This window comes from Neofelis nebulosa, chromosome 1 (assembly GCF_028018385.1).
Source record: "Neofelis nebulosa isolate mNeoNeb1 chromosome 1, mNeoNeb1.pri, whole genome shotgun sequence".
Taxonomy (NCBI): domain Eukaryota; kingdom Metazoa; phylum Chordata; class Mammalia; order Carnivora; family Felidae; genus Neofelis; species Neofelis nebulosa.
This window is the reverse complement of record NC_080782.1, coordinates 148,091,300-148,219,167: the sequence shown is the minus strand read 5'-3', so window position 1 is coordinate 148,219,167 and position 127,868 is coordinate 148,091,300. Positions and strand designations below refer to the sequence as shown.

The following is a 127,868-nucleotide window of genomic DNA, read 5'->3' as shown; positions in this document are numbered from 1 at the left end:
AGCCTAAATGTCCATCAACTGATGAATGGATCAAGAAATTGTGGTTTATATACACAATGGAGTACTACGTGGCAATGAGAAAGAATGAAATATGGCCCTTTGCAGCAACGTGGATGGAACTGGAGAGTGTTATGCTAAGTGAAATAAGCCATACAGAGAAAGACAGATACCATATGTTTTCACTCTTATGTGGATCCTGAGAAACTTAACAGAAACCCATGGGGGAGGGGAAGGGGAAAAAAAAAGAGGTTAGAGTGGGAGAGAGCCAAAGCATAAGAGACTCTTAAAAACTGAGAACAAACTGAGGGTTGATGGGGGGTGGGAGGGAGGGGAGGGTGGGTGATGGGTATTGAGGAGGGCACCTTTTGGGATGAGCGCTGGGTGTTGTATGGAAACCAATTTGTCAATAAATTTCATATATTGAAAAAAAATAATAAATCTTCTAAACAATGGGGCACCTTGGTGGCTCAGTCGGTTAAGCATCCGACTTTGGCTCAGGTCATGATCTCGCGGTTCGTGAGTGCTGACAGCCCAGAGCCTGGAGCCTGCTTCGGATTCTGTGTGTCTCTCTCTGCCCCTCCGCTGCTCTGTCTCTGTCTCTGTCTGTCTGTCTGTCTGCCTCTCTCTCTCACTCTCTCAAAAATAAATAAACACTAAAAAAAACACAAACTTCTAAAGGATAACATAGACAGCAATCTCTGGGGCATTGATCTTAGAAACATATTTATGAAAGGGAAAGCAAGGGAAACAAAAGCAAAATTAAACTGTCGGGACCATGTCAAACTGAAAAGGTTTTTGCACATCAAAGGAAACCATCCATAAAATGCACAGGCAACCTACTAAATGGGAGAAAATATTTGCAAATGATGTATCTGATAAAGGGTTAATATCTAAAATATATGAAGAGCTCATACAATTCCACACCAACAAATCTCACAAGAACAAAGAAACAACCCCCCCCCCCAAACAATATGACTAAAAAGCAGATAGAAGGGGCGCCTCGATGGCTCAGTTCTCGTCCAATTCTTGATTTCGGCTGAGTCTGCTTTGGATTCTGTCTCTCCCTCTCTCTCTGCCCCTCCCATCCTCCCTCCCTCTCTGTCTCTCAAATTAAATAAATAAACATTAAAAAAATAAAAAAAAATAGACAGAGGACCTGAAAAGACATTTTTTCCAAAGAGACAAACAGATGACCAACAGACACATGAAAAGATGCTCAACATCACTTATCATCAGGGAAGTGCAAAACAAAATCACAATGAGGTATCACCCCCCAGGAGTCAGAATGGCTAGAATCAAAAAGACAAGAAAAAACAAGTGTTGGTGAGGATGTGAAGAAAGGCAACTCTTGCGATTATTGGTGGGAATGTAAACTGATGCAACCTCTGTGGTAAATGATATGGAGATTCCTCAAAAACTTAAAAATATAAATACCACACAGTCCAGTAATCCCACTACTGGGCACCCAAAGAAAATGAAAACACTAATTTGAAATCCCTATATTCATTGCATCATTATTTTGAGAGAAAAATAGAGAGCGAGCAGGGAAGGGGCAGGGGGAGAGGGAGACAGAATTCCAAGCAGGCTCTAAGCTGTCAGTGCAGAGCCCAAAGTGGGGCTCGAACTCCTGAGCTGTGAGATCATGACCTGAGATGATATCAAGAGCCAGACGTTTAACCCACTGAGCCACCCAGGCTCCCCTGAAGTATGTACTTTATATGAAACCCAATTTATTCTTTTGTGGTTTGTTGGTGTCACATCTAAAACAAATTTTTCTCTAATCCCAGGTTGCAAAAATTTTCTCTTATGTTTTCTTCCAGAAATTTTACAGTTTTAGCTCATATTTAGATAAGGGCCTGTAATTTGTTTTGAGTTAATTTTTGTGTGTGATGTGAAGTAAGGTTTGATATTATCATTATTAAAAAAATTTCTTATAAGATTTTTTTTAATCTTTATTTTGAGATACAAAGTGTGAGCAGGGGAGAGGCAGAGAGAGAGGGAGACACAGAATCTGAAGCAGGGTCCAGGCTCTGAGCCATCAGCACAGAGCCTGATGTGGGGCTCAAACCCACGAGCAAGATCATGACATGAGCTGAAGTTGGATGCTTAACCGATTGAGCCACCCAGGTGCCCCTAAAAAATTTTTTTAATGTCTATTTATTTTTGAGAGAGAGAGAAAGAGAGAGAGAGAGCGAGAGAGAGCGCATGAGTGGGAGGAGGGGCAGAGAGAGAGGAGACACAGAATCCAAAGCAGACTCCAGGCTCTAAGCTGTTAGCATAGAGCCCGATGCGGGGCTTGAACCCATGAACTGTGAGATCATGACTTGAGCTGAAGTTGGACACTTAACTGACTGAGCCACCCAGGTGCTCCTATTATTATTATTATTATTTTTTATAACAATGTTTTTAAAGTAGGTTCCATGCCCTGCATGGGGTTGAACTCACACCCTGAGATCAAGAGTCACATACTGCACTGAGCCAGCTGGGTGCCCCAGGTTTGATAGTACTTTTAAATTTTTATTTGCATTTGGCCATTTAATTGTTCAAACACCATTTGTTAGAAAGGCTATCCTTTCTCCTTTGGACTGTCTTTTTTTACCTTCGTCGAAAGTCAGTTGTACAAATACATGTGGGTCTGTCTCTGGACTGTATTCTGTACTGCTAATCTACTTACCTATCTTTATGTCAATACCACACTGCGTTTTTTTTTAATTTTTAAAAAATATTTTTATTTATTTTTGAGAGCGAGAGAGACAAAGCACGAGTTGGGTAGTGGCAGAGAGAGAGAGGAAGACACAGAATCTGAAGCAGGCTCCAGGCTCTGAGCTGTCAGCACAGAGCCTGATGCAGGGCTTGAACTCATAAACCACAAGATCATGACCTGAGCTGAAGTCAGATGCTTAACCAACTTAGCCACCCACGCGCCCCTTTACCATGTTGTGTTGTTAAATGTGGCTTTATAATAAGTCTTTAAATCAGGTAGTTTTAGTCCTCAAACTGTTTTTTTTTTCTATTTCCAAGTTGTTTTGGCCATTCTAGTGCATTTCCATATGAAGCATCATATTGTTAATTTTTTAGGAAAAAAATGTGCTGAGCTTTTGAGTGGGGTTTTGTTGAATTTATAGACCAATGTGAGGAAAATTATTATCTTAACATTAGTGAGTCTTCTGGCCCCTGAACACGTGTATCTTTTCATTTATGTAATCTTTAATTTTTTTATTCCTTATCATCTTCTTTTGTAGTTTTTGGTTATTTAAATCAGTCGAATGGAATAAGATAGTTCACTTTTTTTTCCTGTACGTGCTTTGCTAGCTATTCAAAGCTAATCACAGTGAAAAGTGAGGCCAACCTGAAAGTGACATATATCATTTCAATTCACTACCCATTTGCTGAAGCTAATCATATGTAAGGGGGCCAGGAAGTACAATTCTTTTTTTTTTTTTTTAAGTTTATTTTTGAGGCAAGGGGAGGGGTGGAGAGAGAGGGGACAGAGGATCTGAAGTGGTCTCCGAATTGACAGTAGAGAGCCTGATGTGGGGCCTGAACCCACAAACCGTGAGATCACCACCTGAGCCGAAGTCATGACCAGTGCCGAAGTCGGATACTCAACCGATTGAGCCACCCAGGAGCCCCCAGGAAGTACAATTCTGCTACCCACTTGGAAAAGAAGCAAACCAGAAATATTTGGTGAACATCACTGATGATTATCATAACTTCCTTGGTTGTTGACCTAATAGCCATCCTCCATCCCTTATTACTCGCTAAGAGAACGCTAATTTTGTCTACTCTCTTCTGGGTGACATCTGCTACAGAAAAGACCACACTTTTCATGGTAATCCCATTCATTTCTCTTTGGTGGTTATTGGATTAGCCATATTCTGGCTACAAGACAAAAGGATGTCTACTCCTGGGACTTCAGAGAAGTCTCTTAAGGACATCAGAGAGACAACTGGGTGGCTTAGTTGGTTAAGGATCTGACCTCGGCGTAGGTCATGATTTCATGGTTTGTGAGTTTGAGTCCCACATTGGGTGAGCTCGAGCCCCACTTCAGGTGAGTCCCACCTCTCTCTCTCTTTCTCTGTGCCCCTCGTGGGATTCTCTCTCTCTGCCCTCACTCACTTGCACCCTCTCTCTCTCTCAAAAAAAAAAAGGACATCAGAGGGGCACCTGGGTGGCTCAGTTGGTTAAGTGTTCGACTCTTGATTTCAGCCTAGGTCATGATTCATCAGATTGAGCCCTATGTCGGGCTCTGCGCTGTCAGCACAGAGCCTGCTTGGGATTCTCTCTCTCCCTGCCACTCCTGTACTCATTCTCTCTCTCCCTTTCTAAATAAATAAATAAATAAACATTAAAAAAAAAAAGGACATCAGGCAGTGGGAAGTTACTGTTCTTGCCCTTTATTTGGTGGTGTGTTATGATGTGATTACCTAGATGTGCAACCAAGAGAGGAGTGGCAAACACTCTCAGGATGGCAGAGGGGTAAGGTGGACAGATGCTAGGTGACTGAGGGCATCATGTGCCATGTTGAAATAATCAACCCTGGAACCACCCTACCCTTAGACTTCTTGTTATATAAGGTAAGAAATGTCCTTACTTGGGTCTTTTTTTTTTTTTTTTTTTTTAAGAGAGAGAGGGAGAGAGTAAATGGGGCAGGGGCAGAGAGACAGGGGAACAGAAGATCTGAAGCAGGCTATGTGCTGACAGCAGACAGCCTGATGTGGGACTCGAACTCACAAACTGTGAGATCATGACCCGAGGGGAAGGCAGACACTTAACTGACTGAGCCACTCAGGCGCTCCACTTGGGGTCTTTTTTGCTTGGGTTTTCTGTCTATTGAAGTAAAAAGCATTGAACTATAACAGAATGTTAAGGCTGAGCCAGGAGCCAGGAATTACGGTAAGCACTTCATCTGTATAAAGGTAATATCTGATTTCATCCCGGTAATAACACTGTGACATGGGTGTTATCAGATCCATTTTATGGATGGGGAAATTAAAGCACAAGGAGGTTAAATAATTACATGAGGCTACACAATTCTAAGTGGTAAAAACAAGGATGAAAACTTTAGGTCTATTCTATGCCAAGGATAACTTGAAATCATTTGTAAATATCCTATACATTCCCTACTTTAATTTTTTCTCTGAAGCACATGTAAAAAGAATTGTGGTGTTTCACCTTCAGCACCCAGATATTTCCAGGGGTAAGGAAAAATACCAGAGAATGTAGGAGCTGGTTAACCTTATAATTTATTGCTACCTACCTTTGGGCAAGTATTTTTTATTTGAATGAACATATTCCCTATTCTTCGTAGGCACCAGGAATATAAGTATTTAGGCATTTAAAAAAGGCTTTAATTTTTTTTATTTTGAGAAAGAGAGAGAGAGAGAGCATGTGTACCAGGCTTGCAGGGTAGGGGAAGAGAGAAAGAGAGGGAGAGAGAAAATCCCAAGCAGGGTCTGTGCTGTCAACATGGAGTCCGAAGATTTTTGGCATTTGTTTAAAAAGAAAGGAAAGAATGAAAGAATGAACACAACATTAAATCAATGCTTGATACTTACATATTATACCATATTCACAACAATCCTATAAAATGAGTATTCAATAAGATGGGAAACCTGAACTTCAGCGTAAGTAGTCAAGCCACAAAACTAATGAATGATGGAGCCAATAAATGATGGAACTAAGAAGTTTTGGAGTGAGATTGAAAACAATATGTGTCTGGCCCCATATAAAATGTTTTGTCACAGGGGCGCCTGGCTGGCTCAGTCGATGGAGTATGTGACTCCTGATCTCCCGGTTGAGAGTTTGAGCCCCACATTGGGTGTAGAGATTACTTAAAAATAAAATAATATAAAAGGAATTTAAAAAAATAAGTAAAAATGTTTTATCACAGCATATCTGGTGCATCCAGATATTATCTACCATCTGAGTTTTGTCTTGGAATGAAGCTGGCCTTCATTTTCTGCTTATTCAGAACTCATTCTAGTTGCCAACCAACCAAAGAGATTAGGAACTCAAGGATTATGAAGAAAGTTTTCAGAGGGTTGAGATGAACAATCCCAATTCCAGATTCTAAAATATGGCTAACCAATGAATATTTCTCTGCAGTTTTTAGTTGCTGATGAAACCGACAAACAAGATAACCAAGGTTCCTGCGCTTGAGCCTATATTCTAATGAAAAGAGCAAATTACAAATAAATAAAATAATTTCAAACAGTGGTGAGAGTGATAACAGATTGATGTGAGAGAGCCTGTCTAGGTAACTGAGTCCTGCCTTAAATGACAAGAAAGAGGCATCCACATGGGGTACTGGGAGGAAGATTGTCCTATGCAGGAGGAAACTATACAAAGTGGAGAGTTCCCCTGACGGTAATGAACTTGGTGTGTACAAGGGAAAGAAAGAAAGTAGTGCATTTGAGCACTGTTAAGTGAACATGAGAGTGGTGGAGATGAGATTCCTTGGAGGTAGGGCAGAGGCCAGTTCAGGCAGGGTCCTGAGACAGTCATGGTAAAAAATTGAGGGTTTTTAGTAGTTGCAATGGAGCACTACTGGAGTGCTTTATGTAGGAGGGTTATCCTACCTGGCTTATATTTTTAAAAAGATCACTCTGGTTGCTCTCTGCAGAATGGATCATGGGAAGGCCCGAGTGGAAGCAGTTAGGGTGGCTGTGACTAGGTTTATGTTAATGGAGTTGTATACAAGCAAGTTCAAACTCTCACAATCTTTGACCTTCCAAAATAAAGGGTTCCACCTTCCTATTCCATCATCTCAACTAACACTTATAACTATCATCTAACCATGTACTTGTTTATTGTCTGTCATTCTCATTTAGGATGGTCACATAAAATACGAGCGCTCTGTTAAAACTGCATTTCAGGTAGAATAACTTATTTTTACTATAGGTGTTCCCAAATATTGCATGGGAAATTCGAATACTAAAAAAACTATTCGTCACCTGAAATGCTAACAGACTGGGCAGCCTGCATTTTTATGAGCTAAATCTGGCAACGTGACCCCCACTAGAATGTGAGTTCCATACGGGCAGGAACCACGTCTGTCCGGGCCCCAACGTACACCTTGGGCTTAGCGTAGTGCCTGTCGGAACACGGTGGGAGCGCACACCTGCTCACGGAATGAATTAAAAAGGGATTTAAGGAAAGAATGAGTCAGTGAATAAAAGGCTGCACGAGAGCCCCTTGGTGCGGGGTACCTGTGGGTGGGCACGCGGGAAGACAGAGAAAACCGAGATTGGCCTGCTGCAGCGGGGAAGCGGACGCGCTGAGGTCACCGGCGCCTGCGGCCCCGGTGACGTCATCACGCCCGCGCTGCCGGCCTCGCCTGGGCTTCAGCGGCGCCGGCTCCTCCTCTGCTGTTGTGGTGACGGGGTAGGGGGTAGGGGTGGGGTCTCTGGTGACCCCGGCCCAGCGCAGACAGTCTGCGGAGCGGTCCAGTCCCGGCGGTGGCCTTCTGCGCCTGTCATTGACCGTTAGCCGGCAGGCCTGGCCGCTCCCCCGAGGGGAGAACTTTTCAGGGCCATGTCCAGGCCGAGCAGCGTCTCCCCGCGGCCGCCCGCGCCTGGCGGCGGGGGCGGCCCCGCTCCGTGCGGTCCTGGGGGCGGAGGCCGGGCAAAGGGGCTGAAGGACATTCGTATAGACGAGGAGGTGAAGATCGCAGTCAATATCGCTCTGGAGCGCTTCCGCTACGGCGACCAGAGAGGTGAGGTTCCTGACAGGGACCCCGCCGGCTGCCCCGCCTCCCCCAAGCCCGGGCCCACCGAGTGAAGGGGCTGCCTCAGAGGTGGGAGGGCAGACCCGGGCCGTCCCCCGTCCCGGCCCCCACGGCGGCCGGGGGCCACGCTTGGTGGCCCTCTGTGGGATGCGCGGCGTCCTGCGCGTCTGCAGGGTGAAGGCACTTGCCCGGCATTAATCAGGTGAAAAGAGTCGGGTTGCTCCTTTACAGGGGGCGTTTCTTTCCCCAGAGAGAGGCCTGTAGGCAGCCTGGGGCGGCTTAGCCACAGCTTTTAGGTATTGGTAAGCCCCTACTTTTTTTTTTTTTTTTTTTTTTTTTAAAGGAAATTGTGGCAGCCTTAGCGGAGGCACGTTTAAGCTACAGAAGTAGAAGAGAAGGAAATCAGGCAAATAAATGCATTGGGAACACGTAGTGCATTGTTTACATCCCGATAGCATCACTCTTAAACACTTAAAAACAATCAGACTTTGGTAGATGAAACGTTTCTCACACCTCTTACGGTTAGAAGGCTGCTCGTCCTGGGTCACGCAGTGCAGAACGGGCAGCCGACCCGCGGTCATCAGTACAGCATATTGAGTGCCCAGTCCGGTTTGCTGGCCTAAATAGGGTACCCGTTCGTTAACCCGGAGTTTACGGTCCCGAACAGGCAATGACCTGGACAGAGTGAACTTACATTACACAGAGCCTCAGCAATAGTGTTTAACAACAAATCCAGTCTGAGATAAGTCTGTACTGTTTTGAAAGCAAGACCATGTGGAGTTTGACGTTGAGCATTCATAATGCTTGAGCATACTTCATCATGGAAGGAAGTGAGCCTTTTGTTAATGAAGCCAGTAAGGACTTAAGTTAAAAGAGTAAAATATGTTCATCAGTCATCGTACCAATTGAAGATTCCAGCCCAAATAAGAGTAATCTTTGGTGAACATTAGAGCCTTCTATCATATGTTTCTGTAATTTTTACTAATATCACAATTCTGGCAGACATTTAGTAGTTCTTGAATTAATATCTACTTTTCACGTAACCTATAAATTTGATTATTTGTATGATTTTTTTCATATTTTACATTTATGTGTCTATATTGAAGTACCTTGAAAGAAAATTGTATATTCCCAAATGGTACTTTGTGTTTTTTTTTTTTTTCTTTTTTTTCATGTAGAAATGGAATTTCCTTCCTCTTTGACCAGTACTGAAAGAGCCTTTATTCATCGATTGAGTCAGTCTCTTGGTTTGGTTTCTAAAAGTAAAGGGTAAGCTGATAGTTTTTCTTATTTAAAAAGAATTATTTGCCAAAAAAAGAGAAGTGTTTCTCATTACATTGAAGTAGTTATTACTGTTTTAGATTCACATTCTTAATTATACTGTATGTAGGTAAACTGATTCATGTCTGTACCAAACTCAGCTTTTTCCTTTTCCTCTTATCCTTCCCTCTTTTGTTTTCCCTTAGAGATTAAATAAATAAATAAATAAAATTTAAGATGTAAGAAAAATAGCTTAAAAGATGAAGTTGCTTGCTTGAGGAGGATGTTTTCTTTTTTCATAGAAACTAAGTCTCATTTTTTAAAAAGAGTGGATGGACTAAAGATAGTAAGTACAATTATTTACAGAACTATTTCTTTTAAGGTTACCATACTGTAGTGGTAACTTTAGAATACATAATCGTTTTCTTTCCTACCAACTTAAGAATCTTATGATTAGAAATGATTAAATAGAATGGACCAGGAAGAAACAGTATGTATTTTTTTCAGAGTCCCTCATCTGTAGGGGGGAAAAAGTCACTTGAACCATCCAAATTGAAGAACTCTAAAATTATGTGGAATGATTTCATTTTGGGAATAAGGATGGTGGGGTTGATATATAGCAGAGTTTCTTGGTATTGTCACTATGAACATTTTAGACTGGATAATTCTTTATTGTGGAAAGCTGTCTTGTGTATCGTAGGATATTTAGAAGTATATCTAACCATATTGATATGTGCCAGGAACACCTCCACCCACAGTTTTAACAACCAGAAATGCCTCTAGACATTGCCAGAATGTTCTGGGGAGCAAAATTGTGTCTGGTTAAGAGCCACCGAGAGGGGGAAAGGAAGATCAAATTTCAGCTTACCAGGGTTTAGGTTAAGAAGAGAGAAAACAAATGACTGTTAGGTTAATATATTAAAAAACAACAGGAATGTCTTAAGATGAAAGTATTTGGTGTAGGAATGTCTGGTATTTGAATGCCCACAGTGATACATTACTGAGTGACACGGGATTTAGCTTAGGTGGATGTGCCTTTTGTTTGTTTGTTTTTTGTTTCTGTGTTTCAGCTTTTATTTATTTATTTTTAATTTAATTAATTTTTTAAATTTACATCCAAGTTAGTTATCATGTAGTGCAGCAGTCATTTCAGGAGTATATTCCTTAATGCCCCTTACCCATTTAGCCCATCCCCCCTCCCACAACCTCCCTAGTAACCCTGTTTGTTCTCTGTATTTAAGAGTCTCTTATGTTTTGTCCCCCTCCCTGTGTTTATATTTTTCCTTCCCTTCCCTTCTGTTCATCTGTTTTCTATCTTAAAGGCCTCATAGGAGTGAAGTCATATGGTATTTGTCTTTCTCTGACTGGCTAATTTCGCTTAGCATAATACCCTCTAGTACCATCCACATAGTTGCAAATGGGGTGAATGTGCCTTTTGAACATTACTAAGGCCAGTGTGCGAAGCAATGGTTAGGTTTCAATCATGCCCATAGCATAGTCCTCTGTGTAGGTTAAATACAGCACTTGAAAATGAAAAGAGTACAGGGCCATAATCCTTTATCCAAGAATACCTGGACTAAGTAGATTTTGAGATTCAGATTTTAGGAACATTTTAGGATTTTTTTACAGTATGTTATGTAATAACTCCTCGTAAGGTGCAGGCATCACCTTTAATCACAATATTTCTGCCGAAAAATATAGGCTGTTCACAGTAAGATAAATACTGGAAATAGCCTGTCAATGTAATCAGGTTTTGATACCAACTGAAGTTGTTGCTGTCAACTTTAAAACTGGCAGTTATTTTACCAGCAGAAGATGGGTTTCTTTGGAAGTAGAGAGTTGCCATGTGGGACAAGCAGGCTAGTGTACAAAACCATCCGAAAGTCCAACAAACAGAAGAGAGGAACATTATTTTATGGAGAAGAAGGAGGAAGTTGGGAGGGGTTGTTTTGAACAAAAGTCCATTGGAGAGAAGCAAGAAATTCAGGGTGATGTTGGTTTCTCAATTGGCTGGGTTGCTGGGGTGGTTGATTTCTTGTAGAAGATGCAGTGTACATCTTTTCCTGTTGGGGCTTGTAATTGAATCTACTTTCCTCTGGAGGAGTCTTCTGTTGGGTCTGTAATTGACAATTTTTCCTGTAATTGACATGAGTGGTTTGGCTTTCCCTACCAGCCTCCTCTTCTAGCATCCCCAGTCCACTTTAATGAGGTTTCCTTTTATTAATTTTCACATTGCAAACTTAGAAAGATCTTCCAGTTTTCATTGTTGTTTGGGTTGAAGAGTTGCAGATACGAGGGGTGCCTGGGTGGCTCAGTCAGTTGGCTGAACATCCGACTTCCACTCAGGTCATGATCTCACAGTTTGGGGGTTCAGCCCCGCATTGGGCTCTGTGCTGACAGCTCAGAGCCTGGAGCCTGCTTGGAATTCTGTATCTCCTGCTCTCTCTGTCCCTCCCCTGCTCATTCTCTGTGTCTCTCTCTCAAAATATACAAACATTAAAAAAAATATTAAAAAGAAAAAGTTGCTTTTAGAGGTTCCAGGTCTGTCTTACAAATGTCTGTTGTAAAGCAGCTATATCATTTCTATGGTTAAGCTTTTTTAAAAATTTTTTTTTAACGTTTATTTATTTTTGAGACAGAGAGAGACAGAGCATGAATGGGGGAGGGTCAGAGAGAGGGAGACACAGAATCTGAAACAGGCTCCAGGCTCCGAGCTGTCAGCACAGAGCCCGACGCGGGGCTCGAACTCACGGACCGCAAGATCATGACCTGAGCCGAAGTCGGCCACTTAACTGAGCCACCCAGGTGCCCCTAAACTGGTTTTGAATTATAAATAGTTAACTTCGAAATGACCATTAGAAATTACTCTTAGAGGGGTGCTTGGGTGACTCAGTCGGTTAAGTGTCTGACTCTTTTTTTTTTTTTTTTTTCAACGTTTTTTATTTATTTTTGGGACAGAGAGAGACAGAGCATGAACGGGGGAGGGGCAGAGAGAGAGGGAGACACAGAATCGGAAACAGGCTCCAGGCTCCGAGCCATCAGCCCAGAGCCTGACGCGGGGCTCGAACTCACAGACCGCGAGATCGTGACCTGGCTGAAGTCGGACGCTTAACCGACTGCGCCACCCAGGCGCCCCAAGTGTCTGACTCTTGATCTCAGCTCAGGTCTTGATCTCAGGATCGTGAGTTCAAGCCCTGTGTGGGACTCTGTGCTGGGTATGGAGCCTACTTAAAAAAAAGAAAAGAAAAAGAAATTACTCTTAGTAAAGAAGTCCATTGGAATAGTCTACCTCTGTTTTTGTTCAGTAGCATAACTGTTTAAGGGATGATCCAGAATGGAGAAACCTGGGGAAAGGTAGAGAGCAAGATAGAAGCTATCAGGACAAGAAAAGGTGGGTGAGAAAACACTGAAGAGACAGAGAGAGGAAAAAAGATGCTAAGGGAAACAAGGCAACCCTGCCTTCTTATCTAGTCCGTAGTTCCTATTCCTAGTGCTCTGCAAGCCCTCTTAGGATATTTCTTAGTGCTTTCCCTCCCCAGTTTATCATTGATTAAAGGTAGTATAGTGTTTATCTAGTGTTCCTTGTGATTTTCAAATGCCTTTACTTGTTTTCATATGTATGAAGAACTTCTTACACGTTCTTTCTTTTTATTTGCATGAGAATGTGTACATGACTTATATTTTGATGGGTTTTTCTGTTCACTTTTGAGTAAACGTTTTTTTTTTTTTTCTTTCTTCCCCCAGTGCCTAGCATAACTTCATTAACTTAATAAGATAGTTTTTCTGCCTTTTTTTTTTTTTCTTTTGTACCTGGCATCATGGTTCCTTAATATGTATTTGAGAGAGAGCCTGTGGAGGAAAAGGCAGGAAACCTGGATTTGACTCCTAGTCCCTTACTACCTGGTTCTCTAGCTTTGGTCATGGCCCTTAACTTAAAAAAAAAATTTTTTTTTTTTAATGTTTATTTACTTTTGAGAGAGGGAAAGAGACACAGAGTGTATGCTGGGGAGGGTCAGAGAGAGAAGGAGACACAGAATCCGAAGCAGGCTCCAGGCTCTGAGCTATTAGCATAGAGCCCTACACGGGCTCAAACTCCCAAACTGAGATCATGACCTGAGCCGATGTTGGACGCTTAACCAACTGAGCCACTCAGGCGCCCCTAAGTAGGTTATTTAATCCTCACAATAGTCTTAACCAGTAGATTCTATTAATAATGTCTGGTACCTGTATAACAGATGGGACAGTTCAGGGTTGGAGAGGTTAAGTGATTTTCCCCAAGGTCACATGGCTAGTGAGTGGCAGAGCCAGGATTTGAATATAGTTAATGTTTAGTTTTTGATGTTTACAGTGAGTTCATGGTGATGTCCTAGGAGCAGTGAGCAGTTAAAATCGAATTATTAGATAGGTCTCATCTTCAAGTTGCTTATAGTCCAAAGTCACAGAATGAACAAATGTACCACAATTATAGTGTCCATGATATGAGAGCAACTTTGTTTAGGGACAAAGCTAACTGGTTGGTTTATTAATTTCCACATAGTCATAAAATAAAGTACAAATTAGGATGATAATAGACTTTAATAAATCTGCAATTCTGTATTACAGTATGAGGAAGAAAATGGTTTGGAGTTAGGTCTTTGCATCTTTCTGCATAATGGAAGTATAAACTAAGGAAATAGGAAATTACACATTTGCAAAGCATCATACAAATATGTATTATTTTTTGAGAGATTAGGTCCTTGGTGGTTGTGAACTTTTTAAGTCATTTCAGATTTTGGCTCCTTAGCTGATTTTTTAAAGTGTCTATGGATTTGGAGAGTGGAGAATAATAAGGCATAGGGTGGTATTTGAGTTAAGTGTTGAGTAACATACTGTGTAAATTGATAAATTGATTAATATTAAAATTGCATCAAATTTGATGAGTTATTTTTCCTTAAAAGGAAGCCAAAACGTAATTATAGCATGTATTGATTACTTTCACACTTTGAAAGTTAGATACTATGATGTTCATGCCTATAATTTTAGCACATTTACTTTTATATTAAAAATTGCATATGGAGCTTACATTTCATTATTTGAAAAAATTATTGTGGCATTAATGTATTTAGCATCTCTTCCACATTATGCGGCTAGTTTCTAGTTAACTTTGCTTTGAAAAGGAGTCTCTTTTTTTTATTATTTTTTTTAATGTTTATTTATTTTCTTGAGAGACAGAGTATGAGCAGGGGAGGGGCAAAGAGTAAAACACAGAATCTAAAGAGGCTCCAGGCTCTGAGCTGTCAGCACAGAGCCCGATGCGGGGCTTGAACTTACAAGTGGTGAGATCATGACCTGAGCCGAAGTCGGACGCTCAACCGACTGAACCACCCAGGTGCCCCTGAAAAGGAGTCCCTTAATGGTTTTGTTCAAAGAGTAGTGCCAATTTGGGATGAAAGCAAAATGAGACCTCAGCGTGTTTACATAGTAGGACAAATCTCTGCTAGATTGAATGTTTTCATCCTTAAAACAACGATGCAAATATTTTACCAAACATTTCACTCATCTTTTTATCATTTATCAGTGTCACCGTGGAGCTAAATATGGTAGGAATGAGCACTGAGAGCTACAAGTAGAATCTTTTACTAAAACATGAAAACTACCAAGTTGATAATACCTTTCTGCCCCCTCACCTATGTTCAAAGTGAATTCAGTACATTTTGAATGGTAATGATTGAGTACTCACACATGCTTAGTTTGGGTTCTTTTTGTACATAAATGATGTATTCTTAGTAGGCAGCCTCTGTTAGGAAAGTTTGAATCTGACTGATTTTAGTTGTGAGCTTATTGAGGAGAGTATGTTTTACTTAACTGTAATCCCGGCTTCTAGCATAGCGCCTGGCATAGAATAGGGGCTTAATATATGATTAATGATTGATTGAATGAATGGAATAAAATTAGTTACAGGTGAAATATAGCATAGCTTTCCCAAGACAACTTCCAAGAAAATTAAACCATCTTGGAATTGACAGAAATAGAGATTTTTGAATTAAGTTGTATACAGTGTCAGAGAGATAAAATGGTTTTTGATCACACAGCTAGTTAGTTGAAAGATTTTTTACTAGCTGAACACAAACCTACCGAGTCTTGCTCTAGTGATCATTCCAGCACACTTCCAGCCCTCTGTAGTTAAAATTTTTATGAAGTAAATGGGGAATGGATGATTAAGTCTATAACGACTGTGCTGAATTTTCAGAAAGGTCCATAGAAAAGAACCTACTACAGAGATCGTCTTTTAGAATCCAGCAATTGTCATTTACCATGGAAATAACTGAAATTCCTAGATCAGGTTAAATTTAGTTACTTCATTTTTATCCCATAATTTCAAGATGACTAAACACTTTTTAAAAAGCAGATGACAGCACTGAAAGCTTATAATCCATTAAAGCATTCCATAAAACGTTTCCAGAAATTAAAAACCTTGGTAAATCAAAAGCCTCACTTAAGAAGTCTTAGAGAGCTAAAACTGTATAGGTTAATCTCCAGTTTTATGTTATTTTTACGGTGAAGATGTTGTTGAAAATTTTAAATCTAATGAAAATTAGAAAAACTGTACATATACTTACCATTGTATTTGTGGCTTTGTTGCTCATTTCTGTAATATAATAGTGACATTAACAAATGATAGAACCTTTTATGAAGTATTTTGGGTAACTTTTTAAAAATAAGTGATTTTTTTCCCCCAGACTAAAATTATAATAACAGCTTTAATTCATTTAATGCTTATTCTGCTCAACTTACTCAAACATTAACAGATGTTTTCCCTTAACATGCATTATCTTATTTAATCATATGAATAATCATTTGAGGCAGGTATTATTATTATCGTAGGCTCAGAGCTGTTAAATAATTTGCTTATGGTCCCAACAGCTACTAAGTGGTAGAGCTAGGATTCAAACCCAGGTTGGTATGCTTTTAGAGCTTGCGCTCTTTTCTAGTACTATATAGTACTGGATTATAGACATGCATTATTAAACCATTCAAAACACGTTTGAGGACTTCCTGTGTGTCTAACATTATACCTAGTACTCTAGAAGCTACAAAAGTCAAAAAAGACATTGTCAGTCTGGATCAGTTGAAGAAATAAATATACCTACATCAAATCATTTGAGAACTGTTATAAATCACCATTACCTTATAACTGAAGGCTAGAGCCAGAAGCTTTGAAAAATTTGTTTTTTTCTCCCCATATGCATATAAAAATACTTATCAGTAATGTTGATTTATGCTTTTTTGGTCCAACCACTAAGCTTGGTTCTTTTAACAGGTTTTCATGGGATGTGACATTACCAGCATACTATGGAAACGTTCAGTGGGATATATTAGTCTGGACAGTGAACCATAACTTTTTAATGATCATTTTTAGATTCTGTTGTTCAACAGATTGGTTTTCTCCCTCTGTATGCTTCCAGCATATATTAACTGGTGATGTTTCATCCACCATGAAGTCTGCTAAGACTAGACTTTAACATTTGTGGGTAAGTAAGCCATTTTTGCAGTTTAAAAACTGGATTGGTAGCATTTTGAAACTTTAATTGAAAATGGTCTTTTGGCCACTTCAGCACCAAACCCCTCCTTATTGAATTTTTGGGGATTTTCAGCATCTTCTCACAAAGCATTTTGATTTTTTCCAATGTTTTGCTTAAGACGTGTTGCCTAAGTAGGCATACATCATATGTGAACCAATTGACTATATATAGTAAATAAATGATTTTTATTAATATTCAGAAAGGGAGCAAATAGATACCTAACTGTGAAGAAGAAAGATGGATCAGAAACAGCTCATGCAATGATGACCTGTAATTTGACTCATAATACAAAACATGCTGTTAGGAGCCTAATTCAAAGATTTCCTGTCACCAATAAAGAGCGTACTGAACTTCTGCCTAAAACAGAAAGAGGAAATGTGTTTGCAGTTGAAGCTGGTATGTATTTTCTGGGGGAGCTTCCTTGTTTATCCTATTAATTGATGACTGTTCTTTTTCCATTTTAAATTAATTAAAAAAAACACTAAGATGCAGTAAGATTTCTCAGTTTGAATAGTCTGTTAGAAATGATAAAGAACTGTGAAAATTTGGGAATGAAATGCAGTGTTAAGGCATGTCATGAAGTTAGACAAATCTTTAAGTGTCACAGTAATAGCTATCATTTTTGGAGCACTTATTGTGTGCTAGGCAGGATACTAAACTCTTTATAGAGGGCCTCATAGCAACCCTCCCAAGGTAAGAATTTCCTCTATTTCAAGGGTGAGTAGACTGGGGTGCAGAGCAGTTAAATAATTTGTTCAAGGCTACTCAACCAGCCCATAAACTGCAGAGCTGGGATTTGGCTCCAAGGTCTGGACTTTGCTGTATTAACGTTGCCGAGGCACGCTAATGAGTGCGATTTTGAACTGGGGCTTTAGCTTCTGGTAAGAGGACAGAGTCTTCATTACACTAACTTGCTGAAAGCTAGATAAATGATACATTTAGGTTATAGAATGAAGCTGTAATTTTATTATTTGGAAAAATAACTTCCTAGTGAGAAAACCATTAATAACCTAAAGCAACAGATTTCATAATTTCCATCGTCTGTTGGAGTAGGTTTGCAGAGTGTAGCAAACACATGGTCTTAGACAGCGAGGGAATTAAGTTTTAAATACATGCACACAAAAATGTTTTGAATTATGTGAAGAATATAAAACATTATGCTTTTTTATTCTTGTCTTATTAATTAAATGTAGCTGTTGGCAAAAATTCTCAATTAGGAAATTTGTTAAGCATTAGGACTTTATGTTTACACATATCATTCTATCTGTTCACATAAATCTTACATAGTTAGCTTTAAACACAGAGAATATTTTTCTTTTCATAATGTGTTTTCATATTGTACATAACAGACTTTATAAATAATGCACATTGTTACCTACTTACAAAATTTTAATTTTTTGTGTGTAATTATTGATAGAAGCAAGCCTGAAAACTGTTTTAGGATATCAGAATCACGTTTTATTTTTAATGGGTATGGAGTGATTGATTTTTGTTTGTAAATGTTATGCATGAGAAATACTTTTAGAAATTTGCTTTCTAATTACTACTGAAATTTATAACTTATTTTTTAAAGAATATTAAGCATAGAGTACAACACTAAGCTATTGCTTGCTAACTTTATACAGACTGAAGAGAGAAATTACTTATCTTTGTGTGTAATGCTTTTTAAAAAATGTTGATCATAAATGTTTTTGTTTTTTGTTCATTTTCAAAGAAAACCGGGAAATGAGCAAAACGAGTGGGCGACTCAACAATGGCATACCTCAGATTCCAGTGAAAAGAGGAGAATCTGAATTTGATTCTTTCAGGCAGTCTCTGCCAGTGTTTGAGAAACAAGAAGAAATTGTTAAAATAATTAAAGAAAATAAAGTAGTTTTGATCGTAGGAGAAACTGGGTCTGGAAAGACTACACAGGTTGGTTTCTTCTTTGTTGTTTATGGAAGAAAAAATATTTTTTTCCACATGGCAGTTTTATAACAAATTTATACTACATGTATTTTAACAAAAACAACCCCTTTTGGGTACTTTAATGTTTATTTCAAAAATAAATTGTTACTGGGAGTATGTTTTGAGAATTGGTAGAAAGGAAATGTTTTAAAATATTTTTAAACTAGCACCTTGGGCCTCCATTTAAATAGAAGCGGGGATGTGGTTTGGCCTCATGAAAGGAATATGGACTGGGCTAGTCTTGTTAACCTCTGTGAGCGGGAGCCCTCATTTGTAAAATGGAGCTAATACTTGCTCCCGTTCACCATGACTTTTAGAGACGTCTATAAAGTGCCTGTCAGTGTTTTGTGCATAGGAGTTAAACTAACAGCAATATTAATAATACCAAACGTTAATATAAAGTTGACTGTAGACATTGAGGCCTGCGCAGGTCCCAACCTGTCTGTGGTTTGGGGTTGCTATCTGCCTCATAAAGGAAAGTAGAGGGTTTATCTTCTGGGAAGACAAAGTCGTCTTCTCCTCTGAAAAAGCCTCCTACATAGTTAGCTTTGGCTTTTCTGGGAATAGGGAGGCAGGGATTGAGGCCTCCTGAGTCTGGGTTTTCAGCTGAGGTAGAGAAGACCGTGTTTATAACCAGAAAAGTATTTAGTGGTGTTTTAAATATTATGCCTACATGCCTGTTATCTGTTAGATATCCTAAAAATGATTTCTCTCAGTTTTTTGTTTGCTCTGTAGCTTTACTTTATGGTATCTTGTGTATTAGCTTTACTAATTATTTATTTAGTCACATCTGTCAATCTTTTTTTTAGGGCTTTGAGCCATGCTGAGAAAGGCATTTCCTATCCCAAGATTAAAAAACATTTTCCTATAAATACTTTATTCTAGTATTTTTGTATTTATAGTTTTAAAAATCCATCTGGAATTTATAATATCATGTCAGGTAGGAATCCATCTTACTGTTTTGTTCATGTTAATATCTAGTTGTTCCGATATAATTTTTATTTAATTATCTTTTCCCCCTTCACTTAAGGTAGCACTTTTGATCAAACGAAGTTTCTATAGTACTTGGGTCTATTTCTGGAATTTTTGTTATCTGTCTTTAATTATTTTTGCACCAGGATCCCTCTTTTTTGCTTTTTGTCGTTTTACAGTATGTAGCATAATATTCCAGTTTATTATCTTCTCTTCTTAAATATTTCCTAAGAGAAAATTATTTCCTTAAATATTTCCTATTTGTGTTCATTTATGCTTCTGTATAAACTAGTCAAGTTTAAAAAAATCCTAGAGGCTGAAACATGCATGAAATGATGCTCTCTCTCTCACTTACAGTTAAATGAAATCAAAACAATGATTATATTTTTCAACTATCAGAGGGGCAGAAACTAAAACATTAACGATACATATTTGCATAGGTGTTGGGAAAGCAGCATCTTTTGCTTTATGGGCAGGGTATAAATTGTTTTGGAGGACGATTTGATAATACTTCTCTCCAATTTAAATTTACATACTCTTGGGGTGGCTGGGTGGCTCAGTTGGTTTAGTATCTGACTCTTGATTTCAGCTCAGGTAATAATCCTGGGGTCATGGGATCTGGCCCTGTGTTGGGCTCTGTGCTGAGCATGGAGTCAGCTTGGGTCTCTCTCTCTCTCTCTCCCTCTGCCCCTCTCCCCTGCTCTCTCTAAAACAAACAAACAAACAAACAAAACCCACCTTAAAACATTTACATGCTCTTTCATTTGACCTGTGTGTGTGTGTGTGTGTGTGTACACACACACACACACACACACACACCTTTTTTTTTTAAATATTCATTTTTGAGAGAGAGATCACGAGCAGGGGAGGGGCAGAGAGATAGAGAGAGAGAGAGAGAGAGACAGACAGACAGACACAGAATCCAAAGCAGGCTCCAGGCTCTGAACTGTCAGCACAGAGCCCAGTGTGGAGCTTGAGCCACAAATCATGAGATCATGACCTTAGCCAAAGTTGGACGCTTAACCGACTGAGCCATCTAGGTGCCCCTGCATATATATCTTTATAAAAGTTTGTGAAGATAGATATTCACTGCAGCAGTTTTTATAATAGCAAGCAGTAATATCAGTAACTTAAAAAAACTAGAAATTATTTAACATGATATTTGTTAAATTATAGCACATCCCTAGGATGGAATATTCAGCTATAGAATGGATTAGGTAGATCTGAGTATTAAGTGAAATCTGCAAATTTTATAAACATTAAGTACGGTAATCGCTTTGTGTGAATAAAAGCCTGTTAATATACACAAATATTCTAAATTGTGTAAACACTTTTTCCCTGAAACAGTTCATAAGAAGTAGTAGTTATTTTTTAAAAATAGTTATTTTTGAAAGAGAGAGAGGGAGGGAGAGAGAGAACGTGAGTGGGGAAGGGGCAGAGAGAGAGGGAGACACAGAATCTGAAGTAGGCTTCAGGCTCTGAGTTGTCAGTACAGAGCCTGATGCGGGACTTGAACTTACGAAATGTGAGATCATGACCGGAGCCAAAGTCAGATGCTTAACTGACTGAACCACCCAGGCGCCCCAATAGTAGTTACTTTTTTGGAGAATACTGGTAGTGGTACGGTAAGAAAGACTTACTTTTTAAGTCCTTCTGACATGTACATCCCAGTGTTAGGCTATTTTTGTTTTCTTTATGCTTTTCACTATTTAAAAAAATTCCAGTGGAATTTTGATTGTTGTTTCATTGACTTTATAGAATAATTTGGATAGAATTGACATTTTTGAAGTATTGATTATTTCTATTCAAGATTGTGTCCTGTTTATTCAGTTAGTGTTTTTTAGTTGTATTTTATATTTGTGGAATTTGTTTTTGTGCAAGCCTTATTTCTCTGTGAATTTGTTTTTTTTTACAAAATTTTTTTTTAAAGTTTATTTATTTATTTGAGAGAGTGAGCAGGGGAGAGGCAGAGATAGAGATAGAATCCCAAGCAGGTGCCTTGCTGTCAGCACAAGAGCCTGAGGTGGGGCTCGATCCCAGGTACTGTGAGATCATGACCTGAACTGAAACCAAGAGTCAGATGCTTAACCAGCTGAGTGCCCCTGTATGAATTTGTTTTTAGTATTTTCATTTTAGTTTCTCTTGTGAATCAGATCTTTGAAAATTACATTTTCTAGCTGATTGTTAAGAGTTACATAAAAGTTGTTGATTTTATGATTATTTGGACACGTTACCAAACTTTTCTAATTCTAGTAGTTTTTCAGTTGTGATTGACTTGGACTTTCTGGGTATATAGTCATGTCATTTAATAGTACTTTAAAACTTTCATTTCAGATTCCTCAGTTCCTTTTAGATGATTGCTTTAAAAATGGTATCCCCTGCCGTATATTTTGTACCCAGCCAAGAAGGTTAGCAGCTATTGCTGTGGCTGAAAGAGTTGCTGCAGAGAGAAGAGAAAGGATTGGTCAAACGATTGGATATCAGATCCGATTAGAAAGCAGGTAACCATGGTTCTCCTGTAGCCTAGCATTCTTAGAAAAGATTAATGTTTATATGTCATTAAATAGGGACTATGTTAGTCGAAAAGTTAGATGATCATTTTGCTCCAAGTAAGTCTTTGATAGGATGTTGAGGTCATGTCTGAACTTCATAAGGTTTTGAATACATAGTTGAAGAAAGAGTTTGGGCCATGGATAAAAATCCCATTTCATAGGGGGATTTATGATCGAATACAAGTTATTTTGCCTCCTTAAGGTTTAAAAAAAAAAAAATCTATTTAATGGTTTCTTAAAATAATTAATAAAAGGCTGTTAGTAATAAAAATTTTGTGAGTTCGTCAGGTATAAAATACATATTTCAATAACTTGGCTAATAAAGCATACAAACTGCTATGCTATATTAGTAACTTTAACATTTATAAAATTTACATATGAGATTAGCATTTAATGTAATCATGTTTTAATTACATTTATGAGTTGTAATTGTATGCTTTATTTTTGTTTTTTTTTTTTAAAAAGGGTTTCTCCAAAGACACTTCTGACATTTTGCACTAATGGGGTATTGCTTCGTACATTGATGGCGGGAGATAGTACATTGTCGACTGTGACACATGTTATTGTGGTAAGAATATTGTTGAGTTTTGCCGTATACAGCTCAGATTGCTTAAGAATTTGAATATGTAATTAATTATATTTTTAGAATAGAATAGGGGTGAAAGCCAGTTTTTTTTTGAACAGGTATTATAATGAAGTTACTTTTTATTGCCTGTAATTATTAGAAATAAATTTTACTTGTATTAAGTAAAGAATTCTTACCATTAGGTTTTATGAGGGCAAATTAAATGTATAGGTAGATTTTCAAAAAGTGCTTTTTATATGTGAAAATGATACAACTACTTAGCGTTCCTCAGAATGGGGTGAAAATTTTCTTTTTTTTCTCTCTCTGCTTAGTCATCTGATTCCACCTTTGGCTAATATGTATTTCCCAGTCCTTGCTTTATAGTCCTTTAACTTCATAGTTAAGCTGCTAAATTAAGTAGCTGTTGATGAAGTCGATGAATTACCACCTTATTAAAAAGTTGTAAGCTTTTATCCAGTTTGTGTCAGAAAACAATTAGATTAAGTTTTAGAAGCTTGCAATAAGCAGCTTTAGAAAACTTACTAGTTTTGTTCATTCAAACCAAAGGGCGCACCTGTACCCTGATGCTAATTGAAGCATGTTTAAATAGATTGTATATTTATCAAAAGTATGTTAAATTAGACTCCACTAATTCTGAATTTGTTGTAGTTTGTATGTCTTTTATGTTAAGAGGCAGTGCTTTGTTTCAGTTGGTTGTTAATGTCTGATTATTTCTGAATTGTCCATAATACAACACTTTCACGAGTACCAGTTGGCCTTGTTCACATTTAATTTGAATTACTATAAAACCCAGCAGCCCCATAATTTTAAAGGCTTAGTCATCCATAATGTTTTAACTATTCCATGGTTTTATTTTTTGTTTACTGCAGGACGAAGTACATGAAAGGGATCGATTTAGTGATTTTTTACTTACAAAGTTAAGAGATCTGTTGCAAAAGCACCCAACTTTGAAACTTATTCTTTCTAGTGCCGCCTTGGATGTAAATCTTTTTATAAGATATTTTGGAAGTTGTCCAGTGATCTATAGTAAGTTAAATTGTCAGATTTCTTCTAGGATTTTAATGAAAGTATACTTTTGGCATGATTGTATTTATTGTAATAGGAATTGGGGAATGTTCTGAAGTAGAGTGCATCCATTTCTGTTTTCTCTGAGACCTGCCTCCTAATCATTCATCTGTATATATTTCCATCCTCTCCTTTTCCACCTATACTCGTTGATATTGTGTTGTGAGACAGTTTTTCATTCTTAAAAGGAAATGTGCTTTATTGTGGTCCTGTATCCTCCTTAAATTCTGTCCTACAGCTTCCCCTTTATTGCTAGACTCCTTGAAAAGAGCAGTCTACACTCCTGTGTTTACTTCCTGTGTACTTTTTTTTTAATATGATTTTTTTATTTAAAAAAAATGTTTATTTATTTTGAGAGAGCGAGTGAGCAGGGGAGGTGTAGGGGTTGAGGGAGACAGAGGATCCCCAGCAGGCTCCATGCTGTCAGCACAGAGCATGATGCAGGGCTCGAACTTACAAACCGTGAGGTCATGACTTGAGCTGAAACCAAGAGTCAGACGCAACCGACTGAACCACCCAGGAGCCCCTAAGCAGCTATTTTAATATTTCATAATACGAATGTATCATGATTTATTTAACCATTTATTTTTGAACACTCAGATTGGTTCTAGACTCTGCTCATCCCCCCTCCATAAACAGTGTTATAATAAACACCCTGTATGTATATCCTTATATACTGGTGCTCTTATTTCTAGGGATAGATTCCTGAAAGTACAATTGTTGAGTAAAAGAGTGTATCTGTTTTTAATTTTGACAGCTTTTGCCATTTTACTTTTTCAAAGAGCTGAAATGATTTATATTTCTGTAGTGTATGGGGCTGTTCACTCATGTATTGTTACCAGTATTGTTTTGATACTGATATAATTGCCAAGCCTACTATTTAAATTTTACACAAAAATCTTACTTAAATTTTCCATATTTCTCATGGTTGGCCCCTCTTTTTTGTATGTGAAATGCTCACATCCCAGAATTTATTTGACAACACTGTCTCCTAATTCTGCATTAGCACTTGTACCCTCATGGTCTCCTTGGTGGGCTTCTCTTTTGCATGGTGCTTATATATTGGTATTCTTTGGGATTATTCCCTTGATCCTTTTTTTTTTTTTCCTTCTTTCTCATTCATCTTCCCTTCCTTCTTCCTTCCTTTGTTTTCCTCTTCTTTCCTGGTCTGTGCTGTACTCTACTAGGTACTAGAGATACGCAGGTAGTTTCCCTGGAAGCTCTCATTCATGCCTGTGGCTTCTACTTTCTTTTTATACTCATGGACCCTGAATCTTTGACAATTCTGTTTATTTTTTGTTTATTTTGAACATTTTCTTTAAGTAAGCTTTATGCCCAGAGTGGGGCTTGAACTCATGACCCCCTGAGTCCCATGCTCTACCAACTGAGCCAGCCAGGGGCTCCCTGAATCTTTGTTTCTAATTCAAACTGTTCTCCAGAGCTTTGGGCTTTGATGTCTTATAAGCAGCTCATTTCTAATATGTCCCAACCTAAATATTTAATCTCTTCTACAAAAATCTGTGTTGGAGCGCTTGGGTGGCTCAGTTGGTTAAGCATCCGACTTCGGCTCAGGTCATGATCTCACGGTCCGTGAGTTCGAGCCCCGCGTCAGGCTCTGTGCAGAGCCTGGAGCCTGTTTCAGATTCTGTGTCTCCCTCTCTCTCTGACCCTCCCCCATTCATGCTGTCTCTCCCTGTCTCAAAAATAAATAAATGTTAAAAAAAAATTAAAAAAAAATCTGTGTTGTCCGTTTTAGTTAATCATACCATCAAGCTAATCACCTACATCACAAACCAGTCTTTCTTACAAAACTTATACATCTGCTAGTTGAAAGCTCGTTTTGTCACCTCACATTTGACATGTCTAAAACCAAACCCCAGCTCCCACCAGCCAGTCTGTTGCTTTTAGCTTTGCTTGTTACCTTTGAGATTGACCTCATCATCTATCCGGTTTTGTGTGCCAGGCATCTAAGAAACATGGTTGACCCTTCATATCATTCCTTCATATCCAATTTAATGCTGAGTTTTGTGTATTTTGCTTCCTATCTCTGGAGTCTGTCTCTTGTCCATTTTTATCATCACCAGTTTTATTCAAATATTGTTCTCTTTTACTTGAATTATCAGATGATAACCTGGTCTCTTCCATCCCCTCTGCTCTCTTATCTATCTATCTATCTATCTATCTATCTATCTATCTATCTAGAGAGTGCACGCATGCACACAAGAAAGAGTGGGAGAAAGGCAGAGAGAGAAGAGAGAGAATACCAAGCACACTCCATGCTGTCAGCGTAGATGCGGGGCTTGATGTCATAATTGATCTGAGCCAAAATCAAGAGTTGGATGCCTAACCAACTGAGCCAACCAGGCACCCCCATTCCTCTGCTCTCTTTTATTTATTTTATTTTAAAAAATTTTTAATGTTTATTTATATTTAATGTTTATTTTTGAGAGGGACAGAGACAGAATGTGAGTGGGTTACGGGCAGAGAGAGAGGGAGACACAGAATCTGAAGCAGGCTCCAGGCTCCGAGCTGTCAGCAGAGCCTGACGTGGGGCTCGAATTCATGAGCTGTGAGATCATGACCTGAGCCAAAGTCAGACGCTCAACTGACTGAGCCACCCAGGTGCCCCTTAATGTTTGTTTATTTTTGAGAGAGAGAGAGAGAGACAGACAGACAGACAGAACATAAGCAGGGGAGGGGCAGAGAGAGAGGAAGACACAGAATCCAAAGCAGGCTCCGGGCTCTGAGCTGCCAGCACAGAGCCTGATGTGGGGCTTGAACCCACGAACCATGAGATCATGACCTGAGCCAAAGTCCGATGCTTAACCAACTGAACCATCCAGGTGCTTCTCCTCTGCTCTCTTCTAAATCCGTGTTATCTACTGCAGCCAGAGTGGTCTTTTCTGACCTGGAATTCTGAGGATGTTGAGCACTCTGCTGAGCTTAAACTTTGGATAACCATTACCTCAGGATGAAGACCTAAATCCTTAATAAGGCTCCCCTGTTTCTCCTTCCTCATCTCAAACTACAACCCCTCTTTACTCCCCATCTCCCACCATGTTCCAGTTAGCTTCGCCAATTAGTTTCTTGAAGACATCATACTCTTTCCCATCATAGGATCTTTGCATGTGCTTTTGTTTTCTTCATTGTATATTTCTTCTGCATACAGGTTAGTATTTCATTTACCCCTTCTCTTGGTCCTCATCTTCTCTGAGAGGATGATTTTCTTGACTCATTCCAATCCCCTATTATGTGATGGTATCCTGTGCTTTTCTCTGAGAGGATTTATTACAACTCTGTTTTCACATTTATATTCTGGATTATTGGATTAATGTCTGTCTCCCTTTCTAGCATGTAAGCTTCAAGAGAGTAGGAGGCAGCTGTGTTTCTGCTTATGATTTGTATTCCTGGGGTCTGCCATGATGACAGACACAGGATAAGTAGATAGTAAACCCTAGAAAAGACAAGCAAATGAGCAGTTCTGTAAAATGAAAATCAGAATTATATTTAAATATAATGACATGACGATATCATGGGGATCACTTGACCTTTGGAATTGCTTTTGGATTTTTATACTCCAGTTCATTAACTCAGGATTCTCATGTTTTTATGTGCATCGTCTCTGTGATGCAAACTGTCTTTAAAGTATTCCTATTATTTAGTACAGGGAAGACCTTTTGAAGTAAAAGAAATGTTTCTGGAAGACATCTTAAGAACTACTGGATACACAAACAAAGAAATGTTAAAATACAAAAAGGAAAAACAACGAGGTAAGTTTTTTATCAAACAAATTTAAAACAAAAGTACTACTAGTACTAAGTTTTTGGTCTTATCTTGTGGAGGTACAAGGACACTTGAAAGTATTTTTCCCTTGCACGTAATTGTATAAAATCATATTAGAGTTTGGTCCCAAGTGTACCTGCTACGTGGTGGTTTATGTCCATAAATTATCATCTATAGAGAGGAATTGAAAGTGGATGCTGGGGGTGGAGGAGGGTGAGTGTGTCTGTATCCAGAGATGCAGCCACTGTTTTAAGGAGGCCGAAGACTATGTGCTGCCGAGTGTTTGACATGCCGCATACGGTAAGAATGCGACCCGCCACAGCACATTGCACAGGACCCGGATGGGGAGTAGGCAGGAGGCATTGAAGGGAGTGGCATGTGAGTAGTAACAGGTTCATCTGTGATACAAATGCCAAGTTTTCAAATCTTGATTTCGTTATGAATTGCGTCTGTGCTTACAACTTAGCGTTATTTGCCCATTAATACATCTCTTAATCACGACTTACAGTATATCTCAGCTTTGGAGTTAGGGTGAGATTCTTCTTGGTCGCTTTTTTTTTTCTGATTTTTTTATTTTATTTTTTTTTAATTTTTATTTATTTATTTATTTTTTTTGTTTTATTTATTTTTGGGACAGAGAGAGACAGAGCATGAACGGGGGAGGGGCAGAGAGAGAGGGAGACACAGAATCGGAAACAGGCTCCAGGCTCCGAGCCATCAGCCCAGAGCCTGACGCGGGGCTCGAACTCACGGACCGCGAGATCGTGACCTGGCTGAAGTCGGACGCTTAACCGACTGCGCCACCCAGGCGCCCCTTTCTGATTTTTTTAAATGTTTATTTTTGAGAGAGAGAGAGCATGAGCAGGGGAGGGGCAGAGAGAGAGAGGGAGACACAGAATCTGAAGCGGGCTCCAGGCTCCACTCTTTCAGCACAGAGCCTGACGTGGGGCTTGAACTCACTAACTGAGATCATGACCTGAGCCGAAGTTGGACACTTAACCTACTGAGCCACCCAGGCGCCCTTCTTCTTGCTTACTTTTAACTTCATTATTCGCGATATGAGATTTGGCTTCAAGCTTTGCTTCCTTTGTTTAGTCTGTGTGACCTTGGACAAGTATCTTAAGTCCTTTGGATTCTCCACTTGAATAAAAGCAGTAGGAATTAGCAATTCCTATTTCATATGTAGATCATAAAACTAGTAGATCTCTAAGCTTTTGAAGGTGAAAATTGTAGATCACTTGTACCTCAAACAACTGGCATGGTGATAGAAGTTCAATGGTTTTTCTACAAAGTGCTGTATGAATATTAGTCATTGTTTTAAGCAATATTTATAGTATGGCTCAAATAGTTTTCTTGAAATTTGGACTGACTTAGAAGTAAACTTCTCACCAATAACGTGGAATAGATGATGTATTTAAGCATAAACATTACTGGATGTTTCTCATTAATGTATTTTGAAAAAATAAAGCCAACTTTGAAGTATTTTCAGATTCACTTAATTTTTAAAAGCACAATATATTCCCCAACGTGAAGCATTTGTGTACTTTTTTGTTGTTGTTGTTGTTACTAATTTAGAAGAGAAGCAACAAACTACTCTTACAGAATGGTATTCGGCTCAAGAGAATACATTCAAGCCTGAATCTCAGAGGCAGAGAACTGTTCCGAATGTGACTGAAGAGTATGATTTGTTGGATGATGGTGGTGATGCTGTCTTCAGCCAGTTGGTAAGACCTTGTTGATTTCACACTGATATTTTGAGTGAAAATTGTGTAGTTTAAAGAACATCTTATGAGATTATAATATGTTACTGAATTATTACAGTGTAATTCTCTTAGTTTATCTTAGGCTACAACACATTTTTCAGAAAAACTTTCAACACACTTTTTTTGGCAAGTAATGCAACATTTTTTATTGTTTTATATGAATTTAAATTATTTCAATATTTTCTCTGATTTTTTTGAAGACAATAAAGATATTATGGATATATGTTATCATTGCCTGATATTTTATCATCTCAAAAGTTTTTTTTATTAAAATTTTTTTTATGTTTATTAATTTTGAAAGAGGCAGAACATGAGTGGGGGAGAAACAGAGAGGGAGACACAGAATCCAGAGTAGGCTCCAAGCTCTGAGCTGTCAGCACAGAACCCAGTGCAGGGCTTGAACCCATGAACCGCAAGATCATGACCTGAGGCAAAGTTGGATGCTTAACCCACTGAGCTACCCAGGTGCCCCTATCATCTCAAAAGTTTAAGAACCTGTGAGCTGAACAATGTAAGATAAATTCAGTTAAGAGAAAATTGAGAAACAACTTTTGATATTAGAACAATGTAAGTTCAGTTAAGAGAAAATTGAGAAAAAACTTTTGATATTAGAGCCCATAGTCAATACTGGTGTTGTTTCTACAACCAACCAGCTATGTGACTTTATAAAATCAGTTACCTGCTGTAGCCCTCAGTTTATTCTTTTCTTCTGCTTTTCTTTTTTCTATTTTGCCACAGAATGTTTTACAAATGAAATATTTTGTAGAAGCCCTGCCTGCTCGTCTTTACTGTCCACTCCCATCCCTACATGGGGCTTCTGCTACCTTGGGTTCCATTGAAACTGTTTGAATCCAGGTTGAAAACTGGAACTAGCTGATTTCCTAGGTCCCTTCTGGTCTTTAATTCTGGTTTAGAATTCTTTAAAAGGCACTGGTGATTAGTGTGATGCAAAATATTGCTGGGCCTATGCACTTTTTGGAAAAAGAATTTAACTGTTTTGAGCATGAGAAGGTACATATGCAGGTACATTTGGTTCAGTGAATAGCCTTTTGACCATTAAATCAGTGTTTCTTTTTTTTTTTTTTTAATTTTTTTTTAACGTTTATTTATTTTTGAGACAGAGAGAGACAGAGCATGAACAGGGGAAGGTCAGAGAGAGAGGGAGACACAGAATCCGAAACAGGCTCCAGGCTCTGTGCTGTCAGCACAGAGCCCGACGCGGGGCTCAAACTCACAGACCGCGAGATCACGACCTGAGCCGAAGTCGGCCGCTTAACCGACTGAGCCACCCAGGCGCCCCTAAATCAGTGTTTCTTAAGACTGGTTGCACATGAGCATCACCTCAGGAACTTATTTTAAAGCCATTATGGAATCTTGCCTCCACCAGGAGAGGTTCTTATGAACTTGGCATCAGTGTTGAAATACACCAGTGTTGGCCCCTCTGATGTGCAGCTGGGAGAGAGAACCACTGGTGTACAAGTATATTTAGCAGCATTTTGCTAGAAACACACTTAGGTAATATTTTGACTGAATCATGCTCCTTTGGTTACAAACTCATTCTCAGATGAAAGATAAATGTAAGAACAAGATACGATATTGTAAGTGGAGTGTGTGTGTTCAGATGAGAAACTTTTATGTCAAAGCCTGTGCTATTATATGTGGTTAGTAGTTCTTGTGGCCATTGTGTCATCTCATATTCTTTGCAAGCAAAGGTTAAGCTGTCAGGTAATTTATAACCTCTGCTTTTGTTTTGTTTTTTAAAGACAGAAAAAGATGTGAATTGCCTTGAACCATGGTTAGTAAAGGAAATGGATGCTTGTCTTTCTGACATATGGCTACATAAAGATGTCGATGCCTTCGCTCAGGTCTTTCACCTTATTTTAACTGAAAATGTTAGCGGTATGTATAACTTCTTAAAAAAATTTTTTTTTACTCTTACAGTTATTTATGGTGGAAATGTAGTTTAATTCAGAATGTATGTACTACATTTGTTGTTCACAACCAATAATTTGTTCTTTTGGAGTACTTATTTCAAATGGACAAATCAAGATCTTATTAGCATAGTAGAATAAATATTGTGTTAAATCAGGGATTCTTTTTTTTTTTTTTTAATGTTAATTTTTGAGAGAGAGAGAGACAGAGCATGAGTGGGGCGGGGGAGTGGGAGTGGCAGAGAGAGAGGGAGACACTGAATCTGAAGCAAGCTCCAGGCTCTGAGCTGTCAGGGTAGGGCCCGACATGGTACTCGAACTCATGAACTGTGAGATCATGACCTGAGGTGAAGTTGGATGCTTAACCAACTGAGCCACCCAAGTGCCCCTAAATCAGGGATTCTTAAACTAGTTGTCTTCAGAATAGCTATGTGGGGGTCTGTGAATATATGTGCAGTTAAGTGCAGAGGTATTTTTCTGTATATATATTGTACCCATATTTCTGTATATATATTGTACCCATAAATACATGTTCCTTCCCTCCCAAGGGAATATCTTTGATTTTTTGAAATTTGTGATTTCAAAAAAGGAAGGAAAAAAAAGATTGATAACTTTGCTCTAGATTTTGTATTTAGTAAGTGGAGAATTTTAACATACCGTTAGTTATATAAGCTCAAGTACTCATTCATATGCACATGCTTTATGTCATGTGATATGTTTTCATAATGACCTAGTCTGATTTTGTTAGTTGATTCTAGTGACTATTGGTAACCAGAGGTGAGTTTCAGAACTCTGAAGCCTTCTAGGCAAAAGACAGAATGAAAGGCCAGAGAGTCAGTACTGGAAATGATTTAGATGTCAAGTGGTTTATCCCCTCAACTAAACTTCTCAGTGTTATTATTATTATTATTATTATTATTGATCACTCCTTTCTTGAAACATTTCCTTCAATCAGCCTATCCTATTCCAGCTGGAACTTCTTGGTTTCCTTCGCAGAATCTTCCCTTTTCCTGACCTCTAAATATGCAATGGCCCAGGCCTCAGTCCTTAGGCCTTGCTTCAATTTACACGGACTCCTTATGTGGTTCTCATCTAGTCATAGCTTTAAATACTTATTGTCTCTTAGTGAGTAGCTTCAGGTACAGTAGGTCAATCAGCCTAAAAATCTTTACTCTTTACTTACATCGATTCAGCCTATGGTTAGTATAGCTCGTTGCCAACCACATTGTCTTAGTGATTCATATCACCTTTAAAACTTCTAGTTCTTCTCTTTTTTTTTTTTAACATGGGATTTTGTTAAATGAATGCCTCCTATCATTTACATGTTGTTCTGATTTTTTTTATTTTTATTTTTTTTGAGTTTTTAAATCTCATAATTAGATTTGGCCCATTGGTTTTGGTTAGCAACCCCCCTCCCCCCCGCCCCTGCCACCCAGTTCTAATTGTTACCTAGTGTATTAATAAACCTTCTCAGTTTATTAGCTCAGAAGGCCTGGGTCAATGACCATGTGCTGTGTATGCTAGAAGAGGCTTTAGGTCAATATTTAGGTGTAGTTGTTCAAATGATTATAATTCCATAATGTACTAATCTAACAGACCTCTTAAGAAGGAAATGAAGATCTTTGTAAATTTAGTTTGATCTACTTTTTTTTTTTCCAGTTTATCAGTCATTAAAAAAGTAAATTGTCTGTATTTTGAAAAGTAACTTTTTGTATTTGGAAATGTGAACATTTGTTCATCTCCAGTTTTCTGGCAATCTTTTTTTCTCCAAAAGAGAAATGCCTTGCCATCTTACCTGAAAGTTAGGAAAATTTGAACTCTGAGGCAAGTTGCCTTAAAATATTTATGAAGCATTAATGTATTATTCTTGACCTTCATCCTAGATATTTCTTTAGTGTATATTATTACTTGGATGTCATCATCCTATGCATCCAGGTCCTGCATCTTTATAAAAGTGTCACTGGACATTTTCTAGATTGCGCTATGCTAGTATTTTAAGCTGTGTGAAGCAAACTAAAATGTTGTAGTAATTCTTTGAACAGTTATTGACTTCCTGTCTTTTTATTTTTCTTCTAAAATCTCAATCCTTAATTGGCACCAGAGTTGAAAATACTTCATGTAATCCAGGAGACCCTGGGCTTCATAGGTTTGTTTTTAATGTTGTCAGTTTCTCCATGTGATCCTGTGGAAGCAGCTGGTAATTAGTAAGATGCAGGCATTCTTTGTCATGCTTATTGTCCTAGTTACCTATTGTTGCATAACAAATCATTCCTAAATTTAGCAACCTGAAACATTTATTATCTCACACTGCTTCTGAGAATCAAGAATCTGAGAGTGGCAAAACTGAGTGGTTCTGGCTCCTAGTGACTCATAGAACAGTAGTGAAGCTGTTGTCAGGGGTTTGGTCATCTGAAGGTTTCACTGGAACTGGAGCATCTCGTTCCGAGGAGGCTCGCTGAGGTGGCTCTTGGCAAGAGGCCTCTAGTCATCTCTGCTTTTGGCATAAGGCTTCAGTTCGTTGCCATGTGGACCTCTTCATAGGGCTGGCTGTCTTATTCTTCCTAGGCTTCTTTCAGAGTGAGTGATCAAAAGAGAAGGAGAAAAAGCAAGCAGGAAGCTGTAGGTACCTTTTAGAGTGAGTTACGTAGTCTCGCTCTTAACTCTAGGAGAATGGAATTAGGCTCTGCCTCTTGAAGAGAGGAGTACTAAGGAATTGTTGGATACTTATTAATACCCTGCTGCTGAAAATACATACTTATTCGTGCCTGCTGCTCAAAAATATACACATTTTGGTTCTGTTCTCCAGGGCTATCAAATGACTATTCAGTTGAAGCTGTAATTCTCTTACAGTGAGTATAGGTCATAATCTTTTCAGACCTTTTTAAAAATGGGTGTGCCTGGCCATCCAGACTTACCGACTCTGAATCTAGAGTAAATCATGGCTATCTGTGCTTTTAGAAATAAGAAGCTTGAGGTAATTCTCTTCTGAGTCCTCCTCCCCATCTTAAGAACCATTGATTTGTATTAATAATGGTTACCATGTTGCAGAGTATTATTAAACAATGAGAATAATTGGGTATCTAAAATTTTCCATTTGTAATTATCTTAAATTTTACTGCAGAGGTTCCCCCCCCCCCCAGTGGTTCTTTATTTTTGAAATTACCAGTTTTATAATTTAATCAAACTGGTGCTAAGCAATTTTAATATATTGCATTCCTTGAGACATATATTCTAGGAAAGAACTTAAACTCAATAGAACTTTGTTTTTCTCATGGAGGGATTTTATGGTTTGTAAACTTTCTGCCAATGCTTTATTTCCATTAAACATCTCAGTAAGTAACAGCCTGGAATGGTGGAATGAAAACAAAACGAAAGAACAACAAAAAATGGTCTTGAACTTTGCATTTGCACTTTTAAGCATTCATTACCAGTTGCTGATGAACATTAACTTTTTAATTCTTTGTATTTTGTCATCTGATGATTAAGACATATCCAGGCTTAGGAAAATTATTTAAGGGTTCTGCAAGTTACTGGTTTACCTCTTCTGTTTTAATTATCATGGTGATCTTAAGACAGCTTAACAACTATCTTTCCTTCTCTTGCCTTCCAAATGATTGTCCCTATTCCATCATTTATTTTTATTTATTTATTTGTTTGTTTGTTTATTTATTTATTTTTTTTTTTAGAGAGAGTGTGAGTGGGGGAGAGGGACAGAGGGCGAGGGAGAGAGAATCCCAAGCAGGCTCTGCACTCAGCATGGAGCCTGACATGGGGCTCAATCCTGTGACCCTGGGATCATGACCTGAGCTGAAGTCAAAAGTTGGATGCTCACCTGACTGAGCCACCCAGGCACCCCTCCTCCATCGTGTTTATATTAAAAGCATATGAATGACATCTCCTTGGATGATCTGAGTTAAGGTTATGTAATACTGTTACCATGTAGGGGGTTAAGGTGCAAAGTCCCAAGTGAATTCTCCTGACAGTCATTTATTTCTTTCATTTAACTTAAAAAAAATTAAAACGATTTAAAAAATTTGGAAATATAACGTATATTTATCTTTTCCTGTTTTTAGTTGATTATAGGCATAGCGAAACCAGTGCAACAGCTCTGATGGTTGCTGCTGGACGAGGTTTTTCAAGTCAAGTAGAGCAGTTAATTAGCATGGGAGCCAACGTGCACAGTAAAGCGTCAAATGGCTGGTAATTGTAAACTGCATCCGTTCTTTGTATGTCTTGGTCCAGCTACACATACTGTCTTTGATTTCTTACGTTTGTCTTTATGTTAAAAGCTGTTCTATAACAATTGCTGGAACATCTCTAATGGGTGAATGAATAATGTGACTAGTTTTATAATTTTGAAAACATCATTTTTCTAATAGTTCGATATCTTTGAATTTTGGCAGGATGGCTTTAGATTGGGCTAAACACTTTGGACAGACTGAAATTGTGGATCTTCTGGAATCTTACAGGTAAAACTTTATTCTGTGCTTAATTAACCCTAACTTCTTTTTTATTAAAAAAAAATTTTTTTTTTTAACATTTATTCATTTTGAGAGACAGAGAGAGGCAGAGCATGAGCAGGGGAGGGGGAGAGAGAGAGATACAGAATCCGAAGCAGGCTCCAGGCTCTGAGCTGTTTGTTAGCACAGAGCCTGATGTGGGGCTTGAACTCACAAACCGCAAGACCAGGACCTGAGCTGAAGTTGGATGCTCAACTGACTGAGCCACCCAGGTGCCCCCTAACTTCTTTTTTAAAAGCTTAGCTGTGAAAATCAGTATGATGCTGTAGGCTATAGTCTCTTATTCAGAGATTTTCTTTTGTGTGTTTTTTTTTTTTTTTTTGCTGTTGGTTTTTGAATTCTAAGGAATTCTAAGGAAAAAAAATTTTTTTGTAGGGTGCTGGTAAGACCCACTATGCTGTAATAATTTATTTTATTTTGAAAAACAGAAGGATTTCCAGTTAAACATGGTAGCTAGAACACATGTAATTTATCTGCATTTTCACAAAACCTCGTTGAAATGGTACAGAAGGAATGTTCAAGCTAATAAAGTGAAAGAGATTGGAAGAGGTCATAGCAACTGATCGAAGAAATTAGTAAATTTTTGGGTACTAGAAGGCTAGTGGATCGGTGCTGGTTGACATGGCAGAGCTGAGAAAACTGAAACCTGAGTGCCCACAGAGGGAAGTGCCAGTGAGAAACAGATTCATTTTAGCTTCTTAGAGGCTCACTTAACTAATTCTTTTTTTTTTTAAATGAATCTTTTTTTTTTTTTTTAATGTTTATTTTTGAGAGAGAGACAGAGCGTGAGTAGGGAGGGGCAGAGAGAGAGGGAGACACAGATCTGAAGCAGGCTCCAGGCTCTGAGCTGTTAGCACAGAGGTCGACGAGAAACTCAAACTCGTCAACCGTGAGATCATGACCTGAGCTGAAGTCGGACACTCAACCGACTGAGCCACCCAGGCGCCCCTCACTTAACTACTTCTGAATAACAGTGAAAGAAAAGGCCAAAAACAAAACAAAAACAAAAAACACAACAACAAAAAACCCCCCAAAATCCCAGAATTGATTGAAATTCTCTATGAGGAACATTTAGAATTCCAGATTCCCTTCTCCTGTCCACCAGGTGATACCACTTCCCCACCTTTGCAGGAAGTGGGAAGTATATTAAAAAATAAAGCCACGGACATGTTGGACTTGGAGGTACCAGGCACATTGGGAGAGTAGGAGTGAGGCATCAAATAGAAAAGTCTAAAGACTGAAAGTTGAGGTACCATCCACTCCCTTCCACTGCTGTCCTGTTGCCTTTTCCTGTTTGAAGCTTATGTTCTTTAGCAGAAAACTTGAGAATTCTTTCCTGGGAAAACAGACGAAGCCGAGGGAAAAGAATTAGAATTATAGAAGGTTGGGTATTATTCCTTCAGTGAAATGACCATCGCTCAGCAATTGTCACCTGTGCAGATGGAGTTTTTTTTTTTTTTTTCATTGTCTTTAAAGATGAACAAAATGTTGGGGATTGATCACTGGGAATCTTTGAGGGGAAAAAGCACCCACAATCCAACAGACAACAATAGCAACCAAAAAACCTGGAACTTGGATGGGACTAAGCTAGTGACCAGAAGAAGACTTCAAAAACTAATAGAAAATATTCATGAAAGAGAAACAATGTGTTATAAAACAGGAACAGAACACATATCTTTGTTTAAATCTTACCTTCATGGGAGCTACCTAATTAATCCTATTACTGCAGTCTACCTCCTGTGCTACTGATCCTCCTTAACTGATTCTACTTTGATTTAAAAAAGAAGAATCAGACAATACTTTTCACAATCCTATGAAAGAAAGCCTTCATTTTGGTAATTAAAGGTTTTAGGTAAATTTAGGTCAGATTGTGTAGATTTTAAAGTTTATTTATTTTTGAGACAGAGACTGAGACAGTGCATGAACTGGGGAGGGTCAAAGAGAGAGGGAGACACAGAATCTGAAACAGGCTCCAGGCTCTGAGCTGTCAGCACAGAGCCTGACGCGGGGCTCGAACTCACGGACTGCGAGATCACAACCTGAGCCGAAGTCGGACACTTAATCAACTGAGCCACCCAGGCGCCCCCAGATTGTGTAGATTTTAGATTAGATATCTTAAGAAAAGAGAAAGATGTTTTATTAAAGGAAAAGGTACCTGAAGAAAACATGTTTAGTAATACGTGGATAGCATCTATCGGTCTTCAACCTATAAGAATCAAAAGTGAAAAAAATGGAATTTGAAGTTAAAATATATCAAAATATCTTTTATTGAAGAACATATAAATGTTTTATATGAGTTGGGTTTTTGTATTTAATTCTATAGATATAGTCTCAGGTATTAGATGAAGTATGTTTGAAGTATGAAATTAGTCTTTTTGTTTTAATTTCAATTAAATGCTAATGATGTTTAGAGTGACAAAGTTCTTAGCAATGGCAGGATTTGTTGTCATTTCAGTTAATAGCACCCAGAACTTGCAGTCCTTTTAGTGCTAATACTTTGAATGCTCCACTTTGAATGCTTCTTAGGGTGCTAGGAAGTATCTCAGTAGACACTATACATTACCAAGTACAGGAGTTATCTGGATAATATTCTAATTATCCTGGCTACCTGGGCTTTCTTGACAGATCATGACATTATCAATCACCAATTTTAAACATTTAAAATGCAATTCATTAATAAAATGTGTGTTGGATTATTGATAATTGATATGTAAAGTTAGTGGGGTTTTTTTTGAGAGTGCTAGTGGAGAGGGGCAAAGGGAAAGAGAGAGAGCATCTCAAGCAGGTTCCACACCCAGTATGTAGCCCGACATGGGGCTCCATCCCACGACCATGACATCATGACCCGAACTGAAATCAAGAGTTGGGTGTTCAACTGACTGAGCCAACCAGGCTCCCTTGAAGTTAGAGCTTTAAACAAAGAACATACTCCTCTCCTCATTTACCTGTTAAGAAGTAAAAAACCAAGAAACTTGGAGTATTTGAAAAAGGATCTTAAATTTAAAATACTACAATTTTAAGTTTAATATTTTCCCTATTGAGATCAGGCTTCATTTTCTGCTAAGCTCTTTAAGAGAAATGGGCTGAACTGAACTTCCTAGAAATCTTATTGATAGTTACTAGTGATGGCAATAGTTTATATTTTTATACAGAGGATGAAGAAGCAAGCAATTATTTAATTTATGCTGATTCTGGGCTTTTGGAAAGTAGCGAAATCAATCTGCTTTTAGAATAGAATTACCAAGTTAGCAGTCATGTTAAGCTGGTACCTGTAGAACTGTGGTTTGTTTGTTTTTTTAACATAGACTTTTCTTCAGAGTATTGTTTATAAGAGTGAACAACCTGTTGAAATATAAATGATGATTGAAAATTTGTGTCTTTTAAGTTTTATTATGGTAAAGTTTACATACCACATGAGTTAGTTCACCCATGTTACACAGTCATTACCACAATCAATTTTGAGAACGTTTTCATTACCCGTCTCCCCCCAAAAAACGCAACTCTTCCAGCTCTCGACACCTAGTGTACTTTCTGTTTCTGTAGGTTTGTCTATTCTGTACACTTAATCTAAGTGGAATGGTATCATACTTGGTCTTTTTGTGATTGGCTTCTTTCATTAGTATAATGTGTTCCAAGGTTCATCCATGTTGTAGCAGGTGTTCTTTTTCTGACTAATAACTTACTCTGTGGATACATCACGATTTGTTTAACCATTCATCAATTGATGAACATTTGGGTTTCCACTTTTTGACTCTTACCAATAATTCTGGTATGAACATTTGTGTACACATATTTATATGGACATGTATTTTCATTTCCCTTGTTTATATACGTAGCAGTGGAAGTGGAATTGCTGGGACGTGTGGTCACACTGTGTTTAACATTTTGAGGAACCTCCATATTCTTTTTCAAAGTGGCTTCACCATTTTATGCTCTCACCAGCAATGTATGATGGTTACAGTTTCTCCACACCCTCTCTCCACACTTACTTTCTTGTCTTTTTTTTATTGTAGTCCTCCTAGTGAGTGTGAAGTGGTATTCATTGTGGTTTTGATTTTCATTTCTCTGATGACTAATGATGTTGAACATCTTTTCAGTGTGTTTATTGGCCATTCGTATATTGTCTTTGGAGAAATGTCTTCAGATTGTGTTTTCAAAAATCACTTACTGACAAATTTTACTTTGGATAATGTACTGTAAACCAAAACATGAATTGTAGCTGGGACATTAAGTATCTGTTACCCTCTTTAGGGTGTATTTAAAATTTGAAGAAGGATATCATGGGAATTGTTGGCCTTAAAGGATTACTATTTTTGATGAAAATTGAGTTTGTGGGTTTTTTTTTTGTTGTTGTTTTTGTCTTTTTTTCCCTAGTGCTTCACTGGAATTTGGAAATCTAGATGAAAGTTCTCTGGTACACACAAATGGGAGTGACCTCAGTGCAGAAGACAGAGAGCTCCTGAAAGCTTATCATCACAGTTTTGATGATGAAAAAGTAGACTTGGATTTGATCATGCACCTTCTATACAATATCTGCCATGGTTGCGATGCTGGTAAATAACTACTGTCCAAAATAACTGGAACAACAGTGTATACTTCGATTTCAAAATTAATATGTTGTGTGTACAGATTTTTGTGTAATTCCATTGGCAGTATTGCATAAATAATCTCTTAAACATCATAAGTATCACAGTTTATTAGTACATAAAAACACGTGATAGAGTTCATTATAGATGGTTCTGTTGATTGGTTCTGGTTTTTAAAACCAGAGGTTTACTGTTAAAAACGTTATTCTTCTCCAAGGAGCAATATTAATTTTCCTGCCTGGATATGATGAAATTGTTGGACTGCGGGATCGCATCCTGTTTGATGACAAGCGGTTTGCTGATAACACACACAGGTAAAAGCTAAGGCTTTATATTTGCTGCTTTAAGTAACAGATAGGTACCATAGTGTATTTTCCCTTTCATTGTCAACAGATATCAAGTCTTTATGCTTCATTCAAATATGCAAACATCTGATCAAAAGAAGGTATTGAAAAACCCGCCTGCTGGTGTTCGAAAAATTGTAAGCTTTATAAAATCTTCTTTTGTCCATTTTATTAGTTATTGGTCCTGTTTTCGTATTAACTGTAACATAACATTCCATTTTGCAGATCCTTTCCACCAATATTGCTGAAACCAGCATCACAGTCAATGATGTTGTCTTTGTTATTGATTCTGGTAAGGTGAAAGAGGTAGGTTGGAGGAATTGTATTTTATTTAAATGAAGAAGATTAAGTTACATTCCAATAAATGCTTTTATAAGCAGAATTCACTTTAGTGGGAAAATCTCTGGTTCTGCCTGAATTTACCATAGTAGTCGTTGATTTCTCTGAAGTGAATATTTTACTTTAAACAGTTCAGAATATAAGATCCAGTTAGTGTAACAAATTATATTAAAAAAATGAGCTTCTGCTGATTAAATACTAGGAAGAAAGTAAAGGGCTAGCTAGCTACACTGAAAATTTTGTCACAGTGTGGGAATTTGCTTACATATTTTGTATGCTTTCCTTCTACATGTGGGCATGGACCATGTCCCTCCTGTTCAGTGTTTAATCTCCGGTGCTCCACATGTAGCAGATACTCAAAAGATATTTAGTTTGAGAGAACCATACTCAGAGGAAGCAGACAAAACTGAAGTTCAGCAAATGATAGCAGACACATGGGTCCATTACCTGCTTTTATAAAAATAAATTCCGTCGGAACACTGCCATGTTCACTCTTCTGCCTATTGACTGTGGCTGCTTTCACACTGCAGATGGCAGATTTGAATTAGTTGCAACAGAGACTCTCTACAAAGGCTAAAATATTTACTGCCAACCCAGTGGAAATAAAAGACAGCATTTATTTTCTTTAGCATTAGAATACTCAGCAGTTCTCAATGCCCTTAACTTTGGTAGGTCCTTTTACTGAAAGAGTTGAAAGTGAGAGGTGGTTGATTTTCAAGGAAAGATACTATCTATGTTGGGGAAAGCAAATGATCTCTGTTCTAGTGGATATAAATGATCATGTTTTAATGTGAAAAAAATTTATTAATTGCTTTATAATGTTTTCAAAGTAACTTTAAGGAATATCTTATAGAACACAAGATTTTATTATAAAATTTGGACATTTCATTATAGTTGGATACTATAAAGAAGGGATAATACATTTTGTTTTTTTATAAGAGGATAATGATGAATATTATCTTTAAAAGTCTGAATGGTGAGTCCATAAAAATTCAGATTTTATTGCCCTGAAATTAGCTAAAGCTGAACAAGTGAATTTCAAATAATTTAGAAATTAATTCCTATAGGTATCATTTATCAAGTAAACCATAGTTAAGAATATAATGATAGTGTCAGAAGTTAGTTTACATACAAAATTGACAAATGTGACATTTTATTAAAAACTATTGGTACTATTTTTTCTAAAGATCCTATAATTAAACTATTATGAGAATGCATTTGTAATTGCTCTATATAGTTATCCTATGAAAGCGAAAGTGTAAGTCACTGAATGATTAAGTATATATTCTAGTTAGGAATCCACTCTTTTAAAGTATTTCTCTATAGTGAATTTTTGCGTTAGAATCTTTGAGGATGTATGGAGGGAATAATGGTTCTTTTTAAAATTCTTTTTTTTTTTTGTTTTTTGTTTTTTAGTGTTTATTTTTGAGAGACAGAGCACAAGCAGGGAAGGGGCAGGGAGAGAGGGAGACACAGAATCCAAAATAGGCTCCAGGCTCTGAGCTGTCAGCACAGAGCCTGACACAGGGCTGGAACCCATGAACTGTGAGATCATGACCTGAGCCAAAGTCGGTTCGCTTAACTGACTGAGCCACCCAGGCACCCCTATTTATTTCTGAGAGCGAGAGAGACGGAGAGCGAGCACGCGCTCAGCAGGGGAGGGGCAGAAAGAGAGAGGGAGACACAGAATCTGAAGCAGGGTCCAGGCTTTGAGCTGCCAGCCACAGACCCCGAGGCGGGGCTCGAACTCACAGACTGCGAGATCATGACCTGAGCTAAAGTTGGACGCTTAACTGACTGAGCCACCCAGGCGAAGAGGCTTTAAAAAAAACTTGGCATGTTAAAATATATTCATAATGTTTCTTGCTGTTTCTTCTTAAACACCTTTTATAAAAGTTTTAACATGAAGAAAACTTAATTACAGAAATCCTTCGATGCACTGAATTTTGTTACAATGTTGAAAATGGTGTGGATTTCCAAAGCTAGTGCCATACAACGAAAAGGCAGGTAATGTACATTCATTCACTCAATTGCCTGTAAAATGGAAACATTTTGGTATGTATTACATATTTAATATATATTCTTTCTATAAAATGTTAAGATTTTCATGTTAATCTTCATTTTTATATTTTTGTAAAGCAATCCATTTTAAAATATACTTTTTTTCAAAGGTTGAATTCAGCTTATTTTAAATTTTTTTGCCTAGTATAATCTATACTCAGAAGATGTAAGAAACATAGACAAAATTAAATGGAAAATCTCTTCAATATTTGCTACATAGGACAGAGGACTAATTTCTGTATTTTGCAAAAAAACCCCTTCCAAATCAATTCACAAAGACCAATACATGAACCTCACATATATCACCTCATATATGCCAAAAGAAATGTAAATTAATGAGGTAATATTTTTTGCTTATCACCAGATTGACATTGATGAAAATGTTTAACAGTACATACAGCAGAGTTGGCAAAAGTATAGGCCAGTAAGCTTTCATGGTTTGCTGATGGGAGTGTAAATTGGTGTGACTTCTTCAGAGGACAGTTTGAAACTGTTGATCCAAATCTACCCTTTGCCACTGGATTCACCTTCTCATAATTTGTCCTGAGTATACTTGTGCACTGTGTGCAGGGATGTGTTTAAGAATGTTTTCTGCAGCATTGTTTGTAATAGTGAAAAATCTGAGAACATTGTAGTGTCCATTAGTAGTGAAGTATTGTAGTTAGATAAATTATGCTGTAGTCAGACAATGGTATACTAGGTAAGTGTTAAAAGGAAAGATGTAGATGTATATATTTTTATAGTGGAATGGGTTTTCAGAATATATTATTAATTGAAAAAAGTAAGGTGTAGAACGTGCATCCAATAGTATTTGCTTGTGCTAAATATGTATATGTGTGTATATATATATATATATGTATGTGTATATATAGTTTAATGTTTATTTTTGTGAGAGAGATGGAGTGTGAGCAGGGGAGGAGCAAAGAGAAAGGGAGACACAGAATCCGAAGCAGGCTCCAGGCTCTGAGCTGTCAGCACAAAGCCTGACACGGGGCTCGAACCCACAAACCGTGAGATCATGATCTGAGCCGAAGTCTGATGCTCAACTGACTGAGCCACCCAGGCGCCCCAGTATATATTTAGGCACAAATGCATTGTCAAGCTTGAGAGAAACATTAAAAAAACAATTGTTGACTCTGAGAAGGTGGGTTTGTGGGGCTCTTGAAGGAGATTTAATTTTCATTTTATTGGTTTGTAGTTTGGTTACTTATGCTTGCGTTACTTTTTCTTTTTAAAGAAAGATTTAAAAAATATTGTATTTTTCGATAATCATTTGACTGATTTTTTTCTTTCATTTTAACTGATAGAGCAACATCAGATACTGACTTTAAAGATGTACCTCATATGCTGAAGATGGTGGATGCATTATTTCTGTGCTTTATACTTTCATAGGATGTTCTTGAGGGCTTGTTGCTATTACTGTATCACTTGTTTTCTTATGACAAGGTGTGGCTTGATACACTGAGCTAGGTTTATAGGCTGTTAATAGTATATTATTAGGGATGAAAATCAGAAATTGTAAAAATTTTTCTTGTCATCTCTTTCAACAGGTATTTTTTTTTTTTTTTACAGCCTTCACTGTGCAAGTGTTAGGGATACAATGATCAATAAACTAGAGTCTGATGAGTAGAATTTGAGGTGGGGGGAATGGTGTAGTTCTTCTTGGAATCCAGTAAAGTAATCAATGATAATAGTATGTGATTTGTGCTACACCTGGATTATGCTTCTAGAGGAGTTAAGGTAGAATCTGAGATAAATATGAATAAAGAGGTGTTGTGGCTCTTTGTCTCTCAAAAATAAATGTTAAAAAAAAAAAGATGTTGTGGGAAGGCTTTTCTAGCAGAGGCAAGGCTTATGCAAAGGCCTAAAGAAAAGCGTGAGCAAGAAAGTTGTTTGGGTGGAGTTTAGTTTAGAGGAGAATGGTGAAAAGAGCAGAAAGAGGTAAGTTGCGGACAGGTCCTTAAGGACACTTTTGTGTTTTCTCTCTTTCTTCTTAATAAACCAGAGATTGGTTCAATGATCATATTCTTTTAGCTCTTTGAAGAATGAGTTGGTACAGACAAAACTGATGGTAGGAGGACCCAGTAGGAGGCTCTTTCATTAATATTTGCATTTAAAATAAGGGAGATATGACAGTAGTGTGGATTGTGATAGTGGAGAAATAAAGTAGATAATTCATTCAGGAGATACTAAGGGGTAAGGAATACTGTGGAGTCAAGGATGTCATACAGGTGTCTGTCTTAGAAATTTTGTGGATGGTGGTGCCGTCGTCATGGAAAGTGGGAATAGTGGTTCTGTTGGGGAGAAGAATGAACTTTTGGTTGTGTTGAGTTTGACTGGAAAACCTAAGTGGGGCTAAAAGATTTCATAAGGGTAAATGTAGGGTTAGGATGAAGAGATCTCAGTGGATGGAAATTGAAGTCAGGAGGATAATTACGATCCCCTTGGGAGAGAGGGTAGAGCAGGAGAGCAGAGGGCTGAGGTCCAGCCTCACAGGAACATCAACATTTAAGGACTGGCAAAAGACAGAGGTATCTCAGAAGAGGCAGGAGACGAGGGAAAGCAGATGGGTTGATAGCGAGGAAAGTACTGATGAAGGAAGCAGTGGTCCAGAGTCTAATTTTTTGTAACTTTGTAACTACAACAGTGTGTTACTTATGTTTGGGGGTCTGGATTGTGAGCTTTGCCAAGGTAGGGATATTTCTGTATCTCTCTCATTTAGCATACTTAGCCTTGCCATTAGCGGACATGATGACCGTGGGTGAAATGAAAAGAGACTGCTTTTCTTTGAGATATTTTTCTGCTGCTTCCCAGAAAATGATACAAGTCTATGGTGACGGGGAGGGTGGTGGGGATGCCGCTCCCTGGGAGCTGTTTAATGCCTGCTTTGTGCAATTCTAAACAGCGGCATATGCACTGAGCTCTGAGCACAGTGCTTGTGTCAGTTCAGTAAAGCTGATGAAATTTATTTTCTTTTCAAATTTTTATTTAAATTCTAGTTAGTTAACATACAGTGCAATATTGGTTTCAGCAGTAGGATTCAGTGATTCATCATTTACATATACAAAGCTGGTGAAATTTAAATTACCATGTATTTTTTCTTTATTTTTAGTCTCATATGTATCTTACCTAAAAAATTTTTTTTTAATCATTTCCTTAGAAGGCTTATCAGGTAGGTGTCATTCATGAATTTTTATAAATGAATCCCAGATGGGTAAAGTGCCTTCTGGAAAGATTCAGAGGGGAGGAGTATCACAGTAGGGATTTGCACTCAGATGTCCTGACCCTGGGCCATTGCTCTGTCTCCTTAGCACACTGCTTGTATAGTTTCCTTGATATAGTCTTCATTTCTTGTTTGAATCTCAATTTTTTTTTTCACTTTTAAGGGCAGGGAGATGTAGACCTGGAATTTGTTTCCGGCTGTTCAGCAGACTCCGATTCCAGAATATGTTGGAATTTCAGACTCCAGAACTTTTGAGAATGCCATTACAGGTAGGAATTTATGAAACTCTAAATTAGAGGCTATTTTTGTGGGTGACAGAGGAGAAAGGACCATTTTAACTTATACTGGTTGGACTTTTAAATAATAAACTCATAAAACAAACTTATAAAATGTATATTATGTAGGGTGGTTATGTACCTAACATTTTTTTCCTATACTAGAAAATCCATAAACCTCTAAAATTTTAAAGAGTTACTTGAATGCATTTAAATTATGGTACAGTTTATAAATATGCTTTTTTTTATATGCGACATTTTAGAAGTCTAACGACCACATTGTGTTCACCTTTCACATTCTCACTGAGGATTAGAAAACAAATTATTTAAGGTCCAAAAGATAATGCCACAATCTCAGTTTAAGATGCTGAGATTATGATGGTAGTTTAGAAGGGAGTGTGCTGAGATTTCCTGGCCTTTATTGTTTTGCTTTAGGTCTTCTCACTTCACAGAACAGCCAGACATTGTAGTTTCTAGGGAAAACTACCGGAAGCACATTAATTTGATTATCTGGTGTGCTGAGATGGATGTTGGTTTCTAAACATTTCCAGAGATACTGGATCATGTTTTTGGTATTCATGTACCTGGATGACTTCCCACTTTTCCATGCCTTATGGTCTTAGGATAAAATACAAAACTCTTAACAGGAGCCTAAATTATCTGCCCTTCCTGTGTCTCTAGTTTTAATTTTGACATCTTGTCTTTCCTTCTCTCTCTGCTCATACAAGTAGTTGAATTTCTCAAGCACACCTTGTTTCTGTATTAGGGGCTTCCTCTGTGTGCTCCCCTCTCCCTAGAATCCTCCCTCTTGTTTCTTTGATAATTACCTCCTACTCAGTCGTTACATCCAAGTTTGAGTGCTGGTTCCCCAGAGATGTTGTCTTTGACTTCCCATGGCCTCCTCCTGCCCTTTCCTGAACTTGATTAAATATTTTCCTTTACCTCTTTAGTTCTCTGTATCCTTCACAGCATTTATAAAAGTTGTAACTAAGTAGCTAATTGTGTCATTATTCTGTTTTTCCCACAATGAAAAATCCACCAGGGCAGACACTTGTATATCTTCTTTTTCTCCCAACTTGCTGCATAGTCCCTAGCACCTGGCAAACACTTTGTTGAACGGATAAAAGATTCTAGAATGTAATGTAAAGGAAAAAAAGAGACTTTTGGACAATAACTCTTACTGTTATGTATAAGAACTGTGTGAGGAGACATCGCCAGTGTGGGCAGTGGTAATCTTGATAGGAGGTAATGGAGGGTGTTTATTATATTAAAGTTCTAGCACCTAGCACCTAGGGCAAGGTTAGAGCCTGTCTTTCATAGAAAGACATGGTTCCCTCTACTGTTCATTTTTTTTTTTTATTTTTTTTATTTTTTTTATTTATTTTTGGGACAGAGAGAGACAGAGCATGAACGGGGGAGGGGCAGAGAGAGAGGGAGACACAGAATCGGAAACAGGCTCCAGGCTCCGAGCCATCAGCCCAGAGCCTGACGCGGGGCTCGAACTCACGGACCGCGAGATCGTGACCTGGCTGAAGTCGGATGCTCAACCGACTGCGCCACCCAGGCACCCCCCCTCTACTGTTCATTTTAAGCAGAGGCTCTACTAGTCGGTTTGGGGACTGTGTTTCCCATGATTTCTTTAAAAAACAAAATCACCATAAATTTCAGCATTTCAACATTATTTGCTGTTCTTATTTGCAGGAACTTTGTTTACATACTAAGCTATTAGCCCCAGTTAATTGTCCTATTGCCGATTTCCTAATGAAAGCTCCTGAACCTCCACCTGCTTTAATTGTAAGAAATGCTGTACACATGCTTAAGGTTCGTGTCTTCATAGTTTTCACTTTACTGATTTTACTTGAAATTTAAAGTGGGTATATATCTTGTCTGATTTTTGTACTTAAAAAGATTATCTGAAAGAAGCATGTACTTTGAATAATACTCTCATGGTAATTACAGTAAAACAGTTGATGTAGATCTTTTTTTATATAAAATATTTGAAGCAAACGATGTTTTCTATAAGATGTGGCAAAAGAAAATTTACATTTTTATTTCTTTATGATTTTTAAGTATGTGGTTCGATTAAACATCATGAAACATTTTGGTCCTGCCAGATTCTGTTTTGTGTGCTTTTATTTAGACAATAGATGCAATGGACGCGTGGGAAGATCTCACTGAGCTTGGGTATCATTTGGCTGACCTGCCCGTAGAACCACATCTTGGAAAAATGGTCCTGTGTGCTGTCGTGTTAAAGTGTCTGGACCCCATCCTTACAATTGCCTGCACCCTGGCCTATCGAGACCCTTTTGTACTGCCAACCCAGGCCTCTCAAAAGCGCGCAGCTATGCTCTGTAGGAAACGCTTCACTGCAGGAACTTTCAGTGACCACATGGCACTTCTCAGAGCATTCCAGGTACTGGTCGTTGTTGTCATTTCATTTCTGAACACGTTGCTGGTTGAACACACTTCTGGGGCAAGTGTAACAAATTAAAAAAGAGCTAGGACTCCATTAATTTGGTTCCCTTATAAAGTCAAATTTTATAAATAGCTCAGAAACATACATTCCTGCTGTCCTTGTGTTAAAATTATCACTGTTTTTCTCTACCTTTTTTTCTTTTATTTTCTCAGTTTTCTCCCTGTAGGAATATGTGTATGTATATATTTATTTACTTATATGTATTTTTTAATATCCAAGTTCCTTTTAATCATATCTTGGACAGGGAATGCTCTCAAATTTTAGTTGAGAAGCAATGTATATTATGGGGTGCCTGGTTGACTTAGTCGATTGAGTGTCTGACTCTTGATTTTGGCTCAGGTCATGATCTCATGATTCGTGCGTTTGAGCCTACGTTGGGCTCCACACTGTGTGGAGCCTGCTTGGGATTCTCTCTCTGCCTCTCCCCCTCTCTCACAATAAATAAGTAAACTTAAAAAAAAAAAGAGATAATGTATATTATTCAAAGTATGTAGAACAAACCGAGGAAGAAACTTATCTTGAATTTAGTATCTCTGTGTTGATTTTTTTTTTTAGAGTATGTCTTTTTCTTGTGTGCTCAAGACACGATGCTAAGAACTTAATTTTATAAAATAAAATCTAAATATCATTTAAAACTTTTTAAGATAACAGTAGTGAGAAATTGATGAACATGATAAATAAGAAAGAAAAGATAAGGAAAATAGGATTCTGAGGAAAGGAAATGATATGTAATTTAGAATTTCAGATATGTGGAGAAGATTATGTTATTTCTTGAAAAGGCGTCCTTAAATTCTCTTGAATGTGGGCTATGACTGTACATTTTTTAAAAATTTCATTTTGTTGGGACGCCTGGGTGGCTCATTTGGTTAAGTGCCAACTTCGGCTCAGGGTTGATCTCACTGTTCGTGAACTTGAGCCCTGCATCGGGCTCTGTGCTGACAGCTCAAAGCCTGGAGCCTGCTTCAGATCCTGTGTCTCCCTATCTGTCTGCCCCTCCCCTGCCCGTGCCGTGTCTCTCTCTCTCTCTGTCAAAAATAAAATAAACATTAAAAAAAATTTCATTTTGGGGCGCCTGGGTGGCTCAGTCGGTTAAGCATCCGACTTCGGCTCAGGTCACGATCTCGCGGTCCGTGGGTTCGAGCCCCGCGTCGGGCTCTGGGCTGATGGCTCAGAGCCTGGAGCCTGCTTCCGATTCTGTGTTTCCCTCTCTCTCTGCCCCTCCCCCGTTCATGCTGTGTCTCTCTCTGTCTGAAAAATAAATAAACGTTAAAAAAAAAAAAAAAACAATTAAAAAAAAATTTCATTTTGTTTATGCAGAAGTGACTCTTTCCCAGGCATAGACGATTTTTTCACTATATACGGTTTAAAGAAAACACTGGCAAGCTATTTTGTGAGCATTATTGAACAATGGATAATGCAATGCTATTGAGTCTATTAGATACCACGTCTTATAGTAGATTAGTTGAGTAGATAATAATTAGAGGCAGATTTGGAGTAGAATTCCTATGTATTCTTTGCTTTTCCCCCAGCTCCTTCAAGAGCAGAAAGGATAAATTACTGCTTTGGTCTTTCAGTTATATTCCAAAGCAAGAAAAGTCATTTTCAAAGAGAAATTTTCCTATACTGCATATAGATGGTTTCTAGAAATCCCACTTCCCATTCAAAGATAGATTAAGAGGTTGATATAGAGCTTATTTTTGGAGGACTTGAGTGGCAGAATCTTTAAATATAAGTGGTGTTTATAATGGCTTAGTTAAAAACCTCCCACACTTCAGTGGAAGAAAATTAGCAAACACATATGAAAAGTTAAACATGTTTACACAGCTGGTCATTTAAGTTAAAGGATACATAATTCTCATTGGGATTTTATAAACTTAGTGACTTTTGTAGCATTTGAGTATAAATTAATGATAAATTTCATTTGATCATAAAGTCTTAGATTTTATTTTTTTATATTTAATTTTAAAATTTTATTTTTTAATTTTTTAATGTCTATTTATTATTGAGAGACTGAGAGACATAGAGCGTGAGCAGGGGAGGGGTAGGGAGAGGGGGAGACATAGAATCTGAGGCAGGCTCCAGGCTCTGAGCTGTCAGCACAGAGCCCGATGCGGGGCTCGAACTCACAAACTGCGAGATGATGACCTGAGCTGAAGTCGGTCGCTCAACTGACTGAGCCACCCAGGCGCCCCCTAATTTTAAAATTTTAATAAAAAAAATTGAGACGTCATTGACATATTAGTTTTAGGTGTAAAACACATTGATACTGTAATTGTATGCATTGCAAAATGATCTCCACAGTAAGTCTAGTTAACATCTATCATTGCATATAGTTACAAATTTTTTTCTGTTTGTGATGATAACTTTTAAGATATACTCTCTGGTATGTTAACTAGATTTATTGTGGTGATAATTTCACATTAATATATGGATATTGGATCACTATTTTGTATACCTGAAATGAGTATAATGTTAAATGTCAGTGATACCTCAGTAAAAAAAAGTGGACAAAAAAAAATCTCTCTTATCAACTTTCAAATATACAATACAGTGTTATTAACTGTAGTTACCATGCTTTACTACAGTTACCTTCCCAGGACTTAATTTATTTTGTAACTGGAAGTTTGTATCTTTTGACTCCTTTCATCCATTTCACTTCCTCTCCTCCCTCACCTCTGGCAACTACCAATCTGTTCTCTGTATCTTTGAGCTTTGTTTGTTTGTTTATTTATAAATGTTTATTTAATTTTGAGAGAGAGAGAGAGAGCACAAGGCAGGGAGAGGCAGAGAGAGAGGGAGACACAGAATCTGAAGCAGGCTTCAGGCTCCAAGCTATCAGCACAGAGCCTGATGTGGAGCTCGAACCCACGAACTGTGAAATCACAACCTGAACTGAAGACGGACGCATAACTGACCTGAGTCACCCAGGCGCCCTGAGTTTTGTTTTTTTTAATGAAGTCCTAGATTTTATCAAATAATTAGAAGGAGAATTGACCTTGAGTGGTTAATGTAGTGGTTTTCAGTTACTTTGCTGCCTAAGGAGTTTGGTAAATGTGTCTTGTTATATAATTATGTTTTTGTAGGCATGGCAGAAAGCACGAAGTGATGGGTGGGAGCGAGCCTTTTGCGAAAAGAACTTTCTTTCGCAAGCTACCATGGAAATAATCATTGGTATGAGAACTCAGTTGCTTGGTCAACTTAGAGCATCAGGTAATGTTTTCCCCAGAGAACCTATTTAGACCACTGAGAGTACCCTACCTATACCTCGTAGTATTTGTAGTGTTAACTGATGCCATTTTACATTATTTTTATGATGTTTTCACATTGTTGTAGATCTTGTATTTATGAACTGTGTTGTAGACTCCTATGTGATCTCAGAGTTTGTTGATTTAAAAAATGATATTGTGGAGGCCTGTAGCTGAGAAATCTATGAACACCTTTTGATACTGTAGGCAGTGAGCAATTTGTAGTCTATTTGTTGGCAAAGATCATTGTAGATAATGTAGCTCTGTTTTATCACTATTAATAAACGATTATTTAGCTCTGTGAAATAGAAGTTAAAAAATGTAAGTAGGTTGATCTGAATGCTGGTCTTCATGTTTGTGGAACATAAAACAACTAGTAATCACTTGAAGGTACTTAATTTTTTTTTTTAAAGAGAATGCCAGTATTGCTATGTCAATTTAGAATTGTATCTTTAAATTTCCTTTTGAGTAGCATGCTACATTGAAAAAATAGCCAAAGACTACCAGAGCCTGGATTCATAGATTAGCTAAAGTGTAAAATAATATAAGGAGCAAGCCAAAGGATTTCGAGTTGTTGTAAATATCGGGAAATGTGAAGGGCTTTGGAAATTCAAGCAAGAATATATTTACTTCACTCCAGAATTTGTCTGTCATAACCACAGTGTTATTAATACCAGTTAGAAGAGTGGTTTAGATTTTCAGCTGTGACTTTAGTACATTTCTTTTTTTAAATTTTAGTACATTTCTCATAGAAGCTTATGAAGAACTTTGTAGCAAGAGTGTGTATGTTTTTTAAAATTTTCAGCTGTGACTTTAGTACATTTCTTTTTTTAAATTTTAGCATATTTCTCACAGCAGCTTAAGAAGAACTTTATAAAAAGCAAGAGTGTGTATTTTTTAAAATTTTCAGCTGTGACTTTAGTGCATTTCTTTTTTTAAATTTTAGTACATTTCTGATCGCAGCTTATGAAGAACTTTATAGCAAGAGTGTGTATTTTTTTTTAAGAGTCCCACATCCCCAGTGAACAAACCTAAACTTTATTAGAATATTGAATCTGTATCTTAAACTTACCAGAGGAGATTTTATTAATTGCTGTGGAATTTGAATATCCTTAAACTTACATGGGCTATACAATTTTTGTAAAAAATGCATATGTTTAAAAGTATATTTTGCACAATAGAAAAAGTTGGTGTGGTTTTTTCCTCCTTCTAGGTTTTGTTAGAGCACGAGGCGGTGGTGACATTCGAGATGTTAACACAAATTCCGAGAACTGGGCTGTCGTTAAAGCTGCATTGGTGGCAGGCATGTATCCTAATGTAGTCCATGTGGACAGAGAGAATGTAGTACTGACAGGGCCAAAGGAGAAAAAAGTTCGGTTTCATCCCACTTCAGTTCTCAGTCAGCCTCAGTATAAAAAGGTAAAACATTTTTAATGCTGTCTTAGGCCTTGAAGTCAAACTGATCTAATTTACATAGTTGAAGATCAACCAAAAATGCTCCAAATACCAGCCTGCTTTAAGAAATTAGTTACCTATGTCTAATTCAACATTGGAACAAATTTTTGATGGAATCTTAGAGTTGGAAGAGGTAGTGTGTTAGCTAATGAGGACTACTAGCTGTATGAACAAGGACGTGCTTTCGTTTTTGCTTGAGTATTAATACACCTCATCTGTTTCATTGAGGGACTTTTTACATTTTAAAAGTATTGCCGGTAAACTAGGTGACATACAGTTAACAATTCTTCAATCCATTTTTCTAATAGATTCCTCCAGCCAATGGTCAGGCTGCAGCGATTCAGGCACTACCTACAGATTGGCTTATTTATGATGAAATGACCAGGGCCCATAGAATAGCTAATATTCGATGTTGTTCAGCAGTGACACCTGTCACTATATTGGTATTCTGTGGACCAGCTAGATTGGCAAGTAACGCTCTTCAAGAACCTTCATCATTTCGAGGTAAATGGATTATGAGGGAAATGAAAATCTATCTGCAATGAAATTTTTTTCACTGGACCAAATAAATTTTGAAATTACCAAAATTTATGTAGTAGTAGCTCCCTTTTGATATGGTAAGACTAATTAGAAACTACTGAAGTATACCTCAGTTCTTAAAATTGATTTTTCTAAAGGTAACTTGGTATTGATTTGTGCATTTTTGATTAATCTTGATAGGTTTACTTTTCTCTCCCACTTGAAGTTAAATAACAGTTTAACATAAATAAAGGTAATTGTTTAAGGAAATAATATTAATAGTGACCCATGATCTCATTTCCCTTATGCAAACACTTTTTAATATTATTTTAAAATTATGTTTAATATATTTACATATTTCTTCAGCTATTTTACATTGTTATTTTCATTATGCAGAATATAAGTTTTAAAAAATCTTTTATATTAATGGCTGCAAAATATACTATCACTTAAAAGTGGCGTAATGCGTTTAAAATGTTCTGGCGGGAGCAGGGGGCCTCTGGGTGGCTCAGTTGGTTAAGCATCTTACTTTGGCTCAGGTCATGATCTCGTGATTTGTGAGTTCGAGCCCCACATCAGGCTCGCTGCTCTCAGCCTGTCAGTGCAGAGCCCCCTTCAGATCCTCTGTCCTCCTCTCTCTGCCCTTCCCCTACTTGCGCTCTCTCACTCTCTCTCTCTCAAAAATAAATAAACATAGGGGCGCCTGGATGGCGTAGGTGGTTAAGCATACGACTTCAGCTGACGTCTTGCGGTCCGTGAGTTCGAACCCCGCATCAGGCTCTGTGCTGACAGCTCAGAGCCTGGAGCCTGCTTCAGATTCTGCGTCTCCCTCTCTCTCTGCCCCTACCCTACTCACACTCTGTCTCTGTCTCTCTCTCTCAAAAATAAACATTAAAAAAAAAACATTAAAAACAATTCATGAAAGAACTAGCTCTTAGTTTCAGTGATCTTTTCTATTGTGTTTTAGTCTCTTATTTCTTTTATTTTTGCTCTGATCTGCATCATTTCTTTCCTTCCACTAACTTTGGGCTTCGTTCTTTTTCTAGTTCCTTTAGGTACAAGGTTAGATTGAGATGTTTGCTGCTTCTTGACTTAGGCGCCTATATTTCCGTAAACTTGCCTCTTCGAACTGCTTTTGCTTCATCCTGTAGATTTTAGAGCATTGTGTTTCTGTTTTCATTTGTCTTCAGGTATTTTTTTTCCTTTCTTTTTTGATTTCTTCATTGGCCCATTGTTTGTTTGGTAGCCTTTTGCTTAGGCTTTACGTGTTTGTGTTTTTTCCAGTTTATTCTTGTAATTGATTTCTAGTTTTGTACCATTGTGGTCAGAAAGGATGTTTGATATGATATAAGTCTTCCTAAAAATATTGAAACTTGGTTTGTGGCCTAACATGCGACCTATCCTGGAAAATGTTTCATGTACACTTGAAAAGAATGTGTGTTCTGCTGTGTTTGGATGGAATATTCTGAATATATCTGTTAAGTCCACCTAGTCTAATGTGTTGAGACCAGTGTTTCCTTATTGGTTTTCTGCCTGGATGATTTGCTATTGCTGGAAGTGGATGCTGTGTTCCGCTACCATTATCGTGTGTGACTGTTAATTTCTCCTTTTACATCTTGTAATACTTGCTTTCTATGTTTCGATGCTTTTGTGTTGGTTGCTTAGATATTTACAATTGTTATATTCTCTTATTTGATTAACCCCTTTATAAGGCTCTTCTTTGTCTCTTCTTCAAATCTTTGTCTTGAAGTCTGTTTTGCCTGATACGATTATTGGTATTTTAGCTTTCTTTTCAGTTTCTATTTGCATGGAATATCTTTTTCCATCCCTTCACTTTGAGGCCTTCTCTTTCTTTAGGTCTGAAGTGAGTCACTTACAGGCAGCATATTTAATGGATCTTGTTTTTTATCCATTCGGCCACCCTCTGTCTTTGGAGCATTTAGTTCTTTTACGTTTAAAGTAATTATCGATAGGTATGTTAGTTGTTAATCATTTTCTGGTTGTTTTTGTAGTTCTTCTCTGTTCCTTTCATCTTTTATTCCCTTCCCTTGTGATTTGATGACTTTCTTTAGTGTTATATTTGGATTCTGTTCTGTTTATTTTTTATGTATCTATTATAGGTTTTTTGTTGTGGCTACCATGAGGTTCATCTATAACAACCTGTGTATACAGCAGTGCATTTTAAATTGGTGGTTAAGTTTGAACACATTCTAAAAGCAATATATTTTTATTCCCTCACCTTACATTTTATTTTTTGACACTGTATTTTATATCTTTTTATTTTGTACATCTTCTAAGTAATTAGGGTAGGTAGGTTTTACTATTCTTCTCTTTAACCTTCATACTGGCTTTATAAGTTGTTGACCTACTACCTTTACTGTATTTTTGCTTTCAGCAGTGAGATTGTTTTCTTTCATAATTCTTTTACTTTTAATCACAGCCTTTCCTTTTCTGCTTAAATAAATCCCTATAACATTTCTTGTAAGGCCAGTTTAGTGGTCATTAACTCCTTAAGCTTTTGTTTGTCTGGGCAACTTTGTCTTTCCTTCAGTTCTGAAAGATAATTTTGCTGGGTAGAGTATTCTTGGTTGTAAGTTTCTTCTTTTCAGTACTTTGTCTATATCATGCCCATTCCTCTGGTCTCCAAAGTTTCTGCTGAAAAATCAGCTGGATAACCTTATGGAGTTTCCATTGTGTGTAACTCATTTTTTTTTTTTCTCTTGCTGCCTTTGAGGTATTCTTTTCTCTTTATCTGTACTTTTTGGGCTTTTAATTATATGTTTGGTGAACCTCTTTGGGTTTATCTTGTTTGGAGCTCTTTGTGCTTCCTGGACCTGAATGTTGTTTCCTTCTCCAGTTTAGGGAAGTTTTCATCTGTTGTTTCTTCAAATAAAGTTTCTGCACTTCCCTGCTGTCTTTTCTGAGACTCATATAATGCAAATGTTAGTATGCTTGACACTCTCCTTGAGGTCCCTTTAATCTATCCTAATTTTTAGAAATTCTTTTCAGTTTTTGCTGTTCAGCTTGGGTGATTTCTACTACCCTGCCTTCCAGATCGCTGATCCGTTCTGCATCATCTAACTTGATGTTGATTCCCTTTAATTTATTTTTCATTTCAGTTATTATATTTTTCAGCTTTCCCTTCATATGTACCATTTATTAAATAATCTTTATCTTCTTTTTGAAAGCTTGCATATTGTTGTATATTACATTTGCCATCTTTATTTTTTTTTAAATATTTATTTAAGTAATCACTACATCCAGTGTGGGGCTTGAACTCATAACCCTGAGACCAAGAGTTACCTGTCTTTTAAGTGAGACAGCCAAGTGCCCCTGGCATCTTTGTCATTATTACATCTTACATTTGGCATTTTTAAACTTTCTATATATTTTGTTCCTTTAAATTTTTGCCTTTATGTTGTGCCATCTTGTTTAGTAATTTTGTTTTTCAGTAAGTTCTTATGTCTGGTAGCAAAGGATCTCCCTGTAACTCTGCCTTTCTGTTATAAGCTACTTTTTATAATGTTTCCTATTTTTAATGATGAATATTCAGTAGTCATCTTCTTGTAATCTTTTCTGTAACCAATAGTTCTTTTGTGATTTTAATTAAGAGTTTACTTCTAGGAATATAGTATATTCTTCTATTCACCTTTTATTAAATTTAGCAATATCTTTTCTTTGGTAAGTTTTATAAAGGTTGGATATATTCTTATGATGATTCTTAAGATTTTGTTGTTGTTCTTGAGTTACTCTTTGTGTCATTTTCCTGCTGATCTTCTAGTAAGGAATACTATGTAACGGGGGAGTATATTTAAAATTTATTTTTTAATGTTTATTTATTTTTGAGAGACAGAGTGAGAGAGGGGGAGGGGCAGAGAGAGGGAGACACAGAATTTGAAGCAGGCTTCAGGCTCTGGGCTGTCAGCACAGAGCCCCAACATGGGGCTTGAACTGTGAGATCATGACCTGAGCCGAAGTTGGACACTTAACTGACTGAGTCACACAGGTGCCCCCAGGAGAGTATATTGTATTTGCTCTTGCTTTACTAAGCTCTTACTAATCCTTTTGACTTTCTATTAACTTAGAGTACCTTTAAGTGGTAATTTTTAATTTGTTATAAAAATTTATTCCTTTTATTTCTTTTTCATGACTTGGGAAAACCATGTTAATGGCCTGCTTTTTCTTGTTACATTTTAAAGGTTTAAATTCTAAAGTGATATTGATGATGACAGTAATTTTTGTTTTAATGAAAGTACTTGTATTAAAATAAGGTAGAAGGGGCACCTGGGTGGCTCAGTTGGTGGAGTGTCTGACTCTTGGTTTCGGCTCAGGTCAGGATCTCAGGGTTATGGGATCGAGCCCCGTGTCAGGCTCTGTGTTGAGCATGGAGTCTGCTTAAGATTCTCTCTCTCTTCCTCTGACCCTCTCCCCAACTTGCGCATGTTCTCCCTCTCTCTCTTTCTCTCTCTCTCAAATAAAAATAAATAAATAAAAAAGAATTCTTTTGAAATTTAAATTTTTAAAAATACTTACATATTTTGAGAGGGAGCGCATGTGAGTAGGGGAGGGGAGAGAGAGGGAAAGGACAGGGAGAGAGAGAATCCCAAGCAGGCTCTGTCCTCTCAGTGCAGAGCCTGACACGGGGTTGATCTCATGAACTGAGAGATGATGACCTGAGCCAAAATCAAGAGTCGGATGCTTCACTGACTGAGCCATCCAGTTGCTCCAGAATTGTTCTTTTTTTGAAGTTTTATTTTTTTAAATTTTTTTTATTAAAAAAAAAATTTTTTTTTTAACGTTTATTTATTTTTGAGACAGAGAGAGACAGAGCATGAGCCGGGGAGGGTCAGAGAAAGAGGGAGACACAGAATCCGAAACAGGCTCCAGGCTCTGAGCGGTCAGCACAGAGCCCGACGCGGGGCACAAACTCACGGACCACAAGATCATGACCTGAGCTGAAGTCGGACGCTTAGCCAACTGAGCCACCCAGGCGCCCCTCTTTTTTTGAAGTTTTAAAACACATTTTGAAATTTATTAAATAGCTTGTGGGCATTTGTTCATATCAAAATTTATTTAGCCTGCTGTTGTACTGTATATATTTTCTTATGGACTATCATATTTATCATAAGAATAAACCTTCCTTGGACTAAGGAGGACTTACTGCATTGCTCATATTTTGCTAGCGTTTTATTTAAAATTGCTCATTAGTGAGGTATGTGTGTTGGGAATATTCAGAAATGTTTGTTTGTTTATTTATTTATATCAGGTTTTAGGATTAGTTCAGACTTGTCTCATGCAAGGAATTGGCCATTGTTTGTTTTCTTCAAAGTTTCAGAGACTTGATGAACTGGATTTCTGTGTTTGGTGTTCTTTCAGGACACCTTTGGTTTCTTCCTGAAATAGTCTGGGCTTTCCTACCTCTTGTTCTTTGTTTTGGTAATTTCTTTTTGTTTTCAGTTTGTTTCTTACAAAAGAATAGATTTCTTTGAATGTTTCAAATTTATTATTTTTTATGGATACTGGATCTTCTTAGATTAAAACAGTTTGTATTAATTTTTATAATCTTATTCTCAGCTCTGATTTTGTATATGGATTTGAGCTTCCTTCTCCCTTTATTAAACTTACCAGAGGGGTGCCTCATCTTTTCAAGGAACTGGATTATAGTTTTGACTACTGCCATTTTGTTTTATCTAATATATCAGTTTTTTTCCCTCACTGTTTTCTTCATTTTTTTTTTTTTCCTTTGGGGTTTATACTGTTTTTCTAAGATGTATTTATGGGTGTGGTTTCTCCTTTTCTTCTTTTAAATTGAAACCTATGAATTTACATGAGCATTTCTTGTTTTCTTCCCTTTTTAAATTATATTCTTAGTTTTCATCTTTATTCAGTTATTATTTAAAGATTTTGTTTTGATTTTTTTTTAAAGTTTATTTATTTATTTTGAGAAGGAGGGAGGGAGAGAGAGAGAGAGAGAGAGAGAGGTAGAGTTAGAGAGAGAATCCTAAACAGGCTCTGCACTGTCAGTGCAGAACTCGAACTCATGAACCATGAAATCATGACCTGAGCTGAAATCACGAGTTGGATGCTTAACAGACTGAGCCACCCAGGTGCTCTTTGTTTTGATTTTTAAGTTATAGTCTTTTTTATTTTGTTGCATTTTGATTAGAGATTATAGAGATTATGTCTTGCTTCCCCCCCCCCCCCCCTTTTGTAAGTATTGAGACTTAATTTGTGAACTGCTGGCTTTGAAGAGCTCCACACCCAAACTCTTAGTATGGAGCATTTGTGTAAATACACAGTATCTGTGTTTACTTACTTCTTTTGCTATATGGTGGTAAGAGTGAAATTTTTGCCTTTCAATATGTGTTTGAACAGCGGATGGTGTTCCTAATGACAGTAGTGATAGTGAAATGGAGGACAGAACCACTGCTAATTTGGCAGCTTTGAAACTTGATGAGTGGCTCAATTTCAAACTAGAGCCTGAGGTAAGTTGCTTTTCAGTAGTGTGGTAAGTTTCTTTCATTCTGGTAGTACGAATTGACATACAACATGATGAAAATTATATCTTTACTATTGAGCCCTTAGTACTTGAGAATATAGTTTGTTTTTCAGTTTTCACAGGGCCCTCATGCATTCTCTGACATACCCCATGGGGTTTATTTTAATAGAGGATTTGAAAAGCCTTGGTGTGGCAGAATCTGAAGCAGGCTCCAGGCTCTGAGCTGTCAGCACAGAGCCTGACACGGGGCTCAAACTCACAAACTGTGAGATCATGACCTGAGCTGAAGTCCGATGCTTAACCAACTGAGCCACCCAGGTGCCCCAGAAATGCACATTTTTGGTCAATAATATTACTGGGGGAAGAAAAGGAGGAGAATGTGCATTAAGTGGTGAAATCCACTAAATCAATATTCTGTTACACCAAACAGTTTAAAGACAAGGGAAATGTTGTAATATAATTTCAGATTATATTTCATTTGGCTAAATTAGAGTTTAAAGTTGCTTTGCCATGTTGAAAGTTTGCTGCAATAATTTTTCACATAAACATTTAGACTTGAACTCTGAGACTAGATACAGCATGATTATTTTGCTTTTAAAATCTGTTAAATAGCTAAAAATTGACAATTTGAAAACTACAACAAAGAAAAAGTTGAAGCAGTGTGATTGTTACATCATTGAACCACTTCTAATTGTCAACTGTTAGTATTAAAAGATCATTCTATATCCTTTTTTGGGGGGATGTGGTCGGCTGAGCTGTCAGTAATCGACAGCTGGCTAGGTTTAACTTTTTTACTGTCTGTTCATTCATCACTTCAGCCGACAGTTGTCTCACTTCCCTTTTCACCAGCCATTCCCTTCACTGAAACTGTACTTGCCAAGGTCAGCACGTGCCCCACATTGTCCAAGCCAGCCTGCCATCCTTGAATTCATTCTTTCTCTCCTGTTGGGCACTATTTATTGTCCATACCCTTCCTTTCATAATTCTGCCCTTCCCCATTTTTCCTCCTCACCCCTGTCCCAACTTCTTTGCCACAAGTTAACCGTGACATGAATCTTTCCTGATTCTTCTTCTTTCTTCAAAGGTCATTCCTTCTTAGGTTCTTTCACTGACTCTTCTCTATGTGTCTGTGCTTTAAATGTTAGATGTTCTCCACTACTCCGGGCCTTTCTCTGCTCTTTTCTTTTTTTTTTTTTTTTAAAATTTTTTTTTAACATTTATTTATTTTGAGACAGAGAGAGACAGAGCATGAACAGGGGAGGGGCAGAGAGAGAGGGAGACACAGAACCGGAAGCAGGCTTCAGGATCTGAGCCATCAGCCCAGATCCCGACGCGGGGCTCAAACTCACGGAACGTGAGATTGTGACCTGAGCCGAAGTCGGACGCTTAACCGACTGAGCCACCCAGGCGCCCCTCTCTGCTCTTTTCATGTCTCTGTGCAATCTCCAGGGACCTTACCTCTCTGTGTAGATTCAGTAACCACTTACGCACTGATGACTCCCAAGTCTGTCTATATTTTTAGCTTAGGCCTTTCTGTGAACCTTTCTGTGAATCTAGCTGCCTTCTGGGCATCATCATTTGGATGTTCTGTAGGCACTAAAGCACGAATGGAACTAAATGTATTTTTCTTCATTTACTGTGCTGTTACCATTTCCAGTTTTAATCACACTCTGCCACACATTGTTTACTGTCTCTTCCATCGGACTGTTTCATTTGATTTTGTGTCTCTAGTGCCTCCAATATGGTAAATAAGAATTTTTATCTCATTCGGGCAACAGAAAGAATGAAATTAATAGTAAATTACATAAAATGTAATACCTTAGAATACATTAACTCCTTACAAGTTGCAGAGTGTTCTTTGGAAACAGTTGCAGACTTTAACTAGTAAATGGGTGTCTCGCAAGTAGGGTATACATTTTGCTTGTACCTGTTTGAACTTTCATTACAGGCAGCCAGTTTATTGCTGCAGCTCAGACAGAAGTGGCACAGCTTATTTTTACGCCGAATGAGAGCTCCATCCAAACCTTGGTCTCAAGTTGATGAAGCTACCATAAGAGCAATTATAGCTGTTTTAAGCACTGAGGAACAGTGTGCAGGTTTACAGCAGCCATCTGGGATAGGCCAGAGGCCAAGGCCTATGTCTTCAGAAGAACTTCCTTTGGCATCATCTTGGAGGTCCAATAATAGCAGGAAAACTTCCGCAGATACTGAATTTTCTGATGAGTCTGCTACTGCAGAAAGGTACATTTATAACATTTTATCAAAACGGGGACATTTTCTCCAGGAAAATGAGTTATTTCTCATAGAATCAGATGTTTTAATAATATTTAAAAATTGCTTAGAGTGTACGTAAAAGGTTACAATAAAATGCGAAGAGTGTTTTACTTTTAAAACATAGTTCTTGTAAGTAGTAAGATAATATGAGGGATTTTAAGCTACTGGTATCTGTGAGTCATTTAATAAGGAAATTTTTTTGGGGGAAAGACTAAAAATGTTTAATTTCAAGACTTCACAGATTTAGGGTCTGTTAAAAAGATAGCAGTATATTAAAATTCTGTATTTTAGTTGATACATGGCAAGCAACATCTTTCGCATATGTCTTATAGCAAGAGGTATGGGTTATGGCCATTTAAAAGAACAGCCTCTTCACAAGTCTTACCTGGGTATCAGTAGTGCTGACTAGTATTCCTACAGAAGATCAATTATTCATTCACTTTCTCAGTGACACATTGAATGTGTGTTGTTCTTGGTGTAAGAGAGATAGCAGTGTACCAAACAGACAAGAGCTCTTCCTTCAAAGAGTTTTTATTTTATCCAGCAGAGACATATGATACAGAAGTAAACAAATTTACTCTAGTGGCAAAATCTATTACAGTTTAGCCAGGTTCTTCTTTTCTTTCTAACATTTAGCAATTATACATGGTATTTTTATTTACTATATGATTATTAATAAGAGAGTTCTTATATTGAATTATTTATCAAAAAACGTATTATGATGATATAATAGTGGTAATAATGAATCATTGGCCATGATTCAGAAATATTTGTTGTGTAAAAAAAAACCCATTTGTTAGAATCAAATTTATATTTTATAAGAATCAGAATTTCTTTATATCAGTTTAAAATTTTTTTTACCCTGTTAGAATTGATAATGAACACGACATTCTTGCCTGTGATGCTAGTTTCGGCAGTACTGGTAGAAAGTCTGTGTAGTAAGAATATTTCATTGTTAAAAAGAAAAATAGAACAGTGGAAACATAAAAGATACATGATGTTTACTGTTTTGTAAGGATCGAATGGGGCTGTTAGTACTTTCTTTTGGTCAGATTTGCACATTTGAATGAGGCATAAGGCTTCATTAGGTCAGACTTGAATTACAGAGAAGTAATTCGTACTGGTTTCCAAGTTCTTCACATACTGCATTTGAGGAATAATTCAGTCGTTTGCCAAGAAAACCTTTTCATCATGTGCATTCCTGAATGTTTCTCTCTGATGTAGGCCCTCCTGAGCGATAGAAGAGTGAAAAGCACATTTTCTTCTTAGACACTGCCCACTTTTCGGAAATATCGATCTAAAAGCTTACTCGAAAAATGGTTTAGAATATGGGAATAGATTTCCATAGACATTGCTAGGTGGTAGTGTTATTCCTAGGCCCATCTATAAAAATGTTAGGTTCGTAGAGACTCTGTGTGTTGTGTATGTATGGGTCTGTGTGTATACATACAGATGTATATACGTGTGTGCCTATATATTCATACATACACACATGCACACACATTTTTTAGGAGAAAGGCTACTTGTTTCTCAATAAAAGTAATACATGCTTATTTAGTAAAAGAAATTTAATACAATTAAAATTATAAAGTGTAATATTAGTTACAATTCAGATATTGTTTGTCTTATAAATTCAGTTTTTCACCTGTGATACCATTTTCATTTCCTTACAAGTTGTAGTCTGGCACTCTTCATTCTTACCTGTTGAACAGAGAAATACAGAACTTCATCTACTTTCAGGCTTTTGGTGTTATTGATAGATAATGCCTTGAAGTTGATATATTTGGTGGGGAAAAGAATGAGGACTCTTAGGAAAATTTATACTTGAAAGGAGAAATTACAGTCTTTGAGATTACTTCTTAGAGAAAAAGTATCTGTAGTTCATGTTTTCACTGTACATTGGCAAGATATATGGTACATAATTTAAAAAAAAATTTTTTTTTTTTAACGTTTATTTATTTTTGAGACAGAGAGAGACAAAGCATGAACGGGGGAGGGTCAGAGAGAGGGAGACACAGAATCTGAAACAGGCTCCAGGCTCTGAGCTGTCAGCACAGAGCCCGATGCGGGGCTCGAACTCACGGTCCGCGAGATCATGACCTGAGCCAAAGTCGGCCGCTTAACCGACTGAGCCACCCACGTGCCCCACATAATTTTTTTTTAATTAAAAACTTTTTTTAAGTTTATTTGTTTTGAGAAAGAGAGAGCACAAGTAGGGGAGGGGGAGAAAGAGAGGGAGAGAGAATCCCAAGCAGGCTTCTTTCTGACAGCATGAGCCCGATGTGGGGCTTGAACCCACAAACTGTGAGATCATGACCTGAGCCAAAACCAAGAATCGGACGCTCAACCAACTGAGCCACCCAGGCGCCCTCATAATTTCTTTAAATAAAAACATTTTAGGGTGCCTCAGTTGCTCATTTGGTTAAGCATCCAACTCAGTTCCGGCTCAGGTCATGATCTTAATGGTTTGTGAGTTTCAGTCCCGGTTTTACCGTCGTTAAGTTCTTTTGCCTAATTTTCAGGTCTCTGAGGTTCTAGGGTAGGAACGATGGGATTTTAGGGGTTGAATTTAGATAATGCATTGGACATCAATTCATGAAGGAAAAAACCCCTGAAACGTTGTTTTTTATGCTTCTTAAGTTGTTGATGATTCAGATGTGCATTCCTTATATATTCTTTTGTTAATACTTTTAGGCTTTAGCTATTTTATTTCATTTGTGAAAGAAATAATCCTGGATTAAAGATACTGATTGAAGCAGGGGCGAATTGTGGGGATAAGCTATTTTAACTTGTCTTGAAGGAAGAGTAATTATTAATTACAAGACTCTCTGGAAGCTTATGAATTATTGAACACATCGTTTTTTGTTTTAAACGCTTATTATAAATATTATTTAACACAGCAAACTAAATGATATACCGTAATGAACTCCATATCCGTATCTAACCAAATTTTCTTTGTTCTCTCCTGCTTTGTTTATATATTTTATTTATTTTTTTAAAAAAGTTTTGTAAATTTTTTAATTTTTATTTTGAGAGAGAGAGCCAGAGCAGGAGCAGGGGAGGGGCAGAGAGAGACGGAGACACAGAATCCTAAGTAGGCTCCAGGCTCTGAGCTGTCAGCACAGAGCCCAAGGTGGGGCTCGAACTCACGAGCTGTGAGATTATGACCTGAGCCAAAGTCACTGACTGAGCCACCCAAATGCTTCTGGTTTAGATATTTTAAAATAAATCCCACATATCATGTCATCTTACCCTTCCATATTTAAATATGCATCTCTTAAAAATAGAGGAATTTTTCCTACATAATCGAATTCCATTGATCAGTCCCAGTAAAATGGCTCATGCATTTCTCAGGGCGTCATGTGTCTTGAGTCTCTCGTGATCCAGAGCAGGTCCTCTTGACTTTTTTGAAGAAAGTAGGGTGGTGATACTGTGAGGTGTACCACATTCTGGATTTGTCTGTTTCTTCTTGGCATTATTTGTTGCCATACCATATATATTTTGTGTAAACTGGCAGTTAGCTCTCACGGCTTGATTAAATCCAGTATTTTGACAAGTATAATTTATAGGTGGTGCTGTGAACTTTACTAGTGAATGACTTTAGGACATACTCAATAATATCTTTTCTTTTTTATGTCTGGTTATTCCACAAAAACATACACTTTTAGAAAAATTATAAAATTCCTGACTGCCAGGAATGTTAAAGACCTCTTTTCCTAAACCATCATACAAGAGGGTAGGAATTTTGTAAGGGAAATCATACTTTGAGTATTTGTTAACATTAAGTTAAGGACTTCTGTAGATCGCTAATAAATATATTTTTACCTCTTTTTGTAAGTGTCCCTTAATGTCCCTGATGGTATTAAACTTCTAAATGTATGAGGGGGCACCTGGGTGGCTCAGTCAGTTAAGCGTCTGACTTTGGCTCAGGTCATGATCTTATGGTTTGCGAGTTCGTGCCCCGTGTCAGGCTCTGTGCTGACAGCTCTGAGCCTGGAACCTACTTTGGATTCTGTGTGTGTGTCTCTCTCTGCCCCTACCCCACTTGTGCTGTCTTTCTGTCTCTCAAAAATAAAAATTAAAAAAAAATGTAAGAGAAGAATGAAATTCCCTTTTTAAATACTATTCCGTAAATCATAAAACCCCTGAAACTTTGGTTTGAAATGGCATCTGCTTTCAATCACGAGCTTGTATGTAACTGATCTTTGCTTCCTCCTTCTCACTCAAGAGTATTGATGAAATCTCCATCTCCAGCACTACACCCACCTCAGAAGTACAAAGATAGAGGAATTTTACATCCTAAACGAAGCACTGATGACCGATCAGATCAATCTTCTGTGAAATCTACAGACAGCAGTAGTTACCCGAGTCCTTGTGCCAGCCCTTCTCCTCCACCCTCAGGAAAGGTAGGGTATCCACAAGTTGATCCCTAGCACATCTAATGTTGCAGATTTAAGCAAAATTATAGAACAGTTCTACTTTTCAGTTACTCATCATGGTCTTTGTTCTTGATATAAATTGAATCTGGTAAACTTGAAACACCTTGAGTAAATTTTTTAGTCTTTCTTGCTTGCCAAACATTTCTCGTTGTTACCATGTTGGGATGTTTTAAAACTAACTGATCATTTACCGAGTTATATGCCATAACTCAGCCATCTGTTATTTCCTTTCTGTATCATTAGAACCCTTTTGTTAAAAAGATGGTCTCAAATTAGTTTTTTTTTTCAGTTATTTATTGATTTTTCCAATTCAGTGGTTATATTAAAAAAATACAAGACAGGGTGGGGTTAGGAAGATAGATGTTGGTACGGAATTGAGAACTATGTATCTTTTAAAAAATTTGTAATACAAATGATTTCAAATGTTTAGAATATGTTACTTTTATTTCTCCTGTTGTTGGTACTGAGTAAGTATTTCATTAGGGTTATTTAGCTATATGTTGTGTTCTGGTGAGGAAAATATCTGCTGAAGCACTCTTGTTAAATAAGAGGAAAATAAAATGTTTTTTGTGGATTTGCATTCTTAGGTTTTGAGGTTTTTATTTTAAAATACCTTTATTTAGATACGCACAGTAAAATTCACCACTTTAAACTGTACAATTCAGTGAATTTTGACAAATGTATATAATTATGTAACTGTATCACAGCCAGGTACAGAACATTCCCATCACCCTTGGATCATGACAACCACTGAACTGAAAACTCTGTCCCGAGAGTTTTGCCTTTTCTGGAATTTGCTGTAAATGGAATCCTATGCATGTAATTTTTTGTGACTGGCTTATTTCACTTTTGAAATTCATCCAAATTATTCAGTGTATTATTAGTTTATTACTTCTTATTGCTGAATTGTATTCCACTCTTTGGCTCATACTCATAGAATGTTTATCCATTCACCCGTTGATGGACATTTGGATTGTTTCCACTTTTGGGCTGTTGTGAATAAAGCTGCTATAATATTTGAGGGCAAGTCGTTGTGTGTACGTATGGTTTCTATTTTTGGGTAAATACCCAGGAATAGGATTGTTGGGTTGTATGGTTAAGTGTACGTTTACCTTTACAAGAAGCTATCCCCACCATTTTCCAAAATGGCTGTACTTTTTTTATTCCCTTCCATCATCTATTGAGAGTCCCATTTACTCCATATTCTTGACAATAGTGATCTCTTTACTATTGGCCATTCTAGTGGGTATATAGTGATCTCCCATTTTGTTTTTAATTTGCACTTCCCTGATGACTAATGATGGTGAGCATCTTTTTATGTGCTTATTTACCATTCCTGAATTTTCTTTGGTGTGGAGTAGCTGTTCAAATTGTTCAACTTTTTTGGTTGTTTATGGGTTGTCTTTTTTATTTAGTAGTAAGATTTAAAAATATATTTCTAGATACAAGTCTTAATTATATATGTTTTGCAACTTTTTCTAATAGGCTGTGCCTGCATATTCATTTTCTTAACAGTGTCTTTTGAAGAGCAAGTGTTTAATTTTGATAAAGTCTACCATATTTATTTTTTTCTATTTTGGTGTCATCTATTTTTTCTATTATGGTTCATATTTTTTGTGTTCTAAGACGTCTTTGTTTAACTCAGGATTACAAAGTATTTCTCCTAGAAGTGTGACAGTGAGAGCTCTTATATTTAGGCATATGATCTGTTTTGAGTTAAGTTTTGTTTATAGTATGGGTGGATCAAGGATCATAATTTGGCATTTGCCTATACAATTGTTCTAGCACCATTTGTTGGAAAGATTCTCCCTTTCCCATTGAAATTATCTTGGCATCTTTGTCAAAAACCAATTGACTGTAAATATGTGGTCAATTTATTGGACTGTATCCTGTTTCATTGATGTGTATACTACTTCTCTGTTTTTGCCTTTGCTATGGTAGTTTGATTATAGTAGCTTTATACTAAGTTGAAACTAGTTGATTTTTTTCTCCAACTCTTTTGTTCTTTTTAAAAATTGTTTTGGGGGGCCTGGGTGGCTGAGTGGGTTAAGTGTCCGACTTTGGTTCAGATCATGATCTCATGATTTGTGAATTTGAGCCCCACATGAGGCTCTCTGCTGTCAGCACAGAGCCTGCTTCGGATCCTCTGTCCTCCCCTCTCTCTCTGCCCCTCTTCTGCTTGGTCTCCATCTCTTTCAAAAATACAGAAACATTCAAAAAAATAATAAAAAAATTGTTTTGGTATTCAGGGTGTTCTAATGGTCTTTCATATAAGCTTTAGAAAATGCTTGTTAATTTCTACAGAAACATATTTTGGTATTGAGTGGAATTGCATTGAATTTGTAGATCAGTTTGAAGAAAATTGATAGCAGTTTTTAGTTTTATAATCTATTAAGTGTGGTATATATATGCATTTCTTTTGATATTCTTTAATTTTTCACAAGTGTTTTGTAAATTTCAGAGTTCAGGTATTATACATTTTTTGTTAAGTTGAGCACTAAATATTTTATATCTTTGATGCTGTTTGTAAAATTTTTAATTTCCAGTTATTCATTGCTATGATTTAGAAATACATTTGACCTTTGTATATTTACCCAATATGACGTGATCTTACTTCATTTATTAATTCTGTTCGCTTTATATGAGATTTCTCAGGACTTTCTACATGGATAACCATTTCATCTATTAATAAAGGTAGTTTCACTTTTTTCCTTTCCAGTATTGATTCTGTTTATTTTTTTTCTTGCCTGTTCTCTCTGGCTAGAACCTCCAGTAAAATGTTTAATAACAGTGTTGAGAACAGACCTTTGAGGGAAAACAACCCCCCTCTCCCAACCCCCATCCCTCATTAAATCTGTCACCACTTATCATAATGTAACTGTGGGATGTTTCTTTTTGGATTTAGTTTGCTGAGAGGGTTTATTAGGAATAAATGTTGAATTATGTTCAGTGCTTTTTTTGTCTTTACATCTGTTGAAATAACACAATTTTTTTTCTTCTATTAATAAATTGGGTTTTGTTGACTGCTTTTCTAATGTTTATACCTTGCAGGATCATGACATATTATGGTGTTAAATATTAATGGATTTGATTTTGCTTAATCAGAACTTCTGTTAAATTTGGGATCTTTGTTCATGAGGGATATTCTATAGTTCTCTTGTGTTATTTTTGTATTGTTTTGGTATCAGGGTAATGCTGGCCTCATAAGATTATTTGGGAAGTCTTATTTCTACTTCATTTTTGCAAGAGATGCATGGGATTGATATGATTTTTTCCTTAAATGTTTGGTAGAATTCACTACTGTAGCCATTTTTTAACTTTCCCTAGTATATCTTGAATTAGTTTTATGCCACCTCAGGTATAGTTTGAGAACCTTGCAACAGTGTATTTTTATTTTACCCTTTAGTTCTCTGTGTTACTTGTCTCATACATTTTATTTGTATATTTGTTATACTTGCTGCAGTGTATTTTTTTTACTTCATAGTAAATTATCTTGTACCAAAAGTCAGAAAAATGTGTTTTATATTTACTAAATATTTACCATTTCTTGTGCTCTTTATTCTTTTGTGTTGATGAGGATTTCTATCTTGGATCATACGCTTCTGTCTGGAAACCTTCTTTGAACATTTTCTCTGGTACAGATATTCTGGAAATGAATTCTTTAATCTTTTGTCTGAAAAACCATTTTTCACTGTTATTTTTGGAAGCTATTTAAAAATTTTTTGTAATGTTTATTCATTTTTTGAGAGAGAGAGATAGACTGTGAGTGGGGGAGGGGCAGGGAGCGAGGGAGACACAGAATCCAAAGCAGGCTCCAGGCTCTGAGCTGTCAGCACAGAGCCTGACTTGGGGCTTGAGCTCACGAACTATGAGATCATGACCTGAGCCAGAGTTGAAAGCTTAGCTGACTGAGTCACCCAGGCACCCCAAAAGCTGTTTTTACTGTGTATATAATTCTAGGTTGACAGTGGTTTTCTTTTGTTACTGCAAAGATGTCACTCCATTATCTTCTCGTTTACATAGTTTCTGAGGGAGGTTTACTATCATTTTTGTTTCTCTGTATATAATGTTTCTCTGTATGTAATGTATCTTTTTCCTCTACCTGCTTTTAAGATTTTCTCTTTATCACTGGTTTTTAGCAATTTGATTTTGATATGTTTCTATTTGTAGTTTTTTTTAAATGTTTTTTCTTATGATGAGAACTTTTTTTAATTTTAATTTTTTTAAGTTTATTTACTTACTTTGAGAGAGAGAGAGAGAGAGAAGGGGAGAGGCAGAGAGAGAGCGGAGAGTGAGAGAGAGAATCCCAAGCAGGCTGTGCACTGTCAGCACAGAGCCTGACATGGGACTTGAAGTCACAAACTGCAGTATCATGACCTGAGCTGAAACCAGGAGTCGGAAGCTTAACTGGCTGAAGCACTCAGGCACCACCCCCCCGCCCGTTTGTAGTTCTTATTTAATCTATGTATTCATAGTTTCCATCAAATTTGGAAAAATTAAGATAATTATTTCTTCACGTATTTTTTATGTCTCATCGCTTCCCCCTCCTTTCTGGGACTAGGGATATACAAGTGCAAGACCACTTGATACTATACCATAGGTCACTGAGGCTGTCTTCATTTTTTTCAATTCTTTTTTGGTTTCTTTGTTTCATTTGAGATGGTTTCTCTGGCTCTGTTTTCAAGTTCACTGATGTTTTTATTTGTAGTGTCTCATCTGCTGTGCATTCTTTCTAATGTATTTTTCACTTTAAATATTATATCTCCATCTCTAGAATGCCCTTTGGGCCTTTAAAAAACACTTTCCATTTCTCCTTTAAGGCACATGCATGTTTACTTTACCTTCTTGAACATAGTGAATATATTTATAATAGCTGCTCTGACATTTTTTTGTCTCCTAATTCCATCATCTGTCAGATGTGAATCTTTTCCTGTTGGTTCATTTTTTCCCTGGTTATGGATCTGTTCTCCTCCGTTTCTTTGCATTCCTTATAATTTCATTTGGCTGCTAGATTTTTGTTGTATTCCTTTAAGTAGTGTCAGACATCTCTCTGGTATACCACTAAGTGAGTGGCAATCAGTTAAATGTTTTTAAGATTTTTCTTTTAAGTGTTATAGCAGGTTCCGAGCAGATTTTATTCTGGTACTAATTTAGTTGCAGTACTAAGGCATGAGCCTTCTGTGGGCTGATGCCCTATATATTAACAGTTGTTTCCATTCTGGCTGGGGAGAACATCAAATACTCCGATCCCCATGTGAGCTCTAGGAATTACTTAGTTTACTGCTTTTGTCTGGATCTTTCCCTGGCGTTAAATCATGTTTTCTCACTCACGTGCAGGTCAGTACTTGTCAGAAACTTGTGGGTACACTTCTTCAGTTCCTTGGGAACTCTCCTTCTGTGCAAATCTCTTATATCCAGCACACTGCTGTGCAAATTCTAACCCTGGCCTCTCAATTCCAGGCTTTCTCTCTCTCTGCAGTTCACTGAGACTGCTGGATTCTGTTTCCCTTCCCTGCACTGTTGCCTGGAAGCTGTATCCAGGCGGGAAGCTGGAGCAAATTTTTGCTTTGTTTTCAGCCTTTGAAAGTGTATTAAAATAGTTTCTGAAAATACATTTGGAATATAAATCAAAGTTTGTAATCCCAAATCCTTCTTGATAAGAGATTTTGAATGCTCTGAAAATGAGTGCTTGGTTTTGGCTCTGTAACCTCATTCTGAGGGAGCCTTGTGTAGCTTTTCAGGCACAATGGAGCTATTTGCATTTGTTGGATATTTGGTAAAATACTTTGGTTTATATGTTTATGAAGATGTTATTTAATGGAGCCTATTGATTTTGAAAGGTCAAATTACCTTTCAAGAACTTATGCATTCTTTTATAGGGCTCAAAATCTCCTTCACCAAGACCAAACATGCCTATTCGATACTTCATAATGAAGAGTAGCAATTTGAGAAACCTTGAAATTTCTCAGCAGAAGGGTATCTGGTCTACAACCCCTAGTAATGAGCGGAAGCTAAATCGAGCCTTTTGGGAAAGCAGCATGGTTTACTTGGTATTTTCTGTTCAAGGATCTGGACATTTCCAGGTGAGCCATCCTGAACCAGTAAAATGGGGTTGTTCTGGCTGCAGGTTAGACCACAGAGATTAAAACAAAAACCAAAAACACCCTGGCTTTTTATTGCATCAGAATGCAAGAATGCATTTTGCTTGACAGAATGAGGAATGTATTGTACCTCTTCAGGGGAATGATAATAGGGATCCCTTTGTTTTCCTTGTCTTACCAGAATCTCTTTAGATAAACCATTTCTCCTTCTGAAGGTAACTTTAGATTTACTGTTTTTCAGGTGGATTAAGAGTAATGAGAAGCTTGACTTTTTTGGTAAAATGTTTATTTAAATAGGCAAGCAAGTTAGAATTGACAATCCAGAAACTTGAGTATGTTTCTTAACTCATCTTGACTTGATGTATAATATTTGGAAGTAAAACTTATAGGTTAGAGTATATCCATTTATCATGGAATAAATGTGGGTTTAGGGCTGTTAATACATTATTTAGAAAATATCTGTTCATACTAAAATTATGTTAGAAGGCTAGAAATGTGCTAATACATCTTTTTTTATAAAAAACAACTTCTTTTTGTTTTTGTTAGATATCTATTGTTTTTATATTACACTTTACCTTAAAATTAAAGAAAAAAAAATGGAGAGCTGTCTCTGGTAAATTTTATTCAGACATTTAATATCCTCCTTACCTTTCCCCTTGCCCTCATTTGACCCACAGGGATTTTCTAGGATGTCTTCGGAGATAGGAAGGGAGAAGAGCCAGGACTGGGGCTCCGCTGGACTGGGAGGAGTGTTTAAGGTGGAGTGGGTCCGGAAGGAGAGTCTTCCCTTCCAGTTTGCACACCATCTACTTAACCCCTGGAACGACAACAAGAAGGTCCAGATCAGCAGAGACGGGCAGGTATACGGTGACCTTTCATATTTGCCTTCCTCCGGTCTCTTGGTTTTGTTTTGCTGCTACGCAGTGGTCCGTTTGAGAGGGAGACGTAGGAGTACAAATTGTATATTCTGTGTGTACACGGGAGACGGTGGCTCAGGTTTGTAAAAGAGTTAGTATAAAAACCTGCTCGTACTGGTGTTTGACAGAGCTCATTGCTTTTTTAACATTTGGTAAATTTGGCTTCTCTCCATCATTACGGACAAAGTCTTTCATAAGTTACTTCATGGAGGCTCCTGTTGTCTTAGTAACTGAAGCTCCGATCAAAACGGAGTGTAATTCTGAAGTAATCTCACTGAGGGTAACAACAGCATCTGACATCTTTGTGCCTTTAACTAATGATGCAATATAAAAACAGCCTTTTTATATTTTTGTGACTTGTTTTGTTTCTGTTATGTTTGCTTTGCCTTCATCATTGCTGCTGACATGTATTTTAAGCTGGTTAAGGGGATGGGAATTAACATATATATGGACTGCTGTGCTAGCTGCTTTCCATGAGGTCATTTAATTTAATGCATATTGCTTTATTAGCTCAATTTTAGGTAGGAGAAATAGGAGAAATTATTCTAAGGTCACACGGCTAATAATCTATTTAAACCAGTGTGGCTCGCTTTAAATCGCCATTATGAAAAGTGTTTGGGTTCTTTTTAAATGCACATCGTATCACAAGAGGACTATAAATGACATTCTTTTCAGTTGTATCAGAATATTTTAATTTTTATTCTATACTAAGGATTTTGAAATAAGCCTAATTCCTAAGATAAGAATATTATATACTCATCATAATTTCTTAACAACACCCCCAAACATCGAATACGCTAGGTTTCACAGTAAACCTTTGAAAGTTGAAGTGGAGTGGTTTTGGTAAATCTCCATTTAAAAAAAAAAAATCATGATATTTACATAGTAAAAACTCCAGAAGAACTCCATGGAAATCTCTTTACCGTTTTGTCACAAATAGTTGCTGTATTTGAGGGTTAACTACAATCTTGAAGTCTGGAAGTGAACTTCACAAACCTGAACATAGGTTGCATGATTTTATCATGTTCTGGTAGAAAAATGAAATTCAAAGTACTTCTCTTACATTTCTATCAGCATAGGTTTTGGTGATAAAAAAAAATTCAATCCATTTCCCTTGGTGTTTGTTGTGTGACTTGTGATTTATCCAGGAGCTCGAGCCTCAGGTTGGTGAACAGTTGCTCCAGTTATGGGAACGCCTTCCGTTGGGAGAAAAAACCACGACTGATTGACCTGAACTCAGGTTACACTATACTTGACTTTGAGTACTGGCAGTATTTATGACTGTTAAGGATATCTTTCAAATTACTTACCCCCCCCTTTTTTTTTTTTAACTCTTTCAGATCTCTTAACTACAGAAGAACATTGCACCTACTTATAACCACTGAATGCACTGACTTCTAAAAACTGAGGTGGAGATAGATGTGTGTGATGAATGAATGGGCTTTTCTGGCTTAATGTTTGTTACTTTAGAACCACCATCTTCATATAAAAGAGAAAAGGGTAATTTCAATTTTTATAGTGATCATAAAGAATGATTATGTAATGTTTGTTAATTATATGTTTATACTTGAATAAAATAGTAGCAGGTAACACTATTTGGCACAACAGCAGTTACTTGAAAAACATACTTAATTTGAAGTTAAACATTTCGTTTGTTGAAAACACTGACTCATAACTCTTATTGATGATTTTTTTAATGCAAAGTAAGTTGTTTCCTTTTAAGAAGGGCCTGTATCAGTACCTCTGAGCACCATTTTAGAAGAGCTAAATAACTCTTAAGGTTTGTCATTAAAAACAATCCAGTTCTAAAAATGTCCCTTTTAAAAATAGTGTGTGCTGATTAAGGACTATTCATTCTGCCATTTTAAACCTGAGCTACATTACGAAAAAAAAGGAGAGATGTTCTTTTTTCTTTGATTATAAAGTGCAGTAAAATCTGAAGAAAATCAGGGTTCTTTCCTGTCTTTGACTGGATCAGATTTAGTGCTTAGTTTTATTCCTGGTCCTGCATCTTACCCCCTCCTCTCATCTTACAACCTTCACACCTCTCTTACCTGAGCACGGTAATTACGACCTCTCTGCTTTGGCTAGAGAAACTCAGCTTGGACAAGTTAAAAATGTAAACAAATGGTGCATGTTACAAAAAGTGCCCAGCAGTTAGCAGGAGCCTGGTTGGTGTATGTCTTTCAAACGAAAGCCACACCACAATTCAGCATGCCTCCTGCTTGCTTTCCAGTACTTTTCAGGCTCCTTGCGTTTTTGGATTTCTTACTGTTTTGCATTTATGGTTTAATAAACGGGGGAGGGGTGTGTGTGTGTAATTTTTGGTAAACCAGTGATAGTGCCAGCTCTCCTGTTTCCTTGTCTTCTCAGGATTATTTGATCTCTTTACCACCACTCTGTAAAGTTTCCCCAGTGGCTTTTTGAAGGAAAATAGAGGTACAGGGAAATATGGAATGAAAGAAATGTCTTGGTTATTGAGCTCTAAATAGAACAGCTTCGATAGCACTTCTCATGATATATTTGGGTTATTGAAGAAAAACCAACATGAATCTAATTTAAAGGCAAGAAGAAAACTCTTAAGGCTTTTTTGCTTCTGCATTTGAAAACAAAGAAGTGAAAAGTCCTGGGTCAACATAAGATCTTGGGAACCCGTCTTTCTCTTGGAAAGTATTGTGTGTTGGTGCAGTAGTTTAGAATGGCAGCTGTGATTTTTGCCTGTGTTTGTCGTTACTGGCTTTTTGTTGGTTTGTTTTATACTTTGAGATACACTTGTAAATTGAGCCTATGTGAATTATGTTCTGCTGTATGTGTATTACAGGTTTTTTTTTTTCCTATTAGAGCAACTTGTGTTTTTTTTCTCCTGATACTGTATATACATTTTGTTTGGGTATATATTTAACAGTTTATGGTATTCTAAATTTGGAAGTGAGAACTTTTAAAAAATAAAACTTGTTTTAATGTCCTTCTGTTTTCTAATATCTAGCCCTGTATGTAAATGATGAGTTTGTTGATATTTAAAATGAACACAATTTGAATGTAATTAAAATGCTGTTTTTGGAAGAGATGAACTTTAAATATACTTATTAAATGAAATTCTGTTAAATTATTTAGGTCTTGTTATTTCTGATGCTCTATAATAGGGCTTATCAATAATATCCCTTGAGATATTATTAATGAGTTTCAAACACCTTGAAGAATACTAAATTGATATATAGAAGGTGATGATTTCACATCAGTATCTCTTTCTTGAAAAAATTTGCCTCATTACCACAAGGGTATGGAAAAAAAAGCTCAAGATGTGTTCAACATAAAATCTTTTGAATATGATAAACTACGCAGCCATTCACCTTGCATTCTCAGTCAGGACACTGCATTTTGGTGATATGCCACTATATTCACTGAACACCCCAGCCTCACTCTACCAATTACAGCAGAGATTGGCAGGGCGGGGGGCATAATCTCAAATGTGTACTTCAAGAAAAGACCGAATTTGAGAATTTAAGAATTTGTCCTCAGAGACTCATTTTTCACCATATAAAATCTTACTTCCTGCAGCAGGGAAAGTCTTGAGGACTAAGTCAGATGAGCTTCTTCACCCCTGGATCCCTCGGACCACACATGTAACCGACAAGTGACAACACCTGACAGTCTGTGTGAGCTTCCTGTGGCACAGGTGCTTGCTGTGCTCCAGCACTCTCCACAGCTCCTCCCCACACACTGGACCACACAGTGCACTCAGCGTGCCCAGGGCCACCAGGTGTGCTTTGGTCTTTCCAGCCAAGGGTGAAATTTTCGCTTGACTGTCTCCTAAAACCACAAACTCTGCATTTTCAAAATGGAACTAGTGTTCCTTCCTACAGCCTGTTCCACTGAAAGCTGTTCTCTCTTCAGCTGATGCCGGTTCCAGCCTTTTGGTTGCTCAGACCAGAAAATGTACAGTCATCCTTGACACATTTCTTTCTCTTGGTCTCATCCATCAGAAAATTGTCTCAGGTCTACCTTCAAAGTAGATCTAAACTCGGACTGTTTCTCCCCGCGTCGGTCACACCCACTCTGGACTGAGCCACGGTCCTTGTTGCCTGGGTTATTGAAATTGCTTCTTGAAATTTGTCTTCCCTCTTTGACCTCTCCCTGCTGCCACCAGTCTGTTTTCCACACAGAAACCAGTGATCCTTTTAAGAACATTCAGTTTGTGTCACTTGGCTGCTCAAAGCCCTGTAGTGGCTCCCCGTTTCTCTCAAAAGCCAAAGTCCTTCCCATGGCACGGATACCTACATGATCTAGTCCTGTCTTGTGTCTCAGGTGGTCTCTCCTCAACTCCTATACTTAACTCCACTTCAGCCATACTGACCTCCTGACTGTTTCTTGAATATAGGTGTGTTCTAGCCCAGAGACGAGTGTGAGCTCTTAATTCTGCCTGGAATGCTCTTCCTAGAACCTCTGGCCAACTGGTCATCACCATGTAGTGTTAGGTTTACTGGAAAGTTTTCTGTGAAGCTTATTTAACTTTTATTTCATTTTATTTATTAAAAAAATTTTTTAAATGTTTTTATTTATTTTTGAGAAAGAGAGGGAGAAAGAGAGCACAAGCTGGGGAGGGGCAGAGAGAGAGGGAGACACAGAATCCAAAGCAGGCTCCAGGCTCCGAGCTGTCAGCACAGAGCCTGATGTGAGGCTCCAAGTCACGAACCATGAGATCATGACCTGAGCTGAAATCAAGAGACCCTTAACCGACTGAGTCACCCACGCGCCCCGAAAGCTCATTTAACTTTTATAATTAACATACAGTAAAATCAATGTTTCCTAGATGTGCAACTCTGAATTTTGATACACAGACTTGTGGAACTTTGCCCTTGATGAGGATATAGTTCCATCACCCCTGAAACTCCCTCATGCCATTTCTTTGTACTTACAGCCTCCTCTCACCCATAATGCCAGCCAGCCTTAGGTCTGTTCTCTGTCATTCTAGTGTTCTTCTTTTGAGGATATTACATAAATAGAATCACACAGTGACTGGCTTCTTTCACTCAGCATAAGGCCTTTGAAACTGATCCCAGTTGTGTATATCAAAGTTCATTTCTTGTTATTGCTGGGTAGTATCCCATTGTATAGAACATGCCAGTTTTTTAGTCATTGACCTAGGATACACACACGTGATTATACATAGAACAGCTATTTTGTGCACACCTTTTTGGTGAAAATAAGTTGCCATTTGTTGAGTAAATACCTAGGACTGTAATCGCAGGATCATACGGTAAGTGTGTGTTTTATAAGAAACTGCCGAACTATTTCCCAGAGTGGCTTTTCTGTTCTGCATCCCTACCAGCGATATTTTAGAGTTCCGGTTGCTCCACATGCTTGACAGCACTTAACAGTTGTCAGGATATTTTTTTTTTTCTTTAAGTTGAAAATACACATCAATCTTATTAAATTTGTTGCTATGTTCCATTGAAGAACAGTGTTAAGGAACTATTTATTATTACAAAGTGCCTATTCTGCATGTTAGGTTTTCCTATTTGGTGCAATAACTTCATAAATATTAGTATACTGTAATTAATTCAATTTACACCAAGACACCTGCCAGAGGCAATCCAATATATCTAAGAGGGATATGTTCACAACCTCTCTTCATCTCTTTTTATTTTATTTGTTTCTTCCATCATGGTAAGTGTACTCTTGAATCCCTACCACCTATTTTCACACATCCTCCCCCACCCACCTCGCTGGTGGTGACCATCAGTTTGTTCTCTGTAGTTAAGAGTCTGTTTCTTGGTTTCTCTTTTTCTTTTTTTTTTAATTTTTTTTTTAATGTTTGTTTATTTTTGAGACAGAGAGAGAGCATGAACGGGGGAGGGTCAAAGAGAGAGGGAGACACAGAATCTGAAGCAGGCTCCAGGCTCTGAGCTGTCAGCACAGAGCCCGATGTGGGGCTCGAACTCACGGACTGTGAGATCATGACCTGAGCCGAAGTCGGACGCTTTACCGACTGAGCCACCCAGGCGCCCCGGTTTCTCTCTCTCTTGCTCACTCTTTTTTTTCCCTTTGGTTGTTTTATTTCTTAAATTCCACATATCTGTGAGATCATACGGTATTTGTCTTTCCCTGGCTTATTTCATTTAGCGTTAAACTCTAGCACTATCCATGTTGTTGCAAATGGAAAGATTTCATTCTTTTTTATGGCTGAATAACCTTCCATTGTGTATTATACACCACTTCTTTGTCCATTCATCAGTTGATGGACACTTGGGCTGCTTCCAAATCTTGGCTATTGTAAATAATGCTGCAATAAACATAGGGGTGCATTTTAGTGTTTTTGTATTTTTTGGGTAAATACCCAGTAGTGCAATTACTGGATCATATGGTAATCTATTAATTTTTTGAGGAACCTCTCTACTGTTTTCCAGAGTGGCTGCACCAATTTGCATTACCACCAACGGTGCAAGAGCTTTACTTTTTCACCACATCCTTGCCAACACTTGTTTTTGTTTTTGTTTTTAATATTCTGAGAGAGCAGAGCAGGGGTAGAGAGAGATAGGGAGGGAGAGAGAATCTCAAGCAGGCTCTGCTCTGTCAGCGCAGAGCCCGACACAGGGCTTGAACCCATGAACTGTGAGATCATGATCTGAGCTGAAATCAAGAGTCGGACGCTTGACCGACTGAGCCACCCAGGCGCCCCTCTTGGTTTTTTTATTTTAGCCATTCTATTGTCAGCATCTTCTGTTTTTATCATTCTTTTACATGTGCATCAGTATCTGATCATGGTTTTTGGTTGTAGCTCTTTAATGGCTACTTATGTTGAACATCTTTCATATGCTTATTATGCTTGTTATGTCACTCAGTCCTGTCAGTCCACAAGCTCTGAGATCATGACCCGAGCCGAGGTTGGATGCTCAACCGACTGAGCCACCCAGGCACCCCAAATTTTGACCATTTTAGAAGTTAAGTCAGTTATTTTCTTACTGTTGAGTTTTGAGAGTTCCTTATAGCCTGTACTCCCCTTTAAGTACAAGGCTCCCCCACTGGATGCCTGAAACCATAGACTGTACCGAACCCTATATACTGCGTTTTTTCCTATATGTACACACCTATGATAAAGCTTAGTTTCTAAATTAGGCCCAGTTAGGGATTAACAACAACAAATAAAATACGATTATAACCATCTACTGTAATAAAAGTTATGTGAATGTGGTCTCAAACTATCTTAGTGTCCTGTACTCACCCTTCTTATGATGCTGTGAAATGATAAAATGCCCGCATGATGGGATGAGGTGAGGGGAATGATGTAGGTGCTGTGACATGGCGTTAGGCTGCGACCTACCTGATGGTGCCAGAGAAGGAGAATCGTCTGCCTGTGGATTGAGACTGACTGTCCGTAACTGAAACCGTAGAAAGGGAGGGCTGCTGCATTTGGAGTATGAGCTCTTCGTCCAGTATGTGATTTGCAAGTATTTTTTCTCTGCCTGTAGCTTGTCTTGTCGTTGTCTTCATAGTAGTTTTTGTAGTTTTTTGTAGATTCACAATATTTTTGTAGTTTTAAGTTTTGATGAACTACAACTTAGCAATTTTTTTTTCTTTTAAGGATCGTGACTTTGATGTCATGTCTAAGAACCTTATCACCAGTCACTAAAGGTTTTCCTCTTCTTTTTTTAATGCTTATCTATTTATTTTGAGAGAGAGAGAGAGAATCCCAAGCAGGCTCTGTGCTGTTAGCACAGAGGCCAATGTGGGGCTTGAACTCACAAACCATGATTCCATGACCTGAGCCAAAATCAAGAGTTGGACGCTTAACCAACTGAGCCACCCAGGCACCCCTGAAGGCTTTCCTCTATGTTTCTTCCTAACAGTTATGTAATTTTATATTTTATATTTAGATTCATGATCCACTTAGAGTTAATTTTTATACAAGCTGTGATATTTAGGTTGAGAGTCCTTTTTACGCATGTGGTTATCCAGTGGGTCCAACACCACTGTGGAGAAGACTGCTCTTTATTGAGATACTTTTACATCTTAAAATTTTTTTTTATTGTTTTATTTATTTTTGGGAGAGAGAAAGAGTGGGAGCAGGGGAGGGGTAGAGAGAGAGGAAGACACAGAATCCGAAGCAGGCTCCAGGCTCTGAGCTGTCAGCACAGAGCCTGATGTGGGGCTGGAACTCAGGAACTGTGAGATCAGAAGTCAGATGCTCAACCGACTGAGCCACCCAGGCGCCCCTACAGCAATTTTTAAAAGTGGGGTAGTGAGGACTTGCACTTGTTTTTTAAATTAAATTAATAAATTTAAAATTTATTTAAACTATTTAAAATTAATTAATAAATTTAAATAATCTCTACACCCGGTGTGGGGCTCGAATTCATGACCTGGAGATCAAGAGTCTCACACTCCACCAACTGAGCCAGCCAGGTGCCCCAAGGACTTGCACTTTTAACTAAAATGGAGTAACATAGACCAGATTTACTTTCTTGCTTGAAACAACATATATATGTGTATATATATATACACATATATATATATACACATATATATATGTATATATATATTTTTTCATATATATATGACATATATATGACAAGACTCCTGAGTTGAGGAGACAGAGTTGAAAGTGGGGAAACCCAACAGCTCAAGTTCATAGAACAGAATACCAGAGGGAGAACTGCTTACAGAGAGAAGCCTAGAGATGTGTAGATGGTCCCCCTGGATGCATGCATGGGCAGAAAGGGTAGGGGGAAAAAAACGTTTGAAAGGATTAAAGGGAATAGTGCCTGCTCCCATCAGCCAGACTTGTAAAAATCCAAAAGAAGACAGAGGAACAAAGAAACAACAAATGGAAGTAAATAGAAACAAAAATAATGAACAAAAATAAAACAAGTAGCAAGATGGTAGATGCACACCTAACAAAATCAATAACCATATTAAATGTCTAAAAGTCCCAACTAAGGGATGCCTGGCTGGCTCATTTGGAAGAGCATGTGACTCTTGATCTTGGGGCTGTGAGTTCAAGCCCCATGTTGGGTGGAGAGATTACTTTATTAATTAAAAAGAATTTAAAAAGCCCATTTAAAAGGGAGAGCTTGTGGGGTGCCTGGGTGGCTCAGTCAGTTGGGTTGTCCCAACTTTGGCTCGGGTCATGATCTTGCGGTTCGTGGGTTCGATCCCTGTGTCGGGCTGTGTGCTGACAGCTTAGAGCCTGGAGCCTGCTTTGGATTTCGGGTCTCCCTCTCTCTCTCTACCCCTCCTCTGCTCACGCTCTGTCTCTCTCTCAAAAATAAATAAACATAAAAAAATAAATAAAAATAAAACAGAGAGCTTGTTAGATTGGATATAAAAAGTTCAACACTCAACTATAGGATGCCTATAAGTAATGTACTTCAAGTATAAAGACACAAATAAGGTAAATGTTAAAAAAAAATGGAAGAAGTTATCCCCTGCTAGCATTAATGAAAAAGAAAAAAACCACACTAGTATATCTATATTAATATCAGGCAAAGGAAAATTCAGAGCAAAGAATATAATCTGGGATAAATACAGTCATTTAGTCATGATTAAAAGGGTCAATGGACGTAATAATCTTAAACACTTAGGCATCTATAAAAGAGCTTCAAAATACTTAAGTAAAAATTGATAGAACTGAAAGGAAAAACAGACAAATTCACAATTATTGTCAGACATTTCAATACCCCCTTTTCAATAATTGATAGAAAAAGTAGTCAGTAAATCAGAAAAGATACGGTGGGCTTGAAGAACACTATCAACCAACTTGACTTGATCAACCCAACAGCAACAGAATACACCTTATTTAAGTGCACACAGAACATGTATCATGATAGACCATTTCGTGGGCTGTAAAACAAATTTCAAAACATTTATATTTTATTGCGGCAAGAGCACTTAATAGAAGATCTACCCTCTTACCAAATTTTTAAGTGCACAATAATGTTAACAACGTGCAGATCTCTAGATCTGCAGATCTAGAGGCCCGTAAGTACAGCAGACCTCTAGAATGTACTCATGTCGTATAACTGAAACTTTCTACCCTTTGAACAGCAACCCTTCATCTCCCTCTCTCCCTAGTCCCTGGCAACTGCTATTATGTTTCTACAATTTTGACTGTTTAGATTTTATTCATGTACATGGCATGACCCACTCTTTGTCCTCCTGTGACTGGCTTATTTCACTTGACATAATGTTCTCCAGCTTCATTCATACTGTTGTGTGTGTGACAGGGTTTCTTTCTTTTTTAAGGCTGTATAACATTCCATCGTATGTATGTGCTACATTTTCTCAATCATTCGTTTCTTGATAGGCATTTACATTGTTTCCATGTCTTTGCTATTTTGAATAATGCTGCACTGGACATGGAAAGCATGTATCCTTCTGAGATCCTGATTTCAATTTATTGGATATATACCCAGAAGTAGGATTGCTGAGTCAATATGGTGATTTTGTATGTATGTATGTATGTATGTATGTATTTAAAGGTGTTTGTTTGTTTGTTTGTTTGTTTTTAGTTTATTTTGAGAGAGAGAGAGAAAGAATCCCAAGCAGGTTTTGCATTGTCAGCTTGCAACCTGATGTGGGACTTGAATCCATGAACCGTGAGGTCATGACCTGAGCTAAAGTTGGATGCTTAACCAACTGAGACACCCAGCCATCCCTATTTATTTAAAAAAAAAATTTTTTTTTTTAAAGTAGGCTTCACGCCCAGCACAGAGCCCAATGTGGGGCTTGAACTCAGGACCCTGAGATCAAGTCATACGCTCAACTAACTGAGCTACCCAGGTGCCCCTGGTAATTTTGTTTTAAAATCTCAATGAATTTGAAAGGATTCACGTGCCACAAAATGTGTTCTCTGACCACAGTGGTCTTGAGTTGGAAATGAGTAATGTCCGACTTTGAACTAGCTAGAAAAATGCAATGTTTTCCTGTAAGTTCCACGATTGACTCTTCCTGGATCAGTTGGTCATGTGCTTATCTCCACACTAGTCTATTATCACTGTGGTAATTGACCAAATGTATAGTAAATGCTCACCTCAAACACATGGACGAAAGATAGGAGAGAAATGGTTCTCTAAAGGATTATCAAAGTAATATTCCCAGAATGAAAATTCTGGGGCAGGCAAAATTATTAGCTATGCAATACCAAAACTAGAACTTTCCCTCTAAGAAACTTTCTAGAACTAGTTAGTGAGTTTAACAAGGTTGCAGTATACAAGGTCAATATACCTCCAAAATATTTTAAAATCTCTATATAATAGCAACAAACAATTGGAAATGAAAATAATACCATTGATCATAACATCAAAGATATCAAATACCTAGGAAGAATAATCTGACAAAAGATGTGAAAGACTTATAGGCTGAAAACTACAAAATATTGCTGAGAGAAATTAAAGAAGACCTAAGAAAATACCATGTTCGTGGGTTGAAGACTCAGTATTGTTAAGATGCAAATGTTCTCCAAAATCTATAGAGTTAACACAATCCCAATCAAAACCCCAGCAGCCTTTTTTTTTTTTTTCCTTTTGTAGACCCCAGCAAACTGATTCCAAAATTCATATGGAAATGCAAAGGATCAAGTATAACCAAAACAACTCTGAGAAAGAACGACTTTGGAGGGTTCACACTACCTGATTTCAAGACTTACAAAGCTATAGTACACAAAACAGCTTGATACTAGCATAAAGATAGACAAATAGATCAATGGAACATAATGGAGAGTCTAGAAGTAACCCCAACATCTGTGGGCAATTTTTTTTTTTTTTTAAACAAGCACATAAAGGCAATGTGATGGAGGCGGTTATAGCCCTTCCAACAAATGGTGAGGGAACAATTGGCTATCCATACGCAAAATAATGAACTTAGATCCCTATCTCACAGAATATAAAAAAATCAACTCCTAATAGATCATTGCCCTAAATGTAAGAGCCACAACTGTGGAACTGCTAGGCGAAAACAGGAGAAGAGATTTCTTACATCCACTGTCTCTGGGAGAACAAAAGGATAAATTTGGCTTCATCAAAATTTGAAAGTTCTGTTCTTCACTCTTTATTTTTGAGAGAGAGAGAGAGGGAGAGAGAGAGAGAGAGAGAGAGAGAGAGAGACAGACAAGTAGGGGAAGGGCAGAGAGAGACGGAGACACAGAATCCGAAGCAAGGCTCCAGTCTCTGAGCTGTCAGTACAGAGCCTGATGTGGGGCTCAAACCAACGAACCATGAGATCATGACCTGAGCCAAAGTTGAACGCCACCCAGCACCCCAAAACTTCTGTTCTTCAGAAGACACTGTTACAAGCAGTAGACTGCAGGAGAATATTTGGAAGACATATATCTAATAACGGACTTGTATCCAGAATACCTAAAAAAAATTCTTAAAACCGCAATAAGAAAACAACCCAATTAAAAAGCTGGGCCATGTTGAAAAGATATTTCGCCCAAAAAGACATACAGAAGACAAATAAATACATGAGATTATGCTCAACACTATTAGGCATTAGGAAAATGCAAACTAAAACCCACGATAAGATACCATTACATATCTGTTAGAACAACTAGTGTGTTGGCAAGGGTGTTTACATTCCCTGATGGTGGGAATGTAAAATGATAGAACCACTTTAGAAAACAGTTGGGCATTTTCTGAAGAAGTAAAACATACACATAGAAACATACACATAAAAGCATTAAAAGCATTCCACTCCTAGGTACTGGTCTAGTTTTTTCCTAATTTGCATATTTTCATCAGAGTAATTGTATTCCTTGTTTTCATGTGCTGCCTTCTTCTGCTCCACAGACCATACACTCCCTGGAGGTGGAGAATCTTTCCATTTTATATACTGAGTTTCTTGCACAATGCCTATCAGGTATTTAATAAATGTTTAAGAAATTACTAACAGCAGGGGCACCTGGGTGGCTCAGTTGGTTAAGCCTCTGACTTTGGCTCAGGTCATGATCTCACAGTTCCTAAGTTCGAGCACTGCACTGGGCTCTGTGCTGGCAGTGTGGATCCTGCTTGGGATTCTCTCTCCTTCTCTTTCTGCCCCTCCCCCACTCGCTCTGTCTCTGTCACTCTCAAATTAAATAAACGTTAAAAAGTTACTAAGAGCAGTAAAGAAAATAATGATGAGAAAAATTCATTATTCAATATGAATTTTACCTAGTCTCTTTTTAGTATGGAGCAATACTTTATTCTATTTATTTTCATCTAAAGTTATATGATAATGTTGCTCCCATGCTATTTCAGACTTCTAATTCATTCATAGTAATGGCTATGTGATATTTAATAAATCTCATTCATTATAATAAAATCCCTAATTTTGTCTTTTTTTCCTAGTATTAATGCAAACATTTTCTTATTTTAAATAATTCCATTAGGACATATACCCAGCAGTGGTATTACTAGATGAAAGGTTATGAACAATTATATTACATTATTTTAAAGTATACTTAGCTAGCAGTGGAGCATATGGTTCCTTAAACACAATGATTTGGGTATGGAAATGGTCTTAGCTATACCTGGATAAATTTTTTCAAAAGGATTTTTAAATCAAGAAAATCATCTTTAAAAAATATTGGGCCTATTGTCTTTGGGTTTAAAAACCAAACACCTATTTTTACTGTTGGTGGGTCTTTCTTTTCCATGTGGCATAATTTTTTTTTAAATATTTATTTTTGAGAGAGAGAGAGAGAGAGAGAGAGAGAAATGTCAAGCAGGCTGTGCACTATCAGCATGGACCCCAACGTGGGGCTTGAACTCATGAACTGTGAGATTATGACCTGAGCTGAAATCAAGAATCAGATGCTTAACTGACTGAGTCACCCAGGTGCCCCTGGCCATAATTTTTTATATATAGAATTATATAACAATTCTATAGTTATGAGTTTTTTTTTCCTAAGAAAATGTTTCATCCACCCTTAATTTATCTTGGCTAAACATCAGAAACCCTTATGTGAGTATATAAATATGTAAAAGACTCTGTCTTGTTCCAAAAAGGATTTGAGATTGTATTAAACCAAATTCTGGTGTGAAATGTAGGGGAAAATACCAAAACAAGAAATGATTTCTTGGAGGACTGTATAAACAGCATAATGCAGGATCATCCCGCGAGAGAAGGACGCCTATAATGTTCCGCCAATATTTTGATCATCCTTAGAGAAGACGTGGCTTCTGGAAATTTTGATTAGTTTTTGGTCTTTTGCTTTAAGTTAAAGTGCTATTAAGTACATGATGAAGTATGTTGCACTGAGGAAGAGTTTACCTTTTCAGTTCACCCCTATGGATTTGGTGTATGTATCAATCACAACCTTTGGTGTTACTTAATTGTAAGTAACAACATACTGACTCAAAGTGGTGAAGGGCTTTATTGGAAGGATGTCAAACAGCTTCCAGAATTGATGGATTTGAAGGATGAGGTATGGAAACAGGCAGGGGTAGATGGACTTAGAGCCCAGGAAAGGTAGGATCAGGACCGCCCCCCGGCTCTGCTGCTACTGGGTGCTGCCAGTGCTAGATTCTCACTTCTGTTTCAGCGGTTTTCCAGCCTCCCTGAAAGGGCGGGCCTACGCCGGCCCACTCCATCTTGTTCTGTGTCCTCCACCTTGAGTGACTATGTCCCCGACATGCCCCCTTTCTGGGAAAATCGCAGACACCTCAGACCACGCCTCCTCCCCTTGAGTAACGTCCCGCTCACCCATTCAAACTTCCTGATCAAAACACGCCTGGCGACCTGCATAACAGGGCTCCGACCATTCCCCAGCCAATCGGCTGAGGCCATGACCCTTCCCCAGCCACTCGGCTGAGGCCACAGCCATTACCTCACCAACTGCCCCTAGACCCGTATAAAACCTTTGTGCTTTTGAAAGTCGCTCTCTCTCCCCGGCATCTCACCGCTGCGTCGTAGGTGCAAGTAGGGGATTGAGCTCGAGCTAGCTCAAATAAAGGCTCTTTTGCTTTTGCATCGGACTCGGCTCCCTGGTGGTCTTTGAGGATCACAAATTCTGGGCATAACATCCCCTGTATCTTTGTCACACCCTGTCAAGAATCAGAGGTGGTAGGAGCAAATGACTGGGCAAGTGGGTACCCTTTCTGTTACGCAGTAGGAAAAAGAAGGATCTGGAGTGCCTTGCTGGCTCAGCCAGTAGAGCATGTGACTTTTGATCTCTGAATGATGAGTTCAAGTCCCATGTTGGGTGTAGAGCCTACTTAAAAAAAAAATTTTAAAAAAAAGGAGGTTTGGTTTATGGTTAAGTTAAAAAAAATTGTAACTCTGTTACAACATTTATTGATTCCTGATGATTATAGGATCATTTTTCACTTTCCTTACAATGTGTACAGTGGAGGTTCTTTTTTTTCTTTAATGTTTACTTATTTTTGAAAGAGACAGAGTGAGAGAGAGAGAGAGAGAGAGGAAAGGACAGAGAGAGAGGGAGACACAGATTCTGAAGCAGACTCCGGGCTCTGAGCTGTCAGCACAGAGCCCGGTGTGCGGCTTGAACTCATGAACTGTGAGATCATGACCTGAGTTGAAGTGGGACACTTAACTGGCTGAGCCACCCAGGTGTCCCTACAGGAGGTTCTTAAACTGTGGCCCATGCATGATTGGGGAGAGCTGGGGAAGTTCCCATATTCCCACAAAATTCCCACAGAATTTTTGGTGTGTGTGCCTTTTGCATTGTTGGGTGGTAGGAGGGTCCATTACTTTTGTTAGATTCTCCAAGAGGGCCACAATCTACAAAGAAGTTAAGAGATCTTCCCTGGAATGTCCCACAAAAATTACTTTATCCTTGTGAAATTTCATTTCATTGGTCTTAATCGTCGCTAGTATTACCACCTTTTGTCCGCTAGATGGTGCTGCTGTACGCATTTTCAAACACCAATAGCGAGGTTCATTGATTTGAGTGGAAAAAGCGCAGTGGTTTAATGGCAAGTTCTCAAGTTCATTTTAGGTTGGGAGGAATTTTTGAGATCACGTAGTTCAGTCTTATTGTTTCATAGATAGACACCCTGATGCCCAAAGTTTAAGGGAGAGCTTTGACCGGGACCAGACCTTTTATTTTTTTTTAATTTTTTTTATTTTTTTTTCAACGTTTTTTATTTATTTTTGGGACAGAGAGAGACAGAGCATGAGCGGGGGAGGGTCAGAGAGAGAGGGAGACACAGAATCAGAAACAGGCTCCGAGCCATCAGCCCAGAGCCCGACTTGGGGCTCGAACTCACAGACCGCAAGATCGTGACCTGGCTGAAGTCGGACGCTTAACCGACTGCGCCACCCAGGCGCCCCAGGGACCAGACCTTTTAAAAAGTCAAAAGGATGCCCTGGAATTGGGGCTCTCCTCCTACCAAAGTGTACTTGAAAAATGTGCCCCTGGCTCCCATAGGACTGGGGATGGTACTGGTTGTAGACTTTAGATTCTTTGGTTCTGAGACATTTGTATATTTCAGTTACAGTCATGGCATGAAATTTGGCCCTTTTCCCCTGGGAGCTGGTGGTGTTGCTGAAGAGGGCTTTATTTAGTTAAGGAGGGAACTTGGGCAGATTCTTCCCTGTGACTAATCCTCTCCTACCCCCTTCCCTGGTTGGCTTTAGACATATCTTAATTATGTGCATTATGTTCTTTCCAGAGCCAGTGGTAACCCTATAAATATATGTGTAAGCAATATTGATGACACATAAGGGAAGTGCTATAAATATTGATGTTTGGATTCCTCAGACCGGAAGAGAGAGAAAACCCAAGTCAAATGCGAAGACCACTCTGGGAAAGTGGCTGGACAGATTCTCTGTAGCATCCTTTGTGTACAGATCACTAAACAAAGACACGAAGAGTGGCCACGGCATGTGGTTTGGATCCACCTATCTCGGGGACAATCTTCTATGTTTCTCCCCAAAAAGAGTCTGGACACGCTTAAGTCTTCAAAAGATGTGCTTGCTTGCTCCCTTTCTTTTCTTTTCTTTCTTTCTTTCTTTCTTTCTTTCTTTCTTTCTTTCTTTCTCTCTCTCTCTTTCTCTCTCGTTCTTTTTTCCTTCCTTCCTTCCTTCCTTTCTTTTTTCCTTCCTTCCTTCCTTTCTTTCTCTTTCTTTCTCTTTCTCTCTCTCTCCCTTTCTTCCTTCCTTCCTTTCTTTCTTTCTCTCTCTTTTTCTTTTTTCCTTCCTTTCTTCTTTCTCTTTCTTTCTTTCTTTCTTTCTCCCCCACTTCCCTGTTCTCTTTGTTTCTAGATCTTTTCTGTCTTTGGCAATCTCCTCAGCCACACCAAGAGAAGAACCCAAGTGTTCACCATTCATACCTCTTCCCACCAAAGCTAACAATATGAATCAATAAAGTGTCCTTAAAAACAACAACAATTTCATCTGTACTGATACACATACCTGACTATATCTAAAACTCAATGTCGTGTATTGAATTTCAGCAAGCTGTGGTGAAATGGTCTCCACTTGTCTCTACAGACCCATGCTTCTAACTGTGCCTGGGATGCTGACTTTTATGTCCTCTGACAACTTTTTGAGGAAGTGGGTGGGGGGCAGAGAGAGGGAGACACAGAATCGGAAGCAGGCTCCAGGCTCTGAGCTGTCGGCACAGAGCCCAACATGGGGCTCAAACACAAGAGCCATGAGATCGTGACCTGAAGCTGAAGTCGGATGCTTAGCCAACTGAGCCACCCAGGCACCCCTTTACTCTGACTTCTTGTTGGGTTTGGCCAATGGGAGGTACCAGCATGAGATGAGAAGGTGAGAGAGAGAGCTGGAGAACTTCTTTCCCTGCATTACTGTCCGCTGGGTCACTGGGTAGCTTGGCCGTGTCCTCAATCTGCTGCTAAAAGCCATAGCTCCTGTCAGGCAGCTCTCTGCCACAGTTAGGACTTTCTTGTTTCTAGTAACTTCTCATTCCTTCCCTTGTTCCATCAAGCCTAAGGGTGGTAGTATCTTTCTGTTATTGCTAGTCATGGGGTGCCTCATTCTGCCTCATGTTTCCCGAATTCTGCCTCCTCTTTTGTAAACAGACTCTTCATTAAAATTTCTTTATTCTTTCCATCTTTTTTTCAGTCCAAGCCCTGACCTGTTCAACCAGAAGCTTCACTGAATGTCTATAGTATGAGTTTCCTCACAAACATCTGTTTATGATGCTGGAGTTACGTGTAGATTTTTGAACTGGAACATTAATGGTCACATTTTATTATACTTAGTTTGAAAACATATACTGAGTGCCAAGCTTGACATGAGGTACTTCAGTCTCTCATTCCATTTGATCCTATCACAACATTAAGTTGAATTAAGCATTTTATAGTTGACAGTCTTTAGGCATTTACCTAATAGGTGAACATTGACATTTAAAAAATTTTTAAATTTATTTTTGAGAGAGAGCATGAGCAGGACAGGGATAGAGGGAGAGCGAGAGAGAGAATCCCAAGCAGGTTCTGCACTGTCAGCGCGGGTCCCCAGTGTGGGGCTTGAACTCATGAGCTGTGAGATCATGACCCGAGCCAAAATCAAGAGTTGGACGCTTAACTGACTGAGACACCCAGGCACCCCAGAACATTGACATTTTTATTATGTATGTATGTCTGCTTTAAAACAGTCTCATAAGAATCCATGATTTACTGCTAGTCATAGTTTCTTTGATGAACACCATGATTAGCTACTCTGTACACCATTGGGAAGGAGGAACTTATTCCCCCATACTGGGTGGGCTGCTGGCAGAAGTCTTCAGGTGTCAGATCCTCACAGGTCTTCAGCCTCAGCTGAACAGAACTGCCTTGCCCAAGTCATGTCCCCTACCCAGAGTGGCCCATCTCCAGTGGCTGATTAATACCCAGGACACAAAGGCTCAGTCATCTTGTCCCAACTCAGGATAACTCTGAAGGGTCATCCCAGCATCAAGACTTCCCATGGGAAGCATGGAGACTGCCAGTGGGACTGCGTTGAAGCTCATCTTCTTCCTCTGGCCAACTCTGCTTCCTTGCTTCCCCCTTTCAGGCGTCCATCATCAGAACACTCCTGGATACCATTCTCCTCCTCAGAGTCTGACCTCAAAATGCAGATGCTGGGATAAGATTCTGGATCTGGATTATGCATGAATTGTTTGACAATGAGGACTCCCATTGGCAGTGGTGAGTGGGGTGCAGACAGCCTCTGGCACAAGGTGGCAATGCAATTGTTGAAACTTTTGACCCTGCTTGTGTCACATGATCACCTCCTCACTGTGGACTGGATGAGAGGAGACCTGACGTGGGCCATGTGTTTTGTAGCTGGGGAGCAAGCAGGGTGTTGTGATGGAGATTCAATAGAGACACATGGGAGATGGTGGGAGTTCACCCAAGAAAAGAATGTTGAGGTGTCCAGAGCAGTTCCTGAAGTCATTAAGGCCTACCAGACTCTACTCCACTTAGCCTTCCTAAACGTTATCTCCTTCCATTCTGTCTTCCCCACCATCCAAGGCAACACTAGCCTTCTAATGGTTCCCTTTTTTGAAGAAAATGTTTACTTATTTTGAGAGAGGGAGAGAGAGAGAGTATATACACATGAACAGGAGAGGGGCAGAGATAGAGATAGGGAGAGAGAGAATCCAAAGCAGATTCCACGCTGTCAGCACCGAGCCCAAAATGTGGGGCTCGATCCCACAAATCATGAGATCATGAACTGAGCCCAAATCAAGAGGCAGATGCTCAACCAACTGAGCCACCCAGGCATCCCCTTACTGTTCCTTAAGTAAGTTGAGCATTTAATTCCTGCTTTGGGGCCTCTGCAACTCTTCTGTTTACTCCAGAGGCTCTCCACCCACCTTACCATGATCACACCCTCACTCCATTTGGTCTCTGCTCAAATGTCACATACTCAGAGAAGTCTTCCCTGACCCCTTCCAGGGTCATTCGTTCTAGTCATCTTACCCTTTACCTAGCTTAATTTTTCTTCACAGCATCAAATTGCACTTGACATAAAATTATTTTTGATTGTTACTTTGTATCATCCACTTGACTATGAGCTCCTAGAACAAGAACTGTGCCTTTTTTGGTACTGTGGCCATACTCCTTAGAATAGGGATTGGACGATCATAGGTGCTGGATACTAATGATAGACTGAATGGAGACATAGGACAGATGGTAAAATAGAGATGCAAAGCAGGGAAAGGATAATCTTGATCGGAGAAAGCAACGATAAATGCTTCATGGAGGGGGAAAAGCATTTGAGTTGGATCTGGAAAGATGGGTAACATCGACAAGCAGAAATGGAAAAGTTCGGGTAGAGGGATGTTTGTGGGACCTGCAGAGAAGTGAGTAGCCCATTGTGACAAGGGTTATGGTGTAGTCTGGTGACCCAGGCCATGTGGTCTTGGGGCTGCTTCATACTGTGGTTCAGGTTCAGTTGATATGCAGTGTGTAACTATGAAATTCATACTCTAGGAAGATATTTCCACTGCTCATCAAGTAATTCCTTACTAAATGGCATGCAAAGCACCAATTTGTGGTTCCTGCTCACGGTGCAAGCAAATCTGCCTGCCTAACCACCCAGGTTGTCGGTGGTTATCTATAGGATGTCTTAGTAGAATGGTTACCCTCCCTGCTAACTTTGTGTTCCAATAGGGTCCCAGCATGCTGCACAGGAGACCAGTACTGGTAAGCCAGTGTTTAAAAGGGTGTGGGTGACATGATTTCTCAAGCCTGTGTCAAAGGTTCACACTCAAACAAAGCTTAGGTAAGTACTCTCAACACTGACCATCAGAAGAGGTTTTAGGTGTTTGCATTTTTGGTATCTTTTCTTGATATTCAGTAGTGTATAGGTCTGCCTATTTATTTAAATTAAAAAAAATATTTATTTGGGGGGCACCTAGGTGGCTCAGTCGGTTGAGTGTCTGACTTTGGCTCAGGTCGTGATCTCTCGGTTCATGGGTTCGAATCCCACGATGGGCTCGGTGCTGACAGCTCAGAGCCTGCAGCCCGCTTCGGATTCTGTGTCTCCCTCTCTCTCTGCCCCTCCCCTGCTCATGCTCTGTCTCTCTCGCTCGCTCACTCACTCAAAAATGAACATTAAAAATTTTTAAAAAATATTTATTTTGAGAGAGAGAGAGAGAGAGAGTGAGCAAGCAGGGGAGGGGCAGAGAGAGAGGGAGGGAGAAAATCCCAAGCAGGCTTCATGCTGTCAGCATAGAGCCCGACGTGTGGCTGGATCTCATGAATTGTGACATCATGACCTGAGCCAAAATCAAGAGTGGGATGCTCAACTGACTGAGCTACCCAGACTCTCTGGCTCTGCCTATTTAAATATACAATATTTAATCAAACTTTGATGAATATTCAATATTTTATCCAGTATTTAAATATCCATATTGGAGACATTTCTGGAAAGATGATAAAATAAGAGCAAGTTTACCTTATTCCTGTCCCTGAAAACTATGGAAATGAATACAATGTATCAAATATAGGAGGGCAATATCTATAATGAAACTAGGAAACAGCTAAATGCCATGTCACAGGTTAAAGAATATCTTCTAGATACAACATCATTTAAACCAAATTGAAGAGGGATACTTAGCTGACTGCTGTATCCTTGGATATTGGGAAGGGACAGATCTCAAAAATGGGATTTAGTGGATTCTAGTAATCTTTAACTTGATGGATTAATCTCATGGGTGGATCAGGGAGAAATATGGAGACCTTGGCTGGGCACATTTCTATTCCAAAAGATGGCAAAGGAGATGACCTTGAAAGGGATCATATGGCTACCCAATATTGGTGACCTGCTCCCAGAATAAGACGACTTTCAAAGTGGCCAGGATCCTAAGAGAGCACCCTCACAGAACCAGTGTGTTCCCATAACAGCAGATCCCTCAGCTTCATAAGGAAATATTTTATATGAAGCCTAGGTTCCTATGGAAAGGAAAAAAAAATTAAGAAACCCAAAAACTAAGAGGGGAAAATGAAGGTTGTGGCAGAGAGATTCTAAAGCAAGGGGTTTTGACGTTAAACGATCAAAAAAGTTGTGAAAATGTGATAACTGTCATTGCTCTTCTGTCTTGAGGAAATGTCTAATTCCTGGTTTGCACGTAGAGAAAGAGGGAGATTGGAAGAATTCTGAAGTCATTTGCTCACATGTGCTGTGGACTCTAATTCTGTTTGACTATTGTTCCCCTGTAACTCAAGTTAATGTTAGATCTTTGTGCATTAGTTCTTGGCAACCTAATTTATCCTCTTACACCAAACAAGAAAAGGAATTGGTGAAGCAGATTTGGAGCTTTTCACAAGATTTCTGTGGCTTAGGTCTTTTCTGCTCTCTGTATCCTGACGTGACCAAGAATTGACCTGAAGTGAAAAGCACATTGAAAATTTTCATCATTGGGGGATTTCTTTTTCTCCTTCTAGAATTTCTAACATGTGCAGGGTGCCAGTTGTTCCTTACCATTATTTCCTGTAGAGTTTCTGTGGTCCAGAGATGAAGCATTAATTGATGGCTCTGCTGTCTACTTATGCACTTGACTTGGTAGCAAGTTTCTTTTTTTTTTTTTTTAATTTTTTTTTCAACATTTTAAAATTTATTTTTGGGACAGAGAGAGACAGAGCATGAACGGGAGAGGGGCAGAGAGAGAGGGAGACACAGAATCGGAAACAGGGGAGCAAGTTTCTTAATGTGTTTAGGATTTGCCTTTGTAAGACACAGGTCATATGCACCTTGTAAATTGTGGGGATTGAACAAGATACCATGGAAAACACCTGTTTCAGAGTCTGGGCGGGAGAGGACATTCCAATAATGCACTGTTGTTTCTTATTCAATAATAGGACATCATAACTCATGAAATATGATAATGCCAAAAAAACCACTTCCTTCACTGAAGGGTTTTGTCCCTCCTAGGTAGTGGCCCACCCATGACATCTGTTACATTACTCTATATTCTTAAAATTAGCATAGCATAGCATTCTGCTGGACATTTTATGGATGGAAATAATTAGAAATTTTATTTTTGGTTCAGATAATGGCCTCTGAGCATATGGAAGCCTCCTAATTCATTGGCAACAAGTTCATAAACTCTGTTGGATCTGCAGCTGTGAACCTCCAGGACCCATCCTCTGGGTATTTTTAACAGATTTTTACTTGGCGATAATTAATAAATTAATAATTGGTGCTAAGAGAATTTTATCATGCAAGGAGAAGCAGACATGGCAAGTAAGAAACGCCTGTTTTTATATGGGACATTGCTATTAGAACAAAGGGAAAGCTTGAAGAGTGTCTTGACCTTGGCTAACATGCTAGCATGGTAGATTACTTATCCCCTCCCCCCCCCCCCCTTGTGAGATGAGTAAAATGAGTGTCCATTTTTAAACACTGATCACTGATGCAATGGAAGTCATCAGACTTTGTTGGAATAGTGGTATGGTGGGAACTCTTGAATTATTAATGATTAGTGCTGAAATATTACATTCATATGGAATACATCTGCAGCCTTTTAAGGAAAAGTGATGCACATACTGTCTGAAAAACTATTGATGCAGAAAGTCAGATTCTTCTACCTAATTGCTCTCCTTTACTGAGAAAGAGCTCTGTGTCCAGTCTCGTCATCATTCTCCATGAGCACCTATGTTCAATATGTTTGTAGGCACCCAAAAAGAAGAGCTCAGAATCTATACGGTGCTCTTTAAGGAGCTCTCTCGAGTTGTTTTGAATTAAATGTATTATTATTTTTATTATTGGTATTAGTATTATTTAATGTCCAGGGACTGGGAATAGTTGTATATCAGAGGTTATAGGTTATAGAGCTCTTCAGATAGAGTCATGACCTGGGAATGAGACTGTCCCAGTAAGAATAGTGCCTGTGACTTCATTAGTTTCTCCAGGAACTGGAGAAAGGAATAAGAAAGATGCACGAAGTAACTATTGTTTTTGTGCCTTTTCTTTTCTTTCCCTCCCTCCTTCCTTCCTTCCTTCTTTCCTTCCTTTCCTTCTGTTTCTTTTTTCTTTCTTAAATGATAAACTCCTGTGTGTGATCTGAAGCCACATGAAAGCTTTTTTTTTTTTTTTAATGTTTATTTATTTTTGAGAGAGAGAGAGACAGAGCATGAGCAGGGGAGGGGCAGAGAGAGAGAGGGAGAAACAGAATCTGAAGCAGGCTCCAGGCTCTGAGCTGTCAGCACAGAGCCTGATGGGAGGCGGGGGTTGGGGGGGGCACTTGAACCCATGAGTTGTGAGATCATGACTTGAGCTGAAGTCAGAGGCTTAACCAACTGAGACACCCAGGAGCCCCTGAAGCCACATGAAAGGCTTTTAAGGTCCACACTGTCCACTCAACACTTCCACAGGATGTCTCCAAGGAAAGCTAAACCACCATGTCTAAAACTCTACCAAGCTTACTCTTGGGACACCCCCCCCCCCCACAACAGCCCCCCCCCATCACGTTCCCCTTTTTGGGTTTCCTAACTCAGCGAAAGTTGCCACAATTCCCCCAGATGTGCATGTCAGGAATTGGGCATTGTTCTTAATCCGGATACATCCTTTGGCTTCAACCTCCCCAACCACAACTGACCATTTTACTTCTTCATATCTTCCAGATCAATCTGTGTCTTTCCCCTTTCATTGCCATTGCCCTAGATGAGCCATTAGCATATCTCACCTGGAGTGCCTTTGGGGCCATGTAATGGTCTGTCTTTTCCACTTTTCCTTGCCAGTGTGTTCTCTGTAACTCAGGTAACCATTTAAAACCTAACTGGATCACGTCATTAACCTATTTTAAATCTTTGCATTTGGGATAAAGCCTGTCTGATCTGGACCCTGCTTCTCTCTCCAGGTTCGTCTGCTTGCTACATGCTGTCTTCTTAGAATTCTTCAGCCCTGTCGTGCTCCTTCCAAAAGCAAGGATCTCATCTCAGTTAAGTCCTTTGGACCTCAGAGCAAAAGTTACTCCTGGGAAGATCTCAGACACTTCAGGCTTGGTCAGATCTCCATTATGTGCTTTTATTGCACCAGGTACTTTTCTCCTGGACATTTATTACACATGTTCATTGTGGGATTGCTTGCTCATTATTGTTTGTGCAGGTACCTTATTAGGTCATCATTGTGACATGCTGCTTTCTTTTTACATTAATTCCTTAGCTCCTAGCTCCATTCATGACTCTTTTCTTTATTTTTCTTTTTTGAGAGAGAGAAAAGAGAGAGAGAGAGACAGAACGTGAGTGTGTGCGAGTGGGGGAGGGACAGACGGAGAGGGACAGATAATCCCAAGCAGACTCCACACCCAGCTTGGAGCCTCGATCCCATGACCATGAGATCATGACCTGAGATGAAATCAAGTGTTGGATGTTTAACCGACAGAGCCACCCAGGCGCCCCATGGCTCTTTTCTACGTGACATCTTCAGGGTTGGTTTGGAGGAGGAAGCAAGAGCCTATGATAATCAGCCATCTTGTCAAGATTTCCATTCCTTATAATTTTTCACAAATAGTATTTTAGTGGCATCTGTAATCGTGATGATGTGCTGCAATATGAAATATTCAGTAAGGCGGGGAAAACTAAACTATAGTATTGAGGATCATACACAGCTAGTAAATTTCTAAGAAAATCAATAAAGTGGTTGCCATAGAAGTCAAGATAGATCTTATCTTCGTGGGAAGAAAAGGGATTGTAACTGGGAAGGGACAGGGTGGGGCTTTGGACATAAGGCAATTATTTATTTCTTGACATGGATGGTCATCAAGAGGAGCTACATAAATTGTGGAGTCTATACAACATGGAAATGTGGGGTCCCTTGTTTTTAAGATTATTAGAAATATCAAGACAGTGACACTAGGTCATCAGACCAAGCATGGAGCCCCTGTAAGTGGGAGTCCCTGTGTAACTGCACCCCCATGAAGTCAGCCTTGGGGGTGATTGTATGAATATTCACTCTGCAATAATTTGTTAAACTATGTATATTTATGTTTTATGTACTTTCCTCTGTTTTCATGTTTCACAATGAAAGAGATGAAGATAATAGAATAGAATGAGAACTCAAAAAATATAAAAACATAAATTAGAACCCTATATAATTACTTTGAGGAACTGCCACTGATTAAGAAAAGGAACAAAAAGTAAAGAGATGTGAATAAAGAGATATTAGCGTCTGTATAAAAATAGAAAGCTTCTGGGGCGCCTGGGTGGCGCAGTCGGTTAAGCGTCCGACTTCAGCCAGGTCACGATCTCGCGGTCCGTGAGTTCGAGCCCCGCGTCAGGCTCTGGGCTGATGGCTCGGAGCCTGGAGCCTGTTTCCGATTCTGTGTCTCCCTCTCTCTCTGCCCCTCCCCCGTTCATGCTCTGTCTCTCTGTGTCCCAAAAATAAATAAAAAATGTTGAAAAAAAAAAAATTAAAAAAAAAAAAATAGAAAGCTTCAAAGGAGAAGAAAAAAATAAACAGAGAAGTAAATATTTTATGGAATAATGACTGAGAACTTTCCAGAATGAGCGAAAGGAGAAAGAATTCATAGAGTACAGAATAGGAAAAGTAAGAAGAAACCTACACCTACATACGCTATCATAAAATTTAAGAACTAAAAAGCAGTTAAAATTCTAAAAGCTTCCAGGAAGAAAGAACAGATAACTCATAAAGGAACAAGAATAAAATTGATGCTTACTTCTCTTCCATGACATGGAATGCAAGAACATAATGGAGAAGTAGTTTTAAAGTGTTAAAGGAAAAATCCTTTAACTTTAGATTCTTACTTTTAGCTAAGCTGGTATTTTTAAAGTGTTTTGATATTGGAACTCCTTAACATTCTTAAAAATCATTGAGGACCCAAAAGACATGTCATTTATATGGGTTATATCTATCAATCTATCAGTATTGAATGTAGCCAATATTAAAAGTGAGAAAAGTAAGAATTATATTACTTCATTGAAAAAGCACTAGTTACATTTTAACACAAATAGCATACTTTTAATGAAAAAGAACTACATATTTTGAAACAAAATGCAATTAGTAAGAGGAATGGTTTTGTAGTTACCTGACCTGACTCCAAACTATGGGAAAGGCTCTATCTCCAAGGTGTTTGTCAAGAACAATAAGCAGCAATTGTTTGACTTCTGGGCTGCTTTAAGCTGTGATACCAGCTGGGACAAACAAGCCTGGCCGAAACTTAGAAGGAAAATTTGGGAAAGAAGATATACACAGCAGGCTTTGAAAAGCTTTGACTTATTCCTGGGAATCTAGAAAGCCATCTGCCAGGCTGTGAGCATACCCAGAAAAGACCTGAGAAGGCCTCAACCCCTGGTTGACCTTGAGGCCCTGGGCAAGCAGGAGGTGAAGGCTAAGACAGAATTGTAATGTTTTGAGCATTGAACGTGTGCTCCAGCCCAAACCCAGAGTCTCTCACCAAAGCTTTCAATCTCCTCGTAAAATGGTTCTGAGAGGGGGAGAAAGAGTTGGGGGCTAAAGAAAGATGCCTTACACCTAGAAGATTAGTGTTCTTGTGGCGCCTGGGTGACTCAGTTGGTTAAGCTCTGACTTCAGCTCAAGTCATAATCTTGTGGTCCATGAGTTTGAGCCCCACATCGGGCTCTGTGCTGACAGCTCAGAGCCTGGCGCCTACTTAGGATTCTGTGTCTCTCTCTCTCTCTGCCCCTCCCCACTCATGCTCTGTCTCTGTCTCTCAAAAATGAATGTTAAAAAAGAAAAAGAAAATTAGTGTTCTTTTGGTGACCAAGAGAGAGGGTATGAACATATTCAGACATTTCCGTCTTCTCTACAGATCCCGCTCAAGTAGTTTTTTCATTGCAGTTTTTCTCTTCTCTGCCTACACATTGTCTAGGGTGGTTCTAGAGCCTTCTGAAATAAGAATGCAGATAATAAGAGGATACCGGGTTATCTCACAAGGAATACCCTAGCATGAGGCTTCATTCCCACTACACATAAAAGTCAGGAAACAAAAACAAACAAAGGAAAGAAACCACCTATCTGGTTTTATTTATTTTATTTTATTTTATTTTATTTTATTTTACCACCTATCCGGTTTTAAAGAATAAAAATGGCTCTGAGGTGGAGTAGAATCTAGGACAACAGTGTTTTAGAGAAATCAAGAAAAATAAATAATGCTGAAAGCACACAGGAAATGAAGCCTAGGCTTACTGCTCCAAGCAAAAAGCCTACATCAAAAATAAAATCTTTCTTGGGGCATGTGGGTGGCTCAGTCAGCTGAGTGTCCAACTCTTGGTTTTGCCTCAGGTCATGATCTCACAGTCGTGGGTTCAAGCCCTGCTTGGGATTCTCTCTCTCCGTCTCCTTCTGCCTCTCCCCAGCTGGCACTTGCCCTCTCTCTCTCTCTCTCTCTCTCAAACAATAACAGTGAAAACAACAACAAAACTTTCAGGTGGTTCAAGTGACATAAAAAGCATGCCGTTAGCTGAACAAGTTATAAATAAGGAGCACTCCAATATCTACTGAGGAACCTTTTCCCATTTAGGCTCGTAAAACCAAGCTCTGTCATGTAAGGGTTTATCCTTTGAAAAAACAAGCCAGTATCAATACGGTTGTCTTGGTCTGGCAATTTTCTTTCACTCTTGAGAGTGCAGACGGTGTGCAAGGAGGCTGCAGCTGTCTCCCTAAATCCACAAGATAAGTGAGTCATGTCTTCATGGGGTCTACTGTACCCTTTAAGCATTTTTAATCCTATTATGGACAGGACTGGGAGGGGGGACAGTGGATTCATGTGATTTTTTCGTCCTGTTGCTCTATCTTAGACTTGTCTCATTCCTGAAGCATAACTATTTTTGGAGGTTAGGAGAGAGAGTTGAGCTGAACCCTCTAGGTTTTTCTTTCTGTGAAGTGGTAGGTGAAGGAGCCCTGTTGCGTGCCTTCCTTCCCACACCCAGGAGTTACATGTATTGGAGACCGAGCAACCAACAGACAACGTAACATTGCCATTCAACACTGCCATCAAGTGTCGACACAGAAATGGCTTTAGAACTGGTTGAATGAAAGACGATATTACTATTTTTCAAATTCAACCAGGCGCTGACATGGTACCAGACACTGAGCTAGGTGCTTACACATCTATTATTTCATTTTATTCTTAGCATCATTATTTCCTCCAGAGCTCCAATGGGAAATTAAGTGATATTGTAAGCCATTTGTGGGTGAAATTGCTGCCAAATGCTTAGAGAAAATTCAGAGCTTTAATGAATGGTTTAATTCAAGACTGAGCTGAGCCAATCCCAAGTGCCCTCCTATTTCCTGTTGATGTGGTATTGTTTTCACTTCTTTCCTTGAATCTCCCACAAAAGGTCTTAGGTTTGAGACTCTGTCACTGTGAGCCCTGGAACACACAGACAGATTTGAAATGAACAAATTCTGCAAGGACACCAGGACTGACCTATTCTTGTCAAAAAGTCTATTTACAAAAAAAAAAAAATCAATTTATTACATTGATCCAGCTAAGAAGTTTTTATCCAATAACTTTTTTTGAGATTTCCAACCTGTTTTTAAAACCCCCAAGAAAGAAGAACCAGATGTGTGGCTGCCTGCAATGAGATTTTAAATTTTTTTAATGTTTATTTATTTTTGACAGAGAGAGAGACAGAGCATGAGTGGGGGAGGGGCAGAGAGGGAGGGAGACACAGAATCCGAAACAGGCTCCAGGCTTTGAGCTGTCAGCACGGAGACTGATGCGGGGCTCGAACTAACGAACTGTGAGATCATGACCTGAGCCAAAGTCAGACACTCAACCGACTAAGCCACCCACGCACCCCTGCAATGAGATTTTATGACAAGTGGGGAAGTGCATCCCTGAAGCTTAACTTGGAGTCCTCCACACAGATGAGTGGTTGACAGAGGGGCCAGGATGAAGACCAGGCACATAGGGCTGTCAGGATGAAAGGACCTCAACATGTTTCTAGTCACATTCCAATTCCTGATAGAAGGTACTTTCTAAAGGCCACAGATGGATTTACTGCCTCAGTTTGTAACCCTTACTCCAACTCGTGTTGAAGGCATTTAGACTCAGAGGTAATATGGTACTTCCAAGCAGGTTAGGGTCCACACCGGCGGGGCGGGGGGGGGGGGGCATTCACGTGGTCTTGTGCAAGGTCAGAAAGAAGGGCAACTAGAGTACAATAAAACCTTGGATGGCGAGTAACTTGTTCTGGGAGTGTTCCGCAAGACGAGCAAACATTTCTAACAAATTTTAACTTGATAAACGAGCGATGTCCTGTAATAAGAGTTGTACATGACACTGAATGTCACATGATTGCAACTGAGCCAATGGTTCTTTTCTCTCTCACTGCAGGATTGTGGGTGATTATCAGTGTAATGTCACATTTCCTTGACATCCTTAAAAGGAGGCAAAAGCAAGTGTCATTGGATATGTCCCTTGTTACGGTTGCATGAAAAGAAAAAGATTCCATTGAGCCAAAAGATAGCAGTGATTCCGTTAGTGATCATGATAGTCGTCCTCCATAATAACCTCCCTCACACCAGCCACGAAGGTTTGCAAAGGTACGTACAGGTTAATTAGTTTATTTTTTTATAGTTTGTATTTTCTTTATTATTTTGTATTATATTACAGTGCTGTAATCATTTTTATGTGAATACTTTTGGGTTGCGGAATGAATCACATGAGTTTCCATTATTTCTTACGGGGATATTTGCATTTATATACAAGTGCTTTGGATTACAGGCATGTTTTCAGAAGGAATTATGCTCACAAACCAAGATTTTACTGTATTCTCTAACTTCCCCATCAGGACCCTTCACTTCGCTTCCTCAGTCAAGAGCTAGGGTGAGGCCCTGGAGGTCCTGGCTGTCCTCCCTCCCTGTCTCACACTGTTTCAAACTGTTCTGAATCTTTAATGCATGTTCAGAGTGATACCTGTCATTGCTGGGCTGATTTCTGAGCAGGCAAAGAGCCCTTTGGGTTCAGCTGTCACCAAGAGTGGTAGCTGTCACCTGGGGCAAGCAGGGACGTGTCAGAATGGGACCAAGATGCTTTAGCCTGAGAGACAGAAGTCCTGGGGTCCTCCTCTGCCTCCTCTAATCCGATGTGAGGAGGGTGCCCCTGAGGCAGAGGAAGTGGGTTTACAGCAGGTGAAAGTGTGCTTTCCAGGACTGGGACCTTAAAAAGAAAATCAAATCCTCAATTGTACATAAGCAAGTACAAGAGCATATTTGAGGAACATTTTATATTCAGAACAAGGACACAGTTCTGGGAGGGTGTGTGTGTGTGTGTGTGTGTGTGTGTGTTTATGTTGTGGTAAAATATATATAATGTAAAATTTCCCTTTTAACAATTTTTTAAAGTTTATTTATGTATTTTGAGAGAGAAAGAGAGAGGGAGAGAGTGCAAGCGGGGGAGGAGCAGAGAGAGAGGGAGAGAGAATCCCAAGCAGGCTCCATACTGCCAGCGCAGAGCCTGATGTGGGGCTCGATCTCACAAACTGTGAGATCATGATCTGAGCCGAAACCAAGAGCTGGACACTCAACCGATGGAGCCACCCAGGTGCCCCTAAACAATTAAAAAAAATTTTTTTTTAAATTTTGTTTAACGTTTATTGATTTTTGAGACAGGGAGAGACAGAGCATGAACGGGGGAGGGGCAGAGAGAGGGAGACACAGAATCGGAAACAGGCTACAGGCTTCGAGCTGTCAGCACAGGGCCTGACGCAGGGCTGGAACTCACAGACTGCGAGATCATGACCTGAGCCGAAGTTGGACGCTTAACCGACTGAGCCACCCAGGCGCCCCCCCCCCAAAAATTTTTTTAATGTTTATTTATTTTTGAGACAGAGACAGAGTGTGACCAGGCAAGGGGCAGAGAGAGAGGGAGACACAGAACTCGAAGTAGGCTCCAGGCTCTGAGCTGTCAGCACAGAGCCCGATGTGGGGCTCAAACACACGAACTGTGAGATCATGACCTGAGCTGAAGTTGGACACTAACTGACTGAGCCACCCAGGCGCCCCAGCCCCTGAACAATTTTTAAGTACACAGCTCATTGGCAGTAAGCACATTCACAGTCCTGTGCAACCATCACCACTGTCCATCTCCAGAACTTTTTCATCTTCCCAAACGGAAACTCAACTCATAGAACACTAATTTCCTATTCTTCTCTCTCCCCAGCTTCTGGCAACTTCAGTTCTTTCTGTCTCTGTGAATTTGAATATTTGAGTACCCCATCTGACATTTGTCCCTTTGTGACTGGTTTATGTCAGTTACCACGACATCAAGTTTCATTTACGTTGTAGCTTGTGTCACGATTTCCTTCCTTTTCAAGGCTGAGTAATAGTCCATTGTATGAATAGCCCACTTTGTTTATCCATCCACCTGTCGATACACATTTGGGTTATTTCCACTGTTTGGCTGTTGTCAATAATGCTACATGAACAGGGGTGAATAGCTATCCATTTAGGAGCTTAGAGTTTTAAAAATTTTTATTATTATTAATTTATTCTTTAATTAATTAAAAATTAACATTTATTTATTTTTGAGAGACAGAGAGACAGAGCATGAACAGGGGAAGGGCAGACAGCTAGGGAGACACAGAATCTAAAGCAGGCTCCAGGCTCTGAGCTGTTAGTACAGAGCCTGACGTGGGGCTCAAACCCATGAACCGTGAGATTATGACCTGAGCTGAAGTTGTATGCCTAACCGACTAAGCCACCCAGGTACCCCTGAAAAATTTTTTTTTAATTTTTAAATTAAGCAGGCTCTATGCCCAATGTGGGGGCCTTAGCTTGGGATCCTGAGGTTAAGAGTCACATGCTCTACTGACTAAGCCAGCCAGATGCCTCAGGAGCTTAGTGTATTTTACATTGCAAAATTACATGGTATCTACAGTTTGGGTGGCGTTGGAGCATTATTCTTTTTTTTTTTTTTTAATATATGAAATTTATTGTCAAATTGGTTTCCATACAACACCCAGTGCTCATCCCAAAAGGTGCCCTCCTCAATACCCATCACCCACCCTCCCCTCCCTCCCACCCCCCATCAACCCTCAGTTTGTTCTCAGTTTTTAACAGTCTCTTATGCTTTGGCTCTCTCCCACTCTAACCTCTTTTTTTTTTTTTTTCCTTCCCCTCCCCCCATGGGTTTCTGTTAAGTTTCTCAGGATCCACATAAGAGTGAAACCATATGGTATCTGTCTTTCTCTGTATGGCTTATTTCACTTAGCATAACACTCTCCAGTTCCATCCACGTTGCTACAAAAGGCCATATTTCATTCTTTCTCATTGCCACGTAGTATTCCATTGTGTATATAAACCACAATTTCTTTATCCATTCATCAGTTGGTGGACATTTAGGCTCTTTCCACAATTTGGCTATTGTTGAGAGTGCTGCTATAAACATTGGGGTACAAGTGCCCCTATGCATCAGTACTCCTGTATCCCTTGGGTAAATTCCCAGCAGTGCTATTGCTGGGTCATAGGGTAAGTCTATTTTTAATTTTCTGAGGAACCTCCACACTGCTTTCCAGAGCGGCTGCACCAATTTGCATTCCCACCAACAGTGCAAGAGGGTTCCCGTTTCTCCACATCCTCTCCAGCATCTATAGTCTCCTGATGTGTTCATTTTGGCCACTCTGACTGGCGTGAGGTGATATCTGAGTGTGGTTTTGATTTGTATTTCCCTGATAAGGAGCGACGTTGAACATCTTTTCATGTGCCTGTTGGCCATCCGGATGTCTTCTCTAGAGAAGTGTCTATTCATGTTTTCTGCCCATTTCTTCACTGGGTTATTTGTTTTTCGGGTGTGGAGTTTGGTGAGCTCTTTATAGATTTTGGATACTAGCCTTTGTCCGATATGTCATTTGCAAATATCTTTTCCCATTCCGTTGGTTGCCTTTTAGTTTTGTTGGTTGTTTCCTTTGCTGTGCAGAAGCTTTTTATCTTCATAAGGTCCCAGTAATTCACTTTTGCTTTTAATTCCCTTGCCTTTGGGGATGTGTCAAGTAAGAGATTGCTACAGCTGAGGTCAGAGAGGTCTTTTCCTGCTTTCTCCTCTAAGGTTTTGATGGTTTCCTGTCTCACATTAAGGTCCTTTATCCATTTGAGTTTATTTTTGTGAATGGTGTGAGAAAGTGGTCTAGTTTCAACCTTCTGCATGTTGCTGTCCAGTTCTCCCAGCACCATTTGTTAAAGAGACTGTCTTTTTTCCATTGGATGTTCTTTCCTGCTTTGTCAAAGATGAGTTGGCCATACATTTGTGGGTCTAGTTCTGGGGTTTCTATTCTATTCCATTGGTCTATGTGTCTGTTTTTGTGCCATGGAGCATTATTCTTATTTGGGTTAATGTTTTCATCCTTGAAGAGTCTCCCAGCTTAAGAACAAGGAGGATCTTCTCACGGGCTTGGACACAGTCTGAAACACAGAACCTATAAATTAATGCCGGTTGAAAAAATTTTTTTCTGATGACAGTGTCTTTCTCAGATTAGTGTGCTTCCGATCAGCTTTAGAGAGTGTTGGCTGGTTGGAGTTTCCAAATCCTAACCAACCTTCTTGGCTTTAGCTTCCCTTGTCTTAGTGTCTTAGGAGGCAGCTCAGGGTTCTGTGCCTGGGTGTGAGTGCCCGGCTTGGGTCTGCCCCCAGCCTGTGTGGGAAAGTGAGAACTCCAAGTATTTTACCCCCCCGCCCCCCACCACACCCACTTTGCTGGGCCTCCCTCAGAACTAGGATGTTTTCAGGATGAACGGTAGCCACCATCATTTCTGTGCATCTTCCACATGTCATTAGAGCAACTCATGCTGCTTCTCTTTGGTGCGCTGTATTCATTTTGCTGCCTTCAGAAGAGTGAAGCTCTTAGGCATTTGCTTCTGCCTTGCTACTGTTGTTGATACTGAAACTGTGGAGGTAAGTTTCTCAGCCATGAAAATCCACACCCAATGAATGCGCGATAAGTCAGACCATCAGAATCACACAAACGGGGGTAAACATGCCTCAGAAATGAAATGATACCTCAAGCAAAGTGTTGCTAAATGATAAGAAGATGAGGAACACTTTCTGACTTTAGTTTAATTATTCCTAGTAGTTTTATATCAAGAGTAAAAGACTTACCTGTACTTGTTATTGCTCTAGAGAAAGGTCAACGGAAAAGCTCGTAAGTGGCATAAGGGATAAAAGAACAGCTCTGAAGTTGAATAGGGGAACGTTTTAAAGAAAAAAAAAAGGAGAAGCAGTATTTACCTAAAAGAGTCATAGAAAATATGCACACACTTATAGCCGTTAAATATGAGTGTAGTTGGGTCATTTCCGGGCGGCTCAGGACAGAGTGGCCAATGCCTACAGAGCAAGAGGCCTATGTTTTATGGTGACTCCTGTGACACACACCTCATCCATGACTCTCCATCTGTGAAAAAGACACACTGAGGCGGTAAGAAACACAAAGAGACTGTGAAAGCCTACTGTCAGAACCCGATCTGATCAACAAAACAGCCTCAGCATTTCAACAAGGAAAGATACCTCCTACTCTGTTCTCTGCTCCTGCTCCCCCTCCTCCAGGGGCAATGATCCTGAGTCCCCCAAGTCTCCTGGGTCCTCCTCATCCAGGTATGATGCCAATACCCCATATGGAGGGCCCTTCCATGATGCCAACGATGGGCCCTCCTCCCCCTGGGTAGATGCCAGTGGGACTGGCTTCTGGAATGACGCTGCTTATTAGAGGCTGCGTGCCTCTAATGACTGGGTCCCCCATGATGAGACCTCCCACCCGTCCCCTGATGGTGCTCAGGAATGACTAGACCAGACAGATAAGGAGAGATGGGAACCTCTTTATCTCCATTTTGTATTACGTGTCCTACCTCACCTGGAGATCCCAGTGCTGTGACTTACGTGTTTTCTAACAATATGACAAGGAAGACTTACTCCCCCTTCTGATCAAAGAGAGAATAGTTTTGGCAGGGGAGTAGTGGGACCAAAAAAAAAAAACAACTTTCATTTGTATTGTGAAATGTGAAAATAAAACTGTCCACTGTTTTAGTTAGAAAAAAAGTTAAGATGAGTGTAACTAGAGTGGTATTCTTAAAAATATTTGTGTTTTTCTTCTTTATCTTTTTCCATGTATTTTTCCTCTATACCCTGAGGGATTCATATGGCTGATGTGAGGTATTCATAAGGGGTTGTTACAGTAGGAGTATAAAAAGCATAAAGAATTAACATTCAATTTCTGCCGTTGAAGACAGAAATTTGCAGGAATTTTGCAACAACAGACTTTGTTGAGGAAGAGACAGTTTTCTCACATTTTAAGCATATCAAGAACCAAACAGAGAGAACTTGGATCAGAGTATCAGAGTTTCTTCCATAAAGGTAAATAAACACCCCCATCTACCTATGAATCCATGAGACTTGCTGCCCTAAGGATGGAATGAAATGCTATTTCCTGAGGGATTATGGGATAAGGAAGGACAAGAGAGGCAGGGTATGTAGGGAGTGAGAGACATCTCAACCTCTCCTCTCTGGCCTAAAATATTTAAATAATATGAAGGGAATGCCAAGGGCAGGGAGCTGCATCCTTGATTGATATTTTGTTCTTGAGGGTTGGGGATTATTTGCAATTTCCCCCCTAATTTGTGACAGAAACCACATTCAATTAAACTCAGTGACCCACTGTTGTTAGGCATAAAAGAGGGACCTAAGCATAGCTTTCCCACTCACCTTTGTTTAGTGGAGGGTCTAGAGAAGATCTAGAAGGCTCCCAAATCTCTAGGAAACACATGAAATTTTGCTGAGACTCTAATTTTGCTTAGAGTCTTCCTCTAAGAGGAAGTTGCTCTAGATTGGGGTGGAGGTTGGGGGGGGCCAGGGCGGTGGATGTCACCATGTAGCTGAAGGCTGCGAGGCAGAGCCCCTGGGCCAGGATCACACAGGAGACATTTGCTGGGGAGGGAAAATTATCCCCTGCCCTTCCAAATTCTTCTGGCTTGTCTAAGAATCAAACTGACATTAAATGAACAGGAGAAAGTCAAATTTAATTTTGTGTTTATGGGGAATGCACATAAACCTGAGATTCCAAGGACAGGGAAACAAAATGAGGTATATGTGTCATCCTGAACTAAGGAGAAGAGACTTCAGGGGGAGGGAATGCAATTCACAAGAAGATGAAAGGAGTAAATGTTTGGTAGACAGTGTTTGTTGGGCTGCTCAGAAACAATGGGACCAAGAGAGGACTTTGGTCAAACAAGTCTTGCTAGGTTCTTCCCTGTCTACCACATTTAGTTCATATAATGTAGTGATCTATGGTAATAGCTCTCTTCCTGGAGCAGGTCCTCTATCCCTAAATTCTTTTAGGTGGTTAAGAGGAAGGTCAAAGTTTCTTCCAGAGCCTTTTGGGCCTTGATGGCTTTTAGCTTTAAATAATTGGCATGCCAAAGTGGCGCATCTAGGGGTGACTTACCCCTGGCCCCTACACACACAACACGTCCAGGAACCAAATTAACCAGTGAGCACTGCTAGGCCCAGAGCAAGCCAAAAAGACCAAACCACAAGTTATATGAAGCACCGTAATTATAAATGTAAATTTGTGCTATAAATGTAGGCATAAGGGCTCCTGGATGGCTCAGTTGGTTAAGCATCAGACTCTTGGTTTTGGCTCAGGTCATGATCTCACAGTTCATGGGTTTGAGCCCCATGTCAGGCTCTGCACTGACAGTGTGGAGCCTGGCTGGGATTCTCTCTCTCTCTCTCTCTCTCTCTGCCCTCTCTTCTCTCTAAAAAAAAACAAAAAACAAAAACAAAAACAAAAAAACATTAGAAGAAATAAATGTAAGTATAGAGAGAAGTGATCAGTCCAAATAGGGTGGTTGATGTAGAGATCAGAAAAGCAAAAGGACACCACCTAGACCATAGATCCCTTTCTCCACTGCTGTGAGTGAGTATCCCATCTGAAGGCAGGTGGGAAGATGGGGGAATTTCTGAAAGCCTGGCATTATCCCAACATGGGAGTCCCAAGCAGAAATCTAGCTGTGTCTCCTGAATGATCCTGGCTGCGGGCTCTGCCTTGCAGTCCTGAAAAGAGATGTTACCTCAAAAGATACCTCAAAATCGCAGACAGACAGATGGCTGGATTACACTAAAACGTAAATGTTTTCCCTCTGCTACTACTGGCTGGTGGGTGCTTGTGGGCACAATAAGAAGAATGATAGGCAAGATTTAAAAAAGTGTCCATTTTCTCCACCCATCTGAGTGAAGGGTGAGAAATTTAAACAGCTCCAAGAAATCAATAACACACTTAAAAAACCCAGACCACATAATGTGCCAAATGATAGCCGTAACGTTGAGGGTAAGAGACGCCTTGTGACATTTCAAATTCTAGACATGTGTTGAGAAAATGGTATAAACGCAGGGGGGTTGACTCTGACGGGTACCTTACCAGGTAGGGAATAACAACTACTATTCCTAAGGCTGTGGGGGTAGAGGGGAGAGCATGCCACCTCCATTCCCTGCACTGGAGGGCTTGGGCGAATTGCCGGACTCCTTAGTATCTTCACCTGAAGACAGAAGGATCCAACACCTCCCTTGGATGGTTTTAAGGTGTACAAACAGTTTAGTAAGTGCTCACAAATATTCACTGTCATTAAAAAAGGTGAACCTTCTACTGCCTTGTATGAGGTCATAAACTGGAGAGAACTTCCAGGGAGGGGCTTCTTTGTGTGTGTAGGTGTGCATGGTGAGTGTCCTGTGGGGGTCTGGGTACTTGGCAGTATTTCATTCTGAATCTGCGCATTGTTCAGTAGATGGTGAAGCACGGTTTCATCTGGTCAGGAAAGAGCAGAAAAAGACAATGATATCAATGAGGCATTAACAAGAATCCCGTTGTGTTTGATCATATTAAATGCAGCTTTTGGAGGTCAGAATAAGATCATGACACATAATAAAACAGTTACAGTTTAGTTTAGTATCTATGTTTTTAATGTCACAGTAGAGACCATCTCACGGCTAGGTATAATGGCCTCCAATATCTAAGTGTTCCCTGTAAGTTGCTTTCCCTTTCTTATCCATGAATTTATCTGAATCTTTGAAAAAAAAAAACCTGTTGGCATGATCCCTCTTTAAAAAAAAAATCATTTATTTATTTATTTTCCATTGTAATTAACCGTGTTATCTTAGTTTCGGGGATGTACAATGAAAATGTGGGATGCTTCATAAATTTATGTACTATCCTTGCACAGAGGCTATGCTAATCTTCTGTGTTTCATCGTTCCAATTTTAGATTATGTGCTGCCGAAGTGAGCACACTGGCATGATCTCTTCAACGTAATGGGCTCCCTCGGTTTTTGCCCACAGTTTTTCTGTTAAGAAGAAAAAGTCCTCTTATTTGTAATAAAACCACCTCTCCCAAGCACAAGCATTTTTCTTTGTTATTTTATCAGACAAAAGAAATTAGGGAAAACATATTTTTATTTCCATGATGCATATTCATCTTTAAATTGAGATCATTTGAAAGTGACCTGGCAAATGAAATCGACTATTTACAGAGGCACAGAAGATACTGTTCTCTCTACCCCAGGAAAAAAAAACCAAGATGATTAAAAAAAAACTTTTTTTTTTTTTTGGGGGGGCGCCTGGGTGGCTCAGTCAGTTAAGCGTCCGACTTCAGCTCAGGTCACGATCTCACGGTCCGTGAGTTCAAGCCCCGCATCGGGCTCTGGGTTGATGGCTCAGAGCCTGGAGCCTGCTTCCGATTCTGTGTCTCCCTCTCTCTCTGCCCCTCCCCCGTTCGTGCTCTGTCTCTCTCTGTCTCAAAAATGAATAAACGTTTAAAAAAAATTAAAAAAAAAACTTTTTTCTTTAACATTATTCAGTTTTTTTAAAATTATTGATGCATGTTTATTGCATCAAAAAATCAATGCAGTATTTAGATTGGTTTTTACAACGTTATTCAGTTTTGAGAGACAGAGAGCATGAGGGGGAGGATAAGAGAGAGAGGGGAGACACAGAATCTGAAGCAGGCTCTAGGCTCTGAGCTGTCAGCGCAGAGCCTGATGCAGGGCTCAAACTCATGAACTGTGAGATCATGACCTGAGCCCAAGTCAGACGCTTAACTGACTGAGTCACCCAGGTGCCCCGATGATTTTTTTTTAAGTTTATGTATTCTGAGAGGGAAAGAGAGTGAAAGCAGAGGAGGAGCAGAGAGAGACAGAGAGAGAGAGAGAGAGAGAGAGAGAAAGAGAGAGAATCCCAAGCACTCCACACTGTCAGCACAGAGCCTGATGCAGGGCTCGAACTCATGAACTGTGAGATCATGACCTGAGTGGAGATCAAGAGTCAGACATTTAACCGACTGAGCCATCCATGTGCCCCCCAAAACAAGATGATTTCTTAAAATGGCTGCAAGCTGTCTCTCTCTGTGAAACCCAAAGCCCTCTCCCAAGAGCTAAAGTTTGGGGATTGTTGTCGGGGACAAAATTTCCCAGCAAGACTTCTCTGCTTTTCTGAGATGTGGTTAAGCACAGCACCTAATATGGATATTCTGGTCCTTACTTCTCATTGGAGAATTAAGGAAACAAGCTCTAGATGACTAGTCAATTTTAACTGAGTGGTTGTACACTCAGCATACTGCCTGGGAAGAAGGAAAGAAAGAAAAAGAAAAACACAAACAATATTGTGAGACAATTCTTCCCATGTCTCTTGTGTTTTTGCCTGTCTTGTGAACAGAGGCACTGAGTAACTTTGCTTTGGGCTATCTTTTCAATGATGTGTGTATAGCAAACAGCCTTGGAAGACAGAGACAACGTCTCCCTCTGGAACACAGCGCAGGCATGCTTACTGTCCTTGTAAAAGGCTGGGTTCCTGCAACACACCTGTTAGCCTGAAAGTAAAGAGGCACAATGAGAGGCATATGTGCTTTTATTTGGGTTAAAAGAATTGCAGTTCAGGGAGTACAGATTCAGGTAGGAATCCAAATAGTGTCCCGCTTGTAGGGTGAATGCAAGAGGTTTTTATGAGGAAAAGTAGGGAGCTACCTGAGGTGAAGAAAAGAAAGAAAAAAACTTTCTAGGGGTGTGTGTGATAATGGCTAGGTTACTCTGGGTTATACATTGACTACTGAGTCTGTCCTCAGAAAGTCTCTTACTATCAGTCTTGTGATCAGGATTTCCTTTCTTCCACTGCCTTTCCCAGTAATTGCTTGAAACAACGGCCCTGTTGCCCAGTCCAACGGTGGAGAAGGCAGTTTCTCTGAAGTACCTGCTCCATTTTAAAATGGCTCCAGTCATGTCAATTTTTCACACACTCCCCCGTGTGCAGGTGGGTGTCCCCTAAATCTCTCTGCATTGCTCTTTGGGAAGTGGGGCTCAGAGAATTGACACAAAAAAATGCAAATATTCTGGCAACTGCCATTGCTGTGAGTGGCCAGGTGTTTTGACTCTGACCTGGGAGTTTTGCATCCTCTGGTTTAGTCTGCATTGTTGAATAGTGATCTCGGTTCTTCGATTCCCCATGAAGGATTTATGTGAGGATTAGCACTCAAATAAAGCTAGCCAGAAGGAAGGAAGCGAGCACAAAGCAGTTTATTAAGGAGAGTACGCTCTCAAGGAGGGAGAGTGGACAGGCACAGAGGTGTCAACTGCTCTGGGTTAGGGGTGCCTTTTCTTTTTATGTTTGCATAGATTATGGGTCGTGGTGACTGAGGTTGCTTCATCAGAAGGACTCCTCCTACAAGCTGGAAGGGGGAGTTTTTAGCCCACAAGATTCTTACCAGAACTGTCATGGCCGTCTTTCCCCAGGAGGGGGTTGAAACCACAATGCAAATGTATCCCAGGGAAGCTATAGGTTACCCTGGGTCAGAGGTTGAAGAGGAGACCTTGTGTTCTGAACCTGTGGCCTCTGGGAGCTGGAAACTGTAAAGCTAGGATGTTAAAATCCTCTAAGTGAGGATGTTGTGCCCTCAGGCTTCTAATGTGTCACCTATTTGTCACCGTCTTTGCCTCTGGCTCTTGTCTGACTAACTGCCCACTCAGTCACTCGGTCAAGGATCTGTAATGGCGGCCAACGAGAGTGGATCTTCCAAGGGAAGCTGAGTGCAGTTACCTGAAAAGGAAGGAGTGGATGCAAGACAAAGAATGACCTGAGCATCTGCCCCCTGAGATGTATAGTTCTGTGTCTGTGGTCCTTCTCTCCTACTGATTTTCTTGCTTAGTGGCTCTTCTGATCCTAGTGCTAGTTTTCCCTCATAGCCAAGCAAATCTTTCTCACTCAAGAGTGCCTTTGGACCTCTTGGTATCTCACTTCTGGAAAAATGTACTGTATGGAAAAATGCACTTAAGGGCATCTGGATGGCTTAGTTGGTTAAGTGTCCAACTCTTAATTTTGGCTCAGGTCACGATCTTATGGATGGTGAGATTGAGCCCTGAATTGGACTCTGTGCTGAAAGTGCGGAGCCTGCTTGGGATTCTCTCTCTCCCTCTCTTTCTCTACCCCTCTGCTGCTCTCTCTCTCTCTCTCTCTCTCTCAAAATAAGTAAATCAACATTTTAAAAATTTTATAAATAAAGCAGGCACTCAATAAATTACGGCTATTGATGACTTTGATCTGAGTTCCCTTGTATCCTATGGCTATATGACTTTGGAAGACAGAGAATATAGTATTTTGGATTTATTAAAGTCTTTTTTTTTAATGTTTATTTATTTTTGAGAGAGAGAGAGAGAGAGAGAGAGACGGAGTTTGTGAAGAGGAGGGTCAGAGAGAGAGGGAGATGCAGAATCTGAAGCAGTCTCCAGGCTCTGACCTGTCAGCACAGAGCCTGAGGCAGGGCTTGAATTCATGAACTATGACATCATGACCTGAGCTGAAGTCGGACACTTAACTGACTGAGCCCCCCAGGTGCCCCAAGGATTTATTAAAGTCTTCAGCAAATATTAAAATATGATGTAAAAGTGATATTAATCTAGTAAATATGTGTTAAAATGAACAGTTGAGGGGCGCCTGGGTGGCGCAGTCGGTTAAGCGTCCGACTTCAGCCAGGTCACGATCTCGTGGTCTGTGAGTTCGAGCCCCGCGTCAGGCTCTGGGCTGATGGCTCGGAGCCTGGAGCCTGTTTCCGATTCTGTGTCTCCCTCTGTCTCTGCCCCTCCCCCGTTCATGCTCTGTCTCTCTCTGTCCCAAAAATAAATAAAAAACGTTGAAAAAAAAATTTAAAAAAAAAAAATAAAATGAACAGTTGAGAAATAGCTTGTTATTGGTGTCAAACTTCTTGTGTGGGGAAATCACTTAGTAATATAAAATAGATATAAAATAACACCAGCATTCTTCACAGAACTAGAACAAATAATCCTAAAATTTGTATGGAACCAGAAAAGACCCCAAATAGCTAAAGCAATCTTGAAAAAGAAAACCAAAGCAGGAGGCATCACAATCCCAGACTTCAAGCTATACTACAAAGCTATAATCATCAAGACAGTATGGCACTGGCACAAGAACAGACACTCAGATCAATGGAACAGAATAGAGAACCCAGAAATGGACCCACAAAGGTATGGCCAACTAATCTTTGACAAAGCAGGAAAGAATATTCAATGGAATAAAGATGGTCTCTTCAGCAAATGGTGCTGGGAAAATGACATCCACATGCAGAAAAATGAACCTGGACCACTTTCTTACACCATACACAAAAATAAACTCAAAATGGATGAAAGACCTCAACGTAAGACAGGAAGCCATCAACATCCTCGAGGAGAAAGCAGGCAAAAACCTCTTTGATCTTGGCCGCACAACTTCTTACTTAACATGTCTCTGAAGGCAAGGGAGACCAAAGCAAAAATGAACTACTGGGACCTCATCAAAATAAAAAGCTTCTGTATAGTGAAGGAAACAGCAAAATGAAAAGGCAACCGACAGAATGGGAGATGATATTTGCAAATGACATATCAGATAAAGGGTTAGTATCCAAAATCTATAAAGAACTTATCAAACCCAACACCCACAAAACAAATAATCCAGTGAAGAAATGGGCAAAAGACATGAACAGACACTCCTCCAAAGAAGACATCCAGATGGCAAACCAACACATGAAAAAATCCTCCATGTCACTCATCATCAGGGAAATACAAATCAAAACCACCTTGAGATACCACCTCACACCTGTCAGAATAGCTAACATTAGCCATTCAGGCCACAACAGATGTTGGTGAGGATGCGGAGAAGGAGGATCTCTTTTGCATTGCTGGTGGGAATGCAAACTGGTGCAGCCACTCTGGAAAACAGGATGGAGGTTCCTCAAAAAACTAAAAACAGAACTACCCTACGACCCAGCAATTGCACTACTAGGTATTTATCCAAGGGATATAAGTGTGCTGTTTTGAAGGGACACATGCACCCCAATGTTTACAGCAGCACTATCAACAATAGCCAAAGTATGGAAAGAGCCCAAATGTCCATTTATGGATGAATGGATAAAGAAGATGTGATATATATATATATATATATATATATATATATATCCATCCAATGGAGTATTATTCGGCAATCAAAAAGAATGAAATCTTGCCATTTGCAATTACGTGGATGGAACTAGAGTGTATTATGCTAAGTGAAATTAGTCAGTCAGAGAAAGACAAATATCATATGACTTCAGTCATATGAGGACTTTAAGAGACAAAACAGATGAACATAAGGGAAGGGAAGCAAAAATAATATAAAAACAGGGAGGAGGACAAAGCATAAGAGACTCTTACATATGGAGAACAAACAGGGTTACTGGAGGGGTTGTGGGAGCGGGGATGGGCTAAATGAGTAAGGGGCACTAAGGAATCTACTCCTGAAATCATTGTTTCACTATATGGTAACTAATTTGGATGTAAATTTAAAAAATAAAAAAATAAAAAAAAAAGAAAGGGAGGTTGGCCCCTCCTGGATATCAGATAACCATGCAGCCTAAAAAAAAAAAAAAAAAAAAAAAAAGCTAAAATCCTTCTTTTGGTAACTATAAACTGTGATCCATTCTGTTCTGGGATTTTGGATAATGCAACAACTTTTGGTTATATCCTTGCTGAGAACTTTAAGATTCAGTGTGAGTGGAGATGAACTGGAGAGTGGAGTAAAATGTGAGTGGAGAGAAATATAAAGTTTATTTATTTTGAGAGAGAAAAAGAGTGCGAGTCGGGGAAGGGCATAGAGAGAGAGAGAGAAGCTCAAGCAGGCTCTGTGCTGTCAGGGCAGAGCCTGATGCTGGGCTCCACTTAACAAACCATGAGATCATGACCTGAGCTGAAGTCAAGAGTCAGGTGCTTAACCGACTGAGCCACCCAGGCGCCCTGGGAAATACTTTACCTAAAATATTTGATTAGAATGATGGCAAATTTAATTCAAAAATTAATAAAGTGTGCGCCTGCATGGCTCAGTTGGTTAAGCATCTGATTCTTGATTTCAGTTCAGGTCATGATCCCAGGGTCATGGGATTGAGCCTCTTGTTGGACTCAGTGCTGAGCAGGGAATCTGCTTAAGATTCTCTCTGTCTCTGTCTCTCTCTCTTTTTCTCCTCCCTTTCTCCCCAGCTCATGCACTCTCTCTCTCTAAAAAAAAAAAAAAAAATTAATAAGGAGAATGGGAAGATAGGTGATGGTTTCAGTATGTAAGAGCTAGTTTAACTACATGTGTGGCTCACATGTAACAGAAGTTACATGTAACGTGTACAGAAGGTAAACTTCTTCTGTAAAAAGAGACTAGGTATCTTCCTGAATGCACCCAGTCTCAGGACCAATGCTGTGCCCTAAGATTCTCTCAAAGACCAGAGACCTTGGGGCTCCTGGGTGACTCAGTCGGTCAAGCGTTCGACTTCAGCTCATGTCATGATCTCATAGTTCGTGAGTTTGAGCCCCGTGTCGGGCTCTGTGCTGACAGCTCAGAGCCTGGAACCTGCTTCAGATTCTGTGTCTCCCTCTCTCTCTGCCCCTTCCCTGCTCATGCTTTGTCTCTCTCTGTCTCAAAAATAAATAAAAACATTAAAAAAAAAAAAAAGATCAGAGACCTTGGGGCTCCTGGGTGGCTCAGTTGGTTAAGCGTCCAACTTCAGCTCATGTCATGATCTCATAGTTCGTGAGTTTGAGCCCCGTGTCGGGCTCTGGGCTGACAGCTCGGAGCCTGGAGCCTGCTTCAGATTCTGTGTCTCCCTCTCTCTCTGCCCCTCTCCCACTCTCTCTCTCTCTCTCTCTCACAGAGAAATAAATAAACATTAAAAAAATTAAAAAAGTAAATCAATGCAAAGATCAGAGACCTCATTCCAAAGCATTCCAAACCATCTCTCTTGAAATAGAAAGAATAGGAGTATCTCTTTTCCACACTCATATTAAGATGCATTCAAAATTCTATCCCTTGCTTTTCTTCTCTGGGTTTAATATTTTATAGACTAAATGTTTAATCATTCCTTTTAGGAATTTAAATGTTTAAATTCCTTTTAGAATTTAGAGCAATTCTTTGAAAATGATATGTAATTCAAATGGGTACAAAACTTTACTCAAAGGAATTAAATCCAAAGCAACTTGCCTTTGCTTTTGGCAGAGATGTGCCTACTTGAGGCAGAGACTGGCAGATTTGTGGGTCTCTAGGGTGAAAGCTGTTTCTAGGTTCCTAGAAACACAGTCACAAGGGAAAACATAACCAAATAGCCAAGAAGATATTCTTTTGTTTTGCTTTTGTTAAATGACTTCATTTTAATATGAAAAATCACAAGAGAAAATTTAAGAGTTCTAATAAACAAACAGAAAAAGTAGACTGGAGAGTTTTGAACTTGAAGATTAGTGAAAATCTACAGAAACAAAGAACTGTTAGGAGAGTTTTGGCTCCTGGGGCACCTGGGTGGCTCAGATGGTTAAGCAGCCAACTTTTTTTGTTTTGTTTTGTTTTGCTTTGTTTTTAATAAAATTTTTACAGTTTATTTATTTATTTTTTTTGAGAGAGAAAGAGAGAGGAAACAAGCAGAGAGGGGCAGAGAGAGAGGGAGAGAAAGAGTCCCAAGCAGTCTCTGAGCTGTCAGCATAGAGCCTGACATGGGGCTTGAAACCACAAGTCATGAGATCATGACCTGAGGTGAAATCAAGAGTCAGACACTTAATCAACTGAGCCACCCAGGCACCCCAGGGTCTGACTCAGTCTCAGCTCAGGTCTTGATCTCAGGGTCATGAGTTAAAGTACCACTTTGGACTCCACACTGGGCATGGGGGCATACTTAAAAAATAACAATAGGGGTGCCTGGGTGGCTCAGTTGGTTAAGCAACTGACTCAGTTTGCTCATGGCTCAGGCCATGATCTCATGGTTCATGGGTTTGATCCCCATGTTGGGTTCTGTGCTGACACCTCAGAGCCTGGAGCCTGCTTCAGATTCTGTGTCTCCTTCTCTCTCTGACACTCCCCAATTCACTCTCTCACTCTCTCTCTCAAAAAAAGATATTAAAAAAATATATAAAAATACAAAATAAATAAAATAATAAATAACAATAAAAAGGAAGCTAGTGGCTTCCAAATTTTGTTGCATGTCAGAACGACTTGGGGGAGTCTTTAAAAACTATGTGAAGCCACTTGACCTCAGAGGCTTGTACCCACAAATCCAGGAATGCCAATATTCACCAGAAATTGGAAGAGGCAAAGAATAAAATCTTCCTTAGAGCTCTGGAGGGAAGGTGGCCCTGCCAGCATCTTGATTTCGGACTTCTGGCCTCCAGATCTATGAGAGAATACATTTCCATTGTTTGAAGCCACCCAGTTTTTGGTGATTTGTCATGGAAGCTTTGGAAACTAATATATTACCTAATGCTGCTACAGCAGCAGAGCACATGTTAAAATGAGGGATAAGGTTGATAAATGCAGGCTTCCTGCCATAAATGCATCACAGCCAGAGGGCAGCTTTGTGCTTTCAGGTTCAAGTGTCTCTATTGTGGGAGGCTGGGCTGGAGTCAGTCTGGCAGGCCATTGCCAATGTGAAAGAGCATCTGCCTCAAATATCTTTTATTTTTGTATCATTTAGGACTTTTTCAGTTGTGACAAAAAAAAAACAGTCCGTCTAACCTCCCGAAAACTGGTGGATAGATGCTTGACTGAGAGATCCTGGTAGAAGGCACAATGTCTTCGTTAGGCGATCGAAAAATGAAAGTGGGGTGGAATTTCTTTTCCTCTGGCAGTTCTGTCCCCTCCACTTGGGCTCTCTTCTCAGACAAGCTCTGCCCCTGGGGGCAGCTACAGATCTTCTGTCTTCACAACCGTATTGCCTCTGTCTCCTGACACTTCACTGCAGTGAGAGGGCCACTGGCTGAACCCATGGCTATGGACAGCACGATACCAAGAATTGATTGGTTTAGGCCAGTGTAAAGTGTACATATATCTAGATATGTGCTGATGTTCTTGCGTGTTTGATTCTGCCTCAAAGCTAAGTTTTAATGATTAGGGGTTCTGGTTCATTGTAATTTTTTAAAATTTTATTTTAGAGAGAGAGTGCATGTGAACAGGAGAGGGGCAGGGGAGAGAGAGAACCTTAAGCATGCTCCACACTCAACACAGAGCCCGACATCGGGATCGATCCCATGACCCTGGGATCATGACCTGAGCCAAAATTGAGAGTTGGATGATCAACAGACTGAGCCTTCCAGGGACCCCTTTAGGGGGTTTAGACCCTAAAGGGATTTATTATTACAGAATAAATTTATTATTACAGAATAAATCTGTAATTTATTCTTACAGATGGAACACCTGTATTTTAGTCTTGTTGGTCTTCATCAATTAGCATTCAGAAACTGGTTTTTTTTTTCTGGCATAAATTTGGCTTTTTTTGGCTTTGTTATCAGATTCCAAGAATAAGTGAGTTCATATAGTATTTGTCTTTTGCTGTCTGACTTAATTCACATGGCATGATGCCCTTAAGATCCATCCATATTGTCAAAAATGGCAGGATTTTCTTTGTTTTATGGCTGAATAATGTTCCCCTTAGTATTTAGAAGGCATTAGTCATTTGTCATCCTGGGAAGTGATGATGGCATCTTGATTTCTTATCCTTTGTTTCTGACATTTTTCCTCTTTGGTGGCTTATATTTGTGTGAGCCCATTCTATCTGTCATTTAGCTCTGGGAAATTTTTTTGAATTATTTCTTTAATAATTTCCTCTCTTTTCTTTTCTGTTTTTTGTTTTGTTTTGTTTTGTTTTGTTTTTTAAAGTCAGACATTGCACCTTCTAAACCTCCAACTGCCTTTCCTCTCCTGGTTCCCACGTTTTTATGTTTTTGCTGTATTTTCTAGGGCATTTTCTCAACTTTATTTTCTAACCCTTCGCTGATCTTTTACAATTGCATTTTTTAAAATGTTCATTCATTTATTTTGAGAGAGAGAGAGAAAGAGAGCACATGTGAACAGGGGAGGGGCAGAGAGAGGGAGAGAGAGAATCCCAAGCAGGATCTGTACTGACAGAGCAGAGCCCCAGGCCTGACTTGGGGCTCGATCTCACGAATTGTGAGATCATGACCTGAACTGAAATCAAGAGTCAGACACTCAACCAACTGAGCCACTCAACCAGGTGCCCCACAATTTTGTTTTAAATTTCCAAGTTTTCTGTTATTTTTTTTTTTAAGCAATCCTTCCTTGTTTCTTGAAGTCATCTCTTAGGATGTCAATGAGTATTTTGTGTTTCAAGTTTTTCTTTTGCTCCATGGCCTTTCTCTTGTCTTGTTTGCCTGTTTTGATATTTTCTCTCACATTAGAAGCTTTCTACACATTGTCCATTCTTCTTTATGTGAGGCATTAACAAGCTGGTGTAGGCTCTATGAGCGGGCAGGGCCTGTCTGTTAGTGGCTTCACTGTAGGATGATCCTGGGGGCACAGAGTTATTTATTAGGGGACTCTCAAATGTCAGACTTTCCCCTTTACTTGGTTGGTTTCCCCAGAAAAGAATTATACCTCCTGTCTGAAATGGGGTGATTTAATCCTAGATGTCTGGGCACTGAATGGAGGGAAGGGGCAGAGAGTCTCTATAGATCAGTACATAGACTCAGTACTTCTCTAGTTGTTTCATGCCTTATTTTTGTCTTCTACTGTTCAGGATGTCCTTACATTCAGACTCTTTCAGGTTTGATTCACCAGAGCAGGGGCTCTCAAATTCTTTGCTTTCAAAAGCCCTCAACATGACCTTAAACATTATGGAGTCCTCCAAAGAGCATTTGTTTGTGTTGGTTACATCAATTGATATTTACCATGTTAGAAATTACAACAGCAATTTAAGAAGTAGTTATTAATTCATTAAAAATAACTATAATAAACACATTGCATTTTAATACAAACACATGTTTATAAAAAAAAGCTAAAATTTCCAAAATAAGCAAACAATTTAGTGAGCAGAGTAGCATTGTTTTATATTTTTGCAAATTGTTTAAGTGCTCAGCTTAAACAGAAGACAGCTGGATTCTCACTTCTGCTCTGCACATATTCTTTAGAAAACTGCACTCTTGACTAAGGAGAGTAAAAAAAAAAGGCAAATAATATTCTGGCATTATTGTAAAGATAGCTTTGGGCACCTGGGTGGGTCAGTCAGTTGGGTGTCTGACTTTGGCTCAGGCCATGATCTCATGGTTTGTGGGTTTGAGCCCTGCATCAGGCTCTGCACTGGCAGGGTGGAGCCTGCTTGGGATTCTCTCTCCTTCTGCCCCTCCCCTGCTTGCGCGCTCTCTCTCTGTCTCTTGAAACAAAATAAAGCATTAAAAAAGAATTGGGTAGTTGGGGCTAATGCATCCTATTTGATCATGTTTCTTTCCCCCAGTTTAGGAAGAGATGAACATCCAAATGGAATCCATAAACAGATATACTTAACTTTCTCTAGCTGGTATCCAAGGCACTCTCTTTAAATTTTTAAAAAATATTTATTTATTTTTGAGAGAGAGAGAACACGAGGAGAGGAGGGGTCGAGAGAGAGGGGGACAGGGGATCCAAAGTGGGCTCTGTGCTGACAGCACAGAACCTGATGCAGGGCTCTAACCTGAGAACCATAAGATCATGTCCTGATCTGAAGTCGGATGCTCAACTGACTGAACCAGCCATGTGCCCCTAAATTTTTAATTCCATCAAGTACTTTTGATTTAAAAGAAGAAGAATAATGCAACACAGTCGGATCCAAAGTGTGTATAGCCAAAACCCATGGAAGGAGAAGGGTGGGAACGATCTGTCTCCCACAGGGGCTCTTCCCTTCATCTTGGAGACGCCACCACTTCTACATACAAGGAACCTCTGCCAAGAACATTTTCCCATGACCACCTTGTCAGCAAGGTAAGTTTTTAGTTGGTCCTTATACTTGGGTCTGATACTGCTTTGTGAAGCCTTCTCAGCTCAGCTACCCCACCATCTCCTCAAGTCTTTCCTCAGAAAGATCAGGCAGTTACTTTCATCACTGATGGCCTGGATGTAGTTTTTAAAGATACTGTATATCTAACATATAACTTTATTTTTTAAGTTTATTTATTTATTTTGAGAGCGAGAACGAGAGAGAGAGAGAGAGGCAGAGAGAAGGGGGGAGAGAGAATCCCAAGGAAGCTCTGCACTGTCAGCATGGAGCCCGATGTGGGGCTCTGACCCACAAACTGCGAGATAATGACCTGAGCAGAAATCAAGAGTTGGTTACTCAATGGATTGAGCCACCCAGGTGCCTCTAGCTTTATTTTTTTTTAATGGAATTTAACATTGAACTTGAGCCCCATTTAGTTAATTCTGAGTCGTCCTACTTCTTGTAGGGAGGGAAAGAGGCACCTTATTCTTGGGTCATTGGCCCATACTGGCATCTGTCTGTCTCAGTCACAATGGCTTATTCCTGCCTGTTTTAGTCATCAGCTTCCATCATTGCTAGCATCCATGAAATACTGGCTTTCTCAAATGGCTTCAAGTGCAAGTTCTAGAAGATATTCCCTGCTTCTTTAATCTGACTGACCTCAAGACTTCTTTAGGTTCTTGGGCTTTCTCTGCTGCACGGAGCCTCCATAGGGTCAGGTCAAGGAGACTTGTGATGCTCTTTGAAGCCACATTGGGTCATGAGAACTCAGCGGGGGCCGTCTCTAGCTCCCTCTATCTGGTCGCCATGTCTGCTCCACCACTGCAGAGTCTGGATGAATTCTAGCATTTCATTTAGGAAGCAAAGTTCAGCTCTTGAATGATCACACATCCCCAAACATAACAGTGGATCCTTTCAGCTGAAGAGGGCAGAGGTAGTTTTCAGGGCCACTTGCTAGTCTCTGGCACTCTTGCGTTCCTTCCGACTGCTGGTGCAGCTGAGAGAGCCCTCGTCATGGGTGGAAAATGGTCTCTGCAGGTAGCCATATTTGTGCTTTATATCTGGACTTGGAAGCACCAAAGCCAGTAATTTGAATCCTTTGTTCTCCGGGTTGCCTGTGACAGGCTCCCTCATATCCCTTCACTCCCTGAAACAACGGGCACAAATTGTGACTTCTTTCTCTGTCAGGTATATTGTGTGTGTAGGTGTGTGTAGCTTGTTGTCCCTATTTTTTGAGGTTTTATTTTTGGAGCTATAAGTGTACTATTTTTTGCTCTTTTTCCCATTCTCCCTTTCTGGCTGACTATAATTCATATATGACAACTGGAACAGCTGTGTGACACATCCTTGAGCATGTATGTCAGATTCTGAGGATGGCAGGGCAGGAAATGAAGAGGAGCCTGGGTCCCTGGTAACTTCATGCCCTGGGATGCCTACCCTGAGACAGCCCTATGCTTGGATCGTCTGCTGTGAGAGAATCCTCCCTATGTATTTAAGCTCCTAGTACTTTTTTTTTCAAGTTTTATTATTTTGAGAGAGAGAGAGAGAGAGAGAGAGAGGTGTAAATGGAGGAAGGGCAGAGACAATGAGAGCGAGAGCGAGAGAACCCCAAGCAGGTTCCATGCTGTCAGCACAGAGCCTGGTGCAGGGTTGCATCTCACCAACCATGAGATCATGATCTGAGCTGAAATCAAGAGTCGGAGGCTTAGCTGACTGAGCCACCCAGGCGCCCCTAATATTTTTCTTTAAGTAGAGCTAAACCTACTTCTTTTTTTTTCAACTTTTTTTTTTTTTTTTAATTTACTTTTGGGACAGAGAGAGACAGAGCATGAACGGGGGAGGGGCAGAGAGAGAGGGAGACACAGAATCGGAAACAGGCTCCAGGCTCCGAGCCATCAGCCCAGAGCCTGACGCGGGGCTCGAACTCACGGACCGCGAGATCGTGACCTGGCTGAAGTCGGACGCTTAACCGACTGCGCCACCCAGGCGCCCCTAAACCTACTTCTAACTGATACTACTGCCCTAATCATTTCAAACTTGAGCCTATAAGTACAGAGTAGACACAAAGGGAAACAGGACCTCCTCGCCACTGTCAAGGAGTCCACCAGCCAGGATGATGGAAAGAACTTGCACAATCAGCCAGCACAAGGTGAAGTTGGATACACGCAGGAGGATGTGGAAAATGCAGAGGGCTGAGGCTAAGGACGCGTGAGTGTAGCATGGAGCAAATAGGGTGAGAGACCCGGGAAAGGATGGATATTGATGGAAAAGGATAGATGTTTACTTTTGTTTTGTTTTGTTTTTGG

At 39.1% G+C, this 127,868-nt stretch overlaps 1 protein-coding gene and 1 non-coding gene across 5 annotated transcripts; one reads left to right on the top strand and one right to left on the bottom strand.

Annotated features, from left to right (window-relative positions):
- Nucleotides 1–7,350: 7,350 nt before the first annotated feature.
- On the top strand, nt 7,351–91,337 carry YTHDC2 (YTH N6-methyladenosine RNA binding protein C2). Of its 4 annotated transcripts, XR_009264367.1 has the most exons (31): nt 7,351–7,717; nt 8,908–8,998; nt 16,751–16,947; nt 18,266–18,465; nt 21,805–21,971; nt 22,488–22,590; nt 23,478–23,634; nt 27,336–27,443; nt 29,032–29,180; nt 30,983–31,118; nt 35,224–35,350; nt 35,554–35,619; nt 40,045–40,223; nt 40,474–40,570; nt 40,650–40,737; nt 40,826–40,906; nt 42,864–42,946; nt 46,387–46,492; nt 48,200–48,319; nt 48,639–48,911; nt 52,058–52,184; nt 53,433–53,638; nt 53,983–54,178; nt 60,569–60,678; nt 62,641–62,933; nt 67,195–67,372; nt 73,285–73,488; nt 74,184–74,366; nt 75,572–75,663; nt 75,764–75,923; nt 91,126–91,337. XR_009264367.1 is itself a non-coding variant. In XM_058738777.1 (30 exons), exons 1-29 carry the CDS (start codon nt 7,537–7,539, stop codon nt 75,650–75,652), a joined length of 4,287 nt encoding a protein of 1,428 aa, XP_058594760.1. In that variant the 5' UTR covers nt 7,351–7,536; the 3' UTR covers nt 75,653–75,663; nt 75,764–77,532. The 4 variants fall into 4 exon arrangements, 3 of the variants coding, with proteins under 3 accessions (XP_058594760.1, XP_058594771.1, XP_058594776.1); XM_058738777.1 differs by lacking the exon at nt 91,126–91,337 and having other exon boundaries at nt 75,764–77,532; XM_058738788.1 differs by lacking the exons at nt 73,285–73,488; nt 91,126–91,337 and having other exon boundaries at nt 75,764–77,532.
- Nucleotides 91,338–113,461: 22,124 nt separating this feature from the next.
- LOC131489540 (U6 spliceosomal RNA) lies at nt 113,462–113,571 on the bottom strand. The gene has a single exon (XR_009250643.1). It is a non-coding gene; the product is annotated as a U6 spliceosomal RNA (small nuclear RNA).
- Between the last annotated feature and the right edge of the window lie 14,297 nt (nt 113,572–127,868).

Bases quoted from the DNA above. Each gene is read 5' to 3' on its own strand.
- YTHDC2 (XM_058738777.1), top strand. From the start codon at position 7,537: ATGTCCAGGCCGAGCAGCGTCTCCCCGCGGCCGCCCGCGCCTGGCGGC. The intron at 7,718-8,907 runs GTGAGGTTCCTG...TTTTTCATGTAG, and splicing joins CCGCTACGGCGACCAGAGAG to AAATGGAATTTCCTTCCTCT. The intron at 48,320-48,638 runs GTTCGTGTCTTC...GCTTTTATTTAG, and splicing joins ATGCTGTACACATGCTTAAG to ACAATAGATGCAATGGACGC.